Genomic DNA, 143093 nt, shown 5'->3' on the forward strand with positions numbered 1-143093 from the left:
TGACAAGTGGTGTTCAAACACACGACATTGAACAAAGACACCAAGAGGCAGCCCGTGCCTTAATTCATCATTGTGAGTCAGCAAAAAAGGTCAAAACTGATGATCTATGAGGACCTGTGTACTGATTCTTAACCCAAATATCACAACAATCCATCTAGTACCTGCTGAGACATGGTGGCAATAGGGGGACATTAAGGGCTCACTAACGTCAGTAAGAAAATCATGAATTCAAAAGAAAGTATTCAGCAACACCAGTCACATATAGAGATTTACTAAATATACTACAACTAGAAGTGCTTTCATCACCATTCGACTTACACTCTTGGGGAACAATCTGGAGAGGACCTTCACCTCACATCCTGAATTTTGGACTGTCTGACCAACCGACCCCAGCATGTGAGGATTGGGGTGTAAGAAATACTCAGCTGTCAGCAGTACATCACAGATGAGGACGACAGGGAATACAGAGTCCTGACGCAGGACTTTGTTGACTGTCTCCAGCTCATTGCGGGGAAAACCAAAAAAACTGCTGGTAGATTTCCACAGGCGCAGACACTCCCCCCGACACCAGTGAACATCCAGGGAATGGACATTGAGATAGGGACTTCTTATCACCTCAACAATAAACTGGACTGGACTGAGTGTGCCAATGAACTTTGTAAGAAGGGTCAGGAGATTTAAGTCTCTGGAGTGTAAAGGGGGGGGGGGGGGGGGGGGGCTCCTGAAGACTTTTTATGACTCTGTTGTGGCACAGGCCATCCTCTGTGGAATGGTTTGCTAGGCCAGCAGCCTTTCAACTGCTGATAGGACAAGACTGGACAGACTGATTAGGAGGGACAGCTAGTGCCTAGTATACCTGCTTGACCCAGTGGAGGTGGTGGGACCCACCCTCTGCAGGACACCATCACAGCACTGGGCAGCTCCTTCAGGTATGCACTGGTCCTCCCTAAGTGTCTGTAGGAGAGGTATGACAGGTTGTTCCTTCCTGCAGCCAGAGCTGCTGCCAGTAGACCATAGGCACCTATTATGGACTTAACAATGGTGTATGTTGCATGGTCTGTATTTATATACAGCTTTTCTAGTCTTGATGACTTTACAGTACAGTTTGCCATTCACCCATTCACACACACATTCATGCAGTGCATCTTTTAGCAGCACTTTATTCTGCAATTCAGGATTCAGCATCTTGCCCAAGGACACTTCAGTATGCAGATGGGGAATCTAGTTCACTGTATATATTCTGTTTACACTGTAACATTGCAAATGTCCCTGTTGTGGGACTAATAAAAATAAATCTTATCTGACTTGTATAGCACATACATCTGCCTAAAACCCACTGCTACCATGTTAAAGGCAGTGAAACACATTCCTGGGTCTGCTGTTTGATCCAGATTTGCTCCAAAATGTAATGAGTCTAATGGAAATAGTTTTGAAATAATTCTGCAGACAGACAGACAGGCAGAAAGACAGACGAGCAGGCAAAAAGACAGACAGACAGACAGGCAGGCAGGCAGGGAGACAGACAGGCAGACAGGCAGACAGGCAGAGAGACAGGCAGAGAGACAGGCAGAAAGACAGAAAGACAGACAGACAGGCAGGCAGGCAGGCAGGCAGACAGACAGACAGACAGACAGACAGGCAGGCAGGCAGGCAGACAGACAGACAGACAGACAGACAGAAAGACAAAAAGACAGACAGACAGACAGGCAGAAAGACAGACAGGCAGGCAGGCAGCACTGCAAATCAAAGCACTGTAACCTCTTCAGAGAATGTTAAAATGCTGGGTGATAAAACCGTACTGTTCTTCTAGTGCCATCTAGGGGTATACAGAGTTTCCTACACTTTGCTGATGTCAAACAGAATTTCATTTAATTTCATTCCAATTTCAGTTCTTCATGATTTTTGTGGATACACTGTAATTTATCTATCTGCTTTGTCAAATATCAATCATCAACATAACATTTGATACCATCAGTTCACCTCTCACTGAGCATCATCACAGACTGTACAAAGACATTGACTTTAATAAATGGAAGGTGTATAGTGTAATATGAATTACTTAAGATGAGTATATTTGTCACATGTTAAACTCACTGTCTTCTGTTTTACAGAGCAAGACTGCTGTTTCCTTTTAAAATAATCAACTTGCAGTTTTTTATCTAAAACTAGATAGACTTGAAGATACGATGTAAGAATTCAGTTTATATTTTGTTGCATACTCAGACACCAACAGGCCTATGTCTCATTGTGAGAAAAGTACAGTTGTTAATTATATTATAATGGCTCTGCTCTCCTCCAGCGTCACAGTAAGTAATGAACAACAGCAGGAGCCTGGATCTGACACTGCTATATGGAATTCAGCCATAATTTATCTTATCATTTACTACTGTGTACTTTTCAGTCGGGAACACTATGTCATGATTTACCCATTTGTTGCAAATGGGGACACAGTTATGACTGGTGCTGAAGGCTCCATTCCTTGGATGTTCTCTGGATAACCCGAGCAGCGTGCTAAGATAAAACAGGGATCATGTGCAGAACCCCCTGTTGGGTGTAACAGGCAATGTGCCTTTGTTTAGGATGAATATTGTTTCTCACGACCATGTTTGGACTCAGTGCTAAAAAAGTGGAGGCTGGGGTGGTGGAGGCAAGTTGCCTTAAGGAACTTATCTTACTTGTATAGCACATACATCTGCCTAAAACCCACTGTTAACAGGCAGGCAGGCAGGCAGGCAGACATTGATATAGAAATGGTTGAACTGATGTTGTCTGTCTGTATTCATATAGCACTATTATACTCTTGACGATACATTCAAAGCACTTTACAGTACACTTTTAAGCCATTCATCCATTCATGCACATATTCATACAGTGCATCTATTTATTCTGTAAGAACGGCACAGCCTTCAGTGGCACTTTGGTTTACTATCTTGCCCGAGGACACTTCGGCAGTCAGAGTGGGGAAAACTGTGCTCAAACCGCTGACCCTTTGGTAAGAGGATGACCCGCTCTAACCCCTGAGACACTTGTCAGTGTTTGTCAACAGTGACTTCTGTCTAATTAGTTTCCAAATACAGATACAGCAACACATTAGTGACAGCTCTGTTCAGGCTGAAAACATCACTCATGACAGACCCTCCTCTTGTCACTGTGTTGCCCGCTATATACAAACAACATAAACTGCTCTAAACAGTAAGTGAGTATTTGTATGAATAAATCTACGTAAATGCACTAAGTACATAGAAGTGAATTATACATCCACCTTTTAATATTGTAATGCTCAGTTTGGGGAGAAACTGTTTTATAAAGATTCTACTTAAATGGTAATTTTGGAGACTGCAGTTTGTGGCATTATTAAATTGTATTGTGCTATACACACATGAGTCTCTATTACTATATTGTCTCCATTCATGTTATTCATTTATTAATATTAACAAACATGTATTAATGAGTGTTGGATAAATAACAGAAAGACCTCAGTGATGATATTGGGATGTTTGTGAATAACAAAGACAGCATGAATATTGACCTGATTGTTGATGTGTGTTTTTTTTACAAAAAATGAATCTAATTACATTGCATTTGGTGAAGTGAAGAATCATGTATTTAAATTAAAGTTCATAAAACTAAATCAGGTAATGATGATTTAAGTGATTTAACCTTTAACCTCTGGACTCAACACTAATGTAAAGATTTCTGAAAGAATGCAGAACATAATTCATTAAAAACAGCATTCTTTTTTTTATCGTCATCTCAGTATCGGTGCTGGTTTGACATATTTGACCAACAGATGGCATCCTAAGTTTGCTTATCGCATGCATGCCCTCAGAGGATCTGACAGATCACACATGATTATGAAAGCTACATCACAGAGCAACTAGGTATTGATTTCCCCAGTGTACGGAAGTATTGATTATTTTACAAAATGACGGGCTTTCACTGAGGAGCAGCTCACTGCTTGTTACTGCTGTAAATGTGAACTGAAATAAACATGTTGGATTTAGCCTTTTGGAGTGAGTGTCTCGTCTGCATTCACTGACTGAAGCTATAAGATGATATAATGTAGACAGTAAAACATTGTGCAGTGATGAAGACATTTGGAAGTATAAAAATGTGTCATAATGTTGTTGTTCATTTAAGGTAAGATTGGTTTATGGTATTGGTGTTTTTATCTTATGTGTTGAAATCCTCTTCATGTCATCATTAAATAAAATCTTCTGGAAAACTGTTTGTGGCCCTCGGAGGACTGTGATAAACCCTTCAAACAAGATTCAGTTCTTTCAATGTCTGATCATCAGACCGACTGCCTCTGCTCCTGTGCATTCTAAAAATCTAATACCATCTTAGCTGTTTTTACCTCACACTAAATAATCATACTGATCATTACGTGTAAATACATGAAATATGTCAATATAAACACTGTGGTAAATATGAAATATGTGCCAGATAAACCAGCCCAGGTATTCCAAGTGACTCATGCACCTTAAGGCGCAGCCCCTTCATAGGAAAGGCTCATTTACCAGTAACATCTTCCTTCACATGATCTGATTTGTCATAACCATCAGTCAGGCTGTCACTGACTGATGGCAGTAACAGGTGAGCTATCACAACTACTTGTGTACTGGTCCCAGTGGAGCAGTTGAACATCAGAGCCTGTGCTGAGCAGACGGCTTGTTCAGAATCAAAGTCCAGATGATGGAGAGATATATGTCTTTTTCAGGTCACATGTAGACCAGGGCTGTTTTGACTAAAGAGGGCATATATTGACCATCCTAAGATATAAACCACCAGCTTTAAAAAAGTATATAAACAAATCATCTTTTTCAGACATGGTACCTTTAACCAATATAATAATAGTTTTGATGTCTTTCATCTTAGTGTAGTTTGTCAGCATGCAAACATGAACTAATTAGTGTTGAATGCAAAGTATAACTGAGGCTGATGGGAGTGTGATTTTTTTCATTACTTTTAAGTTGTTAATTATTCATAAACATGATACAATACATGTGGGGAACTAACTAAAATAATATGTTGATACCTCTCACACAAAATAAGATCTATCTAGTCATAACCCTATTTTTCATTTTTTATTGAATATCAAATTAGACCACAGCACACAGTGTATACATAAAGAGGTAGATGCAGTAGCACAGTTTATTAACTAAAGTTTGACTTATTATGCTGCAATGGAAGTATTGTGAAGTTATAAAGATTATATTGATTGAACAGTATGTCAAAGCACAAGTTGCAGAGGTTGGTTGATTGACTGGGTTAGATATGAGTCACTGAGTGAAACATCACCTGTAATATATCTGTACATTCAATATACTGTACAAACTGTATATGCATATTTATTATTTCATCCTTGCACTATGCACCATTTGCACCAACTATTTAGCTTTTTTGTACATGTACATAGCTTTTGTTATTGTCTTTTGTCCTTGTTCATCTCTGTTTGTTTGTTGTTGTTTTTTAACTGTTGTATTAAGAGAACAAAGAAAAACCGGAGTCAAAATCCTCGTGTGTGTTCACATACCTGGCAATTAAAGAGATTCTGATTCTGATTCTGATTCTCTTCTGAACTCTAATGCTCTAAAACAATTATTACTGTTTGCCACAATCTTCCCCAAAGCAACTATGGATACTTTGTGGAAATTGGCTATGATTTATATCCTGTCCATTGTTATGTGGATATTTTGTATAATTTTAAAATACAACAGTTTTTTTTTTGTGAACATTTTACTCTCTTATCCACACATGAGCAAAGTTTGTGTGTAAGTAGAAGAGGGATTTTACCAACAGCTTAAAAGTGCAGAATTTCTCCAGTTTGAGTTTTTCAGTGTGTAGACTATAAAATGGAGCATTTGGGAAATAATGATGTCACAGCTTACTTTGCACATGCTTTGTGTAAATCAGCACATTGTGCCATGTGCCAGAGAGTTCTTTGATAAGAAACAGCAAAGATATGTGTGAAAACATTATGAGCTACTGTTGTTCTGGTTTTGAAGTTTTCTACCAAAAGCTGATAAGCTCACTAGGCACACCCACAGTGTTATTTTCTGGTGTTTGACGGATCACTGATGTAGACTTTTTACATGCAAAACAAGAAATAAATATTTTTAAAAAGTGGACGAATATGCATCTTCACCAGTGATAATGATACACATAGCCAACAATTATTAATAGTAGCCAAAGACAAATATATCATATTTTTATAAAAATATAATACATGCATATTTTTACATTACACATCCACAAATTGTCATACAACTATAAACCAATCCAATCCAATTCATCCCTATTGTGATGCAGCAAGATTCATTACAATACAGTGTCTAACCCAGACACATCCTCAACCCCTGCAAGACATGACCGAGAGACGTGATGAGACTTGGCCACTGAAACCAGCGGCGATGACAGTGTGCTTATGAGAAAGTTTAGACAGGAAGAATCAAGTCAAAATGATTGGTTACAAATCATTAAAGTAATAGTTATTACTATAATTATTACATATCATTTTACTTATATGCTTTTATCCAAAGCGACTTACAATAAGTGCATTTAACCATTAGGGTTCAAACCCAGCACAACAAGAATCATGTAAATACAATTAGTCAAACTAAATAGTGCTACATTTAAGTGCCATATAAGTGCAACTAAACCTTTTTTATTTTATTTTTTAGTATAAACACATAGTCGACAATGGTTATTAGACATCATCTTCATTACCGAGGTGTAGTTGAAGACATGTGTCTTTAGCATGCGGTGGATGATGTGTAAACTAACTGTATTGATAATTATTATGCATAAATGGAGCAACTCTTGTGAGCTAGTTCAGGTCGCCAGCTCGAGCTGCACTGCTCAAGTCATGTGACACACACCATGTGACATACCTCACTCTCCACAATCATCTATGATACACACCCACCTTATTCGGCGGGGTCTATTTAAGCAGAGAAAATTTCCCATCACTCCCTTTGCTTGCCCCGTCAGTATTGCTGCCAAATGCTTCAGCCCCTCCACCACCCCGGAATCCACCTGTAGGCCCGACTGGGGGAGTAACAAGTATTTGCTCATCACTCCCCATATCTATGTCATCATATCTGGGGGGGGGGGGGGGGTGATTAAGTCGGAGCCTAGATGCCAAAAACAAACCGTTTCTACTGCTGCAACAAACATTTGACGGTGAGCTGTCTGACTGAAATGGGATTATACAGCTGCACAGATAGAAGAAAAGATAAGACAAAAAAAAAGCCCAAGTTTATCTGAAATTGTATCCAGTGCATATATTTTAAAATGGGGCGATGGTAAACTTTTATGCCAGTACACCGAGATCAGTGAATCTTAACCTGCTCTAACTTTGTAAGTAATGTAGCAATGCACAATACAGTAATTCACTCCAATAAACTGTTCAAAACCAGCTGTCGCTCCCCGAACAAACGTGTGTCATGATGTGTTTTGGAAACTGACCGTTTGTTTAAATGTGATTCAGTTCAATAAAGCATTGGTCTTGAAAAATGTGTTAATTCAACAACTTCTCATCTTCGTGTGTGTGGCATCATTTAGCCTCCATACAATCAGGGATCTGATATCAGCTCACTTTGGTGAATCCACAAGATAACGTCAGGGAGTGATGGGATGGCTCTGCTGCTACATAAGAAACAATGAGTTGAGGCTGATGAATATTTCATTAATGTTAAAAAGCAATAAAAAGAAATATAAAAAAGAAATTCCACGCACACGCAGAACAATATATATATTTCTCATTTTTGGGGTCTACCAGTCACATCATTCTTTTTTTTCCTTAAGTGTACAGGCAGTCAACACATTTTTCAGAAAAGCTTGTCTTAGCAAATCAAACACTGATTGTTCATTGGACTACATCAAAGATAATGTTTATTTATATACCTCATTTAAAGTACATGACATAATGAAGTTCTGTGTAAGTAATGCTTACCCAGCTTTATCCTATTTTTTAAGGCATCCTCACTGTGGAGCACAGAATCAGTGCAATCAGAGAGAGACATCTCCACAAAACCAAGCTTTATTGAAACTAAAATGTTTACAGGCAGGAGATGAAAACACAACCTGAGAACATAGAAGTCATAGAATTCTTAACGGCTTGATGTCAACACAGAGCGATTGTTGAGATGTTTGCCCGGGTTATAAAGTGGAGGAGGATGGCCAGTTTGAAAATGATCATGTAACGGACGCCATTGTAAGCCTCTTTAATGCCACCCAGTCTCTGCTCACTGTCCCGAAGCCTCTCCCAACTACCACACACACACACACACACACACACACACACATGCATGTACTGCGTGTAAACCAGCAACGTTTAGCTGTCACCATGCCTTAGTATAACAATCACTTGTCCGCAGAAGATGAATCTGACATCTGTTGTAAATGTTCTGAACCCTTAATGTCAGCAAATGCCACGTACAGTATGCACACTGATATTTTGTCCCCTAATAAAACAGAGCTATATCGTCTTCCTGCCATCCACGTTCACCCCTGACATCACGTTAATATCATTTACAAAGGCCAAGCAGTTCATGCAGTTATGAAAAGATGAAATGGAAACTGGCAAATATCTCTATTTGTTTTGAGAATGAAGTCACATATGTGGTTTAGAGCTTTGACAGACAAACGCTGTGCACCTCTCCTCCTCTGGTCAGTGAGTCCCACCTTCGAAAGATGTCGGTGACAGCTGTTCCGCCCTGTAGTGCACGACAACACACACACATGCAGCATCCTGTCACTCATTCAGCATCCACTCTGCAGTACTCTGCACATCCTGTTCACCTTAACCATTTGAGCATTTGTTGTGGCAGCAGAGTTATTACCGCTGCCTTACATAAAATACATAGGAACCACCGCATGTCTGTAAACTTCAAACCCAGCATGATTTCCAGAGAGTTCTGTTTTGATTCAGTCCGGGTTAAGTAACACACCATGCAGCTCGTCATGCAGTAGCTTCTGGAGTGGGATTTCTGGTAACACTTTAGTTTAGGGAACACAATATTAGTCATTAATACATAACTAATAAGGATATCTATTAGTGCTTAGTAAGGTTTTTATTAGGCATCTTAATTGAACACATTCTAATTTTTGCTTAACAACTGGTTTATTCTCGGTAAATCCTCAGAAGGCCACTAGTTGGCCATGATCGTAAGTTATTAGTATTTAGTATGGGTCAAAATAAAGAGGCAATAGACTCCTTATACACTGTCTTAATATACTACCAATTGAGACAGAGTAGCAACATATTGCCACAATGTATTAGGAGTCTACTTTGATTCATACTATATATCAGCAACTTAACCTCAAGACTAACTAGCTGCTTATTAAGGGTTTGTCAAGAATTAATGACCTATTCAGTAAGAATAAGAAATTGTTGAATAAATACCTAATACATATGTAGTGATGCTTAATGCAGATCTTATTGATCATTAACACATACACTTATTACTCATGTATTAGTGGCTAACATTGTGTTCCCTTAACTAAAGTGTTACTGGATTTCTTTATATATAAAAGCACTTTGTTACAGTAGCAAATACAATTCTGTAAAAGTACTATATATAAGTTACTCAATAAATATATAAACAAAAATGAGATTGGCACTCAATAGAGTGCAAACCTCCTCCAATAGTCTCCTTTGGATTTTTATTTGGATCTTCACCAAATTTCACACACCAATAAATACAGTTTTTAGTTTTGTGGTAATCTGTGGTAGTTTTAGTGTAATGTCTTCACAAAATACACTAATCATGTGGTTTTCAGGTGTTATTATGGACGGACATTTCCATTGATATGGACCTGAATCATTTATCCAGAGGGAGATTGTTTTTAAAAGTATGTAACCTAACACCCATTCACACTACGACTCACACCACAGGAGAGTAAATACCTGCAACTCCTCTATGAATCTGGAACCAGCCGTATTCTGGAGGTTGATATAGCAGACAGAAATACCATGGTGTGGAGGACAGACTGCTGACCGAACCGTGTCAGTTGCTTCAGGGATTCAGACTATTATGATTCATTTGAATACACAGAAAGAAATACACCATAAGAAAGGTACAGATTTCTTTCCCCATGAGTTGGGAAATTTGCTTTTTTAAATATCCTTAGCATCTGACAGTGCAGATAATGTTCCATTACGATTAAATTACATGTATAACAGCTGTTGTTACAAAGCAGATTTTGACATTTCAGGTCTATTTTATAAAAATACAATTGTATGCTGATGACCTATACACAGTACTGTACCTGAATACACCCTGTGAAGATGGAGTAAGCTGCTTCTGCTCTGCTGCTGTGCAGCTCACTCTCTTCCTGTGTAGTCACTGTGTCAAATTCAGTAACACACCATCTGAACCCTTGATTAAACTACCGGTGAAAGGCAGGTTCAAATTGGTGTGACGGACAAGTGAAGCTTGATAATAAAACCTGCAGAGAACTAAGCCTAATGAGACAAATTGTAATTTGGGATATGGGCTAGAACTAAAATGTGACAGACAGACAGACAGACAGACAGACAGACAGACAGATAGATAGATAGATAGATAGATAGATAGATAGATAGATAGATAGATAGATAGATAGATAGATAGATACATAGATAGATAGATAGATAGATAGATAGATAGTTAGATAGATAGATACATAGATAGATAGATAGATACATAGATAGATAGATAGATAGATAGATAGATAGATAGAAATTCCCACCTGTCTTGTGCCACTAGAATTCAAGAATCTTCCAAGTCAAGTTGATCCCAAGATGGAGCACTCCAGATGGCCTCAGGTACAATTCTTCATACTGAGCTGAACCTGTCATGACTCATCTTTCTGCCAGGCTTAGATATAAGTAGAGCACCATGGCTGGTGTTGGTATCATCTGTAACTGTAAAAAAACAGACACCCTCAGCTCAATACAGATTTGAGGATATGACTGAAGGATAAATCAAATCAAATCAAATCAAATGTATTTATATAGCACGGTATGACAACAAACAGTTGTCTCATGGAGCTGCACAAAAGTCCAAGATCTTAAGAAACACGAAATCCAACTTGTTCCGCATCGAGCAACCATGAGCAACAGCGGGGAGGAAAAACTCCCAAGTGGAAGAAACCTCCGGCAGAACCGGGCTCGGTGCGGACGGCCTCTGCCAGGAACGGTTGGGGTGATGGAGAAAGAACAAATAATATAGGGGAACAAAAGGAAATGAAGGTGGGGGGGTTAGGGTTAGGGTTAACCCTCTGTGAAATGGTCACTTCCTCACAAAATGCCACATGTAATCAAACTAAAGTATATCAATTGTTAAAGCACTTTCAATAAATCATAAAATAAAGTTTTCTTTTTTGCATTGTTAAGATGCTAACATCTAGCTATACAGGAAACTGTTCTTGAGTTTAAAACAGGCACTGTGTAATAGTTAAATTAATAAAAAAGTCATTTCAAGAACAGAGAATAGACATGTGTCGTACTCATGATATTGATAAGGCAATCTGTCCAGCAGAGACAAGTTTATGTTGTGCTCTCTCTCTCTCTCTCTCTCTCTCTCTCTCTCTAACCCCTCTGTATCTCACTCCATCACTCTTACTTGAGAGAGTCTTAATGTCACACTCCATTTTCTATATTCTACTTCAGTTTCAGTTGTGCAGCACAGTGGTGTGGTGGGTAGCTAGTAGGTTAATGTGAGAGTGAATGGTTGTTTGATCCATATGACTCCCAAAAGAATAAGTGATAATACATAATCAATGGAATGGATGGAGTTTTAGTTGCGTTTGCTCTCTTCTCTCGTTAACTTTAAAGTGTCCATACTAAAATTATTTAAGTGCTGTATTTAAAGGTACAGTGTGTAGAATTTTGTGATATCTAGTGTTGAAATGTCATGTTGCAGCTGAACACCCCTCACCTCACCCTCTCCTTCCAAACATGAAAAAGAACCTGTGGTAGCTTCAGTTGTCATAAAAATTCAAAAGGTGTTTAGTTTGTCCAGTCTGGACTAATGTTAAAAACATGGTGGCTTCCTTAGAGAGGGTCCCCTTGATGTAAATATAAAGTATTTCAATATAAAGGACCTTTTCTGGGTTAAAGAAAACTACAATTCATACAATTTAGATGAAATGAACTAGTGAAAACATCATGAGGATTATTCTACATTAAATTTCTGACAATAGTTCCCTTTCACCTAAATCTTACACACTGCACCTTTAACTCACACAAATATGATAATACACATTTTAATTTACATCAGCATGGTTCAACTTCTGACTAATCAGAATCCACAATGTTCGATGGTCATTTTAAAAAACACACTTGAATATGGGGCAGTATAATCAATGGATTGTCTTGCAGTGTGTTGGTATGTTAGAGGCAGCAACATGTGTAAAACTTACTACGTTCATCCCATTTAATACAGGACTGTCCCTGTCAGGACACACTGACCAGCCACACATCTAACTGCGTACTAATTAAAAAATGTAGAGCTCCAGGCAACACTTGGCCAGACGCCTTAAAAGATGATGAATTTTGCATCCGTTGGCCTTGTTACATATTGTTTCAAATAGAGACAGAGTGTGGATAGACCTGAGGGAATTATTTGTACAGAGAGGTTAAAGTGATTTATTGATTGATTGATATCTTTGTATTAGAAATTTGATTAATTCAAATTATCAATTTTTAAAATATGACCACGTTTTAGTATTTGATCACAAAAATAGAATATTAAATTAAAAGTGGATTCTTTTTCGTAGAATATTTTCAAGCCTTGGTCAGCAAGCCATCGTCTAGCAGTGCTGTGGTGTTGAGTGGTAGTAGTGCAAAGTGTAACAGAGCGCAATGGTCCATCATTTCCACAATGAAAAAATGAACTGTGTGAACGCAGCTGAGAAAGAAGAGCAATAGCAGTAGAGGAAGTGTAGAGGCACTGAGACATGAAAGGTCATAAATGTCTCAAGTAATAGTCCCTGACGGCTGCAACCTTCACAAACAAGAAAGCTACAGTAGGCCACTAACCATTAAAAGCTCACAAGTAAATACAGGATATAGACCTTTGGTGGTCTAGGTGTCTTCTGCCAGTAAAGATGCACCAAGATCTGATGCAAACATATGTCAGGTGGTGGCTGCAAGGAAAGAAGAAATCAGATCAAAACGATTTACCTGAAAAAGGTCAAGTTCTCAGATATTAAGAAAACCAAAAGCCATGTGGGTTTGACATTTAATACAATCCAGGGTCATCAAATATGTTTCATTTACAAAGAAACACAAAAGCCTCCAGAAACATAAGACTTAAAGTCCAGAGCCCTGATCGAAAAAGCTGTTTGATGTGATGATTTGTTCAGGAATGGTTTGAAAAATTGAGAGTTTATCACAGCACAGAAACTGTACTGGTGAAAGTTACTAACAACCTTCGCGTGGCCTCGACAGGACAGATATAAATGCGTCTCTTGTACTCGTCCTCCCGGATCTTAGTGCTGCATTTGACAAAGTCAATCACAATATGTAACTACAGAGTGTTGAGCATGTTATGGGGATCAAAGGAACTGCACAGTGCTGGTTCACAAAGGTTTGTTAATAGCAATGACTTTTCCATACACATAAGTTAGTCATGGAGTTCAACCAGGTCCTGAGCTGGGACTAATACTTTTCTCATTCTATGTTTTTTTAGGAAATATTTTACTTTTCCTAAAACAACACCATGATAGTTAAATATCATAATACCACAGTAAAATGTATTTGTGTTAAGAGAAGTTGTTAATTACCCATATTTGGAATTGGAAAATTAATAATTATTTCTGTAACATGAAAATGTTGAGCGAATTTCATTGCACTCTGCGTATTAGATTTAAGTCCGCGTCAATCTTTCAATGCTTGTTTCATCTTGATTGAAACCAGCTTTCAAGATATCTTGCTTTTGATTAGAGTATTCAAAAATATGAATAGGTCCACTTCACCATTGGGCTCTGTGGTACAAATATAATTAGTAAGTATGGTGGAGTCAAGTCCCTGTTCCAACTCAAACACATGGCAAGGATGCATGTCTTTCACAGGGAAACCTGTAAGAAATAAAAGATGGGACAGAGCACATCTTGATTAGAGGGACCTATCAGTGAGTTGACAGACGTGATCTCTTGTAGCAGCACATGGAGTGATGACTGTTAGCACTCTAGACAAGATTTTCCCTGGCTGTGTTACGTCAGAACCGTTGGCAAAGGGTCACAGTGTGGATCCAGGCACCAGGCAGTGTAAATGCTTAGTCACAGACATAGTCACACTGACCTGAGCTTGGAGACTACAAAAGTCACAGCAAGCACATGCTGGCGAGTGAGCGTTGGTGTGTTGCCCGGAGAGACTGAATGGTGGTAACAGTTATATTGAAGTTTAGTAGCAAATAAAGCTTGTTCTATCATAACTTGTACATAAATGATTGATGGCGGCGGCTAGCTGTTAGAAAGACACTTCTGCCCAACAGTTGCTGAACTAAGTCAGTGACCAAGTCATATAAAATGCAGGTTATCTGACTCACTGGATGTAGACTGCGGGTATGAAGTGGCCATTGGCAATGTGTCTCCCACAGCATCATCCTCCCCTGCCACTTCTAACCTGTTACCATTTTCACAATTAAATTCACAGCATGCAACAACAATAATCTTTTATTGCCAGGTAATTCCTGCCCTTTGGTTGGTTTATTTGATTCCTTACTGTGGCTTTGGCTCAGGAGAAGCATCAGGTCGTCTATACTAACCAGAAAGTCTGCGGTTCAATCCCCATCTCCCCCATTCCACATGCCGAAGTGTCCTTGAGGAGATACTGGACCCCAAGCTGCCCCTGGCTGCTGCACGAGCAGGGTGTGAGTGACGAATAATAGAGAGAATGCTGCACAAAGATACTGCATGAATGGCAAAACTGTACTGTAGAGAGCTTAGAGTGCTCATCAAGACTAGAAAATTATAAATAGAGGCCATGCCACCATTTAATGGACAAACTCAGAAAGGAAAAAAGAAATCTGTGAAATGAGGAACACAAATCAAAGCCTAGAGTCAATACAAACTGTGATTTTAAAAGGTAATCCCACTTCGTCGCCATTGTAGGCTTTTATCATATTTTTGAACAATGCTAATTTTAGCTTGCAGGTTGTGCTGACTTGTTTGTTTACAATGACTGGCTGGTTCACATTTGAAGGAACATCTAACATGAAGCCCATACAAGGCTCTGTCTCCGGAAGCTGAAAACAATTACATTAAAAAAGAACCATGTTAACATTGAGTGAAATATCCTCATAAGGAGCAGTGTGCATGTGAATTGAAATGAATGCATGCAAGTCCCTTCATCACCTATTAACATCCATTCATGTCACTCCACGTGCTTTTATGCAACTTGCACGCGATTTCAAATCGTCGTGCGCACAGTTCAACACCTCGTCTCTACCCACAGACCACTCAGTGCCTCGGTGTGCCTCAGTGACAGAGCTGCTCTCAGGTTAGTGCGGGCTTGAGCTGAGGGGATTCTCTTGGGAGGAGTAAGAATGGACGGACAGTAACCACGCTCCCCTCTCTCTCTCTCTTTATCCCTCTCTCTCTCACACTCTCTCTGGGAAACCCTTCTCCTCTCTTTTCCCTGCTCGTCTCCACGGTGTCCTGACGTGGTCCAGTCTCTCTTGGACACCTGTCGCTTCTCAGGTAGGAGGGACGCCGCTGCGGCGCATTCATTGGATGCATTGTGCCAAACTAAAGGTTGTGCGTGGAGACAGTGTTGACTGAAGTGAACTCCGGTGTGAAGAGTCTGAACCGGTGTGATGTTTGTCTCCGGTGTGGGTCCATTGAACTGTCACAGCTGAAATGTGCTCTGCGCAGCTCTGAACGCGTCTCCCGTCTTGTTTCCAGGCATCAGCAATGAGAGGACGATGGAGCTCATATTCGATGTCTGTGCTGCTCTGTCTGATCGTGTTGTGGCAGACGCGGTGAGTTTTGTGTCAGTGATGTGTGTTTTTTTTAACAAAGAAACGGATCAGATGCGCGCCGGCACATGCACGGAGCGGGCGCACGAAGGCAGCAGGCGCGACTCTGTGGCTTCTTCTCGGGTTAAAGGCTGTTGAACGGAGGGTTTAGTCGAGCAGAGGTTGTAGATCACTGCAAACAAACCCCTGCAGACATTCATGAACAGGATGAGGATAAATAATAACACGCTCCTTTTTAATGATGGGTCTGTGCACTCCAACTCCAGGCAGAAAGCGCAGTGCCAGACCTCATAGATAAATATAACAATTTAATGATTGTTTGCACGTCTGAGAGATATGACATGTAACACATTATTGTCTACCGTATTTTACGTTTGATCAAAATGACCTTCTGATCAATTCGGGTTATCTAACAATACACAAAGTATCGATCTGTATAGAGAAAAATAACTTCAGCAATTGGCTCCTTGTTATCCATCACGATGCACTTAATTGAATTAGATAAATGGTGGGAGTAACAATTGAAACGTTTATGAAAGTTAAAATCCTCATTCATGTGTGTTAAAATTAGCATAATAATGCCTACATGGAAAGTATTCATTATTATTCAAAACGTGCCAAATATCCTAACATTTGTCACCAATGTTATTTTTTCATCTAAAATGAGAATAAAAAGGAAGGAATTGTATACATCTATATTTTCCCTCATTGTCTCCTCTCTGACAATCATCTATATCATGCAACACATCTTTTTTTATAACCCATTAGATTAATATGTATGCTATGAATTGTTATAGTGGACAGTCTGTAACACACACCTTTCAAGTAAAATCTCTGCATTAAACTGTCACATTGGATCTTTTAACAGAGAAAAGCAGAGGCTGTTTTATGCCAGTTAAAAGATTCAGACATTTTGATCATCAGGGTTTTATAAGTGTCCATTAAAAAACAGTTTCAAATCATCCATTAACCGTTTAACTCGTTTATGAATGTAAGGAACCATTAAAGATTTACTGTCACTCAAAGATTCATTCCTCAAAGAGTATTACACTTCCATTAGAGCAATGCTGTGTAGCATTTACTGACCTCTGCACCAATGAAGGCTCCCAGGAGATACTTAAGCTCGACATAAAGCAGCAGCAGTTCTACTCCAAACCCTCCGAAGGCCACCCGATGGAGAAAACTAATGTTGGCCATGTATGCGATTTCATTCTTCATTCGCCCTTACAGATATTTTTTTGTTGGTGAGGAGTTTCAGTTCACCTCAGAAAAAAAACTCAACAACTTATGAAATGCATTGTACACATTATACTTATACAACTGAAGTGCATACAATTTGAAACTACGAAAAAAAACTAAGAAAATAAACACAAACTACAAAAAAGTAACTACAAACTACACAACAACTGGATGTCAGAATATGGATACGAGCATGTTAATTATGGTGAGCTGTATTTACAGCAGTAGATATATGAGCCTCCAGGTATGCATGGTCCAAGCAGCTTGTTCACTAAATCAAGACCAGGTATGTCAATCAAACCAGGCCCGCCCCCAAACTTAGCTTGCTCTTTATCTAATGACATCACAATGACTGATGGACAATGCTTTGACGTGGTATTTCAAGAAGTTGCTTCTTTTTTGAATTCATTTTGTAGGTGCTTAATACCAAATGTGCTGTCACCTAAAGTTCCCTGAAGAGCTTGAATCTATTCATGTGAATGTAGAGTTATTTCTTTTCTGATTGCTTTGTGTTCATAAAATCACTAGTTTATCTTTGATTTAGGTCAAGAGCAGATTCCAATTCAACACGCACCTCTATAGAGATCACAACCTTCACCAAGATCCTGGACAGTCTGCTGGATGGATATGACAACAGATTGAGACCAGGCCTGGGAGGTAAGACAAGGGAAGACTTCTACATATATGTGTATGTGCACCAGGAACGTGCTTCTCCTTACAACTTCTGTACTCTGAAAATGAAGTTCTGGTACTCATAAGATCAAAATGTCAAAATGAAAGCAACACAGATTGACACATCTTGATAATTATACCCTGAGTCCTTAAATACTGGATCCTACATTTCCCATAATTCCAGCCTAATATAGACCTACATCTCCCGAGGTCCGCACCTGTAGTTTGTAACTCAGACTGTGCAATCAATCTGAAGTCACCAAGTGTAAACACTGATGACATCATTCTGACATTGTCATGAGATTTATTTTATCCAACTGGATCAAGAGTTAAAGCCATGGACGTGTATGAAAGCTCCATGGAACAAATTGAGGTGTGTGTTTAACACTGTTGTTAGTAGAACAAATCGAAGCCAAGGAATTGTATCTTATAAAGTCAAAGGTCATGACAAATTTAAAATGTAAGGTCGAAGCCTTAGTGCCCCAATGCAATGGTTGCATTTTCAGGCACACTATGGAGGCAATGATTATTTTCATTATTGATCTTCTGGATTGATTTCTTGATAAATGCATCATCATTTGCTTTTGTGGAATGACAGAAAATGTGCATTGGATTTGTGAGTTGTGGTGCTTTCACACTTCATTTCATTACAAATTGATTACATGTGTTACGCCCGGCCTATTATATGCATAATGACAAAAGGATCAGGGTAAAGTCCCCACTCTTGAGTGCTGATGTGCATGCAGGTTACCATGGTTACAAACAGATTATTTTTGATTGTGTAACTTTAAACTGTCGATCACATACACAAACCACCTCCCGAACAGTTCTCACACAGCAGAAGGACATTTTAAATAGATGAGACATAAATTCCTGCTCTGCTTGGTGGCTTTCAGACCACAATTGGCGTGTTCTGAGATAATTCTTTGGTGCACACAAGAGGATTTTTTCTCAGCAATCTAAAGAACCAATGTAACCAGACGATCACACCAGAGTAGTACACTTTTCAGAAACGTGTTGGCGAACATATTGATTTATCGACTTTTGAATCAGCTCGAATTGAGACACCTCAAGTGCTTTTCTAAGACAAGGCACTGGAGGTGTCTCAATTTGCGCTGATTCAAAAGCCAAGACAACAAGGCTTCACAGCGCTACCAGTTGAGCTGGCGGGTGCTCAACATGATGAGGGTTGAGTCCTCCTGCAGCTGCCACAGGTTTGATTCCAATCCAGCCATTTGCTGTGTGTCTTCGCTCTTCTTTCCCCATTTTACACTGGAACTGTCAGTAAATGCAAAAAGCAATAAAACAGAAAAAGGGAACACTCAATATTATTTTACAATAATATACTATAAACAATACAGCTGAATAGTCAGGTAGGACTTTCTTTCTTAAGCACAATTTCTGTTTTCAATTAGTAAATAAGTCACTTCAACGCTTCCATATCATCAAAGACTATAAAGCTTCTGTAAGTGAAACTTGAATAAAAGGCCTTCCAGGCAAAGTTGGGGGACTCCTAATTTAAAAAATGTGCACAGAAAACTTTGAGTTTGCCTAAAGCAGCCTTACACTAGTAAATGAGAGTTGACTTAAACGTCCAGTCTGTAAGATTTAGGTGAAAGAGAGCTATTGGCAGCAATGTAATGTAGAATAATCCTCATGATGTTTTCACTAGTTTGTTTCATCTAAATTGTATGAATTGTAGTTTTCTTTACCCCAGAAAAGAACCTTTATATTTAAATACTTTATATTTACATCGAGGGGATCCTCTCTATGGAGGCTGCCATGTTTTTTACATTAGTCCAGACTGGACAAACTAAACACCTTTTGAGTTTTTATGACAATTAAAGGCTACCACAGTTTCTTTTTCATGTTTGGAAGGAGAGGGTGAGGTGAGGGGTGTTCAGCTGCAACATGCAACTTCAACACTAGATATCACAGAATTCTACACACTGTAACTTTAATGTTACAAAGAGAAAGAGTAGGGAATGAGTAATGAAAGGATGTGGACAACAGATATGTAGGTGAACATGAAGAAATTGCATCCACAGCAAATACAGGATCAGATTACAAAAACAGGACAAGCTCTTACTAAAATATAATCAAATATATCAGAAACAACAGGAGTCCTCAATAAAGGCCGGTCTGTGATATAATTAAATTACAAATATACACTCAGCACCCACTTTATTAGCTTCACCGCCACAGTTTAATGTAATTTGAAGCAGCAGCTTAGCCATGACATTTATTGTCATGCCTGTGATGCTCAGGTTTTGTTGACACTGTAAAGGTGTCACTTAAATGTGTGAGCACTCACTTCATCGTAATGGTGCTGTACCTGACTGCATTATATTCAGAGGTGTCCTCCTCAGATACAAAGTGAGATTCTGACAAAGCTTGCAAAAGCTGAGCATTGCTATAGTATCATTACTAATCCATATATTGAGATTATGCCATTATATTATCTTTGTAAGGTAGAATCAATGGTAGAGCTGATGTATTGCGCTGCATTCGATTGTGGTATTTAAAGAGGTACCAAGTATCCAAAGACCTGGTGTTCTTTGCAGCTGAGGTATCTAAAGGGCTGTTGAAACTGTTGTCTCTATTGGTCTCATTATATTGGGTGGTATGGTTAATAGTTCACTTACTTAAGAACAAAAACCCTTCATGTGTCCCATTACACAAATACACCAGGTCTGGGTTGTTTATTTTTCTCTATGTCCGAAATTTCCCCAGTGTGGGATGAATAAAGTCTATCTTATCTTATCTAAAACTAAGAAACTGCACTAGATTCAGTGAAGACTTCTTGGAACCAGCAAAATTCTTTCTGAGTCACTTACAAATTGAAACTGGGGCTTGACAGGACAACTGCCATCCTCTGATGATGACTCAGTAAAAATACAAACATTTGCTGATGATTCTAAAGTGGTTGCAGGACAAGTGTCTAAATGTGATGAGTCAGCAAATAGGAGGGAGATGTCTAATGTTGTTAGTCGGTGTAGAGATCCTAACCTTCAGCTTTTTTAGGGAAACTATGATGGTATATGTGAAGTAATGATGGGAAGCCGTCTCATGAAACTGTCGGGAAAGCAGTTGGAAACATGAATGGCTTTAAATGTCTTCACAGTATAATCTCTGCAGACCTTAAATGGGAAAGCAGTGTTCTCAATGAAACTCAGACTCAATGAGTTCGTTGTTGCAAAATGCATTCTCATGTTTTACTCCCCTCTGCATGCATTGTTTATGAACTAGAGACAAGTGAAGAATTAAAAACCTGAAGAGATTATTGTAGAAACTGTGGGTTCACCTAAACATGAATATATTACCTGTATGTGCACAGATAATGAACTGTGAGGCTTCAAACTGTAGCAGGAATATTCAGTAATAAGCTGCTTTCCGACATGCACTGAACTCCAGAGATCCTCCAGAGTTTCTCCGCAGGGGTTGCATGTGTGAACGTAAATGTCTGAGAGAGAGCCTCCAGAGTCTTTCTCATTTTTCCAACTAAATACACAATCCTCAAATAGCACACACAATCATCTCATCAAAAAAGTTGTGCAGTGTGGCGTTGTTATCTAGCATACTCTATACTGTCATAGAGGCTTCAGCCCAACTTTATATTCACCTTCATTTAAGTTCATTTTGACTGATTTCACTTTAAAATTGAAAACCTCATTTGGTACCTGTCTCAGCCTGGTCCAGGTGATGTCAAGTCCTTTTGGTCGGGCCTGATGTCCCCACCACCATCTTGCAAAAGTGAATAATACAAAAGAACTGATGAAGGGGAGTTATTGTAAGGGTAACTGAGTCAGTGTGTGTTGATCTGATGTGAAACAGCAGAGTGAACTCTGATGATCACGATGTGTCCCTTCCAGATCTCTTACAGTCAGGACTCGCTCGTCAATTTTCTTGACTGTGTCAATGCAACAGAATGCATTGACAGCAGCTTGACACACTTGCACAACATTTAATTAGCATTCTAAACACATGCTCAAATCCTTCCAATTGCATGTTACATGTAGGGAGCCTGGGGAGGTGGAGCTAATAAAAATGTATGAAAGCAGGCAGATGAGCAGTGATTTCAGTTGTGAGAGACTGGACATACATTAAATGATTAAATGGCAAACGAAACGTTGTGCAATCAGTGTATTTGGCTTTTCTGTAAAAATGTGCATGGATTTACAATACCTACTCTTTTTGAAAAATGTCTCTTTGTTTTGGAATGGAATTTTTAAGATTTTGAAAATCCCTTGTACGTATGAAGGTCTTTTAGATGATTAAGGATCCATCAGGTCTGTGGGAAATCATGTGCGGTTGTGTGAGCATCCACAGTCGTGAGGGTAGAATTATGGGTCGACTTGAAACTACAGCTCTATGACGTGAAGGAGAACTGAGAAAAAAAAAACTACTTTATCCTTGTGTAGTTGATCTTTTCTGTGTTAGTTGTAGAGTAAATGATCCCAGGCACTGTGAGACTGACAGATTACTGCAACATGCCTCCACACACAGGAATCACTCAGAGCTCCGTTTGTATGGCTGCCTGACACTCTGTTCACACAAGATGAAATGTGGCACCTTGCTCTGCGTTTATACCTCGGTGACATTAAGTACGTGATGAAGCTGAGGGAATGCGAAGTTAACCACTTGCAGCTTCATGGATGGACAAAGAAGAGAATGGAGAATGAAGAGAAGTGCAATTCTCTCTGTATCTGGGCCCTAAACCAGCTATAATCAGTATATCATTTTATTAATAGTGTATCATCTTGACTTGTTTGAAAGGCTGGAAATTATCACTCAATGCTTTAGGTTATTTTTTTAATCTCCTTTCAGCTCAGTATTTTGGTTTATTGTCAGAGCTCTTATCTTATCTACTCCATTTTCTCTGGCAGCAGCTACTTTAAACTCTCTGTGCATTTCACGGGTCCTCGAACTGTTTGATCCATGGGCTAACATGCACAAATAAAAAAAGAGACAAGATCTGAGAGGGGCTCAGCACAGCCCCACATACACCTGAGGATAAATAGACCCAACACAGACTGTGGCTGCCCTCAACAGACCCCGATCTGGAGAGAAATCCAACACTGGCAGAAGCTTAATTCAATAATATAGGCTAATAATGTCAAAGGAGCTAATGGACTCACTGAAACTATTCCCTAAAATAATTAATGTATGTGTTTCAAAGACTGATTTAATTGCGTACTATTTTCATCTGCAACTACAAATCATCCTGACCATCATCCAACCAACCATTAGTTTTTTGTTTTATTTCCTGTAATGGACCTTGGCCAAACTGCCCCAGACACCAAACACAATTAAAGAAGGAAATGAGAAACAGATTCAGTCAAAAGAAAAATAATTGGTCTGACAGTAGATTCATCCAGTAGCTGTTGAACATGGCTCCGCTCACTTGCTAACTTTTTACCATGGTAATTGTTTGTCATTGTTGCGTTCACTGCCTATTGAGGTGTGAACTAATGTTCGGCAACCTTATGAATGGCTTGTGTTTTATCTCACCTCTTCTTTGACAAATCCAAATGCTGGTGCTTAAACACCAGTTGTACACACAGAGTGCTACTCTGCCATTAAATACAGTCTGACAATGCTGTCTGTGTTTCTGAAGGAGATGATAACAGTTTGGGTTTGGACTTGAAATAAATACCATAAAACTTGTGTTGCAAACTGAAGGAATTGGGTCAAATGAAAGATACTTGAGGATTGTTTTTGACGCTTGATTCATCTTGAGCACTAAATGTCAGGATGTGTCAGTCTCTGCTACTTTAATTTTGACAAATTACTCTTGTTGAGGGTTAAGGACAGAGGATGTCTTAGTGAATATTGGCTATACAAATAACATTTGAAAATTTGGAATGTGATTTAAATTATCTGTGTCTCACAAGTTGTATAAGTTAGTTTTTGTCGTGTACTTTGTTTTTCAACACTGAATGTCATCCTTTGTCCTCGCAGACCGAGTAACTGAAGTGAAGACTGACATCTATGTGACCAGCTTTGGACCGGTGTCTGACACAGATATGGTAAGACATCACTTCATCATCCAAGACTACACACACACACACACACACACACACACACACAGTAAAATGTAAATGGCCTCAATCCCTTGAAAGCATCAACTGCAAACTATTAAGTTTAGAGGTTTCTACATTGTTTGTCCCTGTTAAAAGGTTTTTGGTAAATAAATAATCATTTTGTTAAACTCTGACACCTCTATATAATGAACCTGTCGATGGCGTGTTTTTAGTGTCATGAATCAATTAACTGACACTGTTACTTCCACACACAGCATCATCAAACTCTCGTCAAACTGTTCATAGGTCAGTGTGAGACTCTCAGAGACTCACAGTAACATGAGCGTAGCGTTGTAAAGTTATTAACAAAGACGACATGTCTGACTACTTCTGCATATGTTCCATCTGGGAATACCTCATAAAGAGACTGATGTCATACCAGTATGCAAGAGATATCATCAACCAATATTCAGGCTAATTGGAAAGAGTGACAAAGTCATTATCTTGTTCATTCCACTGAGACCTCTTAGTGTGGGATGTTTGTATATTACACTCTGTCTCCTGTCTTTTAATTGATTTGGTTTTTTTTATGTGTATTGTTTTTAACTCATTGAATGTCTGTCAGCACAAAAGGCAATATCACAGCAGTATCAAAGCAATAAAACACATGACATGCCTACAGTTACCATACAACTGAAGTTAATCATACTGTTGATCATAAAATAAACAATAAGGACATCATAACTGTCACTGTGGTGCAGTCTCAGAAAACACCAGGTTTTGGTCCAGGACTAACCAAGTGAAGTGTGCTTCTAAGGTGACGGGGTCCTTCATGTAAAGGTTTCCTTGCTGGGCCAGTTCATATGTAATTACACATCCAGCAGATAATGTCTCATGAAAAGAGTACTGTCCTTGACGTGTTGCTATTGGAAACCCGCCTACAAGGGGCATGGGTCAGATTGTGTTATTAAAAGTGTGATCCGATCATCCACTCCCATCCATCTCCAATGTGGAGCAACATATTAATGATCATTATCACACATTGGCTGTCCATCGTAAATCACGTTCTGACATGATGCTAAGCACAGAACTTGATGTAGCATTAAGATAGCACATATTGTTGTCTTGTATGTTTTATTATGATTGTAATACTGTTACACTCAAGCTTGACACCCGCACATGGACAGCTGGGTTTTCTTTCTACTTCAGACAGAACTAAAACCTTGTAACCAAACAATAAAGACGATGTTAAGAGAAATAGATACTAGTACCATATTCCAGTTGCTGTTACAATTAAATTAAATCCAAATTACTTTATTTATCGCCCAACTGGCAATTCAAGGCAGGAGCAAACAAAGGTGCACAGACAATTCATCCACATACAAAGACAAGAGGAATATCGACCAATCTAAAGAAATTTACGAAAAAAATACAGAAAAACAAATGCCGAATCAAGGATGGATAAGGTTAAAGTGCAAGTGTATTCATCATAGTAGAATGAGCATCACTTGCACTGTTACTGTTCACCAGTCTGATCAAACAAACCCAGATATCCTCCTGTTTCTTCTACATACAGGCAATCACACACATTCCTGTTTATTTTGATTTTATGACAACACCAAGAAGGTTTAAAGCTGTTTCGAAATTGATATACACATTTAGGATTTACTCTGATTGTTTTTGTTCCCTTGTTCAGTGCAACTAAAGGTAAAGTGTCACCCCACAGAATGGTTACACATTATTATTGGGATTAAAATAACCTTCCACAGGATATAGCACTGCCCCAATGAGGTCCACATCTATAGCGCACTATATAACACCTGTGTCAAACATGTTCTAATCCCATCTTTTTCTGTAGCATGTTTTTTATAGAATGAACGTAGAAGATGGGTATGCAATATCTCTGCCCCTACTCATTTGAACCTCCATGCTGAGTAAAATCAGGCCTTGGTCAGGGACAGGCTGGTCACTCCAGAGTAAGTGGAAGATGAATCCAAGTTTTGGAGAGCAGCGGTGGATCTTTGTCAGGTTTATTGGAAACAGGAGGACACACGATGCAGAGACATTAGGTGAAACAGAACGTGTCCTTAAATCAAGCAGGGTAAAAAGGGTCAAAATCCCAAAACAGAAAAAACAAGGTAATCCAAAAGCACACAGAACTCCAAAATGGCTAAACAGTCGCAAACAAGGGTCGAGACCAGTAAACACTATAAAACTCACATGAGACAAATGAAGGAGAAACGACGACGGGGTGGTGAAAGGAGACTTACATACACAGGGGAGGCAGGGGTAATTGAATACAGATAAAACCAGTCTATGGACATCACAGACACTGTCACATGGGACATCACAGACACTGTCACATGGGACATCACAGACACTGTCACATGGGACATCACAGACACTGTCACATGGGACATCACAGACACTGTCAGTTAAATGTGATATTAAACAAACAGTTTTCCATGATATGAGCCCTACAATCATTTCTTTTTAGATGTGAATCTAAAATGTGAAGAATGAAAGTCTGAAAATACATCTTGTTTTTAAAAATCAGAAGTGACCACATTAGTAGGAGCGAGGGGTGGAGCCTGACTGAGAGCTCGAGGACACTGCATGCCCTCCTCGACCTGCACCCATTGGACATTACTAGCTTTCAATCACATCATATACACATCATATATTTGACTCTATATGGAACCATGACTTACAAAATGAACACCAGGGTGTATTGAGGAAGAAACAAGAGATGATTGATTCAATTTCAAATGTCTTTACTTTTTTAAGAATGGTTTCTCTCTTGTGACAAATGTACTTATTGTAAGTTGCTTTGGACAAAAGCATCTGCTAAATGCCCTAAATGTCAATATTTTCTTCATTTCTTTTGCCGCTTCTCCTCCTTCTCTCTGTCTAGTTTGTCTCTCTGCTCCTGCTTCTTCTTCTCTTGCAGCTCCTTCTTTTGCCTCTTCTCTGCCTCTTTCTTTGCTTTCTTTTGCTCCTTTTGGATCCTTGCCTTGTCCTTATCGGTCATCAAGGCCAGTTCCTGAAAAGACAGAGACGACAAGTGTTTAGATATTTTCTCTTTCAAAAGTCTGAATAAGAAACAAACTTAAAGTGCAACAAGTTCTTATTCAGATCAAACAGAGCTGATGTGACTTACCTGAAGCTTGATCTGTTTCAAAATGAGCAGCTTTATGTCTGCCTCATGCTTGGCCGCCCACATCTGCTCAGTATTGCTGACCAGTTTCTCCAGCTCCTTGATTTTTGTGAAGCCAGCCTCCTTCTCAGCCTGCTCACTACTGAGATGGTCCTCCAGAGTGTTAACTTTCTTCTCCCACTCAGTCTTGTTCTGGAGGATCCTTGCCTCGATGGCTTGCTGCATGGACAGGAGTTTCTTGTTGCTGGCTTCCAGTGCCATAATCTGACTGGTGAGACTGTTGATCACCTGATCCGTATGGACAATTCTGGCCTCATGTTTGGTCACCCACTTCTCTTCTGTGACCTTGAGCTGTCTCTCCAGCTCCTTGATTCGATTGGAGCCAGCCTCCTTCTCCACCCGCTCACAACTGAGATGGTCCTCCAGAGTGTTAACTTTAGTCTCCCACTCATTCTTGTTCTGGAGGATCCTTGCCTCCATGGCTTGCTGCATGGACAGGAGTTTCTTGTTGCTGGCTTCCAGTGCCCTATTTTGACTGGTGAGACTGTTGATCAGCTGATCAGTTTGGACAATTCTGGCCTCATGTTTGGTCACCCACTTCTCTTCTGTGACCTTGAGCTGTCTCTCTAGCTCCTTGATTCTACTGGAGCCAGCCTCCTTCTCTGCCTGCTCACGGCTGAGCTCGTGCTTCAGAGCCTTTATTTCTGACTGCCAGTCAGGCTCGCTCTGGAGAACTTTTGTCCCCATAGCTTTGAGCTTGGTTGTGAGCTCATTGATTTCCTCTTCCAGTGCCATTTTCTCATGCACCGTCCTGTCGATCACCTGTTCCCTCTGTTTAATGGAGTACTCCAGCTCATTGACGTGGTTGCACCTTTGCTTAAGGTCATGTCTGATCTTGTGGATCTCTGCCTGCTGGCTTTGACAACGAGTACTCAAGGACCTGTAGTCCTTCTCTTGGAGCCTCAACTCTTTCTTGGCATCCTTAAGGTCGAGCTGTAGTTCTTCCTTGAGTTTTTCATAATCTGCATTCTGCATGCTCTCCTTTTCCTTTTTCCATGAAGCTTCTTTGCAGGACATGGCGATCTTCAGACTGGCATTTTCATGAGCCAGATGCATATTCTTAGAATCCAAATTCTGCTTTGCCTCAAGGAGGTCCTCAAACAATTTCTCGTGGTCTGGCACCTAAAAGACACAAACAAACATATAACTGTTAAAAACACAGTCCCACACTCACTTTGAATTAAATGTTGATGAACCAGACCAACAAATCATTGATTTAACCACCAGTACATTTAAATACAGTTTCTTCAATTCTGTTAAATACAGTCTCTACATACTATGGACGTCACGATATGAAATTTTGGCGCAGAGCCAGAGGAAATATCACGGTTTCACGATTTACACGATTATTGATTAAATGAAAAACAAACAATATATAGCTAATGATATAACTAATTAACTACAATATTTATTATTATTATCAACAATTACGTTTAATTACGTGACTTGCGAGAGATTTCACCACGCAGTGCACACACAAATTAAAAACAATCACTAGTATGCTACTGCTAGCATTCTAGCATTAGCACCAATGTGATGGGTTCATTTAAAGTCCATCCCCTCACAGAAAAACATTTTTTGAGTTTGAGACAAACATGGGAAAAATAAAATAAAATCGTTGATGTGTCCTGCTTAGAAAACTTACCCTTCCTGACTTGTTCTTTGGCATGTTGGCTAAATATAGGGGTATTATATATGTGTACTGAAGTATATACTGTCTTCTGACGGTCTTGTGTATCGAAGATTTGTGGATCTGTGGTCTAGTTTTGGAGCTGTTGTGCTCATAAGGTCTCCTCCATAACTCTTATAGGCACTGAACCTGGTATTGATGGCTTTGAAGTAAAGATAAATTACATTAAACAATCAAAGTCAAGTTTGACATCATAGACACTGTCACATGTGACATCACAGAAGCTGTCACATGGGACATCACACAAACTGTCACATGGGACATCACAGACACTGTCAGTTAAATGTGATATTAAACAAACAGTTTTCCATGACATGAGCCCTACAATCATTTCTTTTTAGATGTGAATCTAAAATGTGAAGAATGAAAGTCTGAAAATACATCTTGTTTTTAAAAATCAGAAGTGACCACATTAGTAGGAGCGAGGGGTGGAGCCTGACTGAGAGCTCGAGGACACTGCATGCCCTCCTTGACCTGCACCCATTGGACATTACTAGCTTTCAATCACATCATATACACATCATATATTTGACTCTATATGGAACCATGACTTACAAAATGAACACCAGGGTGTATTGAGGAAGAAACAAGAGATGATTGATTCAATTTCAAATGTCTTTACTTTTTTAAGAATGGTTTCTCTGTTGTGACAAATGTACTTATTGTAAGTTGCTTTGGACAAAAGCATCTGCTAAATGCCCTAAATGTAAGTATTTTCTTCATTTCTTTTGCCGCCTCTCCTCCTTCTCTCTGTCTAGTTTGTCTCTCTGCTCCTGCTTCTTCTTCTCTTGCAGCTCCTTCTTTTGCCTCTTCTCTGCCTCTTTCTTTGCTTTCTTTTGCTCCTTTTGGATCCTTGCCTTGTCCTTATCGGTCATCAAGGCCAGTTCCTGAAAAGACAGAGACGACAAGTGTTTAGATATTTTCTCTTTCAAAAGTCTGAATAAGAAACAAACTTAAAGTGCAACAAGTTCTTATTCAGATCAAACAGAGCTGATGTGACTTACCTGAAGCTTGATCTGTTTCAAAATGAGCAGCTTTATGTCTGCCTCATGCTTGGCCGCCCACATCTGCTCAGTATTGCTGACCAGTTTCTCCAGCTCCTTGATTTTTGTGAAGCCAGCCTCCTTCTCAGCCTGCTCACTACTGAGATGGTCCTCCAGAGTGTTAACTTTCTTCTTCCACTCAGTCTTGTTCTGGAGGATCCTTGCCTCGATGGCTTGCTGCATGGCGATGAGCCTCTGGTTGTTGGCTTCCAGTGCCATATTCTGACTGGTGAGACTGTTGATCACCTGATCCGTATAGACAATTCTGGCCTCATGTTTGGTCACCCACTTCTCTTCTGTGACCTTGAGCTGTCTCTCCAGCTCCTTGATTCGATTGGAGCCAGCCTCCTTCTCCACCCGCTCACAACTGAGATGGTCCTCCAGAGTGTTAACTTTAGTCTCCCACTCATTCTTGTTCTGGAGGATCCTTGCCTCCATGGCTTGCTGCATGGACAGGAGTTTCTTGTTGCTGGCTTCCAGTGCCCTATTTTGACTGGTGAGACTGTTGATCAGCTGATCAGTTTGGACAATTCTGGCCTCATGTTTGGTCACCCACTTCTCTTCTGTGACCTTGAGCTGTCTCTCTAGCTCCTTGATTCTACTGGAGCCAGCCTCCTTCTCTGCCTGCTCACGGCTGAGCTCGTGCTTCAGAGCCTTTATTTCTGACTGCCAGTCAGGCTCGCTCTGGAGAACTTTTGTCCCCATAGCTTTGAGCTTGGTTGTGAGCTCATTGATTTCCTCTTCCAGTGCCATTTTCTCATGCACCGTCCTGTCGATCACCTGTTCCCTCTGTTTAATGGAGTACTCCAGCTCATTGACGTGGTTGCACCTTTGCTTAAGGTCATGTCTGATCTTGTGGATCTCTGCCTGCTGGCTTTGACAACGAGTACTCAAGGACCTGTAGTCCTTCTCCTGGAGCCTCAACTCTTTCTTGGCATCCTTAAGGTCGAGCTGTAGTTCTTCCTTGAGTTTTTCATAATCTGCATTCTGCATGCTCTCCTTTTCCTTTTTCCATGAAGCTTCTTTGCAGGACATGGCGATCTTCAGACTGGCATTTTCATGAGCCAGATGCATATTCTTAGAATCCAAATTCTGCTTTGCCTCAAGGAGGTCCTCAAACAATTTCTCGTGGTCTGGCACCTGAAAGACACAAACAAACAAATAACTGTTAAAAACACAGTCCCACACTCACTTTGAATTAAATGTTGATGAACCAGACCAACAAATCATTGATTTAACCACCAGTACATTTAAATACAGTTTCTTCAATTCTGTTAAATACAGTCTCTACATACTATGGACGTCACGATATGAAATTTTGGTGCAGAGCCAGAGGAAATATCACGGTTTCACGATTTACACGATTATTGATTAAATGAAAAACAAACAATATATGGCTAATGATATAACTAATTAACTACAATATTTATTATTATTATCAACAATTACATTTAATTACGTGACTTGCGAGAGATTTCACCACGCAGTGCACACACGAATTTAAAAAAATCACTAGTATGCTACTGCTAGCATTCAAGCATTAGCACCAATGTGATGGGTTCATTTAAAGTCCATCACCTCACAGAAAAATTTTTTTTGAGTTTGAGACAAACATGGGAAAAATAAAATAAAATCGTTGATGTGTCCTGCTTAGAAAACTTACCCTTCCTGACTTGTTCTTTGGCATGTTGGCTAAATATAGGGGTATTATATATGTGTACTGAAGTATATACTGTCTTCTGACGGTCTTGTGTATCGAAGATTTGTGGATCTGTGGTCTAGTTTTGGAGCTGTTGTGCTCATAAGGTCTCCTCCATAACTCTTATAGGCACTGAACCTGGTATTGATGGCTTTGAAGTAAAGATAAATTACATTAAACAATCAAAGTCAAGTTTGACATCATAGACACTGTCACATGTGACATCACAGAAGCTGTCACATGGGACATCACACAAACTGTCACATGGGACATCACAGACACTGTCAGTTAAATGTGATATTAAACAAACAGTTTTCCATGATATGAGCCCTACAATCATTTCTTTTTAGATGTGAATCTAAAATATGAAGAATGAAAGTCTGAAAATACATCTTGTTTTTAAAAATCAGAAGTGACCACATTAGTAGGAGCGAGGGGTGGAGCCTGACTGAGAGCTCGAGGACACTGCATGCCCTCCTCGACCTGCACCCATTGGACATTACTAGCTTTCAATCACATCATATACACATCATATATTTGACTCTATATGGAACAATGACTTACAAAATGAACACCAGGGTGTATTGAGGAAGAAACAAGAGATGATTGATTCAATTTCAAATGTCTTTATTTTTTTAAGAATGGTTTCTCTCTTGTGACAAATGTACTTATTGTAAGTTGCTTTGGACAAAAGCATCTGCTAAATGCCCTAAATGTAAGTATTTTCTTCATTTCTTTTGCCGCCTCTCCTCCTTCTCTCTGTCTAGTTTGTCTCTCTGCTCCTGCTTCTTCTTCTCTTGCAGCTCCTTCTTTTGCCTCTTCTGGGCCTCTTTCTTTGCTTTCTTTTGCTCCTTTTGGATCCTTGCCTTGTCCTTATCGGTCATCAAGGCCAGTTCCTGAAAAGACAGAGACGACAAGTGTTTAGATATTTTCTCTTTCAAAAGTCTGAATAAGAAACAAACTTAAAGTGCAACAAGTTCTTATTCAGATCAAACAGAGCTGATGTGACTTACCTGAAGCTTGATCTGTTTCAAAATGAGCAGCTTTATGTCTGCCTCATGCTTGGCCGCCCACATCTGCTCAGTATTGCTGACCAGTTTCTCCAGCTCCTTGATTTTTGTGAAGCCAGCCTCCTTCTCAGCCTGCTCACTACTGAGATGGTCCTCCAGAGTGTTAACTTTCTTCTCCCACTCAGTCTTGTTCTGGAGGATCCTTGCCTCGATGGCTTGCTGCATGGACAGGAGTTTCTTGTTGCTGGCTTCCAGTGCCATATTCTGACTGGTGAGACTGTTGATCACCTGATCCGTAAAAACAATTCTGGCCTCATGTTTGGTCACCCACTTCTCTTCTGTGACCTTGAGCTGTCTCTCCAGCTCCTTGATTCGATTGGAGCCAGCCTCCTTCTCCACCCGCTCCCAACTGAGATGGTCCTCCAGAGTGTTAACTTTAGTCTCCCACTCATTCTTGTTCTGAAGGATCCTTGCCTCCATGGCTTGCTGCATGGACAGGAGTTTCTTGTTGCTGGCTTCCAGTGCCCTATTTTGACTGGTGAGACTGTTGATCAGCTGATCAGTTTGGACAATTCTGGCCTCATGTTTGGTCACCCACTTCTCTTCTGTGACCTTGAGCTGTCTCTCTAGCTCCTTGATTCTACTGGAGCCAGCCTCCTTCTCTGCCTGCTCACGGCTGAGCTCGTGCTTCAGAGCCTTTATTTCTGACTGCCAGTCAGGCTCGCTCTGGAGAACTTTTGTCCCCATAGCTTTGAGCTTGGTTGTGAGCTCATTGATTTCCTCTTCCAGTGCCATTTTCTCATGCACCGTCCTGTCGATCACCTGTTCCCTCTGTTTAATGGAGTACTCCAGCTCATTGACGTGGTTGCACCTTTGCTTTAGGTCATGTCTGATCTTGTGGATCTCTGCCTGCTGGCTTTGACAACGAGTACTCAAGGACCTGTAGTCCTTCTCTTGGAGCCTCAACTCTTTCTTGGCATCCTTAAGGTCGAGCTGTAGTTCTTCCTTGAGTTTTTCATAATCTGCATTCTGCATGCTCTCCTTTTCCTTTTTCCATGAAGCTTCTTTGCAGGACATGGCGATCTTCAGACTGGCATTTTCATGAGCCAGATGCATATTCTTAGAATCCAAATTCTGCTTTGCCTCAAGGAGGTCCTCAAACAATTTCTCGTGGTCTGGCACCTGAAAGACACAAACAAACATATAACCTGTTAAAAACACAGTCCCACACTCACTTTGAATTAAATGTTGATGAACCAGACCAACAAATCATTGATTTAACCACCAGTACATTTAAATACAGTTTCTTCAATTCTGTTAAATACAGTCTCTACATACTATGGACATCACGATATGAAATTTTGGCACAGAGCCAGAGGAAATATCACAGTTTCACGATTTACACGATTATTGATTAAATGAAAAACAAACAATATATAGCTAATGATATAACTAATTAACTACAATATTTATTATTATTATCAACAATTACGTTTGATTACGTGACTTGCGAGAGATTTCACCACACAGTGCACACACAAATTAAAAACAATCACTAGTATGCTACTGCTAGCATTCTAGCATTAGCACCAATGTGATGGGTTCATTTAAAGTCCATCCCCTCACAGAAAAACATTTTTTGAGTTTGAGACAAACATGGGAAAAATAAAATAAAATCGTTGATGTGTCCTGCTTAGAAAACTTACCCTTCCTGACTTGTTCTTTGGCATGTTGGCTAAATATAGGGGTATTATATATGTGTACTGAAGTATATACTGTCTTCTGACGGTCTTGTGTATCGAAGATTTGTGGATCTGTGGTCTAGTTTTGGAGCTGTTGTGCTCATAAGGTCTCCTCCATAACTCTTATAGGCACTGAACCTGGTATTGATGGCTTTGAAGTAAAGATAAATTACATTAAACAATCAAAGTCAAGTTTGACATCATAGACACTGTCACATGTGACATCACAGAAGCTGTCACATGGGACATCACACAAACTGTCACATGGGACATCACAGACACTGTCAGTTAAATGTGATATTAAACAAACAGTTTTCCATGATATGAGCCCTACAATCATTTCTTTTTAGATGTGAATCTAAAATATGAAGAATGAAAGTCTGAAAATACATCTTGTTTTTAAAAATCAGAAGTGACCACATTAGTAGGAGCGAGGGGTGGAGCCTGACTGAGAGCTCGAGGACACTGCATGCCCTCCTCGACCTGCACCCATTGGACATTACTAGCTTTCAATCACATCATATACACATCATATATTTGACTCTATATGGAACAATGACTTACAAAATGAACACCAGGGTGTATTGAGGAAGAAACAAGAGATGATTGATTCAATTTCAAATGTCTTTATTTTTTTAAGAATGGTTTCTCTCTTGTGACAAATGTACTTATTGTAAGTTGCTTTGGACAAAAGCATCTGCTAAATGCCCTAAATGTAAGTATTTTCTTCATTTCTTTTGCCGCCTCTCCTCCTTCTCTCTGTCTAGTTTGTCTCTCTGCTCCTGCTTCTTCTTCTCTTGCAGCTCCTTCTTTTGCCTCTTCTGGGCCTCTTTCTTTGCTTTCTTTTGCTCCTTTTGGATCCTTGCCTTGTCCTTATCGGTCATCAAGGCCAGTTCCTGAAAAGACAGAGACGACAAGTGTTTAGATATTTTCTCTTTCAAAAGTCTGAATAAGAAACAAACTTAAAGTGCAACAAGTTCTTATTCAGATCAAACAGAGCTGATGTGACTTACCTGAAGCTTGATCTGTTTCAAAATGAGCAGCTTTATGTCTGCCTCATGCTTGGCCGCCCACATCTGCTCAGTATTGCTGACCAGTTTCTCCAGCTCCTTGATTTTTGTGAAGCCAGCCTCCTTCTCAGCCTGCTCACTACTGAGATGGTCCTCCAGAGTGTTAACTTTCTTCTCCCACTCAGTCTTGTTCTGGAGGATCCTTGCCTCGATGGCTTGCTGCATGGACAGGAGTTTCTTGTTGCTGGCTTCCAGTGCCATATTCTGACTGGTGAGACTGTTGATCACCTGATCCGTAAAAACAATTCTGGCCTCATGTTTGGTCACCCACTTCTCTTCTGTGACCTTGAGCTGTCTCTCCAGCTCCTTGATTCGATTGGAGCCAGCCTCCTTCTCCACCCGCTCCCAACTGAGATGGTCCTCCAGAGTGTTAACTTTAGTCTCCCACTCATTCTTGTTCTGAAGGATCCTTGCCTCCATGGCTTGCTGCATGGACAGGAGTTTCTTGTTGCTGGCTTCCAGTGCCCTATTTTGACTGGTGAGACTGTTGATCAGCTGATCAGTTTGGACAATTCTGGCCTCATGTTTGGTCACCCACTTCTCTTCTGTGACCTTGAGCTGTCTCTCTAGCTCCTTGATTCTACTGGAGCCAGCCTCCTTCTCTGCCTGCTCACGGCTGAGCTCGTGCTTCAGAGCCTTTATTTCTGACTGCCAGTCAGGCTCGCTCTGGAGAACTTTTGTCCCCATAGCTTTGAGCTTGGTTGTGAGCTCATTGATTTCCTCTTCCAGTGCCATTTTCTCATGCACCGTCCTGTCGATCACCTGTTCCCTCTGTTTAATGGAGTACTCCAGCTCATTGACGTGGTTGCACCTTTGCTTTAGGTCATGTCTGATCTTGTGGATCTCTGCCTGCTGGCTTTGACAACGAGTACTCAAGGACCTGTAGTCCTTCTCTTGGAGCCTCAACTCTTTCTTGGCATCCTTAAGGTCGAGCTGTAGTTCTTCCTTGAGTTTTTCATAATCTGCATTCTGCATGCTCTCCTTTTCCTTTTTCCATGAAGCTTCTTTGCAGGACATGGCGATCTTCAGACTGGCATTTTCATGAGCCAGATGCATATTCTTAGAATCCAAATTCTGCTTTGCCTCAAGGAGGTCCTCAAACAATTTCTCGTGGTCTGGCACCTGAAAGACACAAACAAACATATAACCTGTTAAAAACACAGTCCCACACTCACTTTGAATTAAATGTTGATGAACCAGACCAACAAATCATTGATTTAACCACCAGTACATTTAAATACAGTTTCTTCAATTCTGTTAAATACAGTCTCTACATACTATGGACATCACGATATGAAATTTTGGCACAGAGCCAGAGGAAATATCACAGTTTCACGATTTACACGATTATTGATTAAATGAAAAACAAACAATATATAGCTAATGATATAACTAATTAACTACAATATTTATTATTATTATCAACAATTACGTTTGATTACGTGACTTGCGAGAGATTTCACCACACAGTGCACACACAAATTAAAAACAATCACTAGTATGCTACTGCTAGCATTCTAGCATTAGCACCAATGTGATGGGTTCATTTAAAGTCCATCCCCTCACAGAAAAACATTTTTTGAGTTTGAGACAAACATGGGAAAAATAAAATAAAATCGTTGATGTGTCCTGCTTAGAAAACTTACCCTTCCTGACTTGTTCTTTGGCATGTTGGCTAAATATAGGGGTATTATATATGTGTACTGAAGTATATACTGTCTTCTGACGGTCTTGTGTATCGAAGATTTGTGGATCTGTGGTCTAGTTTTGGAGCTGTTGTGCTCATAAGGTCTCCTCCATAACTCTTATAGGCACTGAACCTGGTATTGATGGCTTTGAAGTAAAGATAAATTACATTAAACAATCAAAGTCAAGTTTGACATCATAGACACTGTCACATGTGACATCACAGAAGCTGTCACATGGGACATCACACAAACTGTCACATGGGACATCACAGACACTGTCAGTTAAATGTGATATTAAACAAACAGTTTTCCATGATATGAGCCCTACAATCATTTCTTTTTAGATGTGAATCTAAAATATGAAGAATGAAAGTCTGAAAATACATCTTGTTTTTAAAAATCAGAAGTGACCACATTAGTAGGAGCGAGGGGTGGAGCCTGACTGAGAGCTCGAGGACACTGCATGCCCTCCTCGACCTGCACCCATTGGACATTACTAGCTTTCAATCACATCATATACACATCATATATTTGACTCTATATGGAACAATGACTTACAAAATGAACACCAGGGTGTATTGAGGAAGAAACAAGAGATGATTGATTCAATTTCAAATGTCTTTATTTTTTTAAGAATGGTTTCTCTCTTGTGACAAATGTACTTATTGTAAGTTGCTTTGGACAAAAGCATCTGCTAAATGCCCTAAATGTAAGTATTTTCTTCATTTCTTTTGCCGCCTCTCCTCCTTCTCTCTGTCTAGTTTGTCTCTCTGCTCCTGCTTCTTCTTCTCTTGCAGCTCCTTCTTTTGCCTCTTCTGGGCCTCTTTCTTTGCTTTCTTTTGCTCCTTTTGGATCCTTGCCTTGTCCTTATCGGTCATCAAGGCCAGTTCCTGAAAAGACAGAGACGACAAGTGTTTAGATATTTTCTCTTTCAAAAGTCTGAATAAGAAACAAACTTAAAGTGCAACAAGTTCTTATTCAGATCAAACAGAGCTGATGTGACTTACCTGAAGCTTGATCTGTTTCAAAATGAGCAGCTTTATGTCTGCCTCATGCTTGGCCGCCCACATCTGCTCAGTATTGCTGACCAGTTTCTCCAGCTCCTTGATTTTTGTGAAGCCAGCCTCCTTCTCAGCCTGCTCACTACTGAGATGGTCCTCCAGAGTGTTAACTTTCTTCTCCCACTCAGTCTTGTTCTGGAGGATCCTTGCCTCGATGGCTTGCTGCATGGACAGGAGTTTCTTGTTGCTGGCTTCCAGTGCCATATTCTGACTGGTGAGACTGTTGATCACCTGATCCGTAAAAACAATTCTGGCCTCATGTTTGGTCACCCACTTCTCTTCTGTGACCTTGAGCTGTCTCTCCAGCTCCTTGATTCGATTGGAGCCAGCCTCCTTCTCCACCCGCTCCCAACTGAGATGGTCCTCCAGAGTGTTAACTTTAGTCTCCCACTCATTCTTGTTCTGAAGGATCCTTGCCTCCATGGCTTGCTGCATGGACAGGAGTTTCTTGTTGCTGGCTTCCAGTGCCCTATTTTGACTGGTGAGACTGTTGATCAGCTGATCAGTTTGGACAATTCTGGCCTCATGTTTGGTCACCCACTTCTCTTCTGTGACCTTGAGCTGTCTCTCTAGCTCCTTGATTCTACTGGAGCCAGCCTCCTTCTCTGCCTGCTCACGGCTGAGCTCGTGCTTCAGAGCCTTTATTTCTGACTGCCAGTCAGGCTCGCTCTGGAGAACTTTTGTCCCCATAGCTTTGAGCTTGGTTGTGAGCTCATTGATTTCCTCTTCCAGTGCCATTTTCTCATGCACCGTCCTGTCGATCACCTGTTCCCTCTGTTTAATGGAGTACTCCAGCTCATTGACGTGGTTGCACCTTTGCTTTAGGTCATGTCTGATCTTGTGGATCTCTGCCTGCTGGCTTTGACAACGAGTACTCAAGGACCTGTAGTCCTTCTCTTGGAGCCTCAACTCTTTCTTGGCATCCTTAAGGTCGAGCTGTAGTTCTTCCTTGAGTTTTTCATAATCTGCATTCTGCATGCTCTCCTTTTCCTTTTTCCATGAAGCTTCTTTGCAGGACATGGCGATCTTCAGACTGGCATTTTCATGAGCCAGATGCATATTCTTAGAATCCAAATTCTGCTTTGCCTCAAGGAGGTCCTCAAACAATTTCTCGTGGTCTGGCACCTGAAAGACACAAACAAACATATAACCTGTTAAAAACACAGTCCCACACTCACTTTGAATTAAATGTTGATGAACCAGACCAACAAATCATTGATTTAACCACCAGTACATTTAAATACAGTTTCTTCAATTCTGTTAAATACAGTCTCTACATACTATGGACATCACGATATGAAATTTTGGCACAGAGCCAGAGGAAATATCACAGTTTCACGATTTACACGATTATTGATTAAATGAAAAACAAACAATATATAGCTAATGATATAACTAATTAACTACAATATTTATTATTATTATCAACAATTACGTTTGATTACGTGACTTGCGAGAGATTTCACCACACAGTGCACACACAAATTAAAAACAATCACTAGTATGCTACTGCTAGCATTCTAGCATTAGCACCAATGTGATGGGTTCATTTAAAGTCCATCCCCTCACAGAAAAACATTTTTTGAGTTTGAGACAAACATGGGAAAAATAAAATAAAATCGTTGATGTGCCCTGCTTAGAAAACTTACCCTTCCTGACTTGTTCTTTGGCATGTTGGCTAAATATAGGGGTATTATATATGTGTACTGAAGTATATACTGTCTTCTGACGGTCTTGTGTATCGAAGATTTGTGGATCTGTGGTCTAGTTTTGGAGCTGTTGTGCTCATAAGGTCTCCTCCATAACTCTTATAGGCACTGAACCTGGTATTGATGGCTTTGAAGTAAAGATAAATTACATTAAACAATCAAAGTCAAGTTTGACATCATAGACACTATCACATGTGACATCACAGAAGCTGTCACATGGGACATCACACAAACTGTCACATGGGACATCACAGACACTGTCAGTTAAATGTGATATTAAACAAACAGTTTTCCATGATATGAGCCCTACAATCATTTCTTTTTAGATGTGAATCTAAATTGTGAAGAATGAAAGTCTGAAAATACATCTTGTTTTTAAAAATCAGAAGTGACCACATTAGTAGGAGCGAGGGGTGGAGCCTGACTGAGAGCTCGAGGACACTGCATGCCCTCCTCGACCTGCACCCATTGGACATTACTAGCTTTCAATCACATCATATACACATCATATATTTGACTCTATATGGAACAATGACTTACAAAATGAACACCAGGGTGTATTGAGGAAGAAACAAGAGATGATTGATTCAATTTCAAATGTCTTTACTTTTTTAAGAATGGTTTCTCTCTTGTGACAAATGTACTTATTGTAAGTTGCTTTGGACAAAAGCATCTGCTAAATGCCCTAAATGTAAATATTTTCTTCATTTCTTTTGCCGCTTCTCCTCCTTCTCTCTGTCTAGTTTGTCTCTCTGCTCCTGCTTCTTCTTCTCTTGCAGCTCCTTCTTTTTCCTCTTCTCTGCCTCTTTCTTTGCTTTCTTTTGCTCCTTTTGAATCCTTGCCTTGTCCTTATCGGTCATCAAGGCCAGTTCCTGAAAAGACAGAGACGACAAGTGTTTAGATATTTTCTCTTTCAAAAGTCTGAATAAGAAACAAACTTAAAGTGCAACAAGTTCTTATTCAGATCAAACAGAGCTGATGTGACTTACCTGAAGCTTGATCTGTTTCAAAATGAGCAGCTTTATGTCTGCCTCATGCTTGGCCGCCCACATCTGCTCAGTATTGCTGACCAGTTTCTCCAGCTCCTTGATTTTTGTGAAGCCAGCCTCCTTCTCAGCCTGCTCACTACTGAGATGGTCCTCCAGAGTGTTAACTTTCTTCTCCCACTCAGTCTTGTTCTGGAGGATCCTTGCCTCGATGGCTTGCTGCATGGACAGGAGTTTCTTGTTGCTGGCTTCCAGTGCCATATTCTGACTGGTGAGACTGTTGATCACCTGATCCGTAAAAACAATTCTGGCCTCATGTTTGGTCACCCACTTCTCTTCTGTGACCTTGAGCTGTCTCTCCAGCTCCTTGATTCGATTGGAGCCAGCCTCCTTCTCCACCCGCTCCCAACTGAGATGGTCCTCCAGAGTGTTAACTTTAGTCTCCCACTCATTCTTGTTCTGAAGGATCCTTGCCTCCATGGCTTGCTGCATGGACAGGAGTTTCTTGTTGCTGGCTTCCAGTGCCCTATTTTGACTGGTGAGACTGTTGATCAGCTGATCAGTTTGGACAATTCTGGCCTCATGTTTGGTCACCCACTTCTCTTCTGTGACCTTGAGCTGTCTCTCTAGCTCCTTGATTCTACTGGAGCCAGCCTCCTTCTCTGCCTGCTCACGGCTGAGCTCGTGCTTCAGAGCCTTTATTTCTGACTGCCAGTCAGGCTCGCTCTGGAGAACTTTTGTCCCCATAGCTTTGAGCTTGGTTGTGAGCTCATTGATTTCCTCTTCCAGTGCCATTTTCTCATGCACCGTCCTGTCGATCACCTGTTCCCTCTGTTTAATGGAGTACTCCAGCTCATTGACGTGGTTGCACCTTTGCTTTAGGTCATGTCTGATCTTGTGGATCTCTGCCTGCTGGCTTTGACAACGAGTACTCAAGGACCTGTAGTCCTTCTCTTGGAGCCTCAACTCTTTCTTGGCATCCTTAAGGTCGAGCTGTAGTTCTTCCTTGAGTTTTTCATAATCTGCATTCTGCATGCTCTCCTTTTCCTTTTTCCATGAAGCTTCTTTGCAGGACATGGCGATCTTCAGACTGGCATTTTCATGAGCCAGATGCATATTCTTAGAATCCAAATTCTGCTTTGCCTCAAGGAGGTCCTCAAACAATTTCTCGTGGTCTGGCACCTGAAAGACACAAACAAACATATAACCTGTTAAAAACACAGTCCCACACTCACTTTGAATTAAATGTTGATGAACCAGACCAACAAATCATTGATTTAACCACCAGTACATTTAAATACAGTTTCTTCAATTCTGTTAAATACAGTCTCTACATACTATGGACATCACGATATGAAATTTTGGCACAGAGCCAGAGGAAATATCACAGTTTCACGATTTACACGATTATTGATTAAATGAAAAACAAACAATATATAGCTAATGATATAACTAATTAACTACAATATTTATTATTATTATCAACAATTACGTTTGATTACGTGACTTGCGAGAGATTTCACCACACAGTGCACACACAAATTAAAAACAATCACTAGTATGCTACTGCTAGCATTCTAGCATTAGCACCAATGTGATGGGTTCATTTAAAGTCCATCCCCTCACAGAAAAACATTTTTTGAGTTTGAGACAAACATGGGAAAAATAAAATAAAATCGTTGATGTGTCCTGCTTAGAAAACTTACCCTTCCTGACTTGTTCTTTGGCATGTTGGCTAAATATAGGGGTATTATATATGTGTACTGAAGTATATACTGTCTTCTGACGGTCTTGTGTATCGAAGATTTGTGGATCTGTGGTCTAGTTTTGGAGCTGTTGTGCTCATAAGGTCTCCTCCATAACTCTTATAGGCACTGAACCTGGTATTGATGGCTTTGAAGTAAAGATAAATTACATTAAACAATCAAAGTCAAGTTTGACATCATAGACACTGTCACATGTGACATCACAGAAGCTGTCACATGGGACATCACACAAACTGTCACATGGGACATCACAGACACTGTCAGTTAAATGTGATATTAAACAAACAGTTTTCCATGATATGAGCCCTACAATCATTTCTTTTTAGATGTGAATCTAAAATATGAAGAATGAAAGTCTGAAAATACATCTTGTTTTTTAAAATCAGAAGTGACCACATTAGTAGGAGCGAGGGGTGGAGCCTGACTGAGAGCTCGAGGACACTGCATGCCCTCCTCGACCTGCACCCATTGGACATTACTAGCTTTCAATCACATCATATACACATCATATATTTGACTCTATATGGAACAATGACTTACAAAATGAACACCAGGGTGTATTGAGGAAGAAACAAGAGATGATTGATTCAATTTCAAATGTCTTTATTTTTTTAAGAATGGTTTCTCTCTTGTGACAAATGTACTTATTGTAAGTTGCTTTGGACAAAAGCATCTGCTAAATGCCCTAAATGTAAGTATTTTCTTCATTTCTTTTGCCGCCTCTCCTCCTTCTCTCTGTCTAGTTTGTCTCTCTGCTCCTGCTTCTTCTTCTCTTGCAGCTCCTTCTTTTGCCTCTTCTGGGCCTCTTTCTTTGCTTTCTTTTGCTCCTTTTGGATCCTTGCCTTGTCCTTATCGGTCATCAAGGCCAGTTCCTGAAAAGACAGAGACGACAAGTGTTTAGATATTTTCTCTTTCAAAAGTCTGAATAAGAAACAAACTTAAAGTGCAACAAGTTCTTATTCAGATCAAACAGAGCTGATGTGACTTACCTGAAGCTTGATCTGTTTCAAAATGAGCAGCTTTATGTCTGCCTCATGCTTGGCCGCCCACATCTGCTCAGTATTGCTGACCAGTTTCTCCAGCTCCTTGATTTTTGTGAAGCCAGCCTCCTTCTCAGCCTGCTCACTACTGAGATGGTCCTCCAGAGTGTTAACTTTCTTCTCCCACTCAGTCTTGTTCTGGAGGATCCTTGCCTCGATGGCTTGCTGCATGGACAGGAGTTTCTTGTTGCTGGCTTCCAGTGCCATATTCTGACTGGTGAGACTGTTGATCACCTGATCCGTAAAAACAATTCTGGCCTCATGTTTGGTCACCCACTTCTCTTCTGTGACCTTGAGCTGTCTCTCCAGCTCCTTGATTCGATTGGAGCCAGCCTCCTTCTCCACCCGCTCCCAACTGAGATGGTCCTCCAGAGTGTTAACTTTAGTCTCCCACTCATTCTTGTTCTGAAGGATCCTTGCCTCCATGGCTTGCTGCATGGACAGGAGTTTCTTGTTGCTGGCTTCCAGTGCCCTATTTTGACTGGTGAGACTGTTGATCAGCTGATCAGTTTGGACAATTCTGGCCTCATGTTTGGTCACCCACTTCTCTTCTGTGACCTTGAGCTGTCTCTCTAGCTCCTTGATTCTACTGGAGCCAGCCTCCTTCTCTGCCTGCTCACGGCTGAGCTCGTGCTTCAGAGCCTTTATTTCTGACTGCCAGTCAGGCTCGCTCTGGAGAACTTTTGTCCCCATAGCTTTGAGCTTGGTTGTGAGCTCATTGATTTCCTCTTCCAGTGCCATTTTCTCATGCACCGTCCTGTCGATCACCTGTTCCCTCTGTTTAATGGAGTACTCCAGCTCATTGACGTGGTTGCACCTTTGCTTTAGGTCATGTCTGATCTTGTGGATCTCTGCCTGCTGGCTTTGACAACGAGTACTCAAGGACCTGTAGTCCTTCTCTTGGAGCCTCAACTCTTTCTTGGCATCCTTAAGGTCGAGCTGTAGTTCTTCCTTGAGTTTTTCATAATCTGCATTCTGCATGCTCTCCTTTTCCTTTTTCCATGAAGCTTCTTTGCAGGACATGGCGATCTTCAGACTGGCATTTTCATGAGCCAGATGCATATTCTTAGAATCCAAATTCTGCTTTGCCTCAAGGAGGTCCTCAAACAATTTCTCGTGGTCTGGCACCTGAAAGACACAAACAAACATATAACCTGTTAAAAACACAGTCCCACACTCACTTTGAATTAAATGTTGATGAACCAGACCAACAAATCATTGATTTAACCACCAGTACATTTAAATACAGTTTCTTCAATTCTGTTAAATACAGTCTCTACATACTATGGACATCACGATATGAAATTTTGGCACAGAGCCAGAGGAAATATCACAGTTTCACGATTTACACGATTATTGATTAAATGAAAAACAAACAATATATAGCTAATGATATAACTAATTAACTACAATATTTATTATTATTATCAACAATTACGTTTGATTACGTGACTTGCGAGAGATTTCACCACACAGTGCACACACAAATTAAAAACAATCACTAGTATGCTACTGCTAGCATTCTAGCATTAGCACCAATGTGATGGGTTCATTTAAAGTCCATCCCCTCACAGAAAAACATTTTTTGAGTTTGAGACAAACATGGGAAAAATAAAATAAAATCGTTGATGTGTCCTGCTTAGAAAACTTACCCTTCCTGACTTGTTCTTTGGCATGTTGGCTAAATATAGGGGTATTATATATGTGTACTGAAGTATATACTGTCTTCTGACGGTCTTGTGTATCGAAGATTTGTGGATCTGTGGTCTAGTTTTGGAGCTGTTGTGCTCATAAGGTCTCCTCCATAACTCTTATAGGCACTGAACCTGGTATTGATGGCTTTGAAGTAAAGATAAATTACATTAAACAATCAAAGTCAAGTTTGACATCATAGACACTGTCACATGTGACATCACAGAAGCTGTCACATGGGACATCACACAAACTGTCACATGGGACATCACAGACACTGTCAGTTAAATGTGATATTAAACAAACAGTTTTCCATGATATGAGCCCTACAATCATTTCTTTTTAGATGTGAATCTAAAATATGAAGAATGAAAGTCTGAAAATACATCTTGTTTTTTAAAATCAGAAGTGACCACATTAGTAGGAGCGAGGGGTGGAGCCTGACTGAGAGCTCGAGGACACTGCATGCCCTCCTCGACCTGCACCCATTGGACATTACTAGCTTTCAATCACATCATATACACATCATATATTTGACTCTATATGGAACAATGACTTACAAAATGAACACCAGGGTGTATTGAGGAAGAAACAAGAGATGATTGATTCAATTTCAAATGTCTTTATTTTTTTAAGAATGGTTTCTCTCTTGTGACAAATGTACTTATTGTAAGTTGCTTTGGACAAAAGCATCTGCTAAATGCCCTAAATGTAAGTATTTTCTTCATTTCTTTTGCCGCCTCTCCTCCTTCTCTCTGTCTAGTTTGTCTCTCTGCTCCTGCTTCTTCTTCTCTTGCAGCTCCTTCTTTTGCCTCTTCTGGGCCTCTTTCTTTGCTTTCTTTTGCTCCTTTTGGATCCTTGCCTTGTCCTTATCGGTCATCAAGGCCAGTTCCTGAAAAGACAGAGACGACAAGTGTTTAGATATTTTCTCTTTCAAAAGTCTGAATAAGAAACAAACTTAAAGTGCAACAAGTTCTTATTCAGATCAAACAGAGCTGATGTGACTTACCTGAAGCTTGATCTGTTTCAAAATGAGCAGCTTTATGTCTGCCTCATGCTTGGCCGCCCACATCTGCTCAGTATTGCTGACCAGTTTCTCCAGCTCCTTGATTTTTGTGAAGCCATCCTCCTTCTCAGCCTGCTCACTACTGAGATGGTCCTCCAGAGTGTTAACTTTCTTCTCCCACTCAGTCTTGTTCTGGAGGATCCTTGCCTCGATGGCTTGCTGCATGGACAGGAGTTTCTTGTTGCTGGCTTCCAGTGCCATATTCTGACTGGTGAGACTGTTGATCACCTGATCCGTAAAAACAATTCTGGCCTCATGTTTGGTCACCCACTTCTCTTCTGTGACCTTGAGCTGTCTCTCCAGCTCCTTGATTCGATTGGAGCCAGCCTCCTTCTCCACCCGCTCCCAACTGAGATGGTCCTCCAGAGTGTTAACTTTAGTCTCCCACTCATTCTTGTTCTGAAGGATCCTTGCCTCCATGGCTTGCTGCATGGACAGGAGTTTCTTGTTGCTGGCTTCCAGTGCCCTATTTTGACTGGTGAGACTGTTGATCAGCTGATCAGTTTGGACAATTCTGGCCTCATGTTTGGTCACCCACTTCTCTTCTGTGACCTTGAGCTGTCTCTCTAGCTCCTTGATTCTACTGGAGCCAGCCTCCTTCTCTGCCTGCTCACGGCTGAGCTCGTGCTTCAGAGCCTTTATTTCTGACTGCCAGTCAGGCTCGCTCTGGAGAACTTTTGTCCCCATAGCTTTGAGCTTGGTTGTGAGCTCATTGATTTCCTCTTCCAGTGCCATTTTCTCATGCACCGTCCTGTCGATCACCTGTTCCCTCTGTTTAATGGAGTACTCCAGCTCATTGACGTGGTTGCACCTTTGCTTTAGGTCATGTCTGATCTTGTGGATCTCTGCCTGCTGGCTTTGACAACGAGTACTCAAGGACCTGTAGTCCTTCTCTTGGAGCCTCAACTCTTTCTTGGCATCCTTAAGGTCGAGCTGTAGTTCTTCCTTGAGTTTTTCATAATCTGCATTCTGCATGCTCTCCTTTTCCTTTTTCCATGAAGCTTCTTTGCAGGACATGGCGATCTTCAGACTGGCATTTTCATGAGCCAGATGCATATTCTTAGAATCCAAATTCTGCTTTGCCTCAAGGAGGTCCTCAAACAATTTCTCGTGGTCTGGCACCTGAAAGACACAAACAAACATATAACCTGTTAAAAACACAGTCCCACACTCACTTTGAATTAAATGTTGATGAACCAGACCAACAAATCATTGATTTAACCACCAGTACATTTAAATACAGTTTCTTCAATTCTGTTAAATACAGTCTCTACATACTATGGACATCACGATATGAAATTTTGGCACAGAGCCAGAGGAAATATCACAGTTTCACGATTTACACGATTATTGATTAAATGAAAAACAAACAATATATAGCTAATGATATAACTAATTAACTACAATATTTATTATTATTATCAACAATTACGTTTGATTACGTGACTTGCGAGATATTTCACCACACAGTGCACACACAAATTAAAAACAATCCCTAGTATGCTACTGCTAGCATTCTAGCATTAGCACCAATGTGATGGGTTCATTTAAAGTCCATCCCCTCACAGAAAAACATTTTTTGAGTTTGAGACAAACATGGGAAAAATAAAATAAAATCGTTGATGTGTCCTGCTTAGAAAACTTACCCTTCCTGACTTGTTCTTTGGCATGTTGGCTAAATATAGGGGTATTATATATGTGTACTGAAGTATATACTGTCTTCTGACGGTCTTGTGTATCGAAGATTTGTGGATCTGTGGTCTAGTTTTGGAGCTGTTGTGCTCATAAGGTCTCCTCCATAACTCTTATAGGCACTGAACCTGGTATTGATGGCTTTGAAGTAAAGATAAATTACATTAAACAATCAAAGTCAAGTTTGACATCATAGACACTATCACATGTGACATCACAGAAGCTGTCACATGGGACATCACACAAACTGTCACATGGGACATCACAGACACTGTCAGTTAAATGTGATATTAAACAAACAGTTTTCCATGATATGAGCCCTACAATCATTTCTTTTTAGATGTGAATCTAAATTGTGAAGAATGAAAGTCTGAAAATACATCTTGTTTTTAAAAATCAGAAGTGACCACATTAGTAGGAGCGAGGGGTGGAGCCTGACTGAGAGCTCGAGGACACTGCATGCCCTCCTCGACCTGCACCCATTGGACATTACTAGCTTTCAATCACATCATATACACATCATATATTTGACTCTATATGGAACAATGACTTACAAAATGAACACCAGGGTGTATTGAGGAAGAAACAAGAGATGATTGATTCAATTTCAAATGTCTTTACTTTTTTAAGAATGGTTTCTCTCTTGTGACAAATGTACTTATTGTAAGTTGCTTTGGACAAAAGCATCTGCTAAATGCCCTAAATGTAAATATTTTCTTCATTTCTTTTGCCGCTTCTCCTCCTTCTCTCTGTCTAGTTTGTCTCTCTGCTCCTGCTTCTTCTTCTCTTGCAGCTCCTTCTTTTTCCTCTTCTCTGCCTCTTTCTTTGCTTTCTTTTGCTCCTTTTGAATCCTTGCCTTGTCCTTATCGGTCATCAAGGCCAGTTCCTGAAAAGACAGAGACGACAAGTGTTTAGATATTTTCTCTTTCAAAAGTCTGAATAAGAAACAAACTTAAAGTGCAACAAGTTCTTATTCAGATCAAACAGAGCTGATGTGACTTACCTGAAGCTTGATTTGTTTCAAAATGAGCAGCTTTATGTCTGCCTCATGCTTGGCCGCCCACATCTGCTCAGTATTGCTGACCAGTTTCTCCAGCTCCTTGATTTTTGTGAAGCCAGCCTCCTTCTCAGCCTGCTCACTACTGAGATGGTCCTCCAGAGTGTTAACTTTCTTCTCCCACTCAGTCTTGTTCTGGAGGATCCTTGCCTCGATGGCTTGCTGCATGGCGATGAGCCTCTGGTTGTTGGCTTCCAGTGCCATATTCTGACTGGTGAGACTGTTGATCACCTGATCCGTATAGACAATTCTGGCCTCATGTTTGGTCACCCACTTCTCTTCTGTGACCTTGAGCTGTCTCTCCAGCTCCTTGATTCGATTGGAGCCAGCCTCCTTCTCCACCCGCTCACAACTGAGATGGTCCTCCAGAGTGTTAACTTTAGTCTCCCACTCATTCTTGTTCTGGAGGATCCTTGCCTCCATGGCTTGCCTCATGGACAGGAGTTTCTTGTTGCTGGCTTCCAGTGCCCTATTTTGACTGGTGAGACTGTTGATCAGCTGATCAGTTTGGACAATTCTGGCCTCATGTTTGGTCACCCACTTCTCTTCTGTGACCTTGAGCTGTCTCTCTAGCTCCTTGATTCTACTGGAGCCAGCCTCCTTCTCTGCCTGCTCATGGCTGAGCTCGTGCTTCAGAGCCTTTATTTCTGACTGCCAGTCAGGCTCGCTCTGGAGAACTTTTGTCCCCATAGCTTTGAGCTTGGTTGTGAGCTCATTGATTTCCTCTTCCAGTGCCATTTTCTCATGCACCGTCCTGTCGATCACCTGTTCCCTCTGTTTAATGGAGTACTCCAGCTCATTGACGTGGTTGCACCTTTGCTTTAGGTCATGTCTGATCTTGTGGATCTCTGCCTGCTGGCTTTGACAACGAGTACTCAAGGACCTGTAGTCCTTCTCTTGGAGCCTCAACTCTTTCTTGGCATCCTTAAGGTCGAGCTGTAGTTCTTCCTTGAGTTTTTCATAATCTGCATTCTGCATGCTCTCCTTTTCCTTTTTCCATGAAGCTTCTTTGCAGGACATGGCGATCTTCAGACTGGCATTTTCATGAGCCAGATGCATATTCTTAGAATCCAAATTCTGCTTTGCCTCAAGGAGGTCCTCAAACAATTTCTCGTGGTCTGGCACCTGAAAGACACAAACAAACATATAACTGTTAAAAACACAGTCCCACACTCACTTTGAATTAAATGTTGATGAACCAGACCAACAAATCATAGATTTAACCACCAGTACATTTAAATACAGTTTCTTCAATTCTGTTAAATACAGTCTCTACATACTATGGACGTCACGATATGAAATTTTGGCGCAGAGCCAGAGGAAATATCACGGTTTCACGATTTACACGATTATTGATTAAATGAAAAACAAACAATATATAGCTAATGATATAACTAATTAACTACAATATTTATTATTATTATCAACAATTACGTTTGATTACGTGACTTGCGAGATATTTCACCACGCAGTGCACACACAAATTAAAAACAATCACTAGTATGCTACTGCTAGCATTCTAGCATTAGCACCAATGTGATGGGTTCATTTAAAGTCCATCCCCTCACAGAAAAACATTTTTTGAGTTTGAGACAAACATGGGAAAAATAAAATAAAATCGTTGATGTGTCCTGCTTAGAAAACTTACCCTTCCTGACTTGTTCTTTGGCATGTTGGCTAAATATAGAGGTATTATATATGTGTACTGAAGTATATACTGTCTTCTGACGGTCTTGTGTATCGAAGATTTGTGGATCTGTGGTCTAGTTTTGGAGCTGTTGTGCTCATAAGGTCTCCTCCATAACTCTTATAGGCACTGAACCTGGTATTGATGGCTTTGAAGTAAAGATAAATTACATTAAACAATCAAAGTCAAGTATGACATCATAGAAACTGTCACATTTGACATCATAGACACTGTCACATGTGACATCACACAAACTGTCACATGGGACATCACAGACACTGTCACATGGGACATCACAGACACTGTCAGTTAAATGTGATATTAAACAAACAGTTTTCCATGATATGAGCCCTACAATCATTTCTTTTTAGATGTGAATCTAAAATGTGAAGAATGAAAGTCTGAAAATACATCTTGTTTTTTAAAATCAGAAGTGACCACATTAGTAGGAGCGAGGGGTGGAGCCTGACTGAGAGCTCGAGGACACTGCATGCCCTCCTCGACCTGCACCCATTGGACATTACTAGCTTTCAATCACATCATATACACATCATATATTTGACTCTATATGGAACAATGACTTACAAAATGAACACCAGGGTGTATTGAGGAAGAAACAAGAGATGATTGATTCAATTTCAAATGTCTTTATTTTTTTAAGAATGGTTTCTCTCTTGTGACAAATGTACTTATTGTAAGTTGCTTTGGACAAAAGCATCTGCTAAATGCCCTAAATGTAAATATTTTCTTCATTTCTTTTGCCGCTTCTCCTCCTTCTCTCTGTCTAGTTTGTCTCTCTGCTCCTGCTTCTTCTTCTCTTGCAGCTCCTTCTTTTGCCTCTTCTCTGCCTCTTTCTTTGCTTTCTTTTGCTCCTTTTGGATCCTTGCCTTGTCCTTATCGGTCATCAAGGCCAGTTCCTGAAAAGACAGAGACGACAAGTGTTTAGATATTTTCTCTTTCAAAAGTCTGAATAAGAAACAAACTTAAAGTGCAACAAGTTCTTATTCAGATCAAACAGAGCTGATGTGACTTACCTGAAGCTTGATCTGTTTCAAAATGAGCAGCTTTATGTCTGCTTCATGCTTGGCCGCCCACATCTGCTCAGTATTGCTGACCAGTTTCTCCAGCTCCTTGATTTTTGTGAAGCCAGCCTCCTTCTCAGCCTGCTCACTACTGAGATGGTCCTCCAGAGTGTTAACTTTCTTCTCCCACTCAGTCTTGTTCTGGAGGATCCTTGCCTCGATGGCTTGCTGCATGGCGATGAGCCTCTGGTTGTTGGCTTCCAGTGCCATATTCTGACTGGTGAGACTGTTGATCACCTGATCCGTATAGACAATTCTGGCCTCATGTTTGGTCACCCACTTCTCTTCTGTGACCTTGAGCTGTCTCTCCAGCTCCTTGATTCGATTGGAGCCAGCCTCCTTCTCCACCCGCTCACAACTGAGATGGTCCTCCAGAGTGTTAACTTTAGTCTCCCACTCATTCTTGTTCTGGAGGATCCTTGCCTCCATGGCTTGCTGCATGGACAGGAGTTTCTTGTTGCTGGCTTCCAGTGCCCTATTTTGACTGGTGAGACTGTTGATCAGCTGATCCGTTTGGACAATTCTGGCCTCATGTTTGGTCACCCACTTCTCTTCTGTGACCTTGATTTGTCTCTCCAACTCCTTGATTCTACTGGAGCCAGCCTCCTTCTCTGCCTGCTCACGGCTGAGCTCGTGCTTCAGAGCCTTGATTTCTGACTGCCAGTCAGGCTCGTTCTGGAGAACTTTTGTCCCCATAGCTTTGAGCTTGGTTGTGAGCTCATTGATTTCCTCTTCCAGTGCCATTTTCTCATGCACCATCTTGTCAATCACCTGTTCCCTCTGTTTAATGGAGTACTCCAGCTCATTGACGTGGTTGCAACTTTGCTTTAGGTCACATCTGATCTTGTGGATCTCTGCCTGCTGGCTTTGACAACGAGTACTCAAGGACCTGTAGTCCTTCTCTTGGAGCCTCAACTCTTTCTTGGCATCCTTAAGGTCGAGCTGTAGTTCTTCCTTGAGTTTTTCATAATCTGCATTCTGCATGCTCTCCTTTTCCTTTTTCCATGAAGCTTCTTTGCAGGACATGGCGATCTTCAGACTGGCATTTTCATGAGCCAGATGCATATTCTTAGAATCCAAATTCTGCTTTTCCTCAAGGAGGTCCTCAAACAATTTCTCGTGGTCTGGCACCTGAAAGACACAAACAAACAGATAACTGTTAAAAACACAGTCCCACACTCACTTTGAATCAAATGTTGATGAACCAGACCAACAAATCATTGATTTAACCACCAGTACATTTAAATACAGTTTCTTCAATTCTGTTAAATACAGTCTCTACATACTATGGATGTCACAATATTAATTTTATTTCTTTATATACAGTCTATGGGTAAAACACTAGAGGAATAGGTGTAGACTTCACAAGGGTGGGAAACAGGACAACGAGTAAAGTGGGAAACACACAAGGAGCCAAAACTTCAAAATAAAATAGGAAACTAAAAAAAACTCAGAGAACACAAATCCAAAACATAAGGAAAACATAGGTGTAGCTAAAATATACACAGAGTCCATAATCAGAATGAAAACACTAATTTCAGAAGGCAAAAGTCGAGAGAATAAGTTCAGAGTCATGACAATCTTCTTGTGTCGATACAAGCCCTTGGCCCCTGAACAGCTGTGTTTAAAGCGCCTAGGTTGGCAGAGATCCCACATCATATCTCATATGATACGTAGAGAGAAATCTGGCTCTGGTCTATGGTCTAATAGTATGCTGCCATCTCAACCTGCCGCAAGAGCTTTAAACTCAGCTCAAAGATTAAGTGATTTATGTGCACTGTCTCTCCATCTTACCTTGTTATTCCAGATGACGGGGGGCACAGCAACTTTGAGCCTTCATGCCTAAAATTATAACCCTCCTCCTTCAGATCCAGAGTAATTTCCTTGGAGGGGTTTCTTTCCTCCCACTCACAGTAACAAGATGAAGGCAGCTTCGCAACGCCTCTGCCCGGTGCGCGCCTCATTATGTGGGCGCGCACGGCAGCCATCAGACAGGCCCAGCAGCTGTTTGTGCATTACAGAACGTTCTCAGGGAAAGCCTCTGACTAAACATCGGCTGTCTCCCTAGTTATGGGAAGCCATCACTCAAGCATATGTTGCAGCAGAGAAGGACCTCTCACATGATCACGTCGCAAGAGCCATTTCCTCCTCCACAGCTCTTTTCAATGGAATGGCAGTAAAGGATATATGCAGCAGCTTCCCTGTGTCCTTTTGTTCTTATAGTAATTAGCTTAATATCTAGTAACACTCTGTTGGCTTGCAGCCTTTTATCCACACACTTCCATCACTGTGTGGAGCTCCATGTGTGCACAGATTCACATGTTACATCTCTTCTGGCCTATTTATATGAGCCTCTGGACTATCTCCGATGTAACAAGCATCCCTCTGCCCTTCCAACATAAGCTTTTATGTGATTTGGCTTGTTGGTTAAATGTAGCTCTAACAAAGCCACGGTTATGGGTTTGATCCCCATTGTGACCCAACATGAGTGTCTTTACCACATCAGCCTCATGAGGGTTGATTTGTCTCAGCCTGTGTTGCTCTTTCTCTTTCCACACCAAGAGGCGTGTAATTTGATTGAAAGGAGTTATCACCTGATTAATCAGACTGCCTCAGTACAAGGAAGAAAAATGGCCCCATTATTCTTCTTATCAGTTGTGCACCACTCAGCTGCTTGTGAACTACGATGCGCCTACACACTTCTGTATTTAAAGATTCTGGGGATACAGTACGTGACCAGTGTTTTCTCACATGGCAGCAGCTGACACTAATGTGCCAATGCATTAAATTGAGAAAAATCAGTTTTGTGATAAAATGTTTGACTACGGTATTTGTAACTTTTTGCAGTCCAAGGTTTTCAGCCTCCATGGACAGAAAAGCTGATGCTTAAATTTAAATGTAAAACTGGTGTGGTTACCGTAAAACTGAATATCTTCAGCCTGGCAGTTGTATATATATATATATATATATTCTTACATATTACTGACATGATGCAAAAGCTGGGTGTATAAAGGGTTAACATGGCTCCCACTCAGGTTTCGATGTGTAGTAACGCTCAATTTCAAACATGTGTATCAATACAACCATAGACACAGTGAAATGCACCCACTGTGCTTATGATCATCGATTTATTTTGTCATACAGAGTGATGATGAGAACATTTTCATGTCTCATTACTGAAAATGAGACAACAGCTGTGCAATCATTTATGGAACAGAGCCTGGGTCTCTGTTAGCATAACGTTGAGGTGTCTTTTTCCTACGAAAAGCAGCAGATTATTGAGTTTTTCACCAATTTGTGTCACAGTCAGTCTCCCATCCTTCCACTTCTCAGTACTTTTCCATGGTCCACAGCTGCCCCTCATCACCTGCAGTCAGCCCAGTATATATTCACCAGCTCCACTCTCAGTCAGTTGCCAGATTGTTCTACGCCTTCATGCAAGACTTTCCAGCAGTTATCTCCGGACTGATTCTTTGTTGCCGACCCTGCCTGTCTCTGACTAACCTGCCTCGTCTGAAACCTGGTAATCACCTCTGCCTTCTGTCCCTGACCAAGTCTTTTGCCTTTTTGCTTTTTGTATTGCCTGCCACCTGATCTGCTGTGAGCTGAGCTAAGAATAAAGACTGTTACCAACTGTCCAATTCTTGCTGCATTTGAGTTCAAACCATAACGGTTACAATTTGCTTCACTAGTGCCTTTTCTAAACCTGCCTGTTTGGAATGGGCTGTTTGTTTGCCCTGTGTTAAAGGCATAGTTCAGCCAAATACTACTCCCCATTATGCCGATGAAGGCGTTGGTTAAGTGTTTGAATCCACATAACACTTTTTGGTGTTTCAGGGGTAAACAGTGTTGCAGACAAATCCAATACAACTGAAGTAAATGGTGACCAATTCTTCAAACAAAGACAAAAAAAGAAAATGGCACTAATGGCCCCAACATTCAAATGCTACACTTACAAGGTTATTTACACCATGTTTTTAGCCTAAATGTCCACTATGATCCACACGAGAACATGGCTCCAGAAGAAGGCCGGGGTTTCCGGACTTAGTAAAGCACTTTGAGTGGTCATCAAGAGTATGAAAGTGCTATATAAATACAGACCATTTACCATAGTAAATGTTTTTCATATAACAAAACTGAATTGACTATGATTTTTCTTCTGCTGATATTTTTTAAATTACATGTCAGTTATTTCAGAGGTCTGTTAAGCAATTGACATAATCTCCAGATGCAAATTCCCAACTTTTTAAATAAAAATTGTGTAATTCTGCTCAATATGAAGTTTTGCAACAAAAATGACATTGTGCCTTTACTTTAATTGCTAAAGAGGAAGTGACTCTACGAATGTTGTCGTTATGATGGGAAACTTGAGTGACAAAACACAAGGGACCTGATAAGTCCTCTGTTTGCTTTTCACACATGCAAACTCAGCAGGAGGTTCTCTGTGCAGACGCAGTCACCACAAATCCTCTGCATTGTTCAGGCGAGAGGTGGAGCAGCAGGAAGTGATGTATTAACTGTGCTGCTGAGATCACGTGATTTTCTTGTCGGCTCTTGTCACCACAAACTCATATGACATCTTCTACATGTGCGTAGAATGACATGTAGGTTGAAACTTCATTGCGTTTTTGAACTGAGATGATTCTTGTCGGTTTAAAAAAAATCCAACCAAGTTAGAGCATTTTTACCAATTTGTACCAGAGGAATTATTCTAGTGCAACAGTACATATGTAACACTCTATTAATACAGTCCTGAAGAAATATAATTTAAAAGTCAACAGTCAAAAACTGATTTTTTTAAACCATATTAAAATGGTCACCATTAAATACTGACATACTGACAACAACACTCCTCAATGATCTGATAGAGCTCATGAAAATGTAAATTATATTGTATGTCACGCACACACACACACAAAAACACATCTTCCTGTTTTAAAAGCTTTTTTCCATCACATCCCAGTCATTAAACCCCTCCCCACCCCCACCTGGCTCTTCTCAAATATTAAAGTGGCACAGGAGCAAGGGCCAGTGGGATGGAAGTGGTCATGATCGCGACAGCACCTTCTTGAAGAAAGAAAAAAATGAGAGTAGGTCTCATGTATTATTCATACCATGTCTCCATCAAACTTGCAGCAGATAATTTCACTCCACCACTGTGTCTGCCTTTGCTCTGCCTTTGATAGCTTTTACTGTCATACATCCACTCATCCCCCACACAGGAACACACACGTGTACAGACATGCGCACACATAAACTCACGCCTTCTCGTCCTGATTGATTAGACGGTCTCCTGCTGCTTTTCTGCCGTGTTGTTTGTGAAGGTCTCTCATTGCTGGATTATTATGTCCTGTCTTTTCTTCTCACGCCTTCTTCCTGATTGATCAGACGGCCCCCTGCTGCTAATCTGCCTTGTTGATTGTGAGGGTTTCTTATTGCTGTTTTATAAAAAAGTCCTGTCTGTTCTTCTACACACAAATAATGTGAAAGGCAAAAACACAGTGAGATGCTTCAGGATCCTAAAGCACCTGTTTTCTGTAACAATTTTGTATTTTGAATCCACAATGCCACAGATGAAGACACTCTCAAATGAAACTGTGTCTTCTCCATTTAATATTTTTTGGGGGAGGAATTCATGCTCTGTTAGATGGATTGGAAACACCCATATGCTTCATCTCCAGGTCTTTCTACAGATGTTCCTATCAATGGGGTTTAAGTCATGGCTTTGACGGGGCCCATTCAAGGAAATTCAGAAACTTCAGATACAGCAGGCTCAGGGTCATCATCATACTGAAAGATGAAAGGTTTTATCACATCAGACCAGGGAATATTTTTCTCCCTGCTCTCTTAAGTGAGTCTTAACCTGTTGGCAAACTAGAGTACATATGCCTTTTACCCAAAGTGGCTTTGATCTAGTCACTATACAGCAGAGATCTGATTGAGTGCCACTGAGAAGTACATCATTCCAGCAGGTTAGCAAGTCTGTACCTAGAAAGAAGTGATAGTTCAAACAGACATGCAGAGATTTATAAGATGACAAATGATGAAACAACTCCATGCAGTCCCTAGTGGAAGTGTGGTTCACTGTGGAGTAATCAGAGAGACAAAGTGAGGGAGATGTTTCCACTCTGCTGGAGGGACTGAAGGCTTTAGTGATATTGATGTAAATCATCGCTGACACTTGCCTGAGGGAACAGCTGGATCTGACAGGACAGAACCTGGCCAGGTGTCACACTTGGCCAACCAAGATCAACCTCAATCCAAGGCTGAGGTCACAACAGGACGGCAATGAGTTGTCTGATTTGAAAACACAATCCATCACATGCATATGATTTCAAATAATTTACGGTTGTTTTTATTTACAAAGGTTTTACTCAATTACTATTTGTAAATAAACAGTGAAATTCCAACTATTGACCTTATACTGCGATATTTTGATTCTGCTGTTTCTATAAATTGCTAATAGATTATTCCATTCATATTCCTGTTTATATGTCTCTGAGCACAGCTTGATAACGACGTTCAACAGTTGGTAATTGCCATATGTCAATGTTGTAAAATTCTGTCAAACTGAATAGGATGTTATAATTTGATTAAGACATTTACATCTCTGCATAATAATCTTGTTCAGACTGTTGTCTTAGTTTGGTTATTATAATCAGAATATTGCTGTCAACGTTAAAAAAGGGTTCATGTAGCTGAGATGACCCTGCTTAGTTTCACTTATATATACTACTTAAATCACAACACTTAGGTTGTGGCTGTTAAAGGATCAGTTCACCAAAATAAATAGATATTAACCAAATGTTGGTACATAAAGTACATAGTTTTAGTATTATCATTTCAATTGATGAATTATAAACAGTTTACATAAAGGAGGAGCATTGAGAATAGTTTTTCAGGTATTTATCAGGTATTTGTAGGACCAAACTAAATGTATTTGCAGGATAAGACATGTATATGGATTGCTTAGGAATGATTTGGTTGTATATACCTGCATACTGTGCCTGCCCACCAATCAATAACACTAGCTATAGCTCCCAGTGGCTCAAGTGTTTATTGTACATGTAGCATGGTGTGTGTTGATGGCAACCTGAGTGAACCTCACATCAGCGATCAATGATCAAATCAAGGCACCATAGCAGTAACACAGATAATGATGCATCATCATCACGTAGCCAGTACTCTATCTGGCTCATGAGATAGAGTGGTTCATCCACTAACCAGAAGGTCTGCGTGCCGAAGGTTCCTTGGGCAAGATGCTGAACCCCAACTTGCCCCTGATGGCTGTTCTAGCAGAATGTGATTGATGTGTAACAGAGAGATGCCTACACATAGATGCACTGCATCATTGTAGATGCATGATCTTAGCAAGAAATTGATGGATATCTATCGTCTGTTTGTGAACTATTAGGAAAGCAAACTCTTGATTATAAACAAGGCAATCATCCTCATCTAACATTACAATATAAAGGCTTTTCTGTTGATCTCTCTTTATGATATAAAAGGACTAGTTAAAGTCCAGACTTATAGTTCTGATTATCAGGTATACCATTGTGAACTCCAGAGAAGAAAAATATAAGAAATCAGGTTGAAAGAGATCAGATTGAAAAGTATCTATGAACTGTTCAGTGTGTTTTGTCATCAGACTTTGTGTGTAAAGGGAGCGTTTATTCCTGTTCCATCCCCACCATACCAAAGAGGGACAAGATGCAATGAATCAATCAAGTTTTTCCATTTAGGTTTATTAATACCAGTATCATGGTATTTTATATGATTTCTTACTGCTAGCCTATGTTTCACTGACACCTGAACATTCAATACACATGTGCTTCTCCTCAAGTCAACATAATCTCTCATTGTTCTTTGGGTTCCTTCTCACAGTACCTTCTCTGCTATGTCTGTCTCTCTTTCTCTCAGGAGTACACTGTAGATGTTTTCTTCCGTCAGAGTTGGAAGGATGAGCGCCTGAAGTTCCACGGACCAATGAACATTCTGCCTCTCAACAACCTGATGGCCAGTAAGATCTGGACCCCTGACACTTTCTTCCACAATGGCAAGAAATCTGTGGCCCACAATATGACCATGCCCAACAAGCTATTGAGAATCACGGAGGATGGAACCTTGCTCTACACTATGAGGTACCTGATTTCATTAATTTAAAATAAATAAAGCTGTTGATTTGTGGAACCCTCCAATCAGCCACTCAAACAGAAGCAGTGCAATCCATAAAATCCTGCAGACACAGGTCATCAGCTTCAGTTGTTCACAACAAACATCAGCATGGGGAAATACAGGTCACCATAGTGATTTTGACTGTGACATAATAGCTCTAGCCAGGTGGGCTGGTTTGAGTGGACGACTTCATGCTGACTTCTTGAATGAGACATATAAAGCCATGTAACTTCATTTACTCTCATGTAATATGATTGCTGTAGAAAAGCATCTTCTGATACCTTGCGGGTGTGTGTAATCTGTGACGTAACCTGAGATAATCAGGGTTCAGCATCAGTCATTACACTTCTCAAATCTGTAGTGTTTTGTGCTAGAACAATGAAGCTCTCAGTGACACTGGTCATTGGCAGCACTAGAAGAATTCTGCAGCGACCACTGGGCTGTTGAAACATCCATACTCAGTGTAACACCTGTCCTCTCCTATCACTCAGGTGCACATGTGAGTGAGCTAATCCCTCTCATGCCCAGTGGGTAATCACAATAATCAACCCTATTCATAAATAGCATCATGTCCACACGTGTGTGTGTGTGTTTCTGCAACAATGCCAATCATCTGGGAGAAGCATACACATGAAATGCTTGTTGTGTATGCATTAACATTTAATGTTAATATATATATAAATATATATATATATAAATATATATATATATATATGTGTAAGCAGTGTACATGTAAGCAGTCGTTGGGGAGAATCTAAAGTTGCTGACAGTATATCATTATACTTCTTAGTATTGAAAAATCGTTATGATGTCCACTGCAAAGAATGTTGTGGAAACAGTAGCTAACATGGCTTTATGACTGTGGTATTGACTAGCTGCTCACTTTCTCTCTTCCCATCCTGCTCTCTCTCCTCGCCCTCTCCATCCTCCTCTCTCCCTCACTCTTTGAGTGTATAAAAAATATATACCAGTAGTATGGTCATAAATAAAGCAAATGCATTATTTATGATGTAAATAAATGTAAGAAGAGGTTGGGGAGAAGACACATTTGATAACAGTGTACTAGTGTTTAGTAAAACATTGATAAGTGCAGTGTAATGACAAAACAATGGCTAACATGGATTTATAATGTGGTCTTGACTACCTTGCTCTCATTCTCTCTGTCCATCCTGCTGGTTCTCCTGCTCTGCCTCTCTAGTATCATCCTCTCTCCCTCTTTGTGCTGTCAACCAGATGGCAAACATAACAGCCAAAGAATTTACAATATGATATGATACAAGGCAGGAAGATGAGGTGGATCTACTCAATCCTCTGTGATCTAGTTGTTAATATTGGGTTGCTGTGCTCAATGCTGTTTTCTTGAAAAGATATATGGATATCCATCTAATGTAACACAGACATATATGTAGGGTCTTGTATGTTTTTTTAAAGGCTTTTTAAACACAGCTAACATCTTTCCTGCCTTTCATGGTGCATGTTAAACAAAACAGAAATGTATGGTAAGTTTTCTATCTGTACATAGCCCCAAATTCTGTCATAACGAGATACATCGTGAATACTTGAAAAAAGTAATAAGATGCATCACTTAAGTCATTAGCTGTCCATTGTTAAATGCAGACTGAGCAACCAGCAGCAACCAGGCTATCCTGATAATTTTGATGAAAAAATTAAATATAATTTAGTTTCATTAACAAATAATAATAACAATAATAGTGTTCTTTTAGGGTCCCTTGTCTTTGCTGGGTCGTTGGAATTGTCCTAACGCCCTCCCTTTACAGTGCCCCTCTGACCAACATTGTTAGCAGCCATAACAATCTCAACGTCTCAACGTGCTCGAGCACTCGATAAAATAGTTTAAACTCACCTATGCTCACAACAATATGATCAACAGTCAAGTTTAGATATATCTGTCCAGTATTGAATCTCCAAATGAATCCACCTTTTTGCAAGGACAGCTCCGATCTGGTGACAGTAATACAACTATTCACTTGTCAACATCCGGACATCTCATATTCGCCTCCCTGTCTCCCTGATACTTCCTGTATTGACAATAAATACCTTTGCTTAATACGTAATCTTTCCTCACCCTGCAAGACTTCTCTTAGAGAAAATGTGTTTTTGTTTTTATTGCCAGGCTCACGGTCCAAGCTGAGTGTCCTATGCACCTGGAAGACTTTCCCATGGACTCTCACTCGTGTCCTCTGAAGTTTGGCAGCTGTAAGTGTCATTCGATTTACATCATCCACACTATAAATGCCAGCACGCTACTTTCAACCACACTAAATCTTGATGTTTGCAGTGTCCAACACACCCTGTATGTAGTAGGGTTGGGTACTACACACACTGTATGTGGTAGCGTTTGGTACTGCTCATATTTTCTTGTACCAATCACACAGTACCCATACCCAGAGATACCTTTTGTTGGTTCTTAACTCTCTTCACATGTGAAAAACACGCAGTGCTTGCATATTACATAGGCCTACTGAAATATTTTCCTGTAAATAGAAGCCAATGCATATTGGTTTGACACTACGGTTTCAGACATAGTCAAGAATATCTTGATATATTAATATAACTATGAACATGCAGCCAATGACTAATGCTAATCCTAGTAAAAGGCTAAGCTAACGTTTCTTTGCTCTCTCTGCATCAGATGCCTACACAAAGACAGAGGTTACTTACATCTGGACTCGTAATGCATCCCAGTCAGTGGTTGTTGCAGCTGATGGATCCAGACTCAACCAGTATGACCTGGTGGGCCAGAGTGTGGGGAAGGAGACCATCAAATCCAGTACTGGTGAGCATCCTGCATCAGTATCAAGAAAATAGACTCAAGAAAAGAAGCCCCAGACCTAGTAACGTAGGTTTCATGACAACAGTGTAAAAATAATGTAAAAAACAACTTCCATGTCAGCGTGTTTGCTGACCTGAAACATGCTTTTTGAAGGAATACAAAATAAAAAAGTGTACTGTTACCAGTAAGATCTGCTCAATTGGGAGTGGTTAATTAGACAGATTTATGCTTTATTTATTATTTTGATCACATTTGATCATGTTAAAATAAATACATTTGTGGCTGTTGTGAAAGCTTTTGAGCAGAGAGCCTCCTGCCGGGTTGTGCATGTGTGAAAAGAAAACTGCAGGTAAAATCTCTTTCCAATTCTCCAGATGTAACGCGCAGGTCGTGTCTGAAAACGGCTTATGAAACTTGATATAATATTCTAATCCAATGTATATTTGGATTTTATTTTGACTTTCTTTAGTGTCCTCTAATATTTTCTCTAATATCCATTCAGATAATTTGTCAGTGTCAGTGTGTTGATGGATGTCTGGGCAAGATTTAGACAGACCTTTGTTAACCTCAGCAAGAACAGGCATTTTCAACCAACAGCAGCACTGTAGAGGTGTGGGTCACCTCCAAAACATCACTGGATCACACACAAAACAACCGACTGTGCATTTTTCAGTGTGACTCTGCAGCTAACTCAAATTAAGCAAGGCCACACTTCTCTCCTCTCATGGGGAAAAAAAAGCCATGAGAGTGAACTACAGGAACAGCAAGCAGGTAAATCTGTTCTTGGTTATTTGAAGCTGATGTACAGTGCATCTCTCTCTAGTGTTTCAAACCTTCCAGTCTGGGAGCAGTGCTTCTCTCCACCTCCCTGTGTGCTTGACAAAACTGCCAGTAAAGCACAGCTATTTGTTTAGTTTGGTAATCGCTGAAGCTCTGCTTGGGCAACTGAATTGGCACTTGAAGATGTATGCAGTGAAACCATGCCATCTTACTTTACTTGCAGACAAACACACACGCAGCTTCAGACATGACCTGTGGGGTAAAGTCCAGGGAATGGGCTCCAGAGTTTACCCAGAGTTGCCATTCACACATGCATAAGGGTTCTCTGCACAGAACCGTTCACAACAGCAACAAAAGGGGAAGAGCAGCTGAGTGCAGCAGGCAGAGGCAGGAAGTATTAACTCTGCTGCGGAGATCACGTGATCATGTTTACAGCACCCGGACACCGTCGTCAGCTCTTGTCACCACAAACTCTCTGGTCATCTTCTCTGACACCCTTTTCACCAGGAGATATTGTTTTCTTTAAAATTTTTGAAAAAGAGGCGTCACCCCCTGCTGTCTTCTCACATCAAAAACAGAAACTCAGGCTCTCACTCTGAGAAAATAGTTCATGTCTGAAAGCAGCGACTCAAGGGTCTTATGGAATTAATCAAGTGCACTGCCGAGAGCGGTATGCACTCAAATGAACATTGAACAAGAGAAGCAGAGAGCAGTGACATGAAGTTGGTCATTGGTTTTGGAAACTCAATCCCACAATAAAACTTGAGCACAGCTGAAACAGATATTTTACACAGTGGGATATCATCAGTAAAATAAGCACATGGTAATTTGAATATTTTTTTGTATACTTGGGAATGGTCCAAAGCATGCATGATATAATAGATTGTGCAGATCTGTCTGGTTTTGTTTACAAGCAACCTGCATGGTCATGCAATGCGACCTGCACCCCTGCACCACATCCTCCTTCAGGCCAGGTATAAAGAAATGTGCCCAATGATCGTTTAAGGCAAGGCTACATAAAGCTCCTGAGTTTTTGGCTACCAGTAATTTTGCACTGCTTCATGAATGTCCACATGTTTTAGGCCACTTTAAAGTTGTTGTAAGACGATGAAATATTTATCCACACCCTTCTCACAAAACACTGGAAGTAGTTCCACTCACATCAAAACCCAGTGATTGTACAGATAAAGACCGCTGAGCCAGAGCAGAGACACAGTTGCATTAAGATCTCATTCCTTTCCAGGCAACACATGGTTCATCTCATTCTCTGTCTTCCTTACATCAAGTTTACAATCTGCCAGCAAATAGGTTTTCATGAGTGGAACTCAGAATCATGTTCTCATACCTGATAATGACCCTTTCTGTCCACATCAGGAGCAGGTCCTCCTCATCAGAGTCATGTTGTATAACCATGTTTCTACAGTAGCCCTGAAGGTCACCATGGGCTCCTCTACACACTTAGAAGGGGAGGATGAATAGAAAATACAAAATATTCAATCTCAAAATAGGACTTAGAGCAATGCTTTTAGAGGCAAGAGAAAATTTATTTAGCAACTGGAAAATATAGGGACAGATACTTTTCTAGCCCTATGGATGTTAAATCATTAAATACAACCATAGAACAAAAACAATGCCGAAAAGCACACTTTTTAAGTGCTTGGCCGGAATCTGAAATGCCATCCAGGGTTTTCTTATTATTGCTTACAAAATGGAAACATTTATTATAAGCATTTAAACACATTGTAGGATGTGCTATGGGAGCTTGCTACAGCCTCTCTTATGCAGGCTTATACCCGGGTAAATGAAAAGACATTTTCTTAAGCACAGTATCTGGTGGGCACAGTACATTGATGATGTCAGTTTGCTTTGGTCTTTGGTCTGAAACAGAACATGCATATTTGAATGGTATTAACCCACACATCAAGTTGTCTCTACAGGAACAGTTAACTCGGTCAGCAGTGGTGAATGTTTCTCCACACTAAACTGTGAGAAGTATTTTTAAAGTTTAGTGTGTAGAAACATTATTAGTAGTATTATTTCATGAATGCATTACACAGTAATACAGTATAATTCTCCCCTGCAGTGGTAGATTAAGGTGGTCATGGGCCCCGAGGCTACTCGTTTTTGGGTCCCCCTTACTCATTAAAGCAAACAGTTGAGGTGCACTGTTATACACACACATAACGTTGAAGCCAGAGCTGCAGGTAGCTTTAAGGTATCTAAACCAACATAGGTAACATCTGCAGCATTATTGTACACCGTGTGATGGACATCAGTCACAGGTGATTCAGTCTCTTTTGACCCATTGTAGATCTCAATCTATTTTTCCCAATTTAGAAAAAGAACGCTCAGCGCTGGTGTTGGTCTCAGGCAAAGCCAAAAATAGCCGAAGTGCTGTATCAACATTTGGAAGACTGATTGTAGCTTCATTCCTCTTTAGTAGCAGCAATGACCGGGCTGAGGTGTCCTCGTTTTCTTTCACAAATTCCCTGAATTGTCTGATTTCATGCACAAAATCCTCCTCCAGATCACATGCATATTTCTTCTGGAGATCTGCCACTCCTCGTATGGATGGTATGTTGCTCAAAAATCCAAACGTCTGCTGAAAATGTTTGTAGAAGTGATACCTCCGATCCAGTTCCACGACCAGTTGATCTATGACAGCGAGGAAAACTGTTGCTTTGAACATTTCTCAGCCTGGGGCGGCTGTGGCTGAGGGGTAGAGTGGTCGTCCTCCAACCAGAAGGTCAGCAGGTCAATGCCCAGTCTTCCCCATCTGCATGCCGAAGTGTCCCTGGGCAAGATGCTGAACCCTGAATTGCCCCTCATAGAACAAAAAGTGCTGCTAATAGATGCAGTGTATGAATGTGTATGAATGGGTGAGTGGAAAACTGCACTGTGATGCTCTTTGAGTGGTCATCAAGACTAGAAAAGCTCTATATACATACAAACCATTTGATAGCTCACAGTCAGGCTCAGTGGACTCATCAGCTTGTTTTTTCGCCTCTGTGCCCACTTAGTGCTGGGACACAGTTGGAGACATGTTTTTTTCATCACTCTCAAACTTCCCGTAGGCTGGCATAATAATCCCTCAATGAGCCAAGCAAATCAACAGCGTTAAATAAACAGTTTAACCGCCTGCAGTGTAATACAGGTCTTGGGAAAACGTTGCACTTCCACATGTTACAAAGAACGACATTGTCTTTTTTGTCCATCTTGGCATAGAGTGTCCTGGCTTCATCCCTTGCTGGGAGATTTTGTTTCGAGTCATCACTTAACTTTTGCAGTGACTCTTGAATTCTGGTGTAATTCAGGTGCAGTGCTTTTGTTGCTTGAGCATGTGCTGAACACCTAGTATCCGAAAGTGTTTTCAAAGTCTCTATCCTGTGGTTGTCATTGTGCTCTGAGCCTGCCAACCGGACGTGGATTTGATTAAAAGTGTCTGTACGAATTTAAAAAGTCCTCCATCTCAAGGCAGCAGTAAACACTGTTAAGTCCCACCAAACTGTGTGTGTGTGGCTCACAGAACCCACTCAACTGAAGGGTTGATCTGTTTAATGCTTTCTCACAGGCCACTGTAAATACAGGACATGTTGGCTCATTACACTGGTCTCTGCAGTTATTACTATCAATGCCCATAACTTGTAAAACAGCAAGAACAGACAAAGTGATGGAGCCATCAGGTGAAACATATACCGCATGATTCATGTTAGCTGGTCAGTTGTATTGAAAAGTACTTCGCCACTTTTATCTGTGAGAACTCGCTCCCCCATCACTTCAATAAACTCCAAACATGCTGATGAGAGGTATGATGGTGTTCCCTTGCCGAATTTTTATAAATGCGCTTTCAAGATAGGATCAAACTCGCTGATAACTTCCAGCACACCCATGAGGTTCCCATTATCAGGCTTTCTGTGAATCTACGATCCTTCATGTTCGGCCAAGCGTGCAGAGGCTCACTGTGAGTGACCCGAATAATTTACAAGCGAAACAAAACACCGTGCCATGTGAATGGGAATCCAGCAACCACTCTATCGGCACAGTTTCACCATTTGTGACTCTGGCCACGTGATGTGACAAGGTTCATTGTGTCATCTGATCGGATGTTGCCCACATCATCCAATCAGCTGCTTAATACTTTCAATGTTTCTTATGTGCCAATAGGTGTTAATGCAAATTTGAATTATTAAAATGGTCCAGGGAGGGCCCCTAGGCTGCAGCCATGAAAGCCTGTGCATTAATCAGCTCCAGCTAACCTGTGCACCTTTGAATCAATCTACTAATAGAGTTCACATCTTTACCCACCAGCATCCACTGTATGTAACCATGCTCACCTGGCTGGACTACTCTGCTTTTCAACATTTACATTTTCCTTTCTGTTCTCAGGGGAATACACAGTCATGACAGCCCACTTCCACCTGAAGAGAAAGATCGGCTACTTTGTGATCCAGACATACTTACCCTGCATCATGACGGTCATCCTCTCTCAGGTCTCCTTCTGGCTCAATCGGGAATCTGTGCCAGCCAGAACTGTGTTTGGTGAGTTTCTTCATTTGACTGTTGTAAACTCAATTCACACCCTCACAGACACAAAATAGATGGATTTGATATTTATGGATATCTTCTTACGTTAGTACAGTGGTCACAAACCTTTTCAAGCCCAAGATCACGTTTTCATTCCAAACGTAGGTTGAGATCTACCTTCCTGATATCTTCAAAAAACCCATCATTTTTGCTATTTCTGTTAAAGGCTCACTGTACGAGCATAAATATACAAAAAGAAAAGCAGTTATGCAACTTTATGTAACCAGTACATAATATTCACATTAATATCAATTCATCTTTACAGCATCTGAAAATGGCCATAAATATGACTATGTGTCTGTATAAAAGTAGTCCTGTGTACTCAAATAAACACCAGTACTATACAGTACATTGTACATTTGACGCTCCTGAAAATATTTCATAATAACATTTTAAACAAATGAACAGATTTATTTTGACCACAACCATCTCTAACTTTGTCTTAATTTTTAAATTAATTACGCGGTGTTTCCCACTAATTATTTAGACAGTGGCCACCCGCCATGTTCTAATTTGTCACAGTTTCATTATTATTCAAATATTTTTATTGGGTTTTGAATTGTAAACACTTATAGACAATTAACAAGTCCCCAAACAGCAACCCCAACATATACAATAATAATAAAGTGACAATAATGACACACAAAAAAAACAAAAAAAAAAAAAACTACTTACACTAAAAGATAAACAAAAAAAAAAACCAAAAACAAAAAAAAAAAAACCGACATGTTACAGAGTTACAGAGCATGTGAATCAATTATGTCCCAGTGTTTCCAGCAGGGAATTGTGAGTCAAAATAATTCAGAAATGGCTGCCAGACCTTATAAAATCTCTGGGTTGATCCCCTGATTGTGTGTTTCAACTTCTCAAGTTTCAAGTGTGCCATTACATCCTCAACACAGTGCCTGTGAGTGGGAGGCTTATCTGACTTCCAATTGCACAAAATAAGACGTCTGGCCAATAGAGACGAAAACGCAATGACGTCCGATTGTGCACCAGACATCGCCATCCCAGCAGGGGCCACACCAAATATTGCGGTTTCAGGAGCAGGGCTTATCTCTCTGCCACAAATGTAAGAAAAAGTATCAAAAATTAAAGACCAGAACTGTATCAACTTTGGGCAAGCCCAGAACATATGACAGAGGGTGGCTGGAGCCTGACAGCATCGTGAACATGTCGGATCGACCTCTGGGTATATCCTGGCAAGCCTACTCCTTGATAGATGAAGCCTGTGGAGCACCTTAAACTGGAGCAGACCATGTCTGATACAAATTGAAGTTGAATGTATTCTTTTAATTGCGCTTTGCCAGGAGACGTCCGACACTTCAAATCCTAGTTCCTCCTCCCACCCTGCCCTAATATGACTAAGTGACGGCGAGGCGATCATCTGGATATCCTCATATAACCTGCTCACTCCTCCTCTTTGATTTGGATCCCCCTCCAACCACTCATCTATCCAGTCATTTGGCGAGAGTAACGGAAAGGAAGGAAAATGTTTCCGCACAAAGACACGCACCTGCTGATATCTGAAATAATGCGAACTGGGGATATTATACTCATTTTTGTCACAGTTTCATAATGAACCAAATCATTTTTACACTTCTTACAACTACTACTACTTACAGCATTAGAGGTGTGTGTGTGCTACCTCAAGCTGCTGCTTGCTCATGCTCTGGTCCGTAACATTGTTACCATACATGCAGACAGTCAGACCTCATAGTCTGCAGATGTGGCATCAATGTACAATTTAGTCTGAATTTGTTGCACATGAGTGACCTTCATGCGTGTGCATGTGCACCATGATGCTGCCTTAGACTAAAATAATCATGTGGGAAACATTGGTATGTAAATTAAAAAGATAAATAAAGGAAGGACATTTCATCAACCCTCTGATTTTTTTGTAAACACGTAATAGGGGTCGCAAATCTCTGTCACCTTTATATTGTTGGTCAGAGCCTGAAGTATGTATTCTTATCAGATCGTGTTATCAGATGTTGTCCTTTCATGTGAGTTTATAGGTTGCGGTTCTGTTTTAGGGGGAGCAGGGAGAATCAGGTGGTATGTCCTGCATCAGAAATGCACATGAAATCCTGGACCGGCGGGGATTCTGGAATGGTAACACTTCCTGTCCTCATGTTAACCTGCAGGGCTGTCTTTGCCCCTGATTGTGGTCATGGTTGTAAACTGTGCTCATGCTGACAGGTAAACATTTTATCAGGCCACTGCAGGAGGGTCATGCTGCAATGAGGCCTCACCGTCCTTACCTGCCAGAGGACAGAATACCTACACCCACACTCTAATTTCCCATTTACTAAAATGTCAGGGACCAGTGTGAAGCAAACATAGTGTTCTCTTTCCACTGTATCTACTGCAGTATATTACAGAATAATGAAGCCGGTCATTATCTGCTGTGACATGCAGTGCAGAAAGTAAGGGCTGTTAAAGGAATCAGGAGATTAGTGTAAATTCTCAGAGACATCTTGATCCTGGTTCATGAAAGGCCTGTGTGGCTATGAGAGCAATTTAGAAGGAAACTCAGAAAACCAGGATGTGATTAATTCACCTGTAATGCTCAGTGGGTCATGTAAAGAAAAGGTCAAGAGAAGGTTTTCTGGTTTTCTGACTAGTTCTAAAATGTGATGTGATCCCAATTAAAAACACTTTACTTAGTTTTCCTAAAGACAAATATAATATGCTTAAGCTTAAATTATACTATATTAATTTTCTTTACTAAGTGCACCCATTATGTGTCAACCATAGATTGTATATAAAAAGGGTTTTAGATTTCAGGTCTTGTAAGTGAAGCTAATGGGAAAGTGAATGAAACCTGTATTCTCTAGAATGACCAGCAGAAGGCGACTTCTCTGGCTGCAGAAAGTTTCTACAAAATAAATGAGTCTACTTCTTACTTGATTTGGAACACTAGTAAACATTTTCCTAACGAGTTTATGGTCTCAGGCCCTTCTTCCATGTCTTCTTCGATACAGCACGATGTTCCTTTTTCAAATTACCGTTCCCACCCCACGATTAGTTATACCGTGTGATTGGCAGATAATACCGTCCAATTGGGTGCAGGTGTTGGTTGTTGTACATTCCTTATTGGCCATGGCTGGTTTCAAAAGCCAAGATGTGCCGGCCAAAACTCAAGGCTTTAAAAAGCCAGTTCACAAACCAATAATATGTTGGTGGGAGGCCACTCGGTGCTAACAGTGGTGTTGGAAAATGTAAGTACACCCAGTCTGTAAGAGAAAAACTGTGAGGCTGTTTGCATGCTGCAGTGTCCTCTTCTCCAACAATTCAAGCTTAGTTGCAACGATACTGAAAACATTTTCCCAGTAGCTTTGTGGCTTGTGAACAGGCTCCTCAAAATTGGAAAATTTCAGGCATGCAGTGATCTTGGAGCGAAGCCCTGTGTTTACCATGCTTCATGCAGCCGTACATCATGATTTACATATGTTAATCAGCTCCAGTGATTCCTGTAAGCCTTTTAGCTGTTGCTCTGGGCTTCTCTTCTACCTCACTGAGCATTCTGTGATTCTGTGCATTTCATCTGAGCTAAGCTGGGGAGAGTATCCACTGCAAAAGATTTTTTTTTTTGTAGTGGATACTCTCGATTACTAGTCCTATCCAGTATCTATCTGTGAGATCTCTTTTCTCTGAGGCGTAGTTCACATCAGTCACAATTACAGTGGTTTTAACGGACAAATCTCTTTTTGTACCTGATGCCAGCAAAAATGATCCTGACCACACACAGTAAGTCTGCTTTCATTGGGCGGAGTCCAGATTTGCTGACTGTTGGCTTTTATTAGCTTTTGTTGATGTCATTAGTTTCAGTTGAATGTTTGTGTGTGCGAATGTTTGCGTGATGTCATTAGTATGGATGGATTGATTGTTCATCATTGTGAAACACATATGATGAGATCTCTATCTATCCCTTTTATTTTTGAGTGAAATCTTACGAATAGACATATATGAATATTATTTTCATACATACATACATGTATACATACATACATGTATACATATATACATACATACATACATGTATACATACATACTGAGTTATGCCTCAGAGGCTCTTCAAAAGCTCCCACATTCATTGGTGGAGCTGCTGACTCTACTCAAACCAATATAGCCATGAAGTTAAATAAAAACAATAGCTTCCAGCCCTGATTCATATCTGAAGCAGTCATCTGTGTTTAGTTTCAAGTGTAACATTAAGAGGATCTGGGTAATATCTACACGTTTCCTCTTTAGGGAACAAGCCAGGTTTTAAATTGTGAAAGAGGAATTTCCATTTTTTTTCTGTAATTAGTGATGGTGATTTCACACTGACACTACCCATTATCATTATGTGATAACATTACATATCATCGTTACTACTCATGACAAATATCACACTCTGATATTTCCGTGATGTGTTTTCCCACACATACATTGGTATTACACTGAAACTACAATTTCTCTCCAAATAAGAACTCACAGCTTATAAAGCAGATATTTGATAGATTAGTTTAAAGCACAAAAAGGAAAATTCGAAAGTAAAGATCATAGATCATATTACATTGTTTTCTAGCTATTAATATGTGAGCAGAATTTTGTGTAAACCACAGTCAATGTTACTGGATGCTGTATTTATGGGGATATTGCTCTTTTATGGTTGTTAAGCAGTTCAATGGGTAAGGGAAGGGGTTTCTTTCATTATTGCATCTTTGACATACATTTGATAGTGTCTAGATGTCCCTGTTCAACCAACAGGGTTGTATAAGACTGCACTGGCAGGGGAAGGGAATGGAGAGCTGTCTCCACATCACACTGTGATTCCTGAAGTCAGCAAAGAAATAAATCTGCAGCTGCTTCTTAAAGCTTCAAAGAAATGTGTGGCTTAAAGCACCCTACTGTAGCTACTTTGAATTTGTATTGTGTTCCAGTGGTCAATGTATCATCCATATGGCCCGAGTGGTATTTACTAAATACTGAGAAGAAGCACTAACACAAACACAATGGAGCACAATTCATTATGTGCCTCTTGCAATCTATTAGTACTTTTTCTAAATCTAGATTCCACTCTGTAGTCACGATGCTTGAAACAGAGAAACAGTTGTGCATATTGTGGGGAACATGAATATTGATAAAACTTAACTTGAAGTTGCATTTATTCATCATTAACTAGCTGCTTATTGGCATGCATAATAGAAGCATATCGGCTTTTTATTCGTCATTATAAACTTGTATTAATGTATTGTTGTTACTTTTTATCTTCATGTGCTTTTCTCAGTATGAACCTTATACATTAGCAGCAGAAAACCACAAGTATTATTTTTCCCTCATTCCAAACAGAGGTATTAGTCCATGAGTAATTTATCAACTTAAAGCTGCCTCCTCTTCACATTTAAACCATTATCGTGACAACTACTGCGGTTAAGTCTAATCTTAAGTGATGGTTACATGTCAAAAAGAATACAGGTTGACTGAGAAGCACAGGTTATTTTTCTATTCAGTGGTAAAGGGACAAATTCAGCTCAAGAAGAAAGAAGAAGAAGTAAAAGTTATTGTAACAATGTGCATTGCTATGACATACTTTGAGTAACGTACAGTGCTGCATACAAACAGGTAAAACAGGGAAGGGGTAGTAAAGGGGGTGGGGGTGGGGGGAGAGTCTTCTAGTATGCTAAAGCAGAAAACAAACCAAAAAATCACAGTTTGATCAAGTAACCTTAAGTATCAATAGTATTAAAAAGTAGGCTGTTGTTTTATTTTATGACCGAGCAGGTAAAAGGCAAACTGCAGAGATGCCTATCCATGATTCACTTGTTTCATCTCTTTTTCTATCACTCTCCTTCTACTCCTGCTTTGTCAAAGGGATTTGTATTTTCTTCAGGTGTTTGTTAAGTTGTTTTTAATTCCATCTTTATCACAGGGGATAGACACTGGGAGAACGCTTTTCTCTTCTTTGGTACATTGATCCACTTGAATCAAGAGCTTTTACTTCAGAGGTATTCTTTCTACTTTAATACCAAAGTCAACAGACAACAAGAGACAGTGTATTTGCCCGACAAATAACTGGCAAGGGTATGTCAAAGATCCTGTAACATCTGGTTCAAGCAAACACAAGGGCCAGGTAAGCACCGGCCCAGACAGATGTTACACAGTTCAGTGTTTCAAAATAAGTAAAACAAGGTGAGCACACAAACACATCCAGGAATGATGCCCAAATCCAGGAACCTCAGCAAAATACAAGCAACCCGATTCCGATTCCGAAGCACACAGTTGCTGTGTCTCAATTCAGGTGCATCCTTCGGGGACTCAGTCCACCCAGCCCATGAAGACAGCCTTGTTGGTAGGGCGTAAAGACCTGGAAGTCAAAACCGAAAACAAATGGCCTGGTCTACACATGATTCCTGTGGTCAGTGTCACCAGCTGTTGTTTCACCCTTATTACTGTTACCTAGCAACAGAGCTGAACTTGAAAATGAACGACAAAAGAGCTTTATTGACCCTTGTTTTGTTTTTTTTACCATGTGTACCGGTAGCTGTTTGGATGAGTTGAAGCATAATAATCAACCATCAGTCATCTTGTCGCTTGGCAGCACCATTACCACTCGAAAAAGTTTGTCACTGAGGTGTAATGAGTCCTAGAATACGTTGGGCCAGGAAGTATCCATCCATTGGAGCCTTTGTTTCTCAAAGAAACGTGTCGGCCGCATTTTAATAAACTTCGAAATGGGACGGTCTAGTTGCTGCTGTGACGCAATCTGTCTTGAAATGCAGCCTCTGAAGGATCCAGCCCCTGGACACAGCTGAAGACTGGCATAATGTTCTGACAGCTGGAGGAGGGAAACACAAGGCTGTTGATACACTGAGGACTGGACAGGAATTAAGATTGCAACAGATGCATAAATGCAGTGATTACAAAATAAAACAGGAAACACAAACTGAATCCATGCAGTTAACAAGAAGGGACAGATCATGACAGACCAGTGAAATGGTATGTTTGGTTGGGAAACAATGTTTTCTATCAAGACCAGAAATGATATAGAGATTTGATCAACAGACCCAGTAACAGTGGTTTGTGTTCACATTATATTGATGAGGTCATTTGTATCCTCTCTGTTTATACATGAATATATCATTGAGAGAGATTTGTCACAGAAGTACATGGCCTCTGTATCAATCACTTATCGCAACACTAGTGAGATTACAATGCTGCATCTTCATGAAATAAGCATGTGTGTGTTAAAGGAGAGCTGATGCTTTGCAGTTCCATGACTTTGTGAATGATCAAATCAAATTTTATCTGTATAGCCCATATTTACAAATCACAATTTGCCTCATAGAGCTTTAACAAGCCGTGACATCATCTGCCCATCAACAAGAGTAAGGAAAAAGAAAACAAAAAAAACCTGATAGGGGAAAACAAAACTTAGAAACCGCAGAGAGAGCCACGTGTGAGGGATCCATCTCCCAGAACAGACAGAAGTGCAATACATGCCAGGAATGATGAATGACAGAAACATTTGACTGTTATCAATAATGTGAAGAAAGCATTTAACATGTTGCCACTGACAAATATCACCAGTCACTTTGTTTTATCTTCTGTTATTTTAAGTGATGGTAGGTTTAACATTCTCTTCAATTATATTCAGAAGACCAAAGGCTTTGATATCCTGTCTTTTGCTTGACACAGGGATATTTTTAACCTGATGGCATCACGTTGACACACTTAGTTGTTTCAGAATTGAGTTTGTTTCGTCCTGTTCTGAGGTCTGTTATCGGGACTAGCAGTTATCTTAAGGTATTCTCTCTTACTGAATATAATTTCTGTTTTTTTTCTCTTTCCAGGCGTAACTACAGTTCTCACGATGACAACCCTAAGTATTAGTGCTCGTAATTCACTACCTAAGGTGGCCTATGCTACAGCTATGGACTGGTTCATTGCTGTCTGTTACGCCTTTGTCTTCTCTGCGCTCATTGAATTTGCTACGGTCAACTACTTCACCAAGAGAGGCTGGGCCTGGGATGGAAAGAGCGTGGTCAACGACAAGGTACAGCTATCACACACCTTTATTTTTCATAACCAATTACATCCTCTTGGTGATGCTCCTGCTTCCACTCCAACACAACTACAATTATTATCATCAATATTACTATTATTTCTCTAATGTAATTACATATTAGTATTGCTAATATTGCACTTACATACTGTCTTAAAAATGTTCTATCACTCTCTCTCCCTCATTCTCTATATATTTAATATATATATATATATATATATATATATATATATATATAGGGAGATGTGTGTGTGTGTGTTTTCATGTTCGTATGATGAAATGTTTCCTTTATGTTCACTAATATGGAACAACAGGATGATTGATGAATATATACAAAATAATAATGATAAGTTACTACAGAAAATACTGGGAAACACTGTGTTGAATAATCATTAGTTTTGGATTTGTTGATAGATATTGTGAATTGGAATAAAGACGAATTAATGATACTGTCCTCACACTATTGCCTTCTGTTTTGTAAAGTTTTACCAACTCTACATTATGCTGAGAATCATAATAACCATTAAACAATCTCAGAGCTCAGCTGCTATGAATTAGCCTCTGGGGGCTACAGTTAATATTTTGGGGCCTACGGTTTGGACAGCAGATATCCAGGTCAAGACTCTGGCTTCCATAAGTGCACTGCTCACAGTCCGACTAATTTCAGTGTGTTCCACCTCTTTTGCTCTCCACACAGACTTTTTGCCAGTGGGCAACCCAAAGTCTGCTCAAATGTGATTGGTCAAACTATAAACAGAAACCAGAAGGCTACCTGCCCAAGATCTTGCCCTCTGCTAAAGATTCTGCATATACAACTGCAGAATCTGTTTTGAACAGAACATTGTCCAGTGCAGATATAGACGCAGTGAATTTGCTGCACAATTTAAATTTTGATTATGGCAAAGAAGTCTCTAACCTGGAAGAATTTTCCTTACAGAAAAAGGAAGCCTCCATCATGAAGAAGAACAATGCCTATGCTGTAGCTGTGGCTAACTACGCTCCCAATATTACAAAAGACTCTACGCTGCCCACCATCTCCAAGTGTGCCCAAAGTGAAACCAACAAAACCACGGCGCAGACGAAGCCTGAGCAGAACAAGAAAACCTTCAACAGCGTCAGCAAGATCGACCGCATCTCTCGCATTATGTTCCCTGTGCTGTTTGGGAGCTTTAACCTGGTTTATTGGGCCACCTACCTGAACAGAGAGCCGGTCATAAAAGATCTGGATCTTTCCAAATGAACTGCGGGGACTGACTCCAGACACACGCCCTATTCAGGAATTATACATGTGCTGGTATTACATGCATAGAGAATTATCTGTCTTTACCCAGTACAATTTTAGATCAATTCAGGTACACATCATGACTGGGTTAAAATAAACCCGAGAGCTCACATAACGAGTGTAAGTGCCAAACAGCATCCTCTGCTGTTATGTCATTATCTTAGTTTTACTTGTCAGTTGCTCAGCTGCTCAATCTGAGAGGAAAGGAAAACTCATCGGTGATCCATAGTAACTTCCTCCTGGAAATGGTCAGTGTCCATTTTGTATTAAGTCGAAATAAACATTCCAGGTGTTTTAATAATACAGAATTTAATATCAGAAAACTATTTAAAAATCTGAAAATACTTAATTCTAGATAATTGTTTCATAGCTTGCGATGTAATGGCAGTCACCTTCCTTTAAATCCAACCAGGGACCTTCGTCATAACCTATATCCCTCTCCCTATGTTTTATGTAAACAATAAATAAAGGAAACATGTTTAAGCATGAAAGCAAGCAGGGTTTCATGCTGCAGTGTTTTTTGAATCGAATGAAGTCAGATAATTAAGTGACAAACCCACAGAGAATAATCAGCAACTTTACCTCAGCTCTCCAGAGCTTTTATCCTTTCCATCATTGTTCTATTTATTGACAACTTTTGGTCAAGCAGGCCTCTCTGGAGTTGGTAGAGACCAAACCAGGAGTAAAAAAAAAGTAATACAAGCTAGATCACATAAGGTTTTATATTGACTTTCAAGAAATCTGACTAATTTGCATTACTTTGAGAAATATTCTTATTTATTTTTGTATTCATATGTGATAATGAGGTCTTTAAAACGTAATAACTAGAAGGTATAGACCAAAAAATAAAGTCAATTTATTTTTGCTGTTAAATTTGTCAGTGCTTTACTAAAACAATGTAGGACCTTACCAACTGCAAGGTAAAAGTAACCGAGTTAAATTAATAAAACAAGTCCCGTGTATTTCTTGGGGCTTCACACAGTCTTCATCAGCAAAACTACACATGTCCAGTCAATGTCAAAAGTAAATGACCTGTTAAACGTTTCTTGGTTAAGGTAGGGGAAAGAGGATGACTGATGTCTGAGACCACTAATTTGTTTCAAGTGTAATACATGTATTCCTTACAAATGATAAAGAATCAGCAAAATGATTTAAGTAAATAGTGGAATCTTGTACATCTGCATGGATTTCAGAATATGTTAGCAATATGGTTTGTCCCTCTTACTTTTTGACAGCGTCCACTCAAGCCGCAAGGTTTGCGTAAAACCCGATGGCCAATGTTATTACTCTATAAATGTTCAATGGGGCTGAGGGCAGATGACTGTTGAGTCAAAGTCCCAGACAATCAGGACTCCTTCATCTTCGTCAATGATGGAGCTTCTTTTTGTCTTTCAGTGCAGGTGAACACTGACTACATTTGACTACTTACTTTGATGCCTTTGATGAGTAGAACAACTAACATCTGAAAAATGGAGTTAAAGAGGCTTCAATTTGATTGCTGACCTAAACAGTGAAACTTAAATATTTCTTCATTTTACATGACATGACATATTGTGTTTTTACACACAAGCACGCATACACGTATACTATGTACATATATATATGTATATATATATATATATATACACTGACGGTCCGGATGGTTTGAGAACGTAGCATGAAACACATTACCCGTCCTACATGTAAACTGAACAAGATTTTTTGGTCAACATGAGAATGTTAACAATCATTAATATCGAGCCAATAAGTTCATTCCGTATACTGTTTGAAAAGCTCGTTCAGTCGTCAGCCCATCATCTAGGTATGGATTTTTTAAGGTTTTGTGTGAGGTTTGTGTCTGTGTTGTGTATTGATCGAGTGTCTTGAAACTAGGAGAAATTAGGAGAATCCTGCAGAAACAGCTCAGCCGGTCGGTGGAGTGAAGCTCCCATCAGCTCAGCCTTTGTGCTGTCGTCACCAGTCTGACCCAGTATGTAACCTAATGTAGCACATTTACTATTCACTATCCTAGCACACCCTGCTGCTGGTACCTGTGAACATCAGTCACCACCCACCCATCACCTGTGTGCTCAGCTTCTTCACATTCTAACATAAATATTCCTGTGTCCTCTCTTTTAGGGAAATTGACACACAGATGGAAAAATGTCATTAATTATTAATAAAAACGTTCAGAATACTGTGTGCATTTAATACATGTGTCTCACTGACTGTTACTGATGGTGGAGAAAGTCACGTATTCATCACTTACATTTCCTTTGTGTCATTACTCTTGAGTGTTCCCTGTGAAAGTGACATTGCACTGTTTTTAAAATAAACAATATTCAAACAGAAATTGATGCGTTGTTCCTTCTCATTCTAATTGCAGAGTTGAGTCCAGCAACTGTGGCCCACATATATATGTGAAAACTACTAATCTGAAGAAGACCCTTACAGTGTTATTGCAAACATTCTGAAAATGTCCCTTTTTATATTTTTTTTTCCTGATGCAAATAACACCAGTGAACTGTGATAGCTGCTGAAATGTTAATCTTCCAGCACATCCACTATTAGGCTGCCAACATGGCTAGTTGATTTCATACTTTGATGTGCAACAGGGGGAACAGATTAAAGCACAGTCTCAGTTGGACTTCCTTACACGGCTTAACTGTCAGAGCATCTGACCTGTATTCAAGTCATGAGGAGTCACCAGCTTGTAGAGGTATTCAACACCCTGAGATCTCTGCTCGAGACAGAACCACCCCTGAGAGAAAGACTGCAGTGGTGTATATAACCGTTCACTATAAAATGCAATATATGTAGTGTCTCAGTAATGTGCGTGAAATTTAAGCTCTAATCCCTGGCAAATTCACTCCTTCATGCTAAGCTATTATGGATGGATGGATGGTTACAAGCCAAAAAGGTTGGAACAAAAGAGTAGTTTTTGTATTCTTTAAGCTTACATGTATTATATAAGCTCATTATAATTTTTGCAATGGAAAAGATTAATCTGAAAAGTAACAGTCACATTAATGTATTGAGGTTAAAAGTACAATATTTTCCCTCTGAAATGCAGTGAAGAGTAGACATATGAGTAAATACTTCAGTACTTCAGAATAATACTTATATGCAGTACTTTCATAGATCTCCTTGGTTGCACACCAACAGTGGCCTCATTCCTGTATCTAAGTCATCCAAGTTATAGTGTTGGTGATTTGTTGCTCATTGAACAGGGGCCAACACAACTGTTGAGCCAGAGTGAGCTGCATAACTAAATTGCATTTGCAGCCCCTGGCAAGAGAAAGTAGATATAAATCTGAGCTAAGTCTGGAGGGTTTTTTAAAACAAATCTTAATATTTTGTTATGAAAAAGTAATGCTATTGCTATCATTTTAGATGGGACATGCAGGGTTTGTTAAGCATTATATGACATGCTGATGTAAATATGACATCACAGAACTGGGGCCAATTACATACCATCATTCACTGGTAATGAGTTCATACTGTGCAGCCCAATGTAGACCAAAAAACAATCAGCCAATCATTTCAATCATGATCATGGCTTCAACACTCTATTCATTTTTGCCTTTATTTTTCAGAATAAGAGCAATCAAGATTAATAAATCAATCAACATATTTTACATTAACCTGCGTGAGAGTTAACACCACATTTTAGCCTGATGGGAGTATGTTAGCTTGCAGTTCAACCATGTTTGTAGGACATTTTCTGATGATGAATTTCATAGTTATCAAGTTCTCCTAATTAACTAGAGCATCACTATCTGTACACTTTGCTACTACCAGGGCTAAAGTCCTGCACTGTAAGTCTTTAAACCCAATTTAATACACTGCATAAAGGTGTCCAGATATTATTAATGCACACAAACACACAAACAACAGTCAGCAGGCCTCGAGGCATCCAAATCCAAGCAGTGTTCACATCCACAGCCTCGCTGAGAGTGGGGTTCTGCTGAAAGGCGAGCGTTGCTGAAGAGGCTATAATCAGGCCCAGCACAGCATCCACAGCACATCAGCACATTTACCCTCCTGTCTGCACCTGTCTTTGATCTGCACCCTCACCACCTTATCCCCACTACTGGCCGTCCTTTCACCGTCCTTCCCCTGCTGACTCACGCGGAAACTTAAAGCCCACAAGCTCTGCACGCGTCAGCTGTGGACAAAAACACAGACCGAGTCACAAATACGAGTGATCTAATGACCTCATAGTTCAACTCATACACTTGTGTGATACAAAACACTGAAACTTTTTGTAATGTGTGTTCCCAGGCTATACAAACCATCAAAAGTGAAGTGTGGTTCTATCTTTATGGTATTTTTGTCAGTATACACATGCATACAAACTGTGTCATATAAACACATTACTTCAGCTGTCAGTGTGATTCAAATCATATAACACACACACACACACACACACACACACACACACTCTCTCTCTCTCTCTCTGTCTCTCTCTCTCCCTCCCTCACACTCTCCCTCTCCCCGAGGGGAGTCTTGATCTCTGAGGTGTAGTAGCTTTCTAAGGACCTCCAACCACAGCCAGGGGCTGAAGCTGTCCACACTCATCTCAGTGCACATCACTGACATCCCTGACTGCCTCATCCCCACCCCACCCAACCTACACCCCATCACATCCACCCCACCCGTCCGTATAATGTCTCCACTGTACTGTATTTTAAAAGGGGTTCTATTGTGTCTCCTCTGCATATTAAAGCACTTACAGCAATTTAAATAAAGCTACCTTATGCTAAAGTTAATCTGTGTTGACGTCTCTCTGCCACTGCCCTTGTCACACATCATCCAAATACGTACTGTGATACCACAAGTCTTTATGCAATAAAGGAATATTGTGTTTAGTGTCTTTTAACCGAAGTTTTCCTTCACAACTCTCATCCAACTTTCAACTCAGAGGACAGCTCATTTGATTTATGCTGTATTCACACAGATGTGCTCAACAAAGCAATGAGCACTAACAGCTTGATCTCACCCACTGTACACACTGTACCTTTGACACAGTCAGCTTCTCTGCCATGTCCAGCAGCACTGCGACATTCAGATTCATACGTTCTGATTCATTTGGACTGGGGTATCAGTGAGACTAGTCACAATGGTTTCATTTTTTGCGAACAATCCCCAGTCTGCCCCCTCTGGCTGTGTGCAGCCACAGTCAGCAGTATTAAACAAGATCAAATAAACTATCATCTCACAGTTGAATTAAACTTAAAGGGACAGTGAGAGCCACGTGCGCCCGCACACCGGAAACATGCTAATACTGCACATTAACTCTTGGCCATGAACAAGCGTGGGGTTTGTGTCAGCATCGTTACTTCTGGTAGCAGACTGTTAGGCTAAAAACATGGTGTAAATGATTCCATTTCAAATTTGAATGTTGGATTCAGTATGTTTTTTTCTGTTGTTTTACTACATCTGAAGAAAGAATTGTATTGGATTCTGCTGCAACAAAGTTTACCTCTTAAACTCCAAAAGATTTAATTTTTTCTGTGAACTACCCCTTTCAAGCAAGAATATGAAATATTTCCATTATGTCAGTAATAAGACTTTTTCATTATCCGTCTACACTTAACCTAACATCGGCCATCCTGTACTACGAAACTGGTTATCAACTGTCTCACTTAAAGTTACAGTGTGTAGAATTTTGTGATATCTAGTGTTGAAATTTCATGTTGCAACTGAACACCCCTCACCTCACCCTCTCCTTCCAAACATGAAAAATAAACTGTGGTAGCTTTAATTGTCATAAAAACTCAAAAGGTGTTTAGTTTGTCCAGTCTGGACTAATGTAAAAAACATGGCAGCCTCCATAGAGAGGGTCCCCTCCATGTAAATATAAAGTATTTAAATATAAAGGGTCTTTTCTGGGGTAAAGAAAAAACTACAATTCATACAATTTAGATGAAATGAACTAGTGAAAACATCATGAGGATTATTCTACATTCAATTTCGGCCAATAGATCCCTTTCACCTAAATCTTACACACTGAACCTTTAACTCTGTGTTTTTCTTATGAATGACTAGGTTTGACTTCTTATCTACAATCCTATGTGATGATCAAAACCGGTAATAGTGTGTCGTACCAACAAGTATTGTGTGCTTAAACAAGGCCTGAGGATATATGCTATGTCACACCTCTAATATATAATTACAAAATGAAAACAAAATCTTTCAAAGCTTTTGTTATACCATTTCAGAATTTCTAGTTTACCAGTCCAGTGCTCATTCCAAACCTATACCTGTTTGGAATGGGCTGTTTGCTGGACATGCAGGGTATTGCTCCAGAGCTATTTCAGAATTATTCCTCATCATTGGTGAGTACAATATACTATCACTTTATCAGTTTTTATAAATTGGCTCTGGTGCAGCAAGGTTAGAAAACTTTGTGTTCATCCTAACTGGTTTATATGCAATGAAGAATTTTAAGTCATGGTTTATGTTTTTCATAAAATGAAACTGAATTTGCTTTCATACTGTTCATGTGCGTTCCTTTCATATATGTATTTATATGTTTGAATGATGACTTGACTGCAGTTATTTTCTATATATTGTCATTGAAAGCCATGTTGACCCAGTAGCTGACCACCGCTGGAGCTTATCATTGAATGTAGAACACTGCCACACCCCGACTGACTGCTACAGAGCAAATGTTACAAATGTTACAATGATTGAATATATTGTGAGTCCAAATCTCAAAAAATTTGACACTGCACTTCCTTGGGCACTTAAGGATGCATTATAAGTGTGAGGCTGATTATATGAATGCTTTGCGGGAGAGGCGCTCCACATAAAGACAGATGTTTGTGGAATTAGTAGGTAGACATAAACTACTGTTATGGCCACAAATAGATTTTAAAAAACTGCAGTTTCAGTAATATTGTCCTAAAATGTAATCTTCTAATTCTCTGTATAATTTTTGTTTTCACAATTTTGGTTTTTAAGCGGGCCACATACAGGATCTTTGTGGTACCAACATGTTTGGTATATACTGAGAAACCATAAAGAACAGTGTGACACTCTGCCCTCTCACTATTCTGTCAAGGTGCCCTTGAGCAAGACGCTGAGCCCAGCGTCCAGCTGCTCCAGCTGCTGGGAGCCTCTCAGCCTGTGGTTGTCCAAAGTGGACACGGTGAAGTGCGTCCTGCGCCAACACGATTCACACATGGTCTCTGTTGTCACCGGACACGCAGAGACATCAGGGTGAATGGTGGGGATCAATAAGAAACATGTACAGCGATCACTTCAGTCTTTAATGGAGAGGAAAGACAGATTTCTCCAGCGGCGGCAGTGAGAAACAGCCTGTTAGCGGCACTGCAGATGGACTAGAGCCGAGTCAGCTCTCCATCCTCGCTCACTCTGCCACGTCCCCCCCCCCCCCCCCCCCCCCCCCCCCCCCCTCACACACACACACACGCACGCACATGGACGCATCTCTCGCATCCTCTCGTCCCTTCGTTTAACCCGCATCGGCTGCATCCAGACGCGATCCGACCCGCTCTCCTCGCAGCTCCCGCGGACACCGACAGACTCGTTCCCACCGCCGTGGAGGAGGAGGAGGAGGAGGATGAAGCGGCTCTTTGTCAGGACCGTGGAGGACAAAGCCATGAACCCCTGGCTGCTCTTCGTCCTGCTCGGACTTTGGTGAGTGTGCGCGATCCGTGGGTGTGATGCGCGTCTCCATCGTGAGGGAGGCTGGTGACGGTAAATGGCTGCGGACGTTCATGCGGTGCTGTCGTGTCATTGTACCCGCATCTTGTGTTGTGCCGGTGATCACAGCTCTGAGGGTCCCCCGGTGCGCGGGGGGCCTTAGAGGGGGAAACATCTGGATCCTGAGCTTCATGGAGAAATGATCAGAAAAACCAAACCGACCTTGATCAACATGTCTTTCGGATCTGTTTGTGAGCCCTATGATTTATTGAGTGTGTTGGTGTTACACCTGCATCGCCCCTTTGTGTCTTCACAGCCTCTGAGCACGTTTCTGTTCTAGTGTCAAGTGGGTGATGATGGATGTTTCTGCTGTTTGGAACCAGAGCCCTGAGGGAAACTGTGTCACTTGGTCACACGGGTGTGAAGTGTGTCCTGGAGAGGACAGGCCCTCTGTCCTGCATGCCACAACTGGGTCTGGGTATCCTCTGGGTATCCTCTGGGTATCATTGGATAATCCGAAATTTATGTGTAACTATGAAACGATCAAAATGTTTTTGGCGTCTGAATAAAAAAACAAAACAATCCTAAACTGCCTGTTTTGGGATTTTGCCAATTTCTTTTATCACGTTTCTTTTGAGACTGACGAAAGCGGGAGCTCAGGCAAATCTTTTTTGTTTCTATAAATTCCTTAATTTCTCATTTGGGACAGAAAGTACAGTTGTGAAGTGTAGGGAAAAAGTATTTAAAAAAATAAAAGCCATAAGGAAAGAACGTCCCAGCTAAGCAAAGTCAGATGTAGATATGGATCGGACTGGAGTGGCTAATTGAGAAGACCAGGATGATTCCCGTTGGGCCGGACTGGTATGTGGGTTGGTATGGACAGTAAAATGGGTCCCCTCAATCTGGTATGAAACGATAAATATATAAAATAATAAATAACGTTAAACGCGATTGTGTCCCTGGCAGAAAATTGGGCAGGGGTGGTACTGAGCAGTCAGAACGGACCCAGGGACCCTGGGACCCTGGGACAGCTCAATTGTCCAGGCCAAAGTGCACACACCATGGCCGTGGCCTTGACGTTTAACCACTTGTGGTCTTCCAATAATGCATCTTAAATAGTCTTTTGATGCATGATAATATCTTCTCTTTAGTGTGCAGATGCAGATGAAAATTTACAAAACAACTGACTCAAACCAGAAGTTCAAGGGAACTTATTTAAGTTGGTTCACTGTCCATGCTTCGCTGTGCAGATCAGTGTATGTGCAAGTTCAGGAGGAGGATCACAGAGGACATTTAGGTTAAAACATGATGTAAATGACCTTGTTCCGAGTCAAATTTGAATGCCAGGGCTTACAGGCACTTGGATGGCACCCCAGGAGCAGTATGGAGCAACTTGTTATGTTTCTTTCTGTAGTTATTTATGTTTGAAGAAGGAGTCACCATTTACTTCAATTGTATTGGATTTGGCTACAATGCTGTTTACCCCTGAAACTCTAAAAAAAATTTGTGGACTCAAAAACCTCACCCGCCCCCCCATCAGCATAGTGGTGAGTAGATAATGAGTGAATTCAAATTTTCGGGTGAACCATCCCTTTTAAATCCAGATTTATATTTGGATTTGCAGCAAAATGCACGCACTCATAGACATCATCCCCCTAAATATGCCTGATCTTTTCTTCAAGATCCTAAAAATCTCGCAATGTTAAAAATCTACCTGTGTCTGGACCAGACAATATTTGTTAGCTTGTGTCTTGGCTCATATCCTATTTTTCCACCAGGCTGGAAAACCAACCAACCAACCAACCAACCAACAAATTAACCAATGGACAAGGGCAAAATCACAACTCCTTTTTTTAAATGATAATTTCATGACTACACTGAGGGAATGGAATATCCCATCTTCTGACCTGGCATGCAGCTTTTGCACTTGTCCTGGTCTCTGAAATTCATGCTTAGATGTCATTGAGTGGACAGCCCATTGAAGCATATTTTCCCCACAGTCAATTCCATGGTTCAGGTTTTCTTTTAATGATATCCCTAATACTCAGCGTCTGGGAAACTGTGGATTTACACAGGTCTTTGAATTCAAATTTGTGACGTCATCCGCATTACCATGGTAATGAAAGCCAACAGCAGTTTCTCTGCGAGATCTTAAGTTATTATTCACTCCTGTGCCTTACACCGACCTTTGATTTGTAACTACTTCATATGCACTCACACTGGCAAATGTATTAATAATCTAATGTGATCACAGTTTTATCTGCACACAGTACATTAGCCATCTCTGCACACCTGGACCAGAGGGCAGACGAGGAGTTAAAAGCCAATTTGAAAGTGATTAAAGCTACATGAGAGAGAAACAGTAGAGAAAGGAGAGAAAGGTCAGAGGAAAATGGTAACGAGCAAATGAGCTTCCAGAGAAAAATAATTTTTGGTCCCTTTTACTTGTGAGTGAAGGGTGAGAGACCAACCTTTAGTTGCTGTATGTGCCAGAGATGAGCCACACAGTGTGATATGGAGGGTGCAGATGTGGGAAATGTGATGAAGATCATGTCATGAAAGAGAGTAACGAAGCTGCTGTTATCGTGGGGGAGACAATGCGGCTGCATTTCTCTCACAAATACAGATACTTCTAGCAAAAACCTGTGTTCATCAGCTGCAGCTGCATTATTAGGGTTGGGAAGACAGGATCTCTTCGCATCAAACCTCCAGATAATTGATCTGAATAAAACCAGTGGAAGCATTTCTGAAAGATAGACAAACACTAACTAAAGCTCTTTATCGTATGCCAAACAAGATGGAATAGTTCTTCATGGTTCTTCCTGCAGATTTGACCCCATATGCGTTCCCTGCTCTCTAAAATTATATCCGGCCCATGGCAGATGGCCTCGCACACTGAGTCTGGTTCTGCTAGAGATTTCTTCCACTTAATGAGTTTTTTCTCTCCACAGTCGGGCATGTGTGTGCTCATTGTGGGAACTTTTAGGCTTCTCTACAATTTTACAACCTTGCTATGGAAAGTGCCTTAAGATAAACTATAATATGATTTGGCGCTATACAAATAAAATTGAACTAATTATCTCATATTATGTGCACCTCTAATACTTATGGCCGTATCTCTACTGAAAAAACATTTCAGTTCTTAACAGGGCCCGTTATTTGCACTGCTCGGCCCTGTGGCTGCATGTTTTAGACTCAGAGAAATATTGAGACTGAGACGATTAGAATGAAATGTAATTTATTGTTAACAACTTTGGTGCTCAGACTCCAGCAGGAAGTAGAGCACAATGGAAACAGTCATATGAATTAAGTAGGTGGAAGCAGCCATGAGGAGATGTGGAAGTCCATCTCCATCTCTGTACTATGGGATGCACTTGGTCAGCAACAATGCTGCCTGCAGCATACAAATGGTTGTATCTGCTTGTGCATTTCCCCTGCTTTTCTACTCACCACAACAAACAGTGGTTTCCTGAGTTACAGAAGCCTCGTTGACAGCTGAAACGAACCCCGCCGTTTTCTTCAGACCTCTCTCGTCAACAAGGGTTTCCACTTGCTGAGTTTTTTTCTGTCCATTCTGAGTAAAAACACCGGTGAAAAAAAAGGAGATCAGCAGTTTCAGAAAAGTCAAACAAGCCCATCTGAGCCCAACAATCAGGATGTGTCACTTTGATCACAGATTTTGTCCCTTTCTCGTGTTTACCGTGAACATTAACTGAAGCTCCTCACTGCTGCCACATGATTGACTCATTGGGCAAGTTCATAGTAAAGGTGTTCCTAATAAAGTGCTCTGTGAGTATAAAATACCTATAAACCTATAAAATATCTGTTTTCTATTATTTTCTATGAATTACCCACCACCCCACCTTGGCCAGGCATACACTGTGGACTCTGTCACTATATGTGCTGAAATGTCCATAAGAAGACAGGCGCATGTTGGTTTGGCTATTTTGCAGAAAGAAAGCAAACATACATTCTAAGCTCTGATTAACGCACTGTAAGGAGCCCTTTTCTTTGGGAAGAAGAATTCAGAATAAGAATAATAAGTATACAAAATATTAGTAAATGTGCCATGCAATGCATTGCAGGCACACATAATAATATACATCGGGAGTTAAAATGTATGTGGAGGGCTTTTCATACAGATAGCACAAATGAAAACACTCAATCAATTTTTATACCTTCTTATTGAATATGAAAAACTTCATCCACTGCAGGCACGTCTCATTGATTAGCTGTGTGGTGAACTGACTGAACCACAGTGGAATCAGTGATTCATTGCCAAAAGGTCCCCGGGGGGTTCCAGTTGAATCAACACTCAGCAGCATCAAAACAAGAACATTCAGAACTGTGACTTCAAGCTTCAGCTGAGCTCAAGCAGCAGAAGCAGCAGCCACGGCTCAGTGCTGGAGGCTGTGCCCCAGTGAGCTTCACTTCTTCTCATCGCTCCCATGTTCAAACTACTGGCTGTGATGGACATAGCGAAGAAACTCACAACCTATCACAAGAAATACAAAGTCTCTACATACAGAATGAATGCATCCAGTTTTGAAGGTCAATGTTTGAATCAAACTGTTGCTTTGTTTCCAACCTGTCTGATTGTCAGACTGCTCCACAAAGCTTTACCTTTGCTGTGCTAACTCAGAAGTTAAAATGTCTTTAGCTGCTTCCAGTCACGCGATGAACTCCTGAGATCCTCCGAAGATTCTCTGGAGGGGCTGTGTGTGCGCATGCAGATGTTTGACTGAGAGCCTTCGCACTTTTTGCTGACTTTCGGAGTGGCTGATGTGAGCATGTGGGGGTTTTGGATGACGTTTGAAACATGAGACTTGCAAAATTGAAGAACGGTTAAAACTAACCTTCTCTGGATGAAAAAGCAGTGCCATATAGGAAGACGACACAGACAACGATAAGCGATAAGCGCAGATGCTGATGTGCTGTAAGGTCCGGTCTGAAAAGGGCTGTATATTTAGTATCACTGAGGATTTGCTGTCTTTTCAACTCTCAGGTCACAAGAGTGCAGGACATGATAACATGAATGCTGTCAACAAGTCAACTAAACAATATGCATCAATATTTTCCCCAAATAATTAAGCTGCCAGCTACATAAAGATATTAACCGATGAAATCAGTGTGTTTTAACATACTGGGATAATTGTCTTGCACATTTTTCAGCTCTGTTGTGTTATGACAGTTGCAGATAGAAGAAACATCTTGGAAAGTCTTTAAATCCCAATGTTAAGCAATCATGCAGTCATTACCTGCAGTGCTTAAATCTGAATTTTATTACACAGAAGTGTTTGTAACAGAATTCGTGTTAGTATGAGTGTTAGTTCGGTAACATATAAAAGCAGAATCAGGAGGACTGTCTGTCCTCAGAGTGCACAGAGTCATTTCTTAAGGTAGCACGTATAAGAATAAACGTGATTCAAATCAAACTGCATTAGAATGTTCTAGGGTCAGTAATAATACAGATACAAACAGGCAGCAACTCTAATGTGTTGCTTGACTTTGACTTAAACAGTTTCTTATTTAGGTTTTGGCAACAGGCTAAATCTATCATGAAGATTTGAAAGTCTTTTCTACAATTAGAAAATTAACAAATGGGCTTGTTTTGAAAAAAAAGGATTTCCATTTTCTGACAAAAAATGGCTCAAAATTCCTCTTTTTTCATTTTCAAGTTGTTAAATGTTCAAGCGTGTAAGATTTAGGTGAAAGGATTTTTGGCAGAAATTGAATATCACATAATCCTAGTGATGTTTTCACTGGTGTGTTTCATCTGAACTTTGTTGTTTTCTTCCTAGAATGAGCCCTTTATATTTAAAAACATTATGTTTACATGGAGGGGGGTCCTCTCTGTGTGTTTTTACTGTCGTCCCAACCGGACAAACTAAAACCTTTTGAGTTTTCATGACAATTTAAGTTCACCACCGGTTCTCTCTCATGTTGGGAAGGGGAGGGTGAGAAGAGGAGTATTCTGCTGCAATATGCAACTTCACCACTAGATGTCACTAAATTCTACAGGATTATGATGTGACAGCCGTGATGTCCCCAATCTATAAAATTGAACAGAATTATTTTATTTGCTTGTGTTTCTACTGGTTCAGTTCTGTCAGTCGATCTAATACTGGACTCAGTTCAGCACAAAGATCACAGATCTATAGAAGCTATATCAGCTGATCAGTCAACACTGAACCCTCGTTTCCTCCTCATCCTTCCGTTCGCGTGCACCCATCATGCACCATTACGCACGAGTGTCACCGCACTATTTATATATTTAGAGCCATCGCACCGATTACCTCACACATCAGTGGATCCTAACCTCCACCCTCGGATATTATCTGGAAGTAGAAGTTTGAAAGTGAATAGCGTTCCTTTGTTTTTGAGAGTGATCTCCTGTGCGCTCTGTGCTCCTGATGGCACGGTCACGTTCACTGCAGCGATTTTACACACACTCGTTCTTAATGACAACATTTGCATGAGAAGTGGCGAACGCACGTTTCAGGCGCTGTTAAAGCAACAGTTATAAATGAGACCCCAGGTGTTTGTAAAACCTCCATCTTTTGAATCGAGGCCTCGCCTATTTTCTCAGTGTACCAGGCAGTTCACAGCAGGATAATGAAAATGATCTTTCACCACAGTTTTCATTTTTATCTGTTGAACATGTCCAGCAGAATCAGAAGTCAAGACGTGACCACCTGTCAGATGTGATCTGACCAGTGGCTGTCAAACACAAAGCAGGAGAGCAGCAGCACTGTCAGTTTGTCTACAGATGCTGCACCCAGGCAGTATCAGTAACCCTGTGCTTTGGAAGTGCTCAGAGCCCAGTGCACAATCACTGTGGTCACGTACACACTCCAGTTGGGGGAAAACAGGCGGTGCAGACAGCTGGAGGGATTCAACTAAAGCTCATTTGATTCATCAGAGGTCTGCGAGACCTTTCGAGTAAAGACTGCTGAACAGCTGAATCACTTTAAAGGGCTTCGTTATACAAATTCTAAATAGAATTAGGTGCATTATTACACACTGGATATTCCCCAGGGCCCTGTACCAGAAATTAGACTCAGTAAACTGAGTCTGTTTACCCTGAAATGAAGGAAACCCTGGTTTTTCCGTCCCAGCAACTGATATCACTTTAACAGTTCACTGTGCAAGATCTAGTGACATCTAAAATTATTAAATTACAGCTTACTACATAAAGACATAGAGTACAGACGGGAGTCTCGGTCCTTTTCCATGTACATATCTAACATTGAGCAAAAATGAGCTGTGGCAAAATGCAAAAACACATTTTTTAGTTTCAGGTGATGTAGCAGGCGGAGGCAGGATGTAACGTATTAATCCTGCTGCTGAGATCATGTTTTCATTCACATCACCGGCACTGGCCTTTATCAATTTAGTGGTGTCTTCTACATGTAAAGATCCTCTTTTTCTTCCTGAGATATTCATATTGTTGTCTTTTCTGGGTTTCCTAGTTTTTTTCTTAATTTTTGTGTCCTGCAGAGGATCTCCTGCTGTGTTCTCACATTGGCTGCTCCGGACATTCTGCAGAAAGTCCAGAGGCTCTCTCTTGGACATTTGTTTTCACATATACAACCACTCAGTCTCCTCCTGCTGAGGCTTCAGAAGCTGTCTGACCTGATGCTTCATTTCCTCGCTCACACAGTCGATTTCACATTGTACGTTAGTCTTAACTAAAGTTACTTCTTGAAGGATCAATGTGAGGACAAAGACAGTGATCTCTTACATATTACACAGTGTTGGTTTAAAAACCTTTAAAGTTTTTAAATAAACACGTTTAACAGCATTACAGTTACTGTGTTTACTACTTGTTGTTATATGGCCTTTAAATACAAACATTTTTAAATGTTAAATAGACATTTGAGCAACATTTGTTTACAGATAAACAAATATACATAATAATTTATTATCACAAACAGGATTTCAGCACTTGAGCACATATTAAAGAAAGTCGGCTAAATGATGTGGTTTACCTGTCATTAGCTTATTGACTTTTCCCTCCAACTCCAAGGCTCTTTCACTGCTGCTGTAAGCTGATGTACAGTGCCATATGTTAATCCTTCTGGCTTCAGTGAATTTAAATGACTTGATAGATTTAACTCTGGTCAAGTTTCCAATTTTGGGGTTCATAAACTCAGACTTCAGAGTTTGTGAAACCTGCTTCTTGGAAAAAGCCCCAAGATGAGATGAAATTAGATAAAATACTGAGTCTCATGGATTGACAAAATATATACAGGAACTACTGTGTCATGTCAAAAACTAACAAATTACTCTAATCTGACTACTAAACCATTTCATACATGCAGCAACATCAGCTTTTTTTTTTTCTACTTCACAGTGCAGCGTTTGGGCCCAGTAAACAGGATGAGGAAGACTATGAAGACGTGCCCATAAATAAGACCTGGGTGTTATCACCAAAGGTCTATGAGAGCGATGTGACTTTGATCTTAAATAAACTGCTGCTGGGCTACGACAACAAACTGCGGCCTGACATCGGAGGTAAGTCCATTTCATTCTTTATTTCTTAGCAACATAGCATGCTTCAAGGACCCAAGAATGTGAAAATGTGCTAAGATTCAAGGTTTTCATCACAATATACTTTATTCGAAGCCTGGCATCACTAGACCTGTTGGCATTTACAAATGGGGAAGCTTCACTCCATTTTCAGTGTATAAGGGGTGTTATCAGCAGTCGCAGAACAGACCCACAACCAATCAAAATACTGTCTCTATGGTGGAATCAACAGACCTCTCCACATCAGTGGCAGCCAACCCTGGTTGTTAAAGAAAATGCTTAACGACACTCCCATTGGGTCCTCATCTGTCAGTCACTGTATCAAACCCAGCCCATTTTTCATAAGTAGTTGTGATAGCACGAGCCCTTTCAGGATGGATGGAAAAACAAATAACGATGAGCCCAGTGACTGGTCTGTTCTCCAGGCTTCACTACGTAGTTAAATTCCTCATTAATGATTTTAAAATAATATAACAGGAATCTATTGGCCTTGAGGAAAGTGTGTGTTTTGTGATTCTGGGCTATACACATAAAGTTTGACGTGACATAAAATCCCTTCATGTAATATGCTGTTCTTTGCTATCACTGACTTTGTGATATATGTCAATAAGACAAACATCACAAATATGTTCTGTGTCAGCTGATTTAGTCTTCTGATATATTACAGTGAGGCCGACAGTGATTGAAACAGCCGTGTATGTGAACAGCATCGGACCAGTGGACCCCATCAACATGGTGAGACTCCACTGACTTCCTTCTCTGCTGACATAAATCCTGTTAAATACATTTAGTCATTAGGATTCATTCTCTGGGGACCGTGAATGTCCAATGGTAATACATCCAGTACTCAAGTATGAAAGTTCATTTAATGATCCTTTAACACATGACACAACTCTGTAGAATTCCATGTGATTCTAAACCTTGAGCCACTGAGGAAAAATGTTATTGCTATATAAATACAGACCATTTACATTATATGAATATGAGGAGCTGGTCTGTCGAGTTTGACAGCTGGTGGCACTTATTTACAGTTGATGCCAATTAACCAGAATGGGGCACATTAAAGGTACAGTGTGTAGAATTTAGTGACATCGAGTGTTGAAATTGCATGTTGCAGCTGAAACACCCCTCACCTCACCCTCCCCTGAAAGAGAACCTATGGTAGCCTTCAGTTGTCATAAAAACTCAAAAGGTTTGTCCAGTCTGGACTAATGTAAAAAACACATAAACACTAGATGTAAATATAAAGTATTTAAATATAAAGGGTCTTTTCTGGGCTAAAGAAAACTATAATTCATACAATTTAGATGAAAAGAACTAGTGAAAACATCATGAGGATTATTCTACATTAAATTTCTGCCAATAGTTCCCTTTCGCCTCAATCTTACACACTGGACCTTTAAGAAGTTTTAGAAGCATGGTTCTCAAATATAATATTTGGCTAAATCGAATTCCAACTGCACCTGGTTGCATTCGCCATTATTGACACACTAACCCTTCCACCTCTTTTGGGTATACAAGTTAAAAATGAGTCCAAGACCAGATGGAAGCCCACCTTCAGCTTTGGTTCAAAGTGTGCAATATAGCAATACATTTTATGGCCTTTTAAAATGTGTCATAAATATTAAACTCCAAAAAACCTAGTGGCACTAAAGTAAAGCATTCAATAAAGGGCTGACCAAAGACATTAGATTTCACTGTCTGTATGGGAATCACAAATGTTTGTAGAAAAGAGATTAGAATTGATCGTCAGGGGATGATTTGATGGTAATCCATCCGTTAGTTTGCTCGAGCGTCTCTTTTGGCTGTGGGGATTTTTTAAGTAACAATTTAGATATCATCTTCTACGATAAAGTTATTAAACATTTATTATAATGAAATATTTTTAACTGGCTGTAACTGCATGGATTACTTAACTCTGTTGCAGGAATACACCATTGACATCTTCTTTGCCCAGACATGGTACGACAGCCGACTGAAGTTCAACAGCTCGATGAAGCTGCTCATGCTGAACAGTAACATGGTAGGCAAAATCTGGATTCCTGACACATTCTTCCGGAATTCACGCAAATCAGACGCCCACTGGATCACCACTCCTAACCGCCTCTTGAGGCTGTGGAGCAATGGGAGGGTCATGTACACACTAAGGTAGGACACTTCTGCAGCCAGTTTGCTCATGTATTTAATATTGATGCATCAACTCTTGAAAGATTTTTGTCGTCTGTGCAGCTTTAGTGTGTGCATCTGTGTTTGTCATGTAGTTCTGTTTTAGGTTACAGCAGTTTACACGTTGCAAAATCTGATTGTCATATTTTTTTCTACATTTGTTGGAAAGATTACAGAATGAACAAAGTTCCTTATGTGCAGTCACACTTGGGAGGGAAACAAACAATGCTGAGACTTGCTTTTTCTCTGTCACAATTCTGTTTTTGTCAGGTTGACTATTAATGCGGAGTGTTACCTTAAGCTGCATAACTTTCCAATGGATGAGCACTCATGCCCCCTGGAGTTTTCAAGCTGTAGGTGGTCAAACATTTTCCCCTTCCATTTTCGAACCAGTCATCTCGACTTCAACTTGCCCAGAGAGAGGGGCTTCTGTGTGGGCTAGCATAGAGCCTAAGCCCTGGTTTCTTCTCTTTGCAAAACGACCCATCTGCTTGAGGCTGCCCTCTCTAAGCCTGTACCAATCAATCATCAGCTCCATGAGCAGAGAGAGGAGGTCACCCAGTCCCATTTTCTCTGACAGACTTAATGCATTATGCACCCTCTCCCAGTCTGATTCATGCTGTCTGTGCCATCCTTCATTTGTCTCTTGCATTGTGCTTTAGCCTCTCACACCAGTGAAAAATGCAAAGACCATTCCATTGGAGAGGACAAATGTCAGGACCAGTACAGTCACAGTAAATGTCATCAAATGAGCACAAGTGGTAATTTCATAAACTGTAACTATGGCCTTGTTCATACCTTCCATTAATGTGCGTCTAGGGTGATCCGTTCACAAGTGGAGTTCATTATGAGTGACCACCTGTGATCAAACCTCACTTCACCACTCGTTATACAACTAAACATGTATATAATTTCCAGTGTCAAAGAACGGATGCCGTCTTGTTTTTAACCAGTGGCAGGGAGCCATTCCCTTTCCAGGCATCATCTGCCGAGAATAAAAATGAAAAGTAGAACTTTCACTGGATTTATTCCTTGGTGTTTTCAAGATACTTTGCACACTTCGAATAACTATATTATTAATAATAACATATACAAGTATATATAAAAGGTAATATAAAAGTGTTGTGAACAGAGCCAGTTTATGTGATTTCATGCAGAAGAATCAGTACCCGAGAGACATTTATGACACAATGATAAAAGAATGTTGCCACATGTTTAGACCACTTCTGAATGTGGTCTAAACTATCAGATCTGAAATGTCAGGTATGAACAGGGCCTATGACAAAACAAGAGATCTCATTTGAAAAACTAAAATATTAAAAGAAGTTAAATTCTGTTTACAAGTAGGCCTAATCATCCTCTTGCATTTTTACAAATAACACTCTCTGAGTAGGAGCAGACTAATCAAAAGTCAAAGAATGTGACTTCACTACCAGAGACACTGGACCATATGTAGCGTTCCTCTAATAGTTAATATTGGTTTTGTTTACCAATTTAAGCCATATGTGTGATATTTCCTGGACAGATGGGTTTAATTTGCCATAACCATAGACATGTCACTTGACTACAGTCATCCAAGTAATGTTGGAAGGCAATGACATTATATAGTTTAGGTTTAAGGACTAAAACATTATTTCATTCTCAATTTAGATTTAGATTTTCAAACCCTGCAAATATAAAATGATCGATATTAGACAATACAATGTCAAACACTGAAGCCTCAACAAGCAAACATCGCTACACATGTGAAAATGTATTTAATAGTATAACAAAAAATAATGAATCAATCAATAAATAATAGGAATATTCTTTTTCAGGCAGAGCAATTGTTCCCTGAACTAACCTACTACACGTTATTTTAGGAGTGCCTGTCAAAGCTCACTTTAACAAACCACATGTTGTAGTACACGGACGGTTATTTGCATTTGAAGACATCTTGCTCATTTGAGGAAGTTTCATGAGACTGGGAAGGTCAGTTCCATCTTGAATGCTCCCTTTGCTTTGTCATGGTGCAGTGTTCCCCTGTGATGTGCAGTGCTCGGAATGACAGATGTGAGCTTCCTGTTATATATCATAGGCATTATTAAGGCTTCCACTTAAACTATTATGTGACTGTGTTGGGGGTGCGGGGGTTCCGCAGATGGTTATCCTAAGAATGAGATCATGTACCGGTGGCAGAGACGAGCGGTAGAGGTGGCAGACCAGCGGTACTGGAGACTCTATCAGTTTGCCTTTGTTGGGCTGAGGAACAGCTCTGATGTGGCACACACCCAATCAGGTGAGAACTGTTATAGTTCAGTATCAACTAATGTCATATGTATTGCTACACTTAAAAAAAAAAAAAAATCCAATTATCTCTAAAATAGGGTGATGTGGCAGTAGGCCATGCCACGGGGTTCCCACCACGACAGCCAGAGACGAACCAGTTCACCCATTGTGTGTTCGTCAACATCTTTGTATTTGCATCCAACAGAACTTACAAAACATGGAACTTAACGGGTCCAGCACTATCTGCTGAACCTTTGGCTTCACCAAGTCTCTCTTCCCCAGTGTGTGTTCCTCGAGGCAGCTCTGCTGCTGCCTTTTCATATCTGAGGATCAATCAGCTAACAGATCTCACCTGTGCTGACTGATCCTCTGTGGTGCAGGTGAAGGTGCTCTCCCAGCCCCTTCACCTCCACAGGTGATAATGACAAGAGTAACTGTTCTCTGTTTCATGTGAAATAAAAGGAAATAGTCTTATAGCTTCTACGTCGACCCTTATTGTAGAATAAGCAAGAATTCAGCACTTTTCACAGCTTCTAATGTTTTATTCTATAACAAACCAAAGTCCTGCAGATACATCTGACAAACTAGCTTTTAATTTCAGCACTTTCTTATGTAAATGGTCCAGAGTCAAAGGTCATGTGTTGTGGGATGCCACAGGGTATTCTGTGGGGCCCTTTATTTTATTTTTTTCAATAAATGACCACACAGCAGTGGCTCAGAAGACAGTTAGGACCTTTAAAATGTGAGTAGATTGCTGTTAGATATTTACTATCTGGGAAAAAATGAAAGCCAATCTTTTTGCTTCTTAAACAAAAATTTCAGATAGCTTTTACAGTAAAAAATTGAAAGGTCCAACTGGTTATGGACAAAGCAATTTATATGTAATGAATATTGCTTAAAAACCCTAACTCTAAATCCCAGAATTGCGTTTCTGGCCAGAAAAGCAGCCTTCCTGGAAATTGGATCAGAGTTATTTTAATTATGTAGCCATCTCCTGCTACACCACATCATCACAACACCTTAACAAGAAATGACAAAAAGGCTCAAAATAGACTTAAAAGGGTTCTATTAAAATTCCATCCACTAACACATGTTGGCCCTGATCAGACTTGGTTTTATGAACTGGTAATGCAAGTTCATCTTTTCACATCTGACATTAAAATGCATGTGCCTCCAGTGACCACTTATGATTGCATACCCCCCACCCCACTCTATATGCAAATATACACGTCATTTCATGCTGATAAAATAATATGGCCACTTCCCAATGTGATCTGGGCGATTGTATGTTGTGCTCTCACCTTAACTTATAGCTCTGTACTTGTGATCAGATCACCTGATAAATATTCATTTATTCTCCCTGCTTTTATACCTTTTCAATTCAAAAGGCTAAAGTGCAAGAGAACAGTGAAATCATCTGCCCACTAATTTGAAATTGAGCGTTTCACATTTTAAGTAACCTTAAAGGTACAGTGTGTAAAAATTGTGATATCTAGTATTGAAATTGCATGTTGCAGCTGAACACCCCTCACCTCACCCTCTCCTTCCAAACATGAAAAATAACCTGTGGCAGCCTTTAATTGTCATAAAAACTAAAAAGGTGTTTAGTTGGTCCAGTCTGGACTAATGTAAAAAACATGGCAGCCTCTGTAGAGAGGACCCCCTCGATGTAAATATAAAGTATTTAAATATAAAGGACCTTTTCTGGGGTAAAGAAAACTACAATTCATACAATTTAGATGAAATGAACTAGTGAAAACATCATGAGGATTATTCTACATTAAATTTCTGCCAATAGTTCCCTTTCACCTAAATCGTACACACTGGACCTTTAAAGGAATAGTCACAAATTACAATATTCAATTTTAAATTTTCCAGAATGACCAGGAAAATGTTACTATTGGTATACTGGATGTATTGTCTTCACTTGCACACTTGTTTTGTGTGTTATGTTATACTTTGCTAAGAGTTATTCTAGATGACCTCAACAGTAATAAGACTTTAGGCTTCATTGTGTAATGTGTTGTACTAGCAAAGTTCTATGTGTTTTAATCATTAAATAAATTCAATCAATCAACTGATCAGGTCAGAATTGATTCAGTGAGGGGTCATTTTGTCCTTGACGGTGAATCAACTCTGTTCACGCATTGAATATGTGTGACCATGGGGCAAACCACACCTATGACTGTGCGCAGCTTTATCTGTAAAGTGTTTAACATATTGCGAGAAAAGAATTTGAGAATAGATACTTGCAATGGGTGACATAAAATCCTTTTATACCTGGGATTTTAGTCATTCTTATAGATTTACCTTACTGTTACAACTTTCAGGGGAATATGTAATCATGACCATCTTCTTTGACCTGAGTCGAAGAATGGGCTACTTCACCATCCAGACCTACATCCCCTGCAGCATGATCGTAGTCCTGTCCTGGGTCTCCTTCTGGATCAATAAGGATGCCGTCCCAGCCCGCACATCTCTAGGTTTGATATCTTTGATTTGAGATTGATTTATTTATTGAATGAGAATGTGTATTCAAATCACAGTAGTAATAATAATAAGCTGAGTTTTCATTAAAGAACCGAAAGACAGGATATGAGATTTTATTGAATTCATTCTTCTTTTTTTCTATCCATGAATGTTTCCTGTTTTGCTGGCTGACACACAACTTTAAACAATTTCCACCCCGACAGTTAGATTCTCCTCCCATTCCTCCTAATGAACCTTTAGTGATTGGAGCTAGAGAGCTCAATTTTAACTTCATTGGTCCATAGGGAATTATAGCTTGGTGATACCTGTTTTATAGCTCACCCTTCTTTATAGGCATTAATGTGCCTCAGATTGTCAGTTGTTTAGAGGATACTATGGGTCCTTTGTGACCTCAGCATTTTTTTCTCAGCTCTGGAACCTTTGTCGGCCGACAATTCCTAATGACAATAGTAAACCTGACTTCAAGTCTGTCACTTAGGTCGAATGCACTCATTAGGTCTGAGTGTTTCACAAATAGCAGACCCAACTTTTGCAAATGCCCATGTAATGTGGATTTTATTTGAAGCTGAGTAAGTAAGTACCTGTATATAGTAAGTAGCAGCTATCTCAGGTAAAGGACACCAAGTACTTCATATGAATAAAATAACAGAAATTAGACACACACAATAAAAAGGAGAATTTCATACTGTTCATAAACCCAATCACCTTCAGTTATTTAAAGGGATAGTTCACTGAAAAATTTATTTTGGGGTGGGTGAAGTGTTTGAGTCCAAAAAATTGAGTTTTCAGTTTCAGGGGTAAACAGCGTTGCAGCCAAATCCAATTGGTTGGATTTATTACACAAATTACAAGTACAAATATTCCATGTAATCAATTTAGGTATCACCACAGTGCTCACCATGACGACTCTAAGCACCATCTCCAGAAAGTCCCTGCCCAAGGTTTCTTATGTCACTGCCATGGACCTGTTCGTCTCTGTTTGCTTCATCTTCACCTTCGCTGCCCTCATGGAGTATGGCACTCTGCACTACTTCACCAGCAACAGACAGACCAAGAAGGCTAAAGCCAACAATAACACACAGGTACCTCACCTCTTCTCTTCTTTCTTTTGTTTTCGTCATTCCCTTTTGACCCCACTGAAAGTGTAACACCTCCACAGCAGAGAGCGTCCAGCATGGTGAATATCCGACCGGGAACTTCCCTGCTGCAGATGAACAACATCGTGCCGTATCACGAGGAGGATGACTTTGCTTACGAGTGTTTGGACGGAAAAGACTGCACCAGCTTCTTCTGCTGCTTCGACGACTGCCGCTCAGGCGCCTGGCGTGAAAACCGGATGCACGTACGGGTTTCCAAGATTGATTCGTACTCGCGAATATTCTTCCCCACCGCTTTTGGCCTTTTCAATCTGGTTTATTGGATAGGTTATCTGTATCTATAAAACCAGTGTTTGTCAGAAGGACAACTGAAGTTTAACATCTGCGAACATTTCACAGGAATAGAACTGTTCACGAAGTAGAATTAATATCTACTCAGCAAACATTTATGACAAAAAGGTTAATTAAGATCTAAATACAAATTAAAAATAACAGTGCCTTTTTTTCCGCCTGCTATCCATGAGGTATGGCAGCACAACATAGATCAGCCACTACTGGATCATATGCCACTAAGGACAGAATGGTTACTCATCGTCCCAAGTCCATAATCCCTGATAATCCCTGATTATGGACTGGACCTAAATGATTAAATGACCCTCTGACCTTACATCCATGAAATCTGTTATGGAACCCCAAATGTAGTACTTGTAGAAATATCTCAAAATAATTGACGTATTGTTTGAAAATGTGCGACGCTATTCATGCCTCATAAAATGGGCTAACTCATGACACTTAGGGCTCTGTTGTGACTGCAAAAAAGAATTCACCTAGTACTTCAACAAGGTGGTACTTTTAATCTTAAAATGTATTTTTCAGGACGTGGTTCATGTGAGGAAAAACATCTTATTTGCCATGGAACACAGATTTTTCAATTAACTGAGGCCTTCATCATCAGGCTAATCACCGTCTTCATCACGGCAGGACGGGTCAATCATAAACAAGACCCTGAGATTCTTCTTGACCTTCCCTCGTGGTGTTGATTCTCTACCACTGCAATGTTCCCCAGCATCAAGTTCTGTGTCCGTACGAGTCAATGCTCTACTGGTGTTTGTGACTGCCCCATTACAACAGAGCTCTAAGTTTATTTTTCAGTAGCAGCGGTTCATACTATAATATAATATATGAAATAAAATAATGCAACTTGATCTTTAAGATTAGCTCAATAGTCTCATGAGATCATATTTTTTATTGGAAAAAAAAACCAACAGGCGTCATTGTTAGCCAGCATTGTCTGTCACTTTTAAGAATTAAAATGACAAAAATAACTTGTAGCAGATTGACCTGTAGCAAATTTCAGTTCCCCAACAGATAAATTCAACTTTCAAATGTTGGAATTAAAACCTGATTATATCCTGAGAGGATTCTGATTTTACTCATGTCAGCTCTGAGCCGAGAAATGTTTGCAGAAGTAAAACTCCAGTTCAAACAGAGGAGATATTGCCATTAAACATTTATAAAAAAAAAAGCCCAAGTGTTTACTCTTTGCTACTGTGCTAGTGACGTAGTTGAGAGGCAGGAGAGAGGAGGTGCATTGAACTTTGGAGCTTCAACATGGGATGGAGGGTTGTTGTGCCCTCTCTAAGATATATTCCCTGATTTATTTATAGAGTCCACTAGTTGTAATGATGTAAACTCAGAGATTTAAAAGGTCAAAAGTGAGTTTTGGGGAGTTCTGTGACACTATTGGTCAACGTAACAAAACCAGGGAGCATATCTATACATATCTGAACAACTTAATTGTTCACAGGGCTCTTTTTGTCTTGGCAGCAGCTCATAGTGTTAAAGTGACAGAGGTCAAACTGGGCCAGATTCTGCTCCGAGGTGAATTCATGGAAGGAATTTGTAAAAAATCTGTCAAACAGTGAATATCAATGAACAGTGATGGTTGTTTTTCCCAGCAGCCAGATTTTATACTGAAGTTATAAAACGAGTTATAGAATTGTCATTGATACACTGTAGAGGGAAATGCTTATATACTTGTGTTCAAAATTTAAAATATCCAGCTCTAAATTGTACAAAAAAGGTAAGGATTGAGATTGAGAAAACAATGTCCTTTAGATTATACGGCTCATGATTACTTGAATGTCCTTCCTATTGTTGTGTTGCATGTTAAAGTCTTAAAATAATGCCACCATGCACACAATCTAAAACACAAGAGATAGATACACATTGATATATTTCCAGCATTACCTTGAAATTGCTGTGTACATTTTCAATATAATGTCTGAATGGCAGCTGTCAATAGCATAGAGTCAATTACAAAGGAGCATTTAACTATGATAGACTTAAAGCTTCAATTTTATATAATATTCTTTACGTTTCAGCTACATCCAAGAGGCAGAGGTTTACAAAGTTGTCCTGGAGTTTAACATTTTGAGTTTACTCTGAATTATTGGTGGAGATTATCAGGTCAAATCTTTTCACTGATTCTTATCATTTCGTCCAAGATTCTTTTCAATTTTAATAACACTACGATATGTCACCGCTGTTTGCGACTTTTGCCTGATTGAGTCGTTCATTCAAAACTAGCCTGATGTGAGCGCTTTTTTTTTAGTTAAGCAACCACCTACCTGTAACAGAATTATGACATCATGGTTTTACCTGTGGCTTAAGCTAATAGACTGTATGACCCAGTAGAGTTGATAGTGGAATCAATCTCTATCTAAGAATGATGAGTTTGTCACCAAGCGGCTGCTGTTAGTCAGGCAGCTACTGTTGGAAATATTGGTGATGCAATTAAAAAAAAAAAAATCATAATTATTGTCTCTGCTGTTCAGAAAAAAAAGTATTCAGGCGATTATGTAGTTAGGACTACATCTATTACAGGATACATATGTTCTTTGCTCTACAATAAATGCTTAAACCAGAAGTTATATAGTTGTCATAAATGTGCCATTATCAATAATATGCCTTTACCGACATTTGCTTTTGTTGCAAAGCATTTCATGTTGTTAGTATTTAGAAAGAAGGATGGAGTGAAGCCCTAAAACAGTAATACTCTTTTTACATCTACTAGTTAACTAGCATCAATATACCCTACTAAATCTTTGGCTTTATTAAAAAAAACAAAAACAAAAAAACAGGTGAATAGTTCTTCAGGTATTTTTCTCATGCTTCTTAAAAAGTTGTTATAGAAATGTGACACCTGCAGACGACACAGATACTAAGGGAGAACAAAACGAACACACCAGCATTGGTCCATTAAATGACTGCAGACAAGAACCTTTCACATACACCAAAGAAACTGACAGACACAAGTTAAACAGTGTGTCCTAAATGTCACGTTGCTCTTAGTTTTGTGTTTAGTCTAAAAGACGTATATAAAACATTAAATACAAAATAGTCTGAACCCGGAAAACACTATTTCCCCCATTGCCGAGATGCCATATTTTTGCCAAGTTTATACAAATTGTACGGTGACATGATCCACATTTCATTTATGATTATTGTCTAATATGTTATAGATATAGGTATCTTACAGAGAATATACGGAAAGCCTCATTAATCTATGCAAACATGAACATGTTCCAGTCATTATTTTGGGCTGTGAGATTTGTTTTTAATTTTTTTTTGTGTTAACAAGGGATGTAGAATTGATGTTCTATCAATGGAATTAAAGGAACAGGAGAAATCATTTAGAAAATGTCCATGGTGGACCAATAAAAATATGACCCACATGAGAAGTACTTGTAAAACATGGCATTCCCCGTGTATGGAAGCACGCTGCAGCTGCGCCGTCAGTAAGCGATAATTCCCCTGATAAACTATCAATACTGCTATCCTGTCTCAGCTGTCCCCCATTCCCCCTATGAGACAGAGGGCTGTTGATGTGCAGCTAAAGAAACTGCATATGCAGGTGATTAATTGACTCATTAATTTGCAGAATGTGCAGTTTATTTCTGAAAGTTGAAAGCTCCTGCTCTAGTGAGATTTGCACTGGAGAGAAGGTCAGAGCAGGGGCGTCTGTCACTGTCAGACTGACCAGCAGCAGCACTGGGAGAAATCCGCAGGCAGGCTTGATTTAGCATCAACTTCAGCTTTCACTGTGCATGTTCATACAACAACCACACACCAACATTAACACACAGAGGGCTGAAAATAATGCCCTGCTACTTATTGTTAGAACAGAAAACTAACAAGACTGATCACGTTATAACGTGACACGTTTTACATTATAGCCTGCAAATTTGAATTGTTACAATAAGTTATCACATTATAACATGATATGTTTATATCACAAAGTGATGATGATCCATTTTATTTCTGGTGTGGCACCAAAACATCTCCATCACTTGAAAAATGTATTTTGACTTTTCTCCACATCTCTTATATACTGGATAATACAAAAAAGTAGATTTCATCAGGCCTCTTGTAAACCAGTTCTCTTGATTATTTCATTTCCTCATAATCAATTCTAGCGGTGCTCAGCACTCTGCTGCTCTTTCTCTTCTTAAGACAAATATTGACCCCACTGTCTGACAAACACCAACGTCTCTCTCAATCACTTTGATCCACCTAAATATCATAAAATGGCTTCAGGCCTAAGCTAACAAGACCAAACACACCACTGAGAGCTAATGTGCCAACTGTGACTAGTGCGCTAGGTGTTAACACAGCAAACACATGGCATGTTTGACAAGCGGCATCAGACGAGCGCAGTATTAAATATACACTCATGTGTTTACCTCCTTTTATTTGCTATCACTACTCACCGGCTGTGACAATGTTGCGAAGGTATAGTTAAAATGAAGGCTGGGTTTAAAAATGGGTGTTGTTACTCATGGGTAAGAACGTCAGCCTGTTGTCATTGACTGGCGTTGCGGCTGGTATGATTCCATTGGAACACGGCTCACTTATAATTATCATTAACATATTTAACATACTCCCTGATTACATCGTAGCTGTATCCTCATTGTTCCTGATTGCAATATAGTGGTGTTACCCAATGGCTTGACTAAATCCTGGATTAAAAGAGCACTCCTTAGAGACTGCATCCCCTACTGATGCCAACAAAGAAATCGCAGAGCTATCTTAAACTGGTGATGCTATCAAGCAGTCAAGCTACTTTTGATTGTAGGTCTATCACGTGTGTCAATTCTTACAGAGTTAAAAGAAAACAGTCTTTTAAAACCTTGGTGTGACTTGAAATAAACAAAAATAAAACCATAACCTTTTTGTGATGGTGGCAGAGAAAAGAACAGCAGTAGAAAAAAATGGAATTGTTTTGCAAGTGAAACAGTGTTTTGTGTTTGATAAAATGTTGCTATGTTACAAAAACGCACATAAAAGCGCCAATATTCACACAACCAAAAAATAAAAAACACAAATTAAACGCAACCTGACATATAGACATGCAGTGACACAAAATATAAAGGTTAATAAAGTAAAACACAATATTTCATGCATATAGTTAAAAGATGATACATTTTAACATAACTTAACTTCCAATGTGTTAAAAAGAGAAACCGGGAGCAGCAGAGGGTTGAGTTTAATATAACCCTCTTTTTTTAACCTCTTTTATTACAGATGCCTTTATGTGTTTGTGCCAGCTGAAAATAGCCACGCAGCTTTTTAAATGGAGAATTATACCAGGCCAGGTTCAGTATAAAACTCTACACACATTGCAATCTATCCCACTGCACATTAGATTAGTTTGTTTTCCAAGTGGAAAATTTGCCTTGGACATCACAGTGTCTGCAGTATAACATCGCAGCCACAAACAATAAACACATCCGTCTGACAATTGCACAATCACATCAGTAATGATCATCACATTAACTTCAGCAGAGGATGGTTGATTAAAAGTCACACAGAAGCTCTTCTTACCTCTCCCCGCCTCTGTGGCGGTGAAATCCCTCTTTGGGTTTCATTGATTCCAGTCACGTTATTCTTCTAATCCCCATTAGTAGCACAAACAAATTCATGTGCAACTGAGAAATATTCCTCTTATGTAGCATTTAAAGGCTCGGTACACCTGTTGATACTGTACCAAAAGGAAATTATGGAGATGAAAAGGTTGCAAAATTTGGATTCTCACCATGGCAAAGCATTTAAAAGTCTAATATTGCATTTTAATGTCGTGTTGGTCTGATATATTGCTCTTCTTAGAATTTTTTTTTTCACCAAATGCATTTTTTAATATTCGGAGAAATCAAACATTTGACTCGCTGAATTCGCTTAATATGCACAGCTGAATAACAACATTATTAATACTTGAGAACTATTTATTTTTCAAAACACGTCCGCCCAAATATCACATCTATTCCACTGACTGCTCTAATTGCAGGGTATAATTTCAAGAATTTAGAATTTTCGTACAAGCTGTGTCTTGAGTTTAGCACCAATGGCCTCTGCCTATCTCCTGGTAGGATGGTCCAGTAGTTTCTACAGGGCCTTCAGTTTCCCCAGCTTCAAAACTCCTCTTTCTTGGCTTCAAAAATTATTGTTTTCATGATCTGTGTTTAAAAAAAATATATATAAAATGCAAGTTTATACTGCTTTTCAATCTTTGTGAAGTGCAACTGAAATAATTCATTTAAATGTATTCAAAAGTTGTGATGTCAGACATTATGTTGCATATCATTCTTTGTATGTAGCCAACGACTAGAAATCGAATGCTGTATTTTTCAGCCTAACAACCTCAAAACTGTGTTCATGTGAACATGACAGAAAGGTTGCTTTTAATGATAATGCTACGTATTGCATTCAGCTCAAGCCATAAACACATCGATCACCAGTGTACAATGTCATTCTCTGTGAATGTTGCTCATGTTGTGTCGTGACTACTAACTCAATACACTGTGAGACAATAAAGCAGTGCCTGGAAAAAGACGAAGTGGTGAAGTGGTCAGATTTGCTGTTGAAAACTGTGCTGGCAATTTCTGTGAAGCAAGCACAAAGTCAAACACTTCTCTCTGAGAGTTTAATTCAGCATCTGCAGATGGACTCATCAGTACACATCACCTGAATGACATGCACAAATGAGCAAAGAACAAAGGAGAATCTGTGTTCTTATATCACGCAGCCCCCTCCCACTAAGCATGCAAAGGTATTTATTACCCTCCTGTAGTTTCACTCAGCGGAGGAGACATCCTGATTTTATGTGTTTGCATATTCTGCAAGTGAGACCCCAGGTGTGAGATTCCACACAGAGATAACAAGAGAAACCATACGGTTGCGGTTTCTCAAGGCCATGATTCAAAGTCTCTTAATTCATCGTAAACCCTAAAGTTGCCCTCTAACATAAACCATTTGGTCACTCCTCCGCATACACACTGGCCTTCAAGTAAGCATGTGTTTGGTCGCTGCAACATGGCGGACTTTAAAGAAGAGGGTCAGTGTAGATGTATAGAAAACGCACTGATTCTTAGTTTGAGTTAAAAAAAAATTATAATCATTAATATTATGTCATTTCTGGCAATCTTGGTTAATCCAAGACATTTGTTCTTTAAACCCCACTGTGCTCATACAGACCACTGGTATTAGCTTGCAAGGGTCGGGAATAGCAATGATTCAAGTGCTTCTGTGATTACAAGCTGGCAGCCCTGACTGAATATAACATGGATACCAAATAATAACTGCAATACAAGAATTGCTTATATGATCAACAAAAAAGCGTGAACTGAGAGATAAACTGAAAGTTGTTATCAGCTAATAACAATGTTGCTTTTCTATTGAGCATTTTGGATTGAAAATGACAGTGGGGCATTGTATGATTTGAGAATTCACCCTCCATGCTTTGTTAATGGATAGGTTTCAATCTAATTTACTCATGTTGCTAGAACTGCACTGAACATTCATGAAACCACATTTATATTCACTAGATTTATTTGAATCAGCAACAACTTATTCATGTTGAGGTTGAGAAGAATCAACAAATAGAATGATCAGTCATGTTGACATTCAAGTTGCATCCATCAATGTTATGATTCTGCTCTGTCTGGAATTTATGAGATACTTTTGGGATTTTTTATGTTAATGTTTTGGATTTGCCTTTGAGTTATTCATTCTCTGCTTTATTTTAAAATGTTGTTCTAACCCTAACCCTTTAAGGCTATTGCTAGTGGGTTTATCCCCTGCGTGCATGCGTAGCACTGAAAAAACTACGCAGTCTGGATCAGCGGAGGAACCCGCAAAACTCAAGTCACCGGTTACCACCTACATACCCATCACAAGGTTGGTGGGCTTCTCGGACTACCTCCTCTGGAGCCAAGCCTGACCGCTGTGTTCGGTGTCAAGGTGAGCCCCCTCAGGGGACGACGGCCAGCCCTGCCTCCCGTTCAGGCATGATCAATCTCTGACTCTCTGACCAGTCCCAGCAGTGTGCCATCCAGGCTTCGGCAGCAGCCAATAATGTGGCTTTACTAGTGCATTTTATGAACAAAGTGGCCCTCCAGCCTGACCTCCTGCCTCCAGGAAGCTTGAGGATCTGGTTCACGTCAGTGTTCACTTTTTCCTTGATTCATTTTTAATTGAAATTTAATGATGGAACATTCAAGGAAATGAAACATTTTCTACAGGCAAAGTCAGCTGTTGGGTGCACGACTACAAAAAGCTATTTCAAAGCCGTGAGTTATCCAAAGACACTTTGAGGTTTCTTTTGTTGTTTAGCTTCCACATCCGAGTCGTGCCTATTTTTCTCCTTCTATTTTCCCTGGAAGGTGCCAATTAGCATGTAAGCTGAATGGGAGAAGGCAGTGGTGGCTGAATGAGGATGCTGACAGCAGGAGGGAAATAACACTGTTGTTTCTAGGTGATTATGGGGTATGAAGTTGAAAAGCTCCCACCTCATGGCAAGCAAATGAGAGTGCAGTATGAAACCTTTTTAGATTAGATTAGCACAGAAACATTGTGCTGCTGCCGAAGGTTCAAACACAGGACATGTTTTCTACCAATGTCTACGAATGCTACACACGAGCAACAGCAATGGCAAAAGGTAAGCACAGGGATATCTTGTATACGACTAACGATGGGGTGGAACCATTACTGACAGTAAATGTTATAAAAGCATGGAATTTCAGTTTACCACTGACTGATCGAAACAGGAAGCAGACATTGGTGTCTACGTCATCGTTCCCAAAAAAGTCTGACTCTGTCTCCTGTGTATAGTTCTTCACATGTTCTGTGAGAATGGGTCAGAGGTAAACTGGTCTCTGAGTGTAGAGTCACTGAAACAGGACAAAGAAGCTTTATATCCAACAGATGACTTGTCTGTGTTACCACACATAACGCCTTGCTGTTTTATTGCAGCACTCTTTAGGACCCCTGCTTTTTGCAGGATGTTACTACCATCATCCCCAGAGTGGCCTTGATAGCTGGGCGCTAGACTCAAACATACTGAATGGTCAGATAACGCTCAGTCAGCTTGTTCAGAAAATACAATTATTTTTCTTAAATTCTCTTCCCTCTTTTTATATATATTTTTTTATATATATTTTCTATATCCAGCAATCAAATCTTAACTCCTCCATCTCTTGCCTTCATAGAACAATTGATCTGGTGATTGATATAAATGGCATGATATGGTAGATCTGATCTACAATCAAGTGAAAGCACATCATCATCAAATGGCTCTTTCCATCTACTCACTGCCAGATGTGGCACAGACATCAAAAAAGTGAATTTTAATATTATTTAAGTAAATAAACCAAACATTTTTTAAAAATTGGGGGGGGGGGTAACTTTGTTATTATCAATTTTATTTGTATTGCACCAAATCACAACATTCATTATCTCAAGGCATTTACATAGTAATTTTGGGACCTTACAATATTTTCGAGAGCAGTTCCCACCATGAGCAAGCACTGACCACTGTGAAGAGGGAACCAGACGTGGGCGGCCATCTTCTTCGACCAGTTGGGAAGTTGTGATCGGAGAAGAATGCGGGCGAGAAGATAACTATGTAAATAAATTAGGAAGTTTGTAAGTTGTATCATGACTTGTGAATTTTTTGTTATTTTATTTTGCTTATTTCATTGTAGTTTTATCAAGTGTTGTACAAAAAACCCAACATCTACCTACTCATTCCACAAATGTCCGACTGCATGTGGAATAAATATCTTGTGAACCGTTCAGCAAGCCATTGCAAATGGACAGAGGAAGGACAGTCCAGAGTTTGGTGTGATTTTGAAACACGTTCAATATTAAAAATTGAATAAAGAGTTTCTGTAGCAGTCAGAGGGGGGGGGGGGGGTGGAGCAGTGTGTCTACTTTCTGAGTCAAACAATTCTTCTTCTACGTCCTCTAATAAACTACAGCAGTTGTCAGCAGCTGGGAGATTTTCAAAATGTCATTATTTTCATTTCACAATTTATTTCTTCGGGCTGAGAGACAGACAGAGTGACCTGTTGTGAGTGATCTCATGGCATGTCATGGCAACAACATTCTTACAATAGCTTCCTGTCTGGCAAGTTGTCTGGCAACATTTGTTGTGTAGCTGCTTTATGGCTTTTCTTTTTGAAAAGTTGCTCAATAGATTTCTAAATGAGCTTACATTCAATGATGAAAAAATGACAGCAGCTCTTTAAATCATTCAAACTTATATATAAACCACACATGTGGACAGTAATAAAACAAATTCTGTTTCATTATATGAAAAATATAAACTATAAAATCATTGCAGATAAACCAGGTTGGATGAACAAAACGTTTTCTAAAAAGTTTTGCACAAAACGTCCAGCACACAATCAATAAAAAGGGACAATATTGTTACAGGCACTGTACTTGTTATATAATGGACCCTAATATAATATATTTAATATTTGTACAGATTAGGAAAGTGCACTCTCAGTGTGTTTTTTTCATTTGGTTGAGTCAGACCTGGTCAAAATCATACAGGCTTCCCAGATGTCCCCGCTCAAAATAATTTGCACAAATATCCGGTGTGTTTCCATCCAGCTCCCTCACTGTCAGTCACATTGGAGTCAGACATGACTAATCTCCAGAGGGTCAGAGGTGGCTGGGGCTCTCCCTGCCTCTGGAGGCTTTTCTCTTCACACTGCCTGAATCAGATGAGGTCGGTGGGTGTGTGGGGGGAGGCTGCTATTCCCGGTGTTCTCTGAATTTTGTGAACTCATTTGAAGGTGACATGCTGCGCAAGTGGCTGTAGCGCTCAAACATGAAAAAGAGACGCGCTGGTAAACACACAATTATTTTTTCATGATGGAACACTTTTGACATTCACGCCTCAATTCTGACAGCCATGCTTAACAGTTAAAATGTTAAAGTTCTGCTCTGAGCTTTTAGAGAAACACTTGATTGGTTTGTCTTATATTTACCCACTGATGAGTGTCGGTAAATGGCTGATTAACTGCAGCTGTGAGCTTGGATCTTGAATGATGCAGTGCCAATTCGTTCTGTCTCGTTCCTCTCCGTTGATGCACACCAAAGCAAGGTCTGCCACATACTGAAGAAATGCACACAGCATGACTGACGCACTGCTCTCATGCCTCGATGATTTGGTCTCTCGTGACTGGCCTAGGTGTTTCAAGTGCGTTAACTAGAAACAAACGGTAAAGACTAAGGTTTTCATTTTGATGGATATTTAGTAATAGTAGCATTTTAAAATGACAGACAGGACACCTCTGCAATAGTCTTAGATACTTTATCAAGTTATAATCTGATGAATCACAGCCGTTTGAAGATGTGTAAGTGAGGACTAGCCAAAAATGTCCTTCCTTGCTCCACGGAACAAAACACACACAATTATTATTAAATGGGTGAATAGAGATCATTTTATAAAGTTTGCAAACACACCGTGTGACTCTATAGATTTTTGTTTAGCCCATTTCAGACATGACCTATTATTTACCCACAGTTTCTGTTTCGCACATGCACAACATGTGTCTGAAAGCAGCTTTTGAGAGTGAATGGTTGAGTGTGCAGACAATTCATGTTTTACTGGACACAGAATGAGAAATCCAAAGGCACACTCACTCACTGCCTTCATTTATAGGGTGAAATCAGTAAAAAGCTACAATCAATGTGAATAATAGATACAGGACCATTTTCCTTTTGTGTAATCCAGCAGCTCATCCATGTTCCCACCCTGGCTTTGAAAGGAAAGTAGTAACCTGTCGACATTTTGTTTACTTTCCTTCATGGCCTAAAAACTGTCATCTGAGCTTAAGCTTTCTCAAAAGGGGACTTGTACTTGTACTTCTTGATTCCACCTGTTAATTTCTTATCTAGTGATATTGCATCCCCGGCTGTGGCTCAGGGGTTAGAGCAGTTATCCTCTAACCAGAAGGTCGGTTGTTCCATCCCAGTCTTCCTCATTCTGAATCCTGACATGTCCTTGGCCAAGATACTGAACCCCAAATTGCCCCTTCTCATCGAGAAAAGTGTTGCACATAGATGCACTCAATGAGTGTTGTGTGAATGGGTAAATGTAAAACTGTACTGTAAAGTGCTTTGAGTGGCCATCAAGACTAGAAAAGCTCTATATAAATACAAACCATTAATGTCATTTACCTGTGTCTGGTCTGTATGAACCATCACTCCCACTCTTAGTGACTATTGATTCATTTCTTCAAAAGAAAATATCATTCACACATCAGTTCATTGGGGACAAATCAGATGAAGAAGAAGATGATCCCACTCCTCCTGACATGAATACTGTGGTGGAAATCTAGAAAAGAAGACAGACTCTTGAACCACTGCCTTAACCTTTACTAACTTTTCAATATTCTTTGATATCAACACAGTGTGCTTGCACAACGTCATCTGGAACATATGTCAGCAAAGACAATGTATTAAGCTGCAACTGCAGACTGTATTGTTAACAGTGATTCTTTGCTATGTGGGTGGCCACACACATAACCAATGTAAACGGACCTCAGGGCACTCACAGGGCTTTACCTTTACTTATAAGCTTATACGCGTGATGATACATTTATTAAATAAATTCTCTTTGTTTGTCGGTGTGTATTACTGCACTCTCCTCCTCATATGGCCGACACAGTTCACATGGCTGATGCCAAATGACTGTGGGTGAAAACCACACCAATTCAATTCAATTTTATTTGTATAGCGCCAAATCATAATATACATTATCTCAAGGCACTTTACATAGAAGGTCAGGACCTTCAAATTGTATTAAATATAGAGAAACCCAACAGTTCCCACAATCAGCAGCACTTTGGCGACTGTGGAGGAAAAACTCCCTCATTAACAGGGAGAAACCTCGAGTAGAACCAGGCTCAATGTGGGCGGTCATCTGCCTCGACCTGTTGGGGTGAGCAAAGAAAAAGGTGAGGAGAGGAGAGATGGGTGCAAAAGAGGGGTGAGATAGTAGGGAGGGGAAGGAGGGGGAGAGAGAGAGGCGAGACAGACCAGGAACACTTGAGCACCATCAGGTATCAGATCTGACTAGTTAAAATGAAAATAACAGTGTAAAGACTATTGATTATTAGGCACAATTCATATAATAATTAATTACTGAGATATTGTAGTAATAATGGTAAGAGTTGTTGTCCTGAGGTTCCGAGGTCAGAGATATCTGAAATGAGAGAGAAAAAGAGAGAGAGAGAGAGATTATGGGAGTACAAAGTGAAATAGTCATTGACATGTATTAAAATAAATAAATAAATGAATGTGGGGGGGCAGAGAGACAGAGAGAAGTGGATAAAGCATAAACTATGCAGGGACAATAATTTCAGTGCAACATACCATACACCTGCCCTGGGTTAAAGTGTGTCAATACAATGGATATAGCTTTCTCAACTCTCACAACTTGTTGATCTTGCTGATGTTTTATTGTTGTGTTGTTTTAACTATTTCTGATTTGGATGCAATTAAATTCTTTTATGTACTGAGGATCGCTGAAGCATATGATGCAAGACAAACTTCCATGTAGCAGTAAAGTGTTGTCACCCTCAAGGAAACATGAAGCCTGGACATATATAGATGGGAGTGCGACTGCAGTTCCTTCCTGAATAATCGTGTCAGCTGAGGTGGTTTGGACATCAGTGTGCTATTGTGATGTCATAATGACCATCTCCAGATGTGTGTTGAATCTTACATATGAGATAGGTAGGTGTTTAAGGGTGTCTCTTTTCTCCCTGTCAGAAAAGAGGACTCTTTGATTAGAGAATGTTCACTTGATTTGTTACATTGCTGAGGTTTCAGATCAGATATTTATATTTTCATAATACGTTTGCGTAGAATGATATAATCCCCCATCCCTTGGCAAGGGGTCTTTTAATGCAGTGTCTTTTGCAGTGGTATGATGTCATGCAGCTTCCCCCTGCATTACAGACTAAGTCATTATGTGCACGACTGCAGGAGACATCAGGGGAATGAAGATGGAGGTTGTTCGGTTAGTTTTAGACCGTTTCATTTTATAGTTTGCTATGTCTTTGCAATATGTTTGTTCCGGGCAATGAGTTCTGAGTGATTTTAACCATACGTGTTACAGCTACAAAAAAACCTTGTCAAAACAATTGTCATTGTAATAAAATGTAAAGCTTTCCTGGTGCATTTAGAGACAATGGGCTGTTTTCGCGTGTACAGTAAGAGGAAGTTATTAGTAAGACCCTAAATGAACCTATTAGAATGATAGCATTAGGTAATGACTTGTATGATTAAAAAATAACTGGAGCTGAACAAAAGTCTACTTCACTCACGTTTATTCCTCTACTGTTCTACTCAACACACCATCTTATGCTAAGCTGCACCTCAGCATTTCCCCACTCCCATGTTGAATCCTTGTTAGGGGAAATCCTTCACTCACTGATATTTAAACTACATTTAAAACATGTTGTGATTGCAATGTATTTCACCTACAAAACAGTCTCCCATCAAGCTGTTTTTTTGTCTGATCACTTTCCATCATTTGAATTTCCATTTGGATGAATCATTATAGTGTGACTGCAACAGAAAGTACTGTGGAAACCCTATATAGATAGATAGATAGAAAGATACTTTATTGATCCTGAAGGAAATTCAAGATATAGTGATCACGGATGTAGTGGTCAACCGTTTATATGGATCAAAAAGCTTGGGACAGAATCAGTCCTATACAAATGCTGTTTAAATAATTCATTCATAGTGTGTTCGTTTTGGGTCTTTTCACACGTTTGGGCTGTTAAAGTACGGTAGTTCTTTTACCGGCATTGTCAGTAATTTACTGCTCCTCTCCGTCAGAATCGGGCCAAACCAAGTGCCACAACATCTTCACGACTTGATATCACCTACGTATAGCAGCAATGTCAATGAACTGCTCCTCTAATAACAAAGCGTCCGGGCAGGGTTTTTATTACAGACCACTGCTAGCAGCCTGTGTGCTTTTGATTCATACGCGAGATGCATCCAAGCTTTTCAATTTCAAATGTCACTGATTCACTTGCATTAGCGTCAGTGTTATTTGAATATTATAGGTTTTCACCACTGTTATTACAATGACATCCCCCAAAACTGTGTCTCTTCTGTTTACATTGATGACTCCTGATGATGTAACAGTTCTACCTGTCACCCTAATTAGATATAAACCTCGGAACCCCGCAGATAGTGTCTCAGAATTGTCAGATTAGTGTCACTAAAAATCCTACCAAACACTGAAAACACTCTTTCTTCAGGGTAGAACACCAGTTTGCTGGTTTGTTTGTTGTTCAACAGGATTACGTAAAACGTGTTGAACAGATTTGCACCAATCTTAGGAATTGATCAGAGAAGGACCCACTTCAGGTTGGTGCAGATGAAAGGTGTAGATCCAGGCATTACTTTCAATCACTTTCCTTAACATTGCGAGATAAAGCGTTCTTCTGTTTTGTTTTTCTATTTTCTCTCATTTCACAAATATTTTTAAGGAAATATGGGTTGGATGTTGATGGAACTGTTATGTTGTTGAGACAAATATGAGATAGACAGACGTCTGGTCTCGGGGAGGTACAGTGTGTGCTCTTCTGGATACTTCTAGTGTGTCTGTTTTATGACTGTCTGAGCTGCAAAGAAGAAATGATGATCATTTCCCTTAATGGCCAGCACTTTCACTTTCTCCCACAGTCTAGTGAGATTCTTTTAGGTTATTTGGAGACTAAGTCAACCATACATGTGTCTTTCTGCCCTGTGATAGGCTGATGGCAAGTCGTATGGGTTTATATGGAGTTTGAATTGGGAGAAAACATTGTAGCATATATATCAATTAAAAAAGGTAATCCGACTCAGCAATGTAGAATAACTCTATCGGCCTCATCCTATGTCACATGTTTACATCCTAGAGCTAGAATGATATTCAGTAGAGTACATTCCACCAAATTGCAGTGTTAAGGGAAGTGATACAAAAAACATATAAACCAACAGAAAGGGATGAAAACAGAACCTCCCTGGCCGAGTTTATAACACAGCATCTCACCCATATTAAACAGGCACACAGCAATAATTTAGAAAATTCTCTGGCTGCTTGGCGTCTGATCGTCTCTTCTGTGAAATTCCTCTTTCATCTATACCCCTTTATGTTCCCTACAGGTGTGGAAAAATAGTTATTTCTGCAATATGCCACCCATCTTAAAGGTACAGTGGGTACAATTGTGTGATATCTAGTGTTGAAATGTCATGTTGCAGCTGAACGCCCCTCACCTCACCCTCTCCTTCCAAACATGAAAAATAACCTGTGGTAGCTTCAGTTGTCATAAAAACTCAAAAGGTGTTTAGTTTGTCCAGTCTGGACTAATGTAAAAAACATGGCGGCCTCCGCAGAGAGGGTCCCCTCTATGTAAATATAAAGTATTTAAATATAAAGGGGCTTTTCTGGGGTAAAGAAAACTACAATTCATACAATTTAGATTAAATGAACTAGTGAAAATATCATGAGGATTATTCTACATTAAATTTCTGCCAATAGTTCCCTTTCACCTAAATCTTACACACTGGACCTTTAAGAGAAACACCATAACAATTTTGATGAATTATCCAGGTGACATGTTACCGTGATAAAGAACCTTGTGAGCTATTTGACAAAGTGTCAGGAGAGTGAGATGTGTTGAACATTTATTGAGGCTCAATGCATCAAGAGGAAAGTGTGATGAGCAGTACAATAAATAACTTAACCAATAAAGCCGTCCACAATCTGAAGCTGTTCCCTGAAAAGGACACAGTTAAACCCACACATCCTCACATGGACTGTGTAGCATGTTACCTTTGCCAAGCAGAGACAGTTTGTGCCATAGGGCTTAACAAGGTGTGACATGTACTACTTACTAAACTAGAATGGCACCTCGAAGCACGCATTCCTCCGCCAAGGTCCAACAGTCCCCTTAAATATAATCAAGCTGCACCAATTTAATCCACTAGCAAATTAAAAAATCATTGAACTGCTGTGACAAGCTGTGGCAGTCGACCATTCCACAGGGCTCCCACCACAGCAGCAGCAAACCACTCGGTCTTTAACATTTCACCTTGCTTTATTTAATTAACAAAAATAAAAGTCATGAACTCTAACTTAAAGGCAACTAGCTTTTCAACTCCGTCTCTGAGATCAGTGTCCTGAGTGTCTGTCCTCTGTGCGTGTGTCTCAGCCGCTGCCTCTTCAACCTGAGGATCAATCCGCTAACAGTTCTCACCTGAACTGACTGATCCTCTGGTCCAGGTGAAGGTGCTCTCCCAGCCCCCTCACTTCCTCACAAGCGTTTCAGGAAAGTCACTATTCACGCCATTAAAACAAGCATGTAAACAGTCTGAGTGAGAGTAACAACTTACCGTCGTTACTCTCGTATAAGAAGTTTGGAAAAAACTACCCTACCTATGTTATGATGTTTTCTCTGCAGGGCAGACGTTTCTATGGACAGGACTAACGATACATAACCAATGTAAACATGCTAACTGACTGTGTATTGATCAATAGATCAATCTGTCCAATCTGTCCTGCAGTTGTCAGATGTGCTATTATCGTGTGTATTGATAACTGTTCTATCTGCTAACATTATTTTGTCACTTTAATAACTGTTGGCTGCTGATTATGTAGAGAGTGGTTTCCAAATTCCTAGGGGAGAATTTTCTAGTCCTCTCCCTTGTGGCTCCATTGGGAGGGGGATACTACCAGTGAAGGGCGCTTCATATCTAGGGGTGTAGGGCCAAGGGAAAGGAATTGGGACGGGGGCAAAAGTCTTGTTGGAGCAAATATGTAACGTGATAGAAAGTGCCCTAGTATCTTGTGCCATCAGCAACCTAGACAATAAAAACTGTTGTCAGCTTCAGGGTAAAGTGACCCTGCAACACAGCAGATTAACTGTACAACTCTAGAGTCAACAAAAAATGTTCACCACCTGTCACACTGAGTCATATCATACATTACTAGCCTGACAGGAATTTGGTGTTTTTATGCATGTAGTAAAACAAAAGGACATTATCACCCAGCACTTTTCCATACCACTGTTCACAGATGTGAATTCCACTGGTTCTTTATGTGGCTGTCGCCACACAGGCTGAAACTCTACAGGTAACGCATATTTATTTGAAGGATTGTAAGACTTAACATGCATATTAGAGTAAATAATTGATTTTGATTTGATTCATTTGTCTTTTTATGCATTTATGTATCATACAATTTAGATTAAAACGAACTAGTGGAAACATCATGAGAATTATTCTACATTAAATTTCTGCCAATTGTTCCCTTTCACCTAAATCTTACACACTGGAACTTTAAGATATATTACATTACACACTGGACCTCTAAACTAGCCATGAATTCTGTTTTTAAAGTACATTTTCTTCCATATTAGAATGATTCAAAAGAGTTCTGTTATCCTGTGAATGTACTAGAATTATTTGTATTTATATTTCCATCATAATATCAATATCATGGTTATGCAACCATCAATAAAGGACGACTATGGGACTTTTATGATGAAATCTATTCAAACACAGGAAGTTGCATCATTTACAGTATGTGACAGTAAGTTATAGAAGCATTGTAATAACTTTGTTGGGAAAGACCATGGAGCGAATGATAACAGACAAATAAACAAACTTTCTAAAAGGTAAAGGTCTAGGTCTGACTATCAAAGTGGATTTCATATGGGATAATTCATAGTGAAGGGATAATAAACCCTATTTTGTGTCGGGTATCAGAAATCTGGAAAGCTTATATCAAGACAGAAATTGGGATTGGCATATGACATGCTTGGAAAGCGTATCATACAACAAACAAATATACAGGGATTTTAAAGTTATTACCAGCAAATGAAGTGTCCTCATTGTTGCCAACATTATATTTTTGGAGACAAACACAAGCAATCCTGCAAGCTGCTTCCACTTCTTTTTCCTCTATCATTTAATGCTGATTAAAAGGTGGTGCAGTGTTTTCTGTTCACCCTCCGTCATATGCACTTCTAGGTTATTCCTCCTGGAGCACCACCCTGCACCACCCACTGGCATAAGAATGCAGTAGTCCCTGGTTCTACCTGGCTCCTCCTCCATTTCCCTCTCTTGTCTCATCAATTTTGTGACTGACACCTCACATGATACATTTTTCTCTGACGAAAGAGCCCAAAAGAACCCTGCTACTACTGTGTATCATCTGCTGGATCCCTCCATGTGTTTGTGTGTCTGTGTGTCGTGCAAAGGTATAAGTGTCAAATGTCCTCAGGATACCGGGTGTTCTTGGTTTTAGGAAAAGTCTTGCCCCCTCCCCTCTTCTCATGCTTCATCCCTCCCTCCTGCTCCCCTCCTGAGGGATATGAGTCAGTCTCACAGTCCTTCATCCTGACACCTTTATGCAATCCTGTGTTGTTGTGGATTGCATTAACTAAACTTCTTGCGTTTGGCAGAAGGTAAATTGTAAGTAGTAAATTCAATTGTGGTCTATTGGTCCAGACCGCGGTTCAAGGCACATTTCACGCCTGTTATTTTGGCTCAGACTAAACTGAAGACTGTGTCATTTTTTTTAATGGATGTATTTGTGTATCCATGCTCATAGCATCAAGAGGTGTTTAGGACAGTTGCAATGCAGGTTGGCAACAGAACATGTTTTCTGATAAAAGCCATCAGGTTGAATGTGGGAGCAAGAAGAGTCACGAATAATAATGTCTATTCTAGGTGGACCAAAATACATCGCATACAAAAAGCCACGTTGGCCGACAGTGAGCAGTACTAGCACAGCAGGGGGGATTCCTGCAACCCACTCACTTGTGTTATTCTCAGCTGTGTGCCAGGTGAAAGCCCATTAAACTGTTAAATTAATGAGCTGTTACATATTTAGTGCCACCCTGTGTGAAACCATTGCTCCTTGAATCCGCTTCTAGTCTAAATGAGCTTTTTCTTCAGACTACACTGATGTGTCAGCAAACAGCTCAACAGCTACAGCAGCGAGAGCAGGAGTGATCCACAGCAAGACTCCCTCAGCTCATTTGGAACTGATTGTGCTGTAATGCTGACATGACAATGTGCTGATGTGAAGAACTATACATACTTCCTGACAGATGACCCCACAGTCTTGGGTTAGGGTTAAATGAAATTGATTTCATTTACACTAGTCTCAATTTAATCCTCCAAGTGGCATGCCAATAACCAGGCTCTTCTTATCAGTTTCCTTGCCAAAGTCACAACTTCACAATTTGCATTTCCGATTTGTATTTAAGTAATTCATTTAATGCAATCATTTTGGAAATGGGCAAGCAATTGTGTCTAGATTTGGAGTACTTATGACACAACTTCCAGATCCTGCGTCCAGAAGTTTCTGCAAACTGACTTGTGCTTGTTGTTGTTTTTTGACCCTCAGGGTCAGCATTAAAATGACTACTTTGCAAACAAGGTCTGAAACTCAATTTCCTGAAGCCACCCCCCTACAAGCATTTTCACGGAGACATCCAGCATATCGTAGCTTTAATAAATAATAAAGCTAATCTTAGCATTCTATCTATGCCCTCTTCCAGTCCTGATCCATGTGCCAAGCAGATGAACAGCAAGCCTTTCTTTTAGTGAAACGCCTCATAAACAATGCATGACAAATGTATGTCAGTGGAAGTGCTCTCCTAGATGCAATTTCCTATTTTAAGGTATGAAGGAGAAATGTCCCATTTATCCCATCTCCTGCCAAAAGCTCTGAAGCACACAGTCCCAGCACTGTGGAGGAAATATATCACATAGAAATGGGGGGGGGACTCAGCGGTTGAGATGTATTACGTTTCAGCTGCTGTTTGTACACGTAGTACAGTGCACACAACTGATCATAGACTGTATATACAGATGGACAATATGTCAGCTAGCCAAAAAAGAAACCAAATCATCTTGATTGCCCCCTGGTGGCTGGCTGGCTGCAGTATAGGTCATAAACTCTAATATGTTTTCGCAATTGGGCGAGTGCAGGGGCAAACTGGGGCCAACAAATGTTGTGTTCAGCACACACACACACACACACACACACACACACACACACACACACACACACAGTGGAAGACAGCACCACTATAGACAGCACAATTAACTTAGAAAAAGAGGAATTTATGATACATGTAAGGACTAGCCTTTCATATTATAGGAGTATTTTGTCAGCAGCTCAATCTTCTGTGCCGTCAATCACCATGTCAGTGTCCAAGGTCATCATGCCCAGGCCACCCTGGATGTGTGAGCAGCGTGTGTCCTCTTGTCTTTCTTTTCATTATGCGCCCATGCTCTCGTGTTAGAGCATCGCCTGCTTGAACCACGTGTCTCAGGGGCTTGGGATGACCGTTCTTCCTCTGTTTACTATCATTTAAGAAAATTTGTAGGAATCAAAAATGATACAGACAAAAACATGCTTAGGATCTGGATTCAGAAAGTAAGCAAACATCCTTTTAACCCCCTCCCACACTGTGCTCCTAGTGCAGGGGTAAACAAAAAGTAAGCTACAGCATTCTGTCACAATGGTACAGCTCAAGCTAAATATGCATGAATTCTATTTTGTTTCATCTTGTGCACTTTATTCTGAACGATCCTATTCTCAAAGATATTTTATCGGGAAATATTGTCTCTGTGAGTAAAAAGAGGTAGACTGAATACTGATGCCAAATATGAGGTTAATAGTAAATATTTAATATTTATTCTACTTGAATGATTCTGTGCCTCTTCTAGGTCAGTGAACTTGTATCCCAGGTGAATTTAAACTTGATGGAAGCTTGTTGAAGTAACTTCCAGCCAGTGTTCCAGGAGATGGTTGACTAATGAGTAACTTTGAGACAGTTGGAAAAAATGCATCAGAGCCAAATGAAAGAGCCAGAAGTCAAATAGTTATTCTCAGCAGAGAGAGGCTTCACCAGCATCAGATTCTGTCTGGACTAAATGTGTCTGCAGTGAACTCGACAACACAAACTGGATCAGTTGTGTCGAGGGCACAAGCAGTCGGACCAGTAGGGCCCACCATCAGAAAATCCATTCAATAAATTGAGAGACAAAGACACAACTTCACCACAAGATACACAATTTAAAAAATAAAGAGGGAAAGACTCCAGTCAGCTGTATCATAGTGGTCTCAGAGGAAGAGGAGCAGTTCCTAACAAGGACAAACACTTTCAGGGGACGACTGAATCCAAGTTTATTAGAGTGACAGAAGGGATTGAAAGAACATGAAGAGGAGATTGAATGAATCTGAAGTGTATCAAACCAACAGTGACAAATGGTGGGTTTATTCAAGTCCTGGGGTGTTTTGTCTACTCTGGTGTAGATGTGAACAGAGACATCGTTATCTGTATCAGTTCAACCAACAAAATGATCTCAGTATGTGTATTCAGGTTGAAGACTCGATGTAAGCATGGTAAATAAAGTATGCTAAACCATTACATCAAGCAAACGTTGTATTTTCAAGGGCTGTGAGTGTCGAGTTCACTCTTACGATGAAATAATTTTTTTTTAATGATTTTAAGGATTATTTCGCTTTTATCGCAGAATGTTCCTACTAATTCCTTAGACGTCTGTAGAACCCTTATCTTTCAAACTGATCATCTAATGAGCTTCACACTTGGCACGTGTATTCCTAGTGGCCCTGGGACGTGCAGTGCTGAGTTTTATGATTTGGACATTTGATACATTCAATATTAATAAGAATTGAATCACCAGGCCAACAGCACTCTGTAGCAGTCAGTGGGGGCAGGGCAGTGTGTGCTAACTCTGGACCCCCACTGGTTGTGGTTGCGCTATGGAGTGGCTTCATTTCGGCACGCGTGTTAACAGATTAGAGTGGCCACACTGCCAGCAGTTCAGCCGCTTCTCTCTTCTAGAGATTCAAGGTCTTGCCTATTTTATGGGGGAGTTATTGCCAGTCATTTTATAATATGTGAGTAGCCATATTGTATATCAAACAGTCCTGTTGTAATTATAGTCCATGATTAACTGCCACGGAGATCCACAATCCACCACCACTATCCATGATCAGGATCAACAACATTCATAGGATCCCTTCCCTTTATCTTTAAGGTAAAAGCTAAAAGCTAGTCTATATGGAGCTGAATTACAGAGCTTTTATTTTGAAAAGTTGTGAACTTGGATCTGAAGATGGTGGGCACTGCATATAAGACCCCTGAAATGACTGACATGCAATGGATGAAACATAACTGCAATTAAGTAAATAATTCAAATGTATATACAAATCACACACATACATAGAAATAAAATTCAGTTACATTTTATGAAAAACATTGACTATAAAATAAAGCAGACAGGCTGAGCAGGTAGACATTTTCTAACTTCTCTCTGCACCATACTGCGACTAGTTTCATAAACTCATAATTGATGTTGTCACAACATCAGAGCCCGTGCAGAGCTCTTTCAACAATGTTTGAGAACTTTGTGGAGCTGTGACACAGAGAGGCTGAGTGGACTGATATATTTTACATTGAGAATGAACCAGTAGAGAAACTGGATACAACATATTGTGGATGGGTGTGTGCAAAAAATGACTTATGGTTTTAGAGCATATGTAGGAAGTGGCAGCTATTTGATTTATGTAGTAATAATAGAGTAGATACACAGTCGGAAAAAAGAACTGCTGTATGAGTCCTAAATTGTGATCTGCTAATTCTATTAATCCATGTTCCAGAGTACTTACATTAGAGGTGTTGTGATGTATCGTAATGAGGATTATTTACATCATGTTATTTATGATAAATTACATGCGAGCAAATCGGGCCAGAAAACATACTGAAAATCTCTTTTAAATATTATATATGATTTAAATGATAAAATATTCATCCCATACTTTCGATTTTCTTGCTGTTCTCTTGGAGTTTCAATTTCCCTGATTTTTCCCCCCACGTGATGAAATTTCCCCATCTGACCATCTAATGTAATTGTTTTTTTTTAATTGTGTACTTATTCCACACATTTGTCAGTTGAGACGGACACACACGCTTGTCTCGCAAGCAGACAGACGGTTGGGGGGGTCAGTAGTAGCAGAAGAAGCGGAATCGCTGGCTGACTGGTGCGGAGAAATGTGCTTCTGGTGTGAACAGCCTGCCAGCTGCTCACACATGTAATGTCGCTTTGTGGCCCTCCGGTGTGTTCCTCGTGTTACTCTCCTAAGGCTTCAGTGTTTCGATATTTGGACTTTTTCCTAATTGTTTTGCCTGGACTGCTGACCTCTGTAACAAACCTTGTTCTATATTACATACACTTGACATGAGCCTGTGACTAAAAGTCGAGCATTTCAGTCCAGAATTTGTTCTGGTGCACATACATGTTAATGAGGACATGGCTTCATTAGCCCAAACCATTGTCATGAAGTACAGAGGTCCCAGTGATGCTCTTAGATTTCTTTTTAGCTGAAAGAACAGCTGATATATCTGTCTGCAGCTGCACAAATGGCATATCAATCCCCACTCCCACCTTCACAGGCAGTTGGTGCATGACTTATTAATGCAACAAGGCATATGGGTTCATTATTTATAGAACACAATGTGCGGCACTGTCCCATCACTCCTGATGTAATGAAAGCTGAGGCACTTGGGTTTTGGCATTATAAATAACCTTTAGGGATGGTGTCAGAGTGAATCATGGGAGGGGTGAGATCAATGCATTATACTGAGCAAAACTCTCTGCAGACTTTAAAGACATTGATATTGGCAGGAACCATCTCCAGTAGCACTGAATGCTGACAGTCAACACCCATAATGGCTCTTAAATCCGCACGTGCTATCTAGTGATTTGTCCACTTTCATTAGGCCTGCTGAAAGAATGACAGTTTAACTGATCCTTATAAAGCCCAGTATTGATCCCAGAGAGGTAAAAAAATCAGTTGGCAGAGGAAACAAAACAAGAGGGCAACCAAATGGTCCATAATAATGTACATAAGATATGATTACAGACGAGGATGATACGCAGATTAAAAGTGTTGTCTATTAACTTAAAAAATAGATGTTTTAATATAATTTAACTATGTATACGATTATTAAATACAGTTGTGAGGAAACAATAAAATAAAGAAGAAGCATCTTTATAGGAAACAACAATAAATCAAACAAACAAAAAACAGCAACACTTCATGAGAGGAACTATACTACATAATTATTTTCTGTGTTTCATGTCACAGATTCCTCAAATTTGAAACTTTCCTCTGAGACACTGCTCCATGTTGACATGGTTGCGTCACATCATTTCTGCAGATTTGTCAGCAGCACCTTCATGCTTTCAGTCTCCTGTTCCTCAATGTGTTCTACTGCATGTTGAAGTGTCCTCGGGCAAGACACTGAACCCTCAACTGCCACTGATGCCTAAGCATGTGTATGTGAATATAGAAAGTCCAAGTGAATGGTTAAAAGTGACCAAAAATGCTTTGAGTGGTCATTAAGTCGATTTATTGTCCTTTCCACTTACATTAAAGTTGCATAATTTGTTTGTTTTTGTTATATAATTAGTGTTAGGCTACTGAATTACTGAAATATTGATCTTGAAGTGACAAATTAAAAGCCAGCACGACGAGGGGCATTTTTGACTCTGCAATGTGAAGAAAAGGGAGGATTGAGTTTAATTCACACAGCAGCAGAATTTCAGGCAAAAAAAATGAATCACAAAGTAACACGTTGTTATAGTACACTGACTTGCAATTAGGAGAATGGCCTCATACTCCGAGGCCGGAAACTCCTGATCTTGCACTCAATTTGACAAGCAGGTTTGATCCCCAACAAAAAGTGCAAACCTGAATGATAATCATTGGCTTAAACATACCCTGTGCCCCCTCATTGCTGCTTTGGCTTGTGGGACAGCCCTGGAGGCAGGATACACCAAGTGCAAGCTGAGCCAGCTCTACTACCAGGGAAACTAGGAGCCCATTGGGGCTGGTGTGACTGTCAAAGCTCCTTACAGGTCTTCTCCGATAGCTTTTACATATGTGGAGCCACAGGTTTCACTGGATCATGGTCATCCAGGCCATAATCCTTGATTGAAGAAAGAGCCAGAATCATAGCAATTCACAGTGAGCTCACAGCTTCCTCTGGGGAAGGGAGAATACAGAGCGACCGGAGCCTTGAATTTCCCAGCATCCTCTGACAGGAATGGGTGCAAAGCAGGTTACTGTAGCTAGATAGGGAGGGGCTTATCCTGCTGTCCACTGTAGATATCAACCAGCACTATATCAGGGGCAAGTGCAAGGGACTCAGTGGGATACTTTTCTGCTCTGCCACCTTATTAATGACGTGCAGGTTCCTAGATCAGCACTGTGAAAAGCTGGCAGTTGGGGTGGTGGGAGATCTAGGAGGGATGTGGAGATAGAGGGAGCTAAGTTAGAAGACTCCTGCCCTGTATAGCCTGCAACCTCCATGCCAGGAAGGCAGTGGGTCCAGGATGTCCAGTGTCTCCTCTGCAGAGCAGCTACCTCACTTAAGCCAGCTAGCATAGGCAATATCCTTGGGTCCCCCTGGAATACAGCAACGGTGTAGGCTCGCCATTGCAATGCAGGCAGAAGTGCACAGCAAGGGCATGTGGAGCAGGCATTGTCGGCATCGCTTGTGTCCTCCAGTCCAAAGCATTATGGGTCATGGGCATGGAGGTCAAAGTTGAGGTATGTAGCCAGATTGGCACGAGGGGCAGAGGCCCACACCACCGACTGAACATTGTACTTTAGCAGACATCTTCACTTTTGCTCTTAAGATTGCTGGAGAAAAAGAGGGGGCAGATATCACATCACAGAGGTGTTATGTACTGTAGGTGCGGACCTGACTGGAGCCTGGTGCAGGGCACAGAGCGAGAAAAACTGTCTTCACTACTGTGCAATCCTGAGGGACAGTAAGCTTTTAGAGTGTGAAGCCGATACAGTATAGAATATAAACTATTTAGCTGTGTTTCACTACAGTGAATCGGACTACGCAGGTTTTGATACAACATTTGTCAAGGAAAACAGAGAACAGAGAGTAATAGAGTAGTCAGTATGATGGTGACTGTTCTAATCTGTGTGAATCTCTAATTAAAGGATCTTACAGCTAAAAAACTTCATGCTCTTTACTTAAGTCTCCTCCTAACACTGTGAATGTGCTCACAGGCGCTGCCTCCTGTGTTGGTACCCTGCCCAGATGTCATGGGAGTATATAGGCTTTGGTGTGTCAAGCACATTGTCTTCTGGTTTTTGTTGTGGACAGCTGTGCTGTCTGGCCATACTCCCTTCATTACGTGATTGTGATAGTCCCTGTTGGTTTGTATCCTCAGTGCCATGTCAGACTTCTCACTGATGTGTGTGCATGCACTCCACTCAAAGTGTCACTGACAGTCAAGATCATGCAAGGACAGATTTCACTTTGAATATTCTTGGAACTCCCTATACATATACATACCAAAAGTCTTGAATGTAACTACATGTGCTATTGGAGTTCCAGGCTGTGAGAATATGACTAAATGTGTTTTGTGCTGGTTGTTGCTTTACCTCAAAGGAACTGGAATTGTAGCAAACACAACAAGCCTCAGATTAGAAATGTATTTTATTTAGGAATCATGGAAAGTTAGTTAGTCAGATTTTGGCATTCACCATTGTTCTCATAATCAGATGTTTCTCTTCGGTGTGAATGAAATTCCTGAGTGATCCTGATCTGGTGTTTGGTGATTTTCACAGATGACAGGGAAAAAAGCTAAAATCACATTGATTTGAATAAATGTTCTGTTCATCACGTTTTAAAAACGTATAATTGTTTTGGCATCTTTCTGCTCAGCAACTTATAACGCAGTCAAAATCAAGTGAAAGCAAAATCTAACTTTAGAATCTGTAATAATCATGTTGCAGAGGTGAGGGACACTGATCTGGGGATGACCCTTCTGCTGCCAGTCTGTCCGCGTAATCAACCTCCATCGTCATCCCTTTGCACAGGTGGTGGTAGCACTGAATCCTCTATCTCAGCTGTGATCCACTTGCAGGACTTTGAAGAAGTGCTATCATCACTATGCATATTTGACTTAAATGTTGTACTAAAGTGCTATGTTGTGTGTTTGACCAAATTGTTTGCTAATCTCTATTCCTCATAATACAAACTTGTTATGGTGCAAAAAATGAATAGCAAAATATCAAGGGACAACTGAGGAGACCATTGCCCTCATTGAGTGGCCGGTTGCGAATAAGAGTACGTCACATACTGTCGTTTTACAGCCAGGGGGGCTGTGGGTGAAAGGGTACAGTCCTCCTGTAACAGGTTTGATCCCAGTCTTCCCCATCTTCATGCCTAAGTGTCCCTGGGCAAGACACTGAACCCCAACTTGCCCCTCATAGAAAAAGTGCTGACCATAGATGCACCATATGAATGTGGGCCCTCAAGAAGATGGAGTGCCATTTTGTTTTGAATAGGCCAAAGGTGCACTGAATAATATGTACCGGGCTTCAACTTGGCCTATTGGTAAAAGTTTTTATGTAGTAAATGTACATAGTATTAAAGAGTCACCAAAATACCAATTTACTGTGTGTTTAAGTGTTGAGACCAGGAAAGCATTCTCACCTAACAGGCTGTTGGTACAGTGTCATAATGGCAACAGGACGCTGCAGACATGGGCATCCTCTATCTCCCAAAAAGAAGAAGCAGTTGGTGGATACAGGGCCTGCTGATACATGGGTGATCTGCAGAGGACGAGGGCATCATGCACAGATCCTGGATTCCCAATGTACCCTTAACATTACAGATGTCCTGCAGGATTACAGAAGGAAAAAGCTACATAAGCTGTTTAGGTTTGTCTTCATGGCATTGCTCTGACTGAAGTCACGACTGCAGTTGTCTACATCGCCAACCTCCTCTTTGCTATTTCTGAATGAAACTGAGATGTCCGTTATCTTCCTATAAATAATTAACAAAAGCAGTTGGCTGCTCATCTCCTCAGACACACTCATCACATTTGTGCTGCCACTTTCTTATTGCCTCCATATATACCAGCACAGACATGAGCTTGATAATCTCCATTTGAGAGAGGAAGGAGATTGTTTCCCACAAAAAAAGAAAAACTATTCCTTTAGTTAAAGGTCCAGTGTGTAAAATTTAGATTAAAGGGAACTATTGGCAGAAAATGTAGAATAATCCTCATGATGTTTTCACTAGTTTGTTTCATCTAAATTGTATGAATTGTAGTTTTCTTTACCCCAGAAAAGACCCTTTATATTTAAATACTTTATATTTACATCGAGGGAACCCTCTCTATGGAGGCCGCCATGTTTTTTACATTAGTCCAGACTGGGCAAACAAAAAACCTTTTGAGTTTTTATGACAATTAAAGTCTACCACAGGTTTTCATGTTTGGAAGGAGAGGGTGAGGTGAGGGGTGTTCAGCTGCAACATGCAATTTCAACACTAGATATCACAAAATTCTACACACTGTACCTTTAAGTGTCCATCTATCATTGGACAAAATGTGATGAGCCAATTTAAAGCAGATGGTTTGAAGAAGTGTAGAAACTCAGTCTACTTGTTGTCAGGGTTATTTTATAGTTGAGTAAATACACAAGAGAAAGGTAGGTTTTGACAGATCTGTGATCCATCACAATGGACTCCTGCAGCATGTTCACTTGTCAGTATTCATTTCAAGATGCACTAATGAGTATGCAATATAGTTCATCTAATGATTACTGAGAGCAGTCACAGTGTGAGTTGAACAGAATTGGGTGGATGCAGCGGTGCTTGTCTGTCCTGTGGTAAACCTGGTGTGCTCAGTCAGATGTGCTGGATTACTTCCTGTCAAGTTCATTCTTCACTCCTCATCACAGCAGCTCAGTTTCCATGGGAACAGACAAGACAGCCACAGTGACCATGAATAGCATACTAGTGTGCTGAGCATCAGGTCAGTGCTTGCACACATGGACTATGAGAGGAGCTGTAATGACTCACAGCAGTGGTGGAGATGAATCATGGGCGAGGTGATGCAAGGTGAGAAAATATTTGCTGGGATTAAGACGTAGCTCTCCCCATTAAAATAGGTTTGGCAAGTGGAGCAAACCACCTGAGGCACACTGGCATGTGTCAACAGTGAATTCTTAACCCTAAATTGGATTTGAGTGATAAAAAAATACAAATTGTGTTTCACATCAAGGGAAGGGAAAGAAAACTGTGTCAAAAAAAAGAACTATAAGAATTCACAGAACATCAGTGTGTCTAGTGGCCGACTGTGGGGTCAACTTTTTGATGCGAGTAATAATAATTAGAATTATAATAATAAAACTGTATATCTATTGCACCTATCTAAACAAAGTTGCTACATGTTCCAATATACAACAAAACAACACAAGACAAAACCAGATTAATAAAAAACAAACATAAAATCAGGCATTGAAAGTTTTAGGCAATGATTTATAAACATGTTAAATGCAGGCAAGCCTAATGTCCTCAGATTTCCAGAGCCTCAGGGCCCTGATGACAGAAACCTGGTCACTCTCAGTCAACAGCCTTGATTTAGGAACTACCAGCAAATGTTGATTGGAAGATCTTGGATTACGGTTTGGAGAATAGGGCGTTAGCGACAACATCTCTCTGCTCAACGACCTCAACAGCTTCTTTGCAAGGTTTGAAGCAACCAACAACACAAGCCCACAGAAAACTCCAGCCCCCCCCCCCCACGACCAGGCTCTTTGCCTGTCTGCAGAAAGTGTGAAGAGGGCACTCGCCACTATCAACCCCCGAAAAGCAACAGGCCCAGACAACATTCCAGGCCGTGTACTGAGGGACTGCGCAGAGGAGCTTAAGGATATCTTCACAGTTATCTTCAACACTTCTCTGAGTCAAGCTGCTGTTCCATCACATTTCAAGACCTCCATCATCATACCTGTACCAAAGAAACCGGCTCCATCCTGCTTCAATGACTATCGCCCTGTGGCACTTACCCCCATCATAATGAAGTGCTTTGAACGGCTAGTCATGTCACACATCAAGACCATCCTCCCCCCCACCATGGACCCCTTTCAGTTTGCATACCGGGCCAAACGTTCCACAGAAGACGCAATCTGCTCTGCTCTCCACCCAGCCCTCACACACCTGGAAAAAGCAGACTCACATGTAAGAATGCTTTTCATAGACTTCAGTTCAGCTTTTAACACCATTATCCCACAACAACTCATCTGTAAACTGGACCAGCTGGGGCTCAACACCTCCCTTTGCAACTGGGTGTTGGACTTCCTCAGCGAGCGGCCACAAGCAGTACGAGTCGGCAACAACATCTCGAGCAGCATCACACTGAGCACAGGGGCCCCACAAGGCTGTGTGCTCAGTCCCCTGCTCTTCACCCTGCTGACTCACGACTGCACACCTACCTACAGCACCAATCACTTGGTAAAGTTTGCGGACGACACTACTCTGGTGGGTCTCATCACCAAGAACGATGAGACCTACTACAGGAAGGAGGTCAACCTCTTGACCACGTGGTGCAGAGACAACAACCTCCTGCTGAATGTCAGCAAAACAAAGGAGATTGTGGTTGACTTCAGGAGAAGACACACTGAACACCCACCACTGACCATCGATGGTGCTGCTGTGGAGCGAGTGAGCAGCACCAAATTCCTGGGGGTGCACATCAGTGAGGACCTCTCCTGGGCCACCAACTCTGCATCACTAGCGAAGAAAGCCCAGCGGCGCCTCTACTTCCTCCGCAAGCTCAAGAAAGCAAAAGCCCCCACTCCCATCCTGAACACATTCTACAGGGGCACCATTGAAAGCATCCTGTCATGCTGCATCACTGTGTGGGGCAGTAGCTGCACTGAATACAGCCGAAAAGCACTGCAACGCGTGGTGAACACAGCTGCTAGGATCATTGGTGCCCCACTCCCCTCCTTGCAAAGCATATACACCACCCGCCTCACCCGGAAAGCCACCTCGATTGCGAGGGACACCAGCCACCCCGCACACAGCCTTTTCAGCCTCCTACCCTCTGGAAGAAGGTATAGGACCCTCCGTTCCCGCACCACCAGACTCAGCAATAGCTTCATCCACCAAGCTGTCAGGAAGCTAAATTCTCTCCACTCACTCCCCCCAGCCATATCCGACCATCTGACAACAGGCTGAAATCCCCCCCCCCTCCAAAAATCACTCAGGACTCTGAAACAAACTGTCTCTGCACTTTATCACTTTATCACTTTATCACTTTTTTATCACTTATCACTTTTACCTCTTTTAACTTGCACTGCTGTAATGTAATGTTTATCTGTTGTTTATCTGTTGTGCCTGTGCACTTTATATGTTTCACTGTGGGGAGAGTGGGAAACGTTCTTTCGACTGCTTTGTATGTTTACATGTGAAATAGTTGACAATAAAGCTACTTTGACTTTGACTTTGACATTGCTTTGACATTGCAATTAAAAATATGGGGGCCAGACCATGATGAGCTTCAGAATTTTTTGAAATATCCTTCAAATCAATCCTATATTGGAGCGATACGGGCCATACTTAGTGTTGGCTTAAATGTGAGCAGCAGCGTTCAGCACACATATAAATCATGCATTGCAGTAGCCCAGGCATGAAAAGACAGATGCTTGAATAAGCTTGTCTGGGTCAGAGACTTTCTTTTATTTTGATCATATTTCTTAGGTGAAATTTGCAAGATTTAATAAGGTTATTGACACTGGCTTCAAAATTTGGATGTGAATCTTATGAGACATATAGAGGGAAAATTTAAATTTTTAAATTCAAATTTGTTTTTAAGAAAATTCTGTTTAAAACATCAAATTCATGTTGTGTTCTTAAACTGTAGAATTGTTTGCACCTGTGTTCTTATTTTGATGAAATATGAAAGGGCATGAGACTGCAGGGGCATGTGCACACAGGAATCACAGACACTCAGCTTGTTATTGATAATTAATAGGCTACACTTAAACAAAAAGCTGTAGGTGTTAAAGCATGGAACATGTAAACACTCTTCAACACTTTAAATTAATTCAAGTTTAATAAGATAAAACTATGCACTGAAACCTTTCTGTTTTTTTAAAGATAAAAATGATAAAATATGGTAATTCAAATCATACTATAAAACTGTTGGTTCAAAAAAACTGATTGCTTTTGTCAAATGAGTGTGAATGTGCTCTTCAGTATGTAAAGGTTCTGTTCTTACCTAAGATAAGAAAACATTGGCAATGTCAGAATACTTGTAGAAACGGCATAAAGCCTGATCCACACTAAAGTATTTTTAACTCTTGGCTGATTGAACATGGGAGACCACAGGCATACTGACAGATTTAACACATTTTTAATCTTATAATGAAGAGAATGCACACACTAGATGATTTGGCCAGAATGTAAGACGACACAATTGCCATTTGTAGGAAAAGATTTCACAGTGGCGTCACAGAAACACAGATTCTTCTGCTTCTTTTTCAATTGTTTTTATGGCATTTGGCAAACAACTTTTTCCTTCTGAACTGGAGTGTGGAACACTTGAGTGATTGAACGTGCCTTCGGAAGAATAACGAACATAGAGGAAGAGGACCGACGTCCTGTCTTCTATTTTGCAGCAAAGAAAATATATCGATGAAATCGTGGCTGAGAAGGTTTATACGTTTGGAGGTGAACGTTGAAGGTGATTTGGAAATGTATTGTTGTTTTTAGTCGCCGCTGTACAAGTACGCAACATCCGGTTGTTGACATTTCCCGGTCAGCTCTCATTGGATATTGCAGGTTTCTGTTGGAGACGATCATTGTAAATATCGAGACCGGGAAGGCTCTGACTCAATCTGTAGCATTAAGATTATTTTGTAAACCCCTCACACTTCAGAATTATTTGGGCAGATAGTCGGCACAGACTGATTCTAGAACTCCTCCGCAGTTGTTGGAAGGGGCAAACAGGGTCTAAAGTCGGCTCAACTATCCTCTGGTGTTCAGTGGGTTTTAAGAAGATCTTTCTTCTTAAGAACAGTTGGTGAATGAGGTTCAATGAACCCAGCAGGGACTAGGCTATGGCTAAGATGTCTAAAATAATATCTAATTCATGTGATCACAAATTTAAGATAAACAAAAAACATACATACATTTTGGCTCATTATCCAAAGCTAGCAGACCTCAGTAACTTTACTGTCACTATGCATTGAACAAGTGTGTCACATTGTATTGTGTGTCTGTGTGTATGGTTGTGTTGTCAAACAGATGAAAATGTTTCATCTATTTACATGTATTTTCTGAAGTTTCAGTGGAATCCAGGACATTATCCTCTTTACATTCATCACCACTCAACAGTGATCTTTACTCAACAGTTCACTTCCATGAGACATTATCAAATGATTGACATGTGTGGTCAAGCTTCCTTAAAAAGATGCTGTCCGTCATGATGCTGAGTGATATTTTCTCTAAAGTGAATTTGCCTGAGCATAACAATTCTTCCAGCCATCCAATGTTAGACTGATAAACTTTCACTGAGAGTTGAAATACCTTTCCTTAGATCAAGCTTTGTGAAAGGTTGAGCATCAAGATGAGGTACGCCCATGTTTTTCTTTTCATTTCAAGATTATTCTAGCAGAGGCTGATGGCATTTGCATATATAGATATAATTTGACCCTGGGTTGGCTCTCAGTGACGCCGAGTAAAATGAAAAGACTGCTTCGATCAAAGCTGGTGATGGAGATGAGCGAGGAAGAGCAGGTGCTGCCACTGTGTCGAGAACAGGATCACTATCATGTCCCTGATCACATTCCAACAATGTGAGTCTAATTACTACAGAGATGTATGTTCTTCTATAATAACAGTGGGACCTATAGGTTCAATTTTAAAAAGCACAGATATAGCTCACTTATATGGTAATAATAAAGTATAAGTGCATTAATACATCACTGTATAACATTTTGCTAATGTTTATTGACATGTTTCTATAATTCAATGAAAATGTCTCATGATTCAGTCCTTTGTGGAACTTTTAAGAGACTTTGGACATTTTGGAAAGACATTTGATTTGGGTTTTGGACGTGCAGTGTTTGGACTTTGTGTTGTTTATTATGTGATGTGAATTCACCTGCACCACCGTTTGCATCTGCACCTGCATTCGGGTCCTGCTTTGCAATGTGAACCAAAATGATGCAAACTCAATCACAAAGATAAAATAAAGAAGGTGCAGTTCTGTTGAAAACACTTTGGTTGGAGATATAAGAGGAGAGAGAGCATTCATGACAGTGAAATTAAAAGTGCTGTGGGAATTTCACTTTTCTTGGAATTATATAATTAAACAGCATCAACATGTATTCAGATGTTTAATTGCCTCTTCTGTATTTCCAGGTTGTAGTTTGGGTCATTCATCGATACAGTAAATCGAATCTGATCCAGATTGTTAATACTAGAGCTTTCTGGTTTAAAATCTAGTGTAGATCCTTTATGTCTGTACAAGCAGTAAAGTGCAGAATAGGAAGATAAGAGAAATCTTTTTTTTCATGGGGCCCTGAACCCCACTAGCCAGTTTGTTTTTAAGACTCTATACTTCTCCCTACGACCATGATTGCCATGTTCAATATTAAAGTATTCAATTTCACTGTATGGCATTTACGGTGAGCAGATCACATATAGGGGCAGTGACATGAAGGTGAGAAAAGCGGGTGTTTGACTAGACACTGGATTAATCTCAGCGCGGTCGAGACAAATCTGCGAGCCCCTGTCCCTCCCTCATTAAAACCACTCTGATGCCCCTGAGAAAAGCTATTAACCCCCAGCTGTCAGGGGTTGCACTGGGCATATTCAGGGGTAAATGAGTGTCACCAGGGTCTGAGCGGCAAAATATTTCTGACTCATAATAAGTATATACATTTCAGTCAGTTTTATCAAAATTCAGAATTCTACACACATGCACTTTTGGTATTAATACAAGGTGAAAAGGATTTTATTGTGATGAATGGACTCGGCTGTTTCTAACGTACATACTGAGCTGATACTTAGCATTATGTAACATTCACTCACAGATGTGCATTGTAATTAAGTTGTGCCCGGTATGTTGTCAATTCTCCACATGATATGAGATGGTGAGATGTGGCACTGAGGGACTTCAATGACACATGTAACCACTGCACTGGTTGGCCGAAGCTTGCAGCCAAGTCACTAAGGGGAGCAGTTGCCATAGTGACAGTGCCCACACGGTGCCAAGGGGATGTCCATCGGCCATTTGAAGGGAATCCTAATCATCGCTTATCACAGAGATGCACGAAGGAGGAGGGACGGACTCAGTGCACACTGGCCTGAGGAGGAATAGAAGCAGAGAAGCTGCTGATGACTCTGATATCACAGCCTCCACATGCCACCCTGTGCTCACTGGGATAATGGAAGGTATGGGTGGGTTCAATCAAGATGCAAAACTTAGATGTAAAATGTTAAATAATTTTTTAGTTAATCTAACCAATAGAATAGAGATCCATAAACTGTAAGTACTCACATCTGGATTATCTCATCTTTGTAAAACTAATAGTTTGAAGAAACCACTGCAGCAGATAAAAAAAATATTAACTTCGTCAATCGAGGTTAAATAGTTTTTGTCCATACAATGTTTGTTAACAATCTTATCGAACACTCAAAGCGTTTTAAGCCACTAGTCAAATTCATGTTATGTTCATTTGTCATAATGCAAAAACTACTGAATGGATTTCATGAAACTTAGTGGAGGCATGGGGCCTGTGCCATGAAAAGTCATACAAAGGTTATGTGGCTTATGTCATGAATCTACCATATACATATACCAGAGCATAGCATAAATGGCTTCCCTCTTTCCCCACTCCCAAGTGTAACCAGTGCCATGCAGATTTTTGCAGTCCAACAAATGTGATTTATTTTTCTAAATCCTTTGTGAAAACAAAACGTCAGGAAGAGCACAGCCAAAATAACAAACAAAACAGTCCATAATAGCAAACTAACTTCCCTACATCAAAAAGAGATACAAAATACAGGGATCTTACCTGCCTACCTAACAACTAGACACAGGACAAAAGGGTACAAAAAACCAAAAGGCTTCTCTTCCCTGCAACTAATCAGGACTGCTCCAAACATCAATCAAAAGGGTAATAAACAGAGAACACTTTAACAATATATATAAATATATATCAGATGGGATTCACAACAAAGGCACAGTCGCATCGGAAGCCGGGAAAAAGAACAGAGGCCACCGGCAACGTCAGGTGAGCTTTTTAAAGTGAGCTCCATCAATCTCCTGCTGGACCTGAAACACAGACACAGGAAACACAGGGGAAACAACAGCACCCCCAGGCAGGGAGGGAGAACAACACAGAAGATGACTCAGAGTCATGACACTGCCCCCTTCTTTACTTCTCAGAGACTTATTGTGTTTTGTACATTTGGATTTATCTTTGTTTGTACTTTAAGTTCTTGGTTTCCTGACTTACATCTCTCGTGTTTCTCTCTTACGTTACTTCCTGCCCTTGTCTGATATTCCTGTGATCGACTGCAACAGCCCTAATGTGTCTCACATGAAGTGTTCCCCACACTACGGGGCCTGAACGATAAAGGGATTTAACTCTGGGATAACAAATTGACTGTGATCCACAGATTTCCTGGGGGAACAATTCAGAGATGAGAAAAAAAGGCATATTTAGTGGACTGATATCAATGAGTGTGTAGTATGGTGTAGCTTGATTGTATATAAGGGGACTGACTGGCTGTCGTGGAGGTATAAGCTCCACTGAGTGCCATTCTATCCCCATTTTCCTCTCCTTCATTGCACAAATCAAATTGAAATCTAATTCACAAGCCTGTGTTTCCCCCTAACAACACTGTTCTTTCTCTGATTTCTTTATTTAAAGGTCATGTTTTACTTCTGAATTGATTGGAACTGGCAGTATATTGTAGAACACGGTAACACTTAAAGATTCGTTTTGTGGAACACAAAGCTTTTATTTCCCGCTTGTGCATGAAGACTCTCAGTCACCCAGGTCACGGTATCTTCAGGAGTCGTACGTAGCATACCTCTGAGTTGAGACAGATTTACACTGATATGATTCATATCACATACATTAATAGAATTGTCTTCATATTCGCTTGAGATAAGATAAGATTGGTAAGATGATGGGGCTGCAGGCCCTGTTCTATTTCTAGTGGTTGATTATATTCAGTATTGTTTTATACACAAAATGGTTTGCTGTAATTTGAGTGAGCCAAACCTTTAAGTTTTTTCATAATATTGGCTCATCATTGGATATTTTAAAGCTAGACCTGGCAAGACTGTAATGTAAATATATGCTCATAGTATCTATCACTTCAGATGGTGATTAGCCCTGGGTCTTTGTTCTGGGTTAACCTTAGCTCTGGTCTGGATCTACACTGCTCAAAAAAATTAAAGGAACACTTTTTTATCAGGGTATGGCATGAATTCAATTGCACTTTTTTGATAATTATCTGGTCAGTTAAGTAGTAGAGGGGGTTGTTAATCAGTTTCAACTGCATTGGTGTTGATGGAATTAACAACAGGTGCACTAGAGGGGCAACAATGAGACGACCCCCAAAATAGGAGTGGTTTTGCATGTGGAGGCCATTTCAAGTTTCTCCCTCTTGATCACTTCGACTGGTTTTCCATTAGTGTTGGCTTTAGCTAGAGTCATTTACTCTACTGAGAGCATGAGGCGATTTCTTAACCCTACAGAAGTTGCACAGATTGTCCAACTCCTCCAGGATGGCACATCCATGCGTGCCGTTGCAGGGAGATTTGATGTGTCTCCCAGCATAATCTCCAGAACATGGAGGAGATTCCAGGAGACAGGCAGTTACTCTAGGAGAGCTGGACAGGGCCGTAGAAGGTCCTCAACCCATCAGCAGGACTGATATCTGCTGCTTTGTGCAATGAGGAACAGGTTGAGCACTGCCCGAGTGCTACAGAATGACCTCCAGCAGGCCACTGGTGTGAATGTCTCTGCCCAAACAGTCAGAAACAGACTTCATGAGGGTAGCCTCAGGGCGCGACGTCCTGTAGTGAGCCCTGTGCTCACTGCCCAGCACCGTGGAGCTCGATTGGCATTTGCTATAGAACACCAGAATTGGCATGTCCGCCACTGGCGCCCTGTGCTTTCACAGATGAGAGCAGGTTCACCCTGAGCACCTGTGATAGACGTGAAAGGGTCTGGAGAAGCCAAGGAGAATGCTATGCTGCCTGCAACATCGTTCAGCATGTCCGGTTTGGTGGTGGATCAGTGATGGTCCGGGGAGGCATATCCATGGAGGGATGCACAGAACTCTACAGGCTAGAGAACGGCAGTCTTACTGCCATTAGGTATCGGGATGAAATCGTTGAACCCATGGTCAGACCCTACGCTGGTGCAGTAGGTCCTGGGTTCCTCCTGATGCACGATAATGCCCAGCCTCATGTGGCAAGGGTATGCAGGCAGTACCTGGAGGATGAAGAAATTGATGCAATTGAATGGCCCTCACGATCACCTGACCTAAACCCGATAGAACACCTCTGGGACATTATGTTTTGGTCCATCAGACGCCGCCAGGTTGCTCCTTAGACTTTACAGGAGCTCACTGATGCCCTTAGACAGATCTGGGAGGACATCCCACAAGACACCATCCGTTGTCTCATTAGGAGCATGCCGCGACGTTGTCAAGCATGCATACAAGCACGTGGGGGCCACACAAGATATTGAGAAGCATTTTGAGTTGCAGAAATTGAATTTTGGCAAAATGGACAAGCCTGCCACATCACTTTTTCACTATGATTTTCGGGGTGTCTATAAAATTGAGCCCTCTGTAGGCTGAAAACTTTTATTTCCATCAAAGATGTGGCATCCTTTTGTTCCTAAGACATTAAACTGTCCATATCAGTATAAATATCCAACATAATTTGTTTTCACAATGAGATCTGATGTGTTTTCAAAGTGTTCCTTTAATTTTTTTGAGCAGTGTAGTATGCCTAGGATCGAGGACCTTGGCTTGAAGTGTCCTTAAGTGTGAACTTGTTTCTTGATTTAATCAATAATTTGGATTATCTGTATCGATCATAACCCTGTGTTTGGGGAGATAAACTTGGGGATAAGGCTGCTGCAGTTTATTTTTATCTTTTATTTGATTTTCATTTTGATTTACTCTAATGGCCAGGGATGGAAATTATCCCACATCCTGAGCTGCAAGTTTCACTGAAAATGCTGATTAACTAATGACTTTAGAATCCAGACTAACCAGGCTGTAAGCTTATAGTGTGAAGTAAATGGTAAATGATCTGTATTTATATAGCGCTTTTCTGGTCTTGATGACCACTCAAACCGCTCTAACCCCTGAGCCACAGCCGCCCAAGTAGAGACATTGTTCATCCCAGCAAAGAGCTGATTGACCCTAACTGGTCAACTGATTCCCTCCTGCTTTCTCTGTGACGTGAAAGCATTGGTGACACATTCTACATCCATGCAGTGAGAAAAACATCAATTCATGATAATGGATCCCATCAGCCTGTTTAACTGTACTTTAAATTATTTCAATAATTGCATGTATTTAGTGACATTAGAGACTCCTGCAGTGTTGGTCTAAGCTTGAGCCCTCACTAAATGTATTTCAAAGGTTTTTGAAAAGCTGTGTTGTGGTCCACGCCATGGCTACGTCCCACTGTGTCTCCCCTGTCTCTCTTCTGTGTATGTGTGTGTGGGCATGGCTTCCCCTGCAGGTTCCAGAGGACACCTACTGCTCATCATCTCATCAGCTTCTGCAGTAAAAATACCCCAGTTCTTTCTCCACTCTCTATCAGTGTCAGAAGCAGGCACTAAAATTAAACTAACTAAAATTTTCAAATTGAATAAATAAATGAATAACAGGCAAAAACTATTTACAAAGGAGGTGAAGGGAGCAGGATCGTTCAGCTACTTCACAGGAGCATCCTATATTTCAGATCAGAGCCTGCACCTCCAGGCTGACCAACAGCTTCTTCCTCTGGGCCATAAGAACAATGAACACACTAA

At 40.3% G+C, this 143093-nt stretch overlaps 12 protein-coding genes across 13 annotated transcripts; 2 read left to right on the forward strand and 10 right to left on the reverse strand.

Annotated features, from left to right (window-relative positions):
- Positions 1–15456: 15456 nt before the first annotated feature.
- On the forward strand, positions 15457–79902 carry gabra2a (gamma-aminobutyric acid type A receptor subunit alpha2a). The gene is made up of 10 exons (XM_020084751.2): positions 15457–15693; positions 15898–15974; positions 17755–17867; positions 23844–23911; positions 59823–60043; positions 62212–62294; positions 62731–62874; positions 68038–68190; positions 76077–76279; positions 77226–79902. Exons 2-10 carry the CDS (start codon positions 15907–15909, stop codon positions 77526–77528), a joined length of 1356 nt encoding a protein of 451 aa, XP_019940310.1. The 5' UTR covers positions 15457–15693; positions 15898–15906; the 3' UTR covers positions 77529–79902.
- LOC138412306 (calponin homology domain-containing protein DDB_G0272472-like) lies at positions 25920–29272 on the reverse strand. The gene is made up of 3 exons (XM_069535946.1): positions 28768–29272; positions 27066–28244; positions 25920–26948 (listed from the first exon to the last, which is right to left on the reverse strand). The coding sequence occupies exons 1-3, from the start codon at positions 28789–28791 to the stop codon at positions 26781–26783; spliced, it is 1371 nt and encodes a 456-aa protein (XP_069392047.1). The 5' UTR covers positions 28792–29272; the 3' UTR covers positions 25920–26780.
- On the reverse strand, positions 29414–32025 carry LOC138412305 (calponin homology domain-containing protein DDB_G0272472-like). The gene is made up of 3 exons (XM_069535945.1): positions 31519–32025; positions 29817–30995; positions 29414–29699 (listed from the first exon to the last, which is right to left on the reverse strand). Exons 1-3 carry the CDS (start codon positions 31540–31542, stop codon positions 29532–29534), a joined length of 1371 nt encoding a protein of 456 aa, XP_069392046.1. The 5' UTR covers positions 31543–32025; the 3' UTR covers positions 29414–29531.
- On the reverse strand, positions 32165–34777 carry LOC138412308 (calponin homology domain-containing protein DDB_G0272472-like). Its single transcript, XM_069535949.1, has 3 exons — positions 34271–34777; positions 32568–33746; positions 32165–32450 (listed from the first exon to the last, which is right to left on the reverse strand). The coding sequence occupies exons 1-3, from the start codon at positions 34292–34294 to the stop codon at positions 32283–32285; spliced, it is 1371 nt and encodes a 456-aa protein (XP_069392050.1). The 5' UTR covers positions 34295–34777; the 3' UTR covers positions 32165–32282.
- On the reverse strand, positions 34917–37529 carry LOC138412309 (calponin homology domain-containing protein DDB_G0272472-like). The gene is made up of 3 exons (XM_069535950.1): positions 37023–37529; positions 35320–36498; positions 34917–35202 (listed from the first exon to the last, which is right to left on the reverse strand). The coding sequence occupies exons 1-3, from the start codon at positions 37044–37046 to the stop codon at positions 35035–35037; spliced, it is 1371 nt and encodes a 456-aa protein (XP_069392051.1). The 5' UTR covers positions 37047–37529; the 3' UTR covers positions 34917–35034.
- Positions 37669–39973, reverse strand: LOC138412310 (calponin homology domain-containing protein DDB_G0272472-like). The gene is made up of 3 exons (XM_069535951.1): positions 39775–39973; positions 38072–39250; positions 37669–37954 (listed from the first exon to the last, which is right to left on the reverse strand). The coding sequence occupies exons 1-3, from the start codon at positions 39796–39798 to the stop codon at positions 37787–37789; spliced, it is 1371 nt and encodes a 456-aa protein (XP_069392052.1). The 5' UTR covers positions 39799–39973; the 3' UTR covers positions 37669–37786.
- LOC138412311 (uncharacterized) lies at positions 40421–42896 on the reverse strand. Its single transcript, XM_069535952.1, has 3 exons — positions 42527–42896; positions 40824–42002; positions 40421–40706 (listed from the first exon to the last, which is right to left on the reverse strand). Exons 1-3 carry the CDS (start codon positions 42548–42550, stop codon positions 40539–40541), a joined length of 1371 nt encoding a protein of 456 aa, XP_069392053.1. The 5' UTR covers positions 42551–42896; the 3' UTR covers positions 40421–40538.
- LOC138412307 (calponin homology domain-containing protein DDB_G0272472-like) lies at positions 43173–45644 on the reverse strand. Its single transcript, XM_069535947.1, has 3 exons — positions 45279–45644; positions 43576–44754; positions 43173–43458 (listed from the first exon to the last, which is right to left on the reverse strand). The coding sequence occupies exons 1-3, from the start codon at positions 45300–45302 to the stop codon at positions 43291–43293; spliced, it is 1371 nt and encodes a 456-aa protein (XP_069392048.1). The 5' UTR covers positions 45303–45644; the 3' UTR covers positions 43173–43290.
- On the reverse strand, positions 45925–48217 carry LOC138412312 (calponin homology domain-containing protein DDB_G0272472-like). Its single transcript, XM_069535953.1, has 3 exons — positions 48031–48217; positions 46328–47506; positions 45925–46210 (listed from the first exon to the last, which is right to left on the reverse strand). Exons 1-3 carry the CDS (start codon positions 48052–48054, stop codon positions 46043–46045), a joined length of 1371 nt encoding a protein of 456 aa, XP_069392054.1. The 5' UTR covers positions 48055–48217; the 3' UTR covers positions 45925–46042.
- On the reverse strand, positions 48677–51312 carry LOC138412313 (uncharacterized). The gene is made up of 3 exons (XM_069535954.1): positions 50782–51312; positions 49080–50258; positions 48677–48962 (listed from the first exon to the last, which is right to left on the reverse strand). Exons 1-3 carry the CDS (start codon positions 50803–50805, stop codon positions 48795–48797), a joined length of 1371 nt encoding a protein of 456 aa, XP_069392055.1. The 5' UTR covers positions 50806–51312; the 3' UTR covers positions 48677–48794.
- LOC138412314 (calponin homology domain-containing protein DDB_G0272472-like) lies at positions 51452–55629 on the reverse strand. Its single transcript, XM_069535955.1, has 2 exons — positions 51855–55629; positions 51452–51737 (listed from the first exon to the last, which is right to left on the reverse strand). The coding sequence occupies exons 1-2, from the start codon at positions 52965–52967 to the stop codon at positions 51570–51572; spliced, it is 1281 nt and encodes a 426-aa protein (XP_069392056.1). The 5' UTR covers positions 52968–55629; the 3' UTR covers positions 51452–51569.
- Positions 79903–84698: 4796 nt separating the features above from the next.
- gabrg1 (gamma-aminobutyric acid type A receptor subunit gamma1) lies at positions 84699–108667 on the forward strand. Of its 2 annotated transcripts, none has more exons than XM_069535831.1 (9): positions 84699–85217; positions 93580–93740; positions 94423–94490; positions 95683–95903; positions 96192–96274; positions 98062–98199; positions 100520–100672; positions 101559–101761; positions 101842–108667. In XM_069535831.1, the coding sequence occupies exons 1-9, from the start codon at positions 85141–85143 to the stop codon at positions 102118–102120; spliced, it is 1383 nt and encodes a 460-aa protein (XP_069391932.1). In that variant the 5' UTR covers positions 84699–85140; the 3' UTR covers positions 102121–108667. The 2 variants fall into 2 exon arrangements, with proteins under 2 accessions (XP_069391932.1, XP_019940349.1); XM_020084790.2 differs by having other exon boundaries at positions 84703–85217; positions 101839–108667.
- The last annotated feature ends 34426 nt before the right edge of the window (positions 108668–143093 follow it).

Source organism: Paralichthys olivaceus, chromosome 12 (assembly GCF_024713975.1).
Source record: "Paralichthys olivaceus isolate ysfri-2021 chromosome 12, ASM2471397v2, whole genome shotgun sequence".
Classification (NCBI taxonomy): Eukaryota; Metazoa; Chordata; class Actinopteri; order Pleuronectiformes; family Paralichthyidae; genus Paralichthys; species Paralichthys olivaceus.

Bases quoted from the DNA above. Each gene is read 5' to 3' on its own strand.
- LOC138412309 (XM_069535950.1), bottom strand. From the start codon at position 37,046: ATGCCAAAGAACAAGTCAGGAAGG. The intron at 36,499-37,022 runs GTAAGTTTTCTA...TGTGTCTTTCAG, and splicing joins CAAAGAACAAGTCAGGAAGG to GTGCCAGACCACGAGAAATT. The intron at 35,203-35,319 runs GTAAGTCACATC...CTGTCTTTTCAG, and splicing joins TGAAACAGATCAAGCTTCAG to GAACTGGCCTTGATGACCGA.
- LOC138412311 (XM_069535952.1), bottom strand. From the start codon at position 42,550: ATGCCAAAGAACAAGTCAGGAAGG. The intron at 42,003-42,526 runs GTAAGTTTTCTA...TGTGTCTTTCAG, and splicing joins CAAAGAACAAGTCAGGAAGG to GTGCCAGACCACGAGAAATT. The intron at 40,707-40,823 runs GTAAGTCACATC...CTGTCTTTTCAG, and splicing joins TGAAACAGATCAAGCTTCAG to GAACTGGCCTTGATGACCGA.
- LOC138412307 (XM_069535947.1), bottom strand. From the start codon at position 45,302: ATGCCAAAGAACAAGTCAGGAAGG. The intron at 44,755-45,278 runs GTAAGTTTTCTA...TGTGTCTTTCAG, and splicing joins CAAAGAACAAGTCAGGAAGG to GTGCCAGACCACGAGAAATT. The intron at 43,459-43,575 runs GTAAGTCACATC...CTGTCTTTTCAG, and splicing joins TGAAACAGATCAAGCTTCAG to GAACTGGCCTTGATGACCGA.
- LOC138412314 (XM_069535955.1), bottom strand. From the start codon at position 52,967: ATGCATCTGGCTCATGAAAATGCCAGTCTGAAGATCGCCATGTCCTGC. The intron at 51,738-51,854 runs GTAAGTCACATC...CTGTCTTTTCAG, and splicing joins TGAAACAGATCAAGCTTCAG to GAACTGGCCTTGATGACCGA.
- gabrg1 (XM_020084790.2), top strand. From the start codon at position 85,141: ATGAAGCGGCTCTTTGTCAGGACCGTGGAGGACAAAGCCATGAACCCC. The intron at 94,491-95,682 runs GTGAGACTCCAC...ACTCTGTTGCAG, and splicing joins CAGTGGACCCCATCAACATG to GAATACACCATTGACATCTT. The intron at 100,673-101,558 runs GTTTGATATCTT...TAATCAATTTAG, and splicing joins CCCAGCCCGCACATCTCTAG to GTATCACCACAGTGCTCACC.
- LOC138412312 (XM_069535953.1), bottom strand. From the start codon at position 48,054: ATGCCAAAGAACAAGTCAGGAAGG. The intron at 47,507-48,030 runs GTAAGTTTTCTA...TGTGTCTTTCAG, and splicing joins CAAAGAACAAGTCAGGAAGG to GTGCCAGACCACGAGAAATT. The intron at 46,211-46,327 runs GTAAGTCACATC...CTGTCTTTTCAG, and splicing joins TGAAACAGATCAAGCTTCAG to GAACTGGCCTTGATGACCGA.
- LOC138412308 (XM_069535949.1), bottom strand. From the start codon at position 34,294: ATGCCAAAGAACAAGTCAGGAAGG. The intron at 33,747-34,270 runs GTAAGTTTTCTA...TGTGTCTTTCAG, and splicing joins CAAAGAACAAGTCAGGAAGG to GTGCCAGACCACGAGAAATT. The intron at 32,451-32,567 runs GTAAGTCACATC...CTGTCTTTTCAG, and splicing joins TGAAACAGATCAAGCTTCAG to GAACTGGCCTTGATGACCGA.
- gabra2a (XM_020084751.2), top strand. From the start codon at position 15,907: ATGAGAGGACGATGGAGCTCATATTCGATGTCTGTGCTGCTCTGTCTG. The intron at 17,868-23,843 runs GTAAGACAAGGG...TTGTCCTCGCAG, and splicing joins ATTGAGACCAGGCCTGGGAG to ACCGAGTAACTGAAGTGAAG. The intron at 23,912-59,822 runs GTAAGACATCAC...TCTTTCTCTCAG, and splicing joins CGGTGTCTGACACAGATATG to GAGTACACTGTAGATGTTTT.
- LOC138412305 (XM_069535945.1), bottom strand. From the start codon at position 31,542: ATGCCAAAGAACAAGTCAGGAAGG. The intron at 30,996-31,518 runs GTAAGTTTTCTA...TGTGTCTTTCAG, and splicing joins CAAAGAACAAGTCAGGAAGG to GTGCCAGACCACGAGAAATT. The intron at 29,700-29,816 runs GTAAGTCACATC...CTGTCTTTTCAG, and splicing joins TGAAACAGATCAAGCTTCAG to GAACTGGCCTTGATGACCGA.
- LOC138412306 (XM_069535946.1), bottom strand. From the start codon at position 28,791: ATGCCAAAGAACAAGTCAGGAAGG. The intron at 28,245-28,767 runs GTAAGTTTTCTA...TGTGTCTTTTAG, and splicing joins CAAAGAACAAGTCAGGAAGG to GTGCCAGACCACGAGAAATT. The intron at 26,949-27,065 runs GTAAGTCACATC...CTGTCTTTTCAG, and splicing joins TGAAACAGATCAAGCTTCAG to GAACTGGCCTTGATGACCGA.
- LOC138412310 (XM_069535951.1), bottom strand. From the start codon at position 39,798: ATGCCAAAGAACAAGTCAGGAAGG. The intron at 39,251-39,774 runs GTAAGTTTTCTA...TGTGTCTTTCAG, and splicing joins CAAAGAACAAGTCAGGAAGG to GTGCCAGACCACGAGAAATT. The intron at 37,955-38,071 runs GTAAGTCACATC...CTGTCTTTTCAG, and splicing joins TGAAACAGATCAAGCTTCAG to GAACTGGCCTTGATGACCGA.
- LOC138412313 (XM_069535954.1), bottom strand. From the start codon at position 50,805: ATGCCAAAGAACAAGTCAGGAAGG. The intron at 50,259-50,781 runs GTAAGTTTTCTA...TGTGTCTTTCAG, and splicing joins CAAAGAACAAGTCAGGAAGG to GTGCCAGACCACGAGAAATT. The intron at 48,963-49,079 runs GTAAGTCACATC...CTGTCTTTTCAG, and splicing joins TGAAACAAATCAAGCTTCAG to GAACTGGCCTTGATGACCGA.